We start from the raw sequence: 144179 nt of genomic DNA on the forward strand, positions 1-144179 counted from the left end.
AGACTCCAGGGGGTCGAACTCTCTGGAGCCCTCCAGTACGGCGTCTCTGATAATCGTATAGTAGTTTTGGGACGTTACACCCCACATATGAATCAATTAGCTAATTCAAACCCCCAGCATACTCGGAACATCAGCAAATGCAAATGTCTCTGCCCCACTGCCACCACTGAATTCTCATAAATTCTATCAACGTAGAACTCCCCTAGAGAGTTTGGCAGAGATGAAGTTAACCTATGTCACCCGGCAATTTTACATACTGCCTTGCGACGTGCGCCTAACTCCATCTTCATCAAACTCCCTAAAGTGGTTTTACGTTGATGAATTTTAACAGAGTTCTGTAGTGGCCCGGTGACAGAGAATAAATTGTGTCCATTATAGGCAATGAGCGTCGAAGATGTCTATGATTGCACTGATTATAATAAATTATGCCTATCAGATAGCGCACACCACCGTGTTATGATAGGTCTGTTTTTGCTTGTTTTGTTCGTTGCAGCCACACGGTGTAGATATGTTGGTAAATCACGCTGCACCTGGTGGCGCAACACGTGCGCCTATATACATCGTTTTTGTGAGCACCGTCTTCATTCATGTTGTTATCACAGCATGGCACTTTTATCAGGTAATAAAAAGACAAGATATGTTTTCAGGCACATGCGAATAGGAGACTAGGTCCCCTACTGAAGATATTTTTACCATAATGATTCCACCATCCACTATTATGGAAGATTTTGGTGCCACAATATGATTACACGTGGTGTATTTTGTCGTATGCGCAATACTGGAGAAAAACGACGCGCAAAACCTCTATTCAGCGTCAGAATCATCCTGCCCAGCTTCCACACAGAACATGTTTGCATATAAGGCATGAAAAAAAAACATCATTGATCAAAATAATTGCACAGAAAGAAGAAACGCTTATTCAGAAGAAATTGAACGTGCAACCTGCAGATTCTGAGCCAAGTAGTCTAACCACCTCGTCAAGAGGAGACATGCATATATTCTTTTCCAATGAGTAGTCAATATAGTATTTCCCAGCTCTGCTATTGTTTTGCATGATATATACTCGAAACAGGTGCAATCGTAACCTCCTATAAAATTAACGTTTTTGTTAAACGCAATCAACTGTTACTAGTAATGAATGGTATTATGATTGTGGAAATGCGGTAACTTTCCGTTACAAATATTGAAAGAAAAAGAAAAAGTAAGCGAACAGAGGAGGAGATACAGTTTGCCGGCTTTTGCTGCTAACTATAACATTCGTTCCTCGCTCTGTCTAAAGGGCGATATGTGCAGAGGCTTCATGTCACCTCTAAGGCCGTTCGTAGATTAATCGTGAATAATGAATTTACTATTCTATTGTTTTGCACAACGTACAGTGCACGCAGTCTTGACAGCGCATTGGTCTGTAGCTCCACACTGTAAAAAACGTTACTCCGAGGTCCGAGTAAAACACTTGTCCTCTAGCGTCTCCCCTATTCGGAGCTATTTTCGCTCCAGACATTGAGATCAAACTTTTTGCTTCGGTATGCTGGAGGAATTGCGTGGCGCACCCGGAGTACTTGTTACTGGCATTTACCTCCGGCTGGCCGGACTGATTACGGTGGATCTCCGGAACATCTTTCGAGGGTTTTTCACTCCGGTATCCGCAGCTTTTGTGTGATGCCCATGGTGTACTTTACAAATGAACTTACTTCGTCTAGAAAGAATTTCAGTTAGGTAGACCAGTCTTTTCAAAGCGTTTGCTCCACTATTTTTTAATGTACGGTGATTGTTTCACGCATTGGTTAGAAGAAGGAAATCCCTATTCTCATGCAAGCACTGCACAGGTGCTGTGTATTCTTTTCCACAGAGCCTTAGCTAATAAAATTGAAGAAAACACTTGAATTTTTATTCTTTGATTTAATCAAAATAAGCTGCCAATTCTGGACGATTACCCAGCATTTAGCAAAAACAGACAAGAATAAAAAGAGAAGCAGAAATCCACCAAAAACAAAACGCAATAGGACATATCAGATGAAATCAACAGCCCTCAAGTTTGAAGCGCAGTGCTTCAAAATGAACCCCATAGTGCGGCAAAACGATGCACGGCAAACGAAGAAAGCGTGGCCACCAAGACAAACTCTTCACCATTCTCAAAGGACCATCTATTAGATTCATTCATGACGCAAGGCTTGAGCCGATCGCATCGTGCATAATTTAGCAAAAAAGTAATTATACATGAGAACTCCAAATCATGTGGCAAGCAGGGAAACTGAAAACAGTTAACCCACAGACACTATACAGGCTGTAAGCGTATGCGAAGAAACAGCTTCTAAAACTAATCACACAGGTGTGCATGCCCACACGCATACACACAGACACACATGCGCACAAAAATTGGATGAGCGTTCAATATTAAGAAGGACATCCGATGTAATCCGGTGTGAGACAGCCGCAACATGATAAAAACACACTTCTCTGACGTAAACAAAGTCCGAAACTGGCTAAAGTTTTCTATACAATTCAGAATCGAATGCTGTACTTTTGCTGAAACATCCAGAAGCGACTTTTGACTAAAATAATTCCTTTCGGTACTGTTGTAGAAGGCATCAGGAATGCCCCGACCGTTAATTTTGTAAATTTATTAAGTAAGAATTCCTATTACTACAGTCAAATTTTAGTGCACGCTCATCGTGATACTTCTAGCAAAGTGGGCATATACAGTTAGCATAGTTGAGGACTGTTTTTTAAGAAAAGGGTAGCTTCATTTCTTTAGCAAAATAAGCTTCAAGATAAACCGACATTGTTCTTTTTTTTATTTTGCACTGCCTTCTCTGTTTTGATACTTGTCGTCGTGAACAATTTTCAAAATAGTTATTGTATGAGCATGTATTTCTTCAAGAAGAACAGCTTCAAGCACAAAATAGGGAAAAGTTCAGTACAACGTAACATGGCATATGAACCATAAAATGCACAAACATAACGCTACCTAATCTAACTGCACTTTAAAAGAAATAATGGAAGGCCGACCAGCTTACTTAACTGAAAGCTCCTTGCGCACTTTCGGAGGTCACACGCAAGCGCCACGACAAGCGTACCAGGCTTGAAGAATTTTTCTTTTCCCCTCTTCTGTTCATAAGCCAGTGTCGTTGCATTTTCCAAGTCAAAACTACGTCTCAGCAGTGTTCGCACTTCCGTCTTCCGCCAAAAAAAAAAAGAAAACTGCAGCCACAGTCGCGGCAGCTAGAGTGAAAAGAGAAAAAAAAGCTGGAACCGTATCTCCATGTCCCACCGCAAATATCGTCGAAATACTATAGTATTGCGTCTGGAGAGAGTGAATAAAACGTTTATTTGGTGTTCTGCGCAAGAAAATTGATGAATCGTATTCTGGAGGCGCTGCGTTAGAGTGCCTCGAGCGTGCAGCGTAGGCTAACGAGCGCACCAAGCCATGTCACACGTGAGACATGAGCGCTATCTGGCAGTTATCCTGAAAAATGGGGCGCGCGCCATGCGCACCTGTCTCGGAGGTGATAAGGTGTAAACGCAAGGTGATGAGTAGGTGCCACTACCTTGTCGTCTTAGCAAAGCGTTAGAAAAACTTGCCGTTTTGTGAAGCGTTGCATAGCCAGCGCAGCGTTTTAAAGGCTACGATCTTTATAATTGCTTAAGAATGTCATTTGTAGTAAAATATACACATACACATACACATACACATGCATGGTGCCTCAGATATGCGCAATAATTGCTTTTTAACTGAAGATCGCACAATTATGAACGCTGAACCTTGAGCAACACTGGTGGGCGCTGCGGATGGGGTCGGCCGTTTGGAGTAACGTTTGGCCACTTTAGTACCGTTTGGGGTACCGCTAAGGGTGGAAAAACAGACAATTGTACAGACAGACAAACAGACTGACAGACAGACCAAAGTTTTTGCGCCGATGGTCCCCAAGAAAGGCTATCGTCTTTAAAAAATGCCGCAGCAAGGATAATAAACTTTTTCGTAAGGCTGCCTCCTCCTTTCACTCTTTCTTTCACTACAATGTCTTATCCGTCTTGGATGTTCAGTCTGGCTGTCATAAGGGTCAACTTCACTACCCCCGCACCCTTTTCACAGAAACGTCGAGTGCTGCACCAGGGGTACCGTCTACATGAAGCCGGGGCCAAAGGGTGTGTTGTCGCAGCCGGGGTGTCCTAAAGGTCCAGTCACTTGGCGTCGGTTCAATTCCCGGAATTTCTTTTCTCCGGACACGGCTCGGCCACGCAAGGCTAGATATGGCAGAGGTCGAAACCCCTTGTTAGCTCAGGTACATGGTTTCGCTGCGCACCAAACGCCTGCTTGCACAGACACCCCAGCAGGGCAAAGCAAAACGTGGAGCTCCTGTCTGCAGCATAGCCGTGAGCTTACCGATTCCATCGACGAGGACCTGCACCATAGGCAGCGGCCGCGTTCGGTTTTCATTGGTTCAAACTCGTGCGTACGGTGGTACTACATCGTCGGTCTGGTCACGGAAAGTTGGTGCGAGGTTCTTTTTCTGCACTGGCAGTAAGAAGAAGTCGAGTACGTTGCTAGTGCGACGGCAGGATTTCCATTTGCCTGTGGGTGAGTTGCCGTCTGTAGCTATGGGCTCGAGGAGGTGTCTCTGAGCCTCGTGCTTTATGTTCGAGTGCTTGAGCACACGTACTTTGCACCTGGCCGAAACTAGCTATGAGCCTGGTGCTCCATTCTAGTCACGACTGGTGCTTCATGCCCTCATAGATGTGCAATGCCTCAGCACAACTCAACAGATGATTGATGGCCACCTGCCTTTTGTGACTATCCGTACAGGCATTACGGGTACCGGATGCATCGGTAGTCGCCACCCATGAATAGGCATCATCTTAGAATTTGCAAAACTCCGGCACTTCCAAAAGAGCAGTCTATGGTAAGGCGGCTAGCCAGATCCCGGAGCTCACCAACGCCAAATGTTGGAAATCTTGACAAAGTTGCGTGACGGTACACCAAAACTCAGCGCGACAGTCCGTTGAGGCGCCCAAAGCACCATTAAAGGGGTTCGCGTAGTACTTCGTGGTCCCGGCGTTGACGGCGAAATTGATGTACAAGGGCGCGTAGATGGCGTCCCTTGTCGGGAACTGATGCTGGTAAAGTGTACTGAAGCCGCCAAGCAAGCCTTGACGCTGTCTCTGAATGGCAGTGGCTGTGGCAACAGATAAACAGCTACCGAGGAGACCTGGACACTGTCCTCAAGCTGTGCTTACCACAGCCGCAGGTTGGCGGGTGTCCTGATTAACGAAGCCGGGACGAAAGACTTCTTGCTCGACTTCGCCATTGAAATGAAAGCGAGAAATAACAGAGACAACGCGTGTTTGTCAGACCAGCTGTTCTTAGTTCATCTTCAACCTCCTCTTTCTCTAGCCGTGGCCGCGTCTGCGCCTCTGCCGAAGCCTCAGCCATTGACCCTGCATTCTATGTATATTGTTACTGCAAACGTCATTTAGGTATGAGCATCTGAGTAGCAAGGAAGAGGGAGATTAGAGAAGAGGACGATCATCTAGCAAGAAAGGCCTCCGGTGCGTGACACCATCGAGTTTACCGGTACGTCACAGCGAAATAAACCCTTTCCTAAACGTAACAGAGTGGTGGAGGTGCTGGTACAACACGTCAATGAAGCATAGAGCCACAGCTGTATGAACTTCCCCGGATTTGTTATTTTACCGGTCTGCCACTGACAATAGGTGTCATGGCCGAGAGCGAAGGACAATGCTTTAAAAACAATGAACGGTCCGCAGCAGATGCACCTCGGCATCCCTCTGTGGGATTCCGCCTGTTCGCGGGTAGGGCAGGAGAAAGTGTAGATGTGTGACTGACACGTTACAAAAGGGTGAGTTGGTAATATTACTGAAATCCAATTGGGAAATTTCTCATTGTTTCTAACGAAAACTGCCCTGATGTGGCACAAAAACTACGAAGATTTTCAATACCTTGGAAAAAAATCAATGAAAACCTCAAGAAGGACTTCGGCGACTCTGACTCGAAAAATAAAAGCGTGGATCGCATGTCGGCTCAAAAGTTCAGACTCCTGGAGAGACGTGTACTACCTATTTACAGGTGGTTCTGATGCTTTGCAAGACCGTAGGCCCGTATACGTCTGAAGATGACTTGGTCAGACACATTTCTAAGGGTATAGCAGAAGGCGTGTAACAATTTTTCATAGGTAGGGAAGACCTCAGTGTTGTACATGCTGCCATTTAGGACAAGCCAGGCGAAGCCGGTGACCGCGTGCGCTCGAGGTGCGTGTGGCGAGGACTCCTAGGCTAGAACGTGGCTCTGGAATAAACCTGTGTTGACGAAACCCAGCCTCCTGCCTTTTCGCTCATTCCTGACGACTTCAACGTGGTTTCAAAATAACAGGTGGTATCAGTGGACATCGGCTTCTAGTCAATATCCTCGCGAAGGACGCCGCAAGCAAAATACCACTGGTCATGACATCATTCATCATTCAACCACTGGACGCCTTCAACCTTTCGTCGCCAAACGAGGGACTGAAGTGAAAACAGCCTTTTGAACGTTTCCGAACCTCATCAGGCTTGTGCGTGAAGCCCGAGCAACATCGAGTAGACGCCCTACTCTACATAATGGGTAAACAAGCAGTCGAAATCAACGCCACCTTCGCTTTATCCGAGGAAAACTCCAAGAAATTTGATGCCATCGTGGAGCAGTTCGAAAAGTATTGCATTCAGCAACCCAGCATAATCTTCGAACAAGGCATATTCAACATCAGGCTGCAACAATGTGGAGATTAGGCCGATGATTTCGTCACTGCGCTTCACACGCTTTCGAAAAATTGCGAGTACGATGCTCTTCGAGAAGAGTTAGTGCGTGACCGCTTCATGGTTGGGATAAAAGACAAGCAGCTATCGGCCAGGTTACAGCTCGGCGAAGAGCTCATATTACAAAAAGCTCTAGAATCTGTTTGCCTGATCGAAAGGTCCGTCAGCAGCAAGCGGAACTCTACCAGGAAGTGCCATCTTTGAAGAAAAAAAAGTTGCATCCAGTGCGCAGAGCAGTCGACGTGCTTCAATGCAAGACAAAAGCGGCGGTTATCTACACGAGACCTGCAAGCCATCTTCACCTTCTGGTAAAAACAGAGAGTAAAAAACATGCCGTTGGGGTGTTCAAGAGCGTCACTCTCTCACTTTCTGCCCAACACGCTCGGAAGTCTGCTGGAATTGCCGGAAGAAAGGTCACTATGACTCCCTATGCATGTTGAGACGCATCGATTGAGTCAAAACCAAGCATGTAACTTTAGAAGCAGGATTTCTTGAAGCAGTCAAGACGACAGATACTGGAAACTGGGTAGCAAAAGTCTTGGTTGAAGGCCAGCCAATAGACCTCAAAATCGACCCTGGTACCGAAAAAACCATCCTCCCAATGCACGTATTCCAGTCGCTCAAGGACAGGGTGCCTCTATCAGCTCCTCCTCGTCAGTTGCATGGCCCAGATGGAAAGCTTCTTTTAGCAGCAGGAGTCGCTCAACTCTCGTTTATCTACCGCAACCACGCGACTCTTCAGGATATATACGTCCTAGATCAGATCTGCACTCTATTGATAGGCTAGCGAGCCATCAAAAAACTACAAATGCTTACCATCGTAAACACCCTTGCCGACAAAGTGAACTCGAAAGAAGAAACGCCCGCGGTGTGTCAAGGACTCAGCAAGCTGCTCAAAGAACAGAGCATTCAGATTCAACCAGGAGCGAAACCTTTCGCACTCAGCTCCCCGTGGCGCATTCCAACTTCATTGTACGAGAAAACAAAGTTGGAACTTCAAAGGATGCAAAATCTCATTGTCATATCACCTGTTGATGAGCCGACTTAGTGGTGTGCGCCAATGGTAGTCGTCTAAAAGCCCTCCGGATACGTGAGAATACGCGTCAACATTACAGAGCTGAACCGCCACGTTGTCAGAGAAAGGCATTCTATTTCTTCAGTGGAGCTCACCCTCTGAATTCTTCATGGAGCTAAGGTGTTATCCAAACTCAATGCCAGCACAGGATTCCGCTTTGTGAAGAATCGAAAAAACAGAACCTTCATCTCACCGCTTGGGCGCTTCTACTTCAACCGACTACCATTTGGCATTGCTTCAGCTCCTGAACACTTTCAGACGCACATGACCTACATATAAAAAGGCATCAGTCAAGTTGTCTGTCACATGGACGACCTCCTCATCTGGGGTTCGAACAAGAAAGAGTACAATGAGACACTGCTAAACGTGCTGCAGGTACTTGTAAAAGCTGGAATGACACTGAACGACAGCAAGTGCGTGATTAATGTTCAGCACCTTACATTCCTAGGACACTGCGTCAACGAAGGCGGAATAAGACCCGACGAAAAAAAGGTTGAAGCCATAATGAAAACGAAGCGCCCCCAAAGCATGATCGACCTGCAGAGAATTCTCGGAATGGCAACGTACCTCGTGATATTCGTTCCCAGTCTCTCTGATATTTTCCAGCCACTCACACTCCAGTTGTTAAAAAAGCCAGAATTTGTTTGGGGTTCTCCACAAGAGCAGGTATTCAACAGGTGGAAGTCGGTGCTTTTCTTTCGTCCTGTCCTTTGAGTCTACGACCCAAGAAACAATCGTCACCGCTGATGGATCATTCAGACTGGGAGCATTAATTTGGCAGAAGCAATCCAATGGCAAGTTTTCTGTCATCGCTCATGCTTCGAGGTTACTCGCAGAAAACAAGAAGTGATACGCTCAGATTGAAAAAGAGGCTCTTGCTTTAGTCTTTGCATGCGATGAATTCAGCGACTATCTTGTTGGCAAGCTGTTGAAGCTACAGGCGGATGACGAACCGTTGGTTCCCATCCTCCCTTCGAAGAGTCTTGATTACTTGAAGCCGAGATTACAGCGGCTAAAGATGAGAATGATGCGCTATCGATACGAGGGTGTATACAAAGCAGGCAAGGAACTATTAGCTGCAGATGCTCTTTTGAGAGCGCCTCTCCGAGAAACGGGAGATGGCAAGCTCGAAGAAAGCGTTAAAATTTTCCTTTGCTCTATGACAAACTCTATTCCGACAAAGCAACATTGTTTTCAATGATTAAAGACATCCCAACCAGCAGACCCTATTTGAACACAATTTCGTCTGCTGTGCGAGAAAGAATGGCCCTCGTGGAGAGACATAGGACGTAACCTAAAACCATACTACGACCACCGACACTATCTCACTGTGGAGAACGATTTACTCCTCTACGAATCGCAAGCTGTCGTCCAGACTCATGCCGAAAAGAACTCTTATGACTCTTGCACGAAGAACACTTTGGCATAAGAAAGACATTGACTCGAACCACAGACTGTGTCTCGTGGAGCCGCATGGAATTTGACGTCTCGTCCCTGGTGAAGCGATGTCAGCAATGCATCCTAGCAAGAGTAAACAGGAAAATACCACTAATAAACTCCGAACTGCCAAGAGGCCCCGGCAACGCATTGCGATAATTTTTTTGCACTTCAAGATGCAGTTCCGGTTCATAGCTACAGACTAATATTCAATATACCCTGAACTAGTTCAACCTGGGAAGCTCACTTCAGCAGCCGTAATCAACCACTGCAAGTCAATTTTTGCATGCCACGGAATTCCCGAGGAAGTAGATTGAGACAACGGCCCGCAGTATTTGTCGACTGAGTTTTCACTCTTCGCCCAAGACCATGGCTTAGGCACATTACATGTAGCCCTCGCTATCCTCAGAGTAATGGACTTGCAGAGGCTGCAGTGAAAATCATCAAGACATTCATGACAAAGACCAAGGACCCTTACATGACACTTCTAGCTTACAGGTTGACTCCTTTGAAGAATGAATATAGCCCTGCTAACAGCTGATGGGTCGTCGGCTCAAATCCAGCATTCCTCTTTGTTTCTCCAAGCTGACACCCCAATTGGCAGATCAAGACAGCCTTCAAAATTTTGAGAATACATACAGACAACGTCAAAGCAAGAACTTCGACATACGTCACGGAGTCCACGACCTGCCGGAACTTCTTTATGGAGGTGCCGTGTGGGTGACAGACTTCAAGTGCAAAGGGACAGTACAAGCCCCAGCCGATGAGCCTCGATCTTTTTGTGTAAACACCGACACTGGTGCTGTGTGTAGAACCAGACGGAGCTAGTCCCTTATTCCCGAAGTGACAACAACGCAGATAGTGCCAGTACCAGGGATTGTGCTATAGACACTCGCTCGTGTTGCCAGGACACTTCCCACGGACATACCAGAAGTGACAGGTGCCTGAAGCCGCCTGCTGCAGTGAACGTCGCTCGACTGCATTAGGATATCTTCTAGATGCTGCCATCTAGCTCAAGCTAGGTGAAGCAGTTGGCCACGTGTGCCCGAGGTGCGCGTGGCGCGTGGCGAGGGCTCGTAGGCAAGAACGCGGTTCTGGAACAAACCTGTGTGTACTCAACCCGGCCTCCGGCCTTCTCACTAGTCTCTGATGACTTCAACACCCAGCTCCGTCTCCGCCGTTCATCGTCACTGCCGTACTTTCCAGAAGCTGAAGACTCGTTTTGTTGCCCCTAAATTTGGTAAGCTGCCAAATGTAACAACAATCGCCATTATCGACGTGAGTCCACCCGCCGACTTTGCCGCAGCTATCTGGGCAATAGTGCGCAAAAAGCTACTGCAAAGACATTCTGGTCGACCACACAGGCGACAACATCCATCATCCGCATGCCTGTTCATCCTACTACCCGGCGCCGTTCACTCCTCTGCCACCACTGGCATGTGTGATGGACGTCAGAGAATCTAGAACTTTGTAGCCACGCTGAGACTCATTCGCGTCTGTTCAGTGGTATGACCAACGCCTTCGTCATGGCCCAACCACACTGAAACGGACAGTTACCGTTCAGCAAACTGCTTCATTCTGTTCAGATACTCGACCCTTCAAAGCGGAGCGCCCTCAGCAGTGGTTTGGTGAGTGACCCCTACCCATCTGCTACAACTGTGGCTACAAAGGCCACAATTCCAGGTACTGCAACTACCGGCAGCCGCCGTAGTACGACCACCCACCGAGATCCCACCTGTCTGGCTTTGCACTGGCACCAATGTTCCTTGAAAGCGCATCACACGAGACACGAAGGCCGCTGCAAAACCGTCCTCCAGTCTCTGACTGCGGCATTACATCACACACACACATATATATATATATATATACATATATGTTCAGGAGCAAAATATCATAATAGTTAGAAAACTCATGTTGCCCCATTGATGTAAACTACTGCAGCGAGACGGCAGTTTGGAAAATAGAGCTTTGGCAGCCGTAGAGTACAATGTCTTGTCGCTAGCCTATCGCGTTTGCAGTCCCCAAAGGAGAGGGAATGCTGGCCGTGCTCTAATGAAAGCAGTCGGCAGTCACAGGAGCGGCCATCTGCACATTATACGAGCTAGTTGAGCTATGAAATGCACATAAAAATAGGTAAACTTCTGTAGGTATGCACGAAACCACCACGAAAAAGTTAGCGATGCTTCGTTGACCTGGTAATGCCCTGAACCTAAGATTACGCCTACACAAGCTCTGATGGCATATTACCTGGATACGCCCCCAAATCCGTCGGCCCACGTTACCAGACTGCCGGTATGTGCCCGCTGTTTCTGAAACCAAACGAAAGAAAAAAGGACACTAAATTACATAACAAAGACCAAAGCTTTAGTAAAGTAATTTACAATTTTATTGTAACAAATAAAACAAAACTATTGAATTAATTATTAATTTTGTTTTCGCTATTTGTACCCCCTAACCTCGTCGCGCGTCAACCGTCACTTGGTTGTTCATATCTCTCGCAATGGGTTTGATACCACTTTACGTTCCGACTTTCGCGACCAATTTAGATTGATCTTGGCAAAGAATTGAGCTGGGTGACTGAGCCTATACAGCCCCATTGGTGGTGTAAGCCTACGGAGAAACTGCGTAGGCGCTGTTCCTTATCAGAAGCGTGTTGCAGCAAATGAATGCGTCACGCCCGGCTAACCAGCGATGAGAGGGACGCTGCACAGGTTTGTGCGAAGTGGTTGCAACATCCTTCCTCCCCCTCCCCCTGCCAACTGCAGAGCTTTCAGGCTATGTAGAATTTCGGGAGGAGTACCAGGCGTCCAGAGAGTGTTGTGAAAGGAGTGGGCTGTGACGACGACGCCTTTCGAATGACGCTTGTAGAAGAGGCGGCGCTGCGCATTTCCTTTTTAGCGATGTATGTGGGCTTGAGTCGGTCAATGAGACTTGGACATCGTTCCCATTCAGTCGCTAAATGAAGTTCTAATCATTGCGATGAACGAATAGGTAACGCCTGCTGTAGGGCAGCTGGAAAGTCCAGTGGCTTCTTGAACACAAAAGATGTGTGCTTGCTGTGGTGAGCAGCCATTGACGGGCGTAAGGCCGCGATGGTACATCAAAGTCGGGCGATGAAGTCGGTGTGGTCTGACATCACAGTGCTGTGTAGTAGAGCTGCGAGAATTTCTTGTCGATGACGGAGTGGTTCCCCCGTAGACCAGCACTGCTCGCATAGCATGAATGTCCGCCTTGAAGGTGGCGTGAAGACCGAGGATGACGGCTTGGATGGCCTGGAGCTAGGTTGAGTCTGGGTCGCACATAATGGCTGCCTTGAACTGTCGGAGGAAACGCTGCACTGAAGCTAATTTATGTAGCAGTGCCCAGGACCAGCAACCTCACAAGAATCAGCACTTCATATCTGCTTAAGGTGTTGCTAACACGCATGTTTCAGGTGGCATGATTGCGCAAGTTCAAACTGCTGGTTATATCCACAGTTGCAACTTTTCAACATATGTCGGTAAGTGTGACATTTAAAGAAATATTTAGCGTCATTTCATGATGTGTCATACAACAACGAAATTTCTACACGGTCACCGTTGCTACGCATGCTTCGCATAGCGTAAATTTTCAGGTACATAGGATCTGCTGAATTTTTTTACCACGTTAGTGTCAACAAGAAACTGACATAGACTGCATTGATTCGAGCAATGTGAAGAACAAGTGTCAGGTTGCCGACAGGAATCAAACTGTAGCATTCATCCTGGCAACCTTGTATTCAAGCCCAGAGCCACGTCAGCTCTCGCAATTGTTTTTCAATAATACTGTAATGTTCGCGAAGCAGCAATTGCCGAAGTTGTGATGAGTATCCAAACTTATAAACACTATATTTTCACTCATACGACACAGTCATCACGTCCAGGTAAAATCAACTGTTGTTAGGCGTACTACACTGAAGATGATGAACTTTGTATCAAACGAGGAATAGCGCGCACAGAGACTGGTAACCTTGGTTCGATGGGGGGTATAAAAATCTAGTCCATTTGCACAACGACAATGACTACGAGTGAGCGAAGCAGTAGGTCCTGAAGTCCATAGTGTGTAAGTTCAAGCCGCCGATTATTATTAGCCACAGGCAGACGCAAAGACGCTTGAACGCACTGGCGGACGGACTGACTCATGGAAGGATGAACCCACAGGTGGATGGACGCCTGGGCGGATGAATGGACAGACGAGAGCGTGGACGGATGGACAGCCGGAGAGCGCGGGTGATTACGTATTGGGCTCTCGTGTAGTGAATTACACCTAAAGCTGGTTATAAACATGTGTTCACTTTCTGTTTGGGTTTTGGACGGCGTGATGAACGCCAACTAATTTGTTCCTTTGTAATGCTTTTGTAACAAGCTTTGTAATAGATTGGAGCAATGGAAGACCCACTCATTACGCTATTCGCATTGCGTGACGCCTGATTGTTGTTTACCTGTTCTAAGCTGGTTTATTGCTCATATTAACGCAATTTTTTCCCGACATCAAGTGTGCCTAAAAAAAGTTTGCGAACGTGTCTCAAGCACCGGCGTGGAATACTAGGCTGTGGGGGAATACTAGGCTGGTACGCAGTGTATCTGTGTGGGGATACCACTATGTTTTTGGTGTTTTTATTTGAGTTTTTTTTTCTATTTAGAACGATAGTGGTTACACAACCCAGCGGTGGCAGCGAACAAGGATTGCGGCGCGCGTGACCCGTGTTGTGATCTCATAAAAGCTTTAGCTGCCATAAAGTCACGCATGCGCGAAGCAACTCTAGTAGTCAGCTAACTCCAGTTTATGTCAATCATAGATGTGGAGGCATTAGAGTATACTAAAGAATACGAGGCACCACTTGAGATTGTGTGAGGTAGTAGTTGAGAGCCAGCCCATACTAGCAAATAGACGCCAACAACTGGTATTTTAACGCAACACAGCTAACCAGGCCGCAGAAAATGATATGTAACGCAATTGAACCTTTCCTACCGTCAACAAGCTCATACCATTAGACACTTCACCGACGTTGTCCAGTACACGTCAAAATCATGTGGGGCGTGTATCGCTATCTCTGTGTATTCCTTGTAGCCAAACTTACCACGGCTACCCGACTTCATATGAATTTCACATTATGTTTTCTCGATTGGTATAAGTGACATGACAACGTGCATTGGGGAGATAACGTGAATTTGAGGTCGATGATTGAGTGATTTGTGGGTTTAACGTCCCTAAACCACCACATGATTATGAGAGATGCCGTCGTGGAGCGCTCCGGAACTTTAGATCACCTGGTGCACCCAACATTTGGAACTTTCGACCATCTCTGACGTGCCCCCGAATCTGAAAACACGGGCCTACACCATTTCCGCCTTCATCAGTAATACAGCCGCCACAGCCGGGACTTGATCCCGCGACCTGCGCGTCAGCAGCCAAGTACCTTAGCCACTAAACCTCCGTGGTGGGGCATGAATTTGAGGTGACACAATTAATATGAACACACATGCCTCGAATATTTATCTATGCTTGAAACTCTGGCGGGCAATTCTGCTTACTTACATATATAACAGGTGCGTCCGTTCATCACAAGGAGCCATTTTTTACATTATTTCTTCAAATATCAAGTGCAAGGGCTCCATGTTTTTAAGCAAGCCAAAGCCACCCTTTATTTTTTTTGACAAAAAAATCAATAATCAAGAGTGGGAGCTATCAGTATTTATTTGCCAGCTGAGCCTTAAAAGCTGAATGAGCTCCGAATGTAAAACGGCCTACAAACTTTGTAATCTATTGTTAGTAATCCTTTGCGCAATTCGACTACCGGTACTCTTCTGCAAGCCTCCTGCTTTGACATTTTAACATACAATCAAGAAATGGCAATACAGCAATACACCTAGTCATGTCATTCATGCACTGTGTAAATCTGTAGAGAAGGGCTGAGTGTTTTAATCGTTTTTCTCGCTTCGTTTTTCAAGCATCTTCAAACGAGTTGAAAGCGTGTTCTTCATGGCGTTTGACCAATCTTGCACTGATATTAAGGTGAAATCACTAAAAAATTGTACATATTTTCAATTCGACCTTTTGTTATAAAAGCATATTTCACCTTTCACTGCAGATGGTTGTTAAGCAGGAATACATGCATCACCCACAGCCATCAGTGTCCCGCCAGAAACTTTGCATTGGTGTTTCACTCATATACATTACTCATATCTGTGACTTCAATCATTTTTTCTCATTTTCACATAGCTCTTGTTACCATAACGACTTAACCCTGTAGGGTTGTCGGTTTTTAAACCTTGAATGTTTTGGAAAATGTCACTAAAGACTTCGATATTATAATTTAGTGAAAGGTTCCATTTGGGAAAGAACTAAAAATTCTACCTTTTTGATAAGTGAGGCCTTAGTGCGGCATATAAATCGAAGCTAAGCAAGCTCCCTAAAAGCATATTTTGCTCTTATCAGTGCTCACTAGGAGCCCTAGAATTTTTTTCTCCACTGCAATCACTCGAACGCAGACTGAATATGGTTTTTCTTCACTGGACTCACTCGTACCCAAACTAATTTACACCTCAGACTCTGACTAGGTTAATTCATGGTTCAGTTGAATGCTAGTGTTCAGTAAATGTTCATGCTTCAGTAAATGCTTGCGTCACTCATCTATGTGAGTGACGCAAGCAGTTACGCAGAACAAGGGGGAAGAGTTTTAAGGAAACTAGCTCACACGAAGCTCTGAAATAAGTGCTTGACAAACATCCCGTGGTGTAATGTTTCAGGCAAAATGAAAAAAAGCGATCTTTTTTTCAAGATGGCCGCTTTTGCTTTGTTTGTGGTAAATGAGCAATTTAGTGCGCACCAATTTTAGACCGAAGTTTCCTGTCTATGGCTTTTTTTAAATATGCAAGCAAAAATTTGAAACCACCAATAACCAATAAAACCGAAGGTGCAAGGGCTAGCCTGTTGTTATTATTAACGTTAACCTAATGTGTAGTATTTTGTTGGTTATTTAGCGATTATATCAAATACGAACAACTGCTAACCACCTAAAGGCGTGTTCAACACTCCATTTTTCTTCACAAAAGGCTCCAACTTCTCACCTGGTATTCATGTAACGGGGCACATTTGTTGTTAAAACTCAATGATAGGCAGGTGAGCCTGTTAACCATAAAGGTTGCTTTATTTGACCCTGTGCATCATTTGAGCAATGATAACAGAAGCATAGTTATTATTGATAGACATATTCTAGTACATCAAGGATTCTACAGAGCAAATGCTTAAATCACAAACGATCAGCACTGCAACACTGAACGCCTGTTATGACACTCATGCTCCAAAACGAGTCACTCATGCTGCGAACAAAAGTTGTGGCTCAAGTAAAGGCACACAAACGTAAGCTGCACAATGGCTATGGCCCCATATGTATAGAGTTTTAGCGCTCGTCATCACTTTGCGTAAGCAGTGCACCAGTTTTCATACTTCTCGGACAACATTCTCGAAACATTTATTTCTGACATTTTTTTCTAACGCAAATGGTCGCAACTCTTTTACTAATAAAAAATTTTCATTAAAACTTGGCGAAATTTCTTAACACGTCAGTAAGAGTGCAATGGACCTCAATAAGCGAAAATGTGCCTAAATATTTTTTAAAGTTGCTAGTTATACGAAGGAGCCCTTAATGCTAGTGCACACCTTTTAGATATTTGATGACTGTGTTTTTTAATATTTATTTGATCTGATTTCTCTTTATTATTGCGCAAGCCAAAGAATTTTCGATGTCCCTACTAGAAATAATATACAAATGAGTGCAATATGAGTTAGGAAGTTCGGCAACACGTGCACTTTATAGACCTACCTTAATATGAAAAATCTACGAATCACAGTACTTGCTTCGAAATGATCACTAGTGCCTAAAAAGATGTATTTTATCTTCAAGGCTGGCATTCTTAGGTGATCATTGCTTACAAAAACTCGGCCCTTGGTCTCATAACCTAAGAATCTGAGCTTTTATTTATACCTATACTGAAACCGAAGTTTGCAACCTATTCGCGTCAGAACTCAAATGTTTCGTTCGAGCCCCAGAAATTCGCGAGCACGTAGTCGCCATAGCACTGAAGGAGATGTGTAGAATAGCAGCAGCCAATGACAGCGTTTGAATGTAACGCATTTCTTTGCGTCCGGCAAGAACTTTTACTGTTTATCTATCTATCTATCTATCTATCTATCTATCTATCTATCTATCTATCTATCTATCTATCTATCTATCTATCTATCTATCTATCTATCTATCTATCCATCTATCTATCTATCTTACCACCGACGTCTGGATGCTCTCGTGATCAGCCTTGCGGTAACCAAAATTAGTATGAAGAGGCAAAATGGTATGACGAAAGAAAATTCGGCAGATCCCATGTACCTGGTAATCGACGTTATGAGGAGCATGCAAAAGGAAAGTGCTCATGTTGCCATTGTTTTTGTTGAGCGACACGTCATGAAATGACGCTGAATATATGTACGCGTATGTTGCATGCACAGAGTTGAAGAGTTGCAGATGCTTATACAACCTAGTGGTCTACTGGCTAAGCTACTCGGTTCCTGACCCGCCGGTCGCGGGATCTCATCCCGGCTGTGGCGGCTGCATTTTCGATGGTGGAGAAAATGTTGCAGGTTCGTGGGCTCAGATTTGGGTGCACATTAAAAGCCTTAAGTGATCGAAATTTTCGGAGCCCTCCACCACAACGTCTCTCATAATTGTATGGTGGTTTTGGAACGTTAAACGCCACATATCAATCAATCAATCAATCAATCAATCAACCAGTTGTTCGCACTTGCGCGACAATGAAAACTAGAAAAGGTGTATTTGCAACACTTGAAGCTGATATGAAGCGCTGATGCTCACGAGGGTGCTGGCCTTGGACACTGCTACGTACACAACTTCAGCGCATGGCAACTAACTATAATTGACGTTAACCCGACGTGACGACTGTATCAGATGAGTACATACGTAATGTTTATAAAATTGGGTGTGCAGCACTGCAATCACTACTGACGCTTCTTGAAGATTAACGTCTATTTGAAGAGTAGTTCCGAGAGCTCACGTAGCTCTGTGGTAAAATGCACCATTGCCGCGCGGAACGCCTGGGTTTCGTATCGGCTGCGACCCTGACATTTATTCTTTGCGTCTGATGCGTCTGGTCGATGTTACTGATATCGAGTATTTCTTTACGCTCGCACTTTAAAACTGCCCATGTGTATTCTCATCGTTCTTGGGTAGATACTAAGCGTCAATCACCTTCAGCACATACCCGCAAACCAGCGGCACATACCCGCCCATGCGTATGTGCCACTCTTTGGAGGCAAGTGTTCGACGGCGTGCGCGATAGGATTGTGACAATACTCATGTCTTGACCAGTGCATTATATTCGGCAAAGCATCTTACCCTCCCATGCTAATTTTGGTTCACGCCAAGTTAAAGGGGTGAACACGAGAGCACCGAAACGTAAGCGGCTACATTGATAGGTAAATAGATATGCTCAATTTCGCCAAAGTGCACCAAGAAATGCTTCATATAAAATATGACCCAGTCGTCAATATATAAATACTCCTACAATCCCGTAACGTACGTCTTCACTTTCCGCTCGAAGGTGGCACATACTCGCGAGTGGGTATGTGCCCCTGGTATGCAGGTGTGCGCAGTGGTGACGGACACTTCATGTCTACGCACGAACGGCGAAAACACGCAGGAGTAGATTCACCACGGGAGCGCTAACAAAAGCCGACATCGGCTGAGTTGACTCGAGCAATGTCAAGAAAAACTGTCAGTGTCCCAGCAAAAATAATCTCAGCATTCTGCCTGGCAACAAAATATTATACCGCAGAGCCAAGACAAATCTCACAAATGCTGTTCAAGTAGATCGAAGTGTTCGTGATATCAATTGTCAGCATTGTGATGGCTGTCCAATGTTATCAAGATTTGATATTTACAATTACGATACAGCGATCACGTCTCATTAGGATCAACTGTAGTGAGGCGCAATTAACTGAAGGTGATAGACAGTTTTTATTGACCAAAGAATGACGTGAACAGACTATGGTAGTTTTATTTCGAGAAGGTTTATAAAAATCACGTTATATTCACGAAATATATGACGACGAGTGGGTGAAGCGGTGCGCACTAAAATTCATAAGAGGACTAAATAAAAAGAAAAGACAGGGAGGTGAACTTAGGAGAAGTGGTTTGCTACCATAATACCTACGTTGGATTCGGCGACTAATAAAAAAGATGGACAGATGCATGGACGGATGGATGCGCGGACGCACAAACAGCGTGGCTGTAATCTTGGATGGACAAACAGGTGGACGTATGCATGAGAGGATGAATTGACAGATGAATGTACGCGTGCGCGGGCAGACGGATGGACAGACGTGCGGCACGGGCAAGCATGTATTGAACTGTCGTGTAGTTGATCAACAAAGCAGTTTTACACGTGTCAAGGTTTTTTTTGTGTCTGCACGTGTTCACTTTCTCTTTGGGTTTGGCAGAGCGTGATGTACGCCAACTAAGTTGGTCCAAAATAGCTTCTTCTCTAATAGCTGGCCTCGGCATCGTTGACCCACACAATAATCACTATCATCATCAGCGTGACTACGCCCATTTTAGGGCAAATGCCTCTCCCATGATCCGCTAATTAACCCCGATTTGTGCTTTCTATTGTCGCCTTATACCCGCAAACGTTTTCATCTCATCGGCCCACATAACTTTTTGTCTCCCATGCCCTCCCATGACCCACCTAACGCACCGTGTAAATAAGGTCCCAGCAGGAATCTAACCTTTGCATTTTGCCTGGTAAAGAAATATTCTACCACACAGCCATGCCATGTCTCAAAAGGGCTTTTCAAGTAGATTATGATGTTCGTTACATGTAAATTGTGATTGCAGTGCTGACTATACAATTTGACAAGCACTACGTACGTGTATTTATTATTTCTTTTTCTTTTATTCACAGACTACTGTCAATCACCCATGAGGATTATTACAGGGGTGAGCATCACTGTCACATTTGACGTTTGAAACAAGAAAAATCAGAATAATAAAAACCAGATAATCACTGAACACAGCAGTACGGCATAGAACAATCATGGATAGTTATTCTAACCATAACCAAGTACAAAGTTCCCCATTGGTACACCGTCAAAGAAACAAGAGTCGAGAAGAAATGATGCATAGAAAGAAGAAAACACAGATCGGGTAATATTATCAAGGAACCGTATTAAACAAAAATATATGCATACAAGCGCTTTGGTATGACATTTGGAAGCAGGAAGAACTGAGTGAAGAACAACAGGTGATCACTGTACATGCTAACTAGGTTAGAATAGATCAATACCTTCAATTAGTTTCATAAAATTCTCTCATATTAGCTGCTGTTTAATGACTGGATTCAGTGTGTTCCATTCTCAAAATACGTGCGGGAATAACGAATAAGAAAAAAGTATTAATACTAAATGATTATTCTTTGAATTCCCATGTATGCCTTCGCCTCGTCGTTCTGGTGTCTCGAAAGTTCAAGTAAAGATCTGGGTTTATTCAGGGGGATCTATGTAAAAGTAGATAAAGAAATTTAAGCCGGAAAACTTTTGCACGACTGTAAAGGGTGGGTAGACCAAAACAGTGTAACAGAGCAGTAGCTCAGTCGTTGCGCCCGTGTCTGTTGAAGATAAAGCGCACTGCTTTCCACTAAACTCTTTCCGGTATAGCGATATTATTCGCCTTATGAGGGAACCACAAAATATTAGCATATTCTAAGACTGGGCGGGCAAATATGACGTAAGCAAAAAGCTTCGTTTCATGTGTGGCGAATGACAGGGCCCATTTAATATAGCATAATTCGCTCATCACTTTTTTGGACATTTGACGCACGCGCTCTGTCCAACCAAGATCAGACGAAATTGTGATACCAAGGTGTTTGTACTGGTTAACTCTTTTTAGTGGCACGTTATTATATGGTATTGAAATTGAAACTTAGACACCTTGTTGGTAATGGACATAAATACAGTTTTGTCAATGTTTATAGTCATTTGCCAATCAGCGCACCATAAAGGTATTTTGTTTAGTGAAATAATTAACTTCACCTGATTATCGTGTTGATGTATTTAATTGTAGAGCATACAGCCGTCTGCAAAGAGTCTGAGTTTAACGTCTGCGTAGTTAGTTATGTCTTTTATATATATTAGGAACAAAACTGGAGCTAGTACAGACCCCTGCGGAACGCCTGACAACACCGGAGCTAATCAGAAGTGTGGTTACCATGCTGTACGTATTTGTGACGGCCAGTTAATTAATTGTTATCCATTGGAAGATGGGGCCATTGCCTAACAAGTGATCAAGTTTAAGTAGTAGTTTAGGATGCGAGACGCGGTCGAATGCCTCCGAGAAGTGGAGAAAAATTGCATCAGCTTGAATACGTTCGTTTATGCCGAGAGACAGGTCATGAAGTGTTTCTACGAGCTGTGTAACTGCAGATAGTCCTCATCTAAAGCCATGCTAGTTGAAATGCAGAATGTTGTTTGATTCAATAAAGCTAATGAGAAATTTTAACACAATATGTTCAAAAATTTTGCTACTAGTGCAAGGGGTCAAAATAGGCCTATATTTAGAAAGAGTAGCCGCATTACCTGCATTAATTATTGAAAAAATTTTGGTAATTTTATATTCAGCTGGAATGCAGCCATCTGCCCTTGATTTGGAGTATATCAAATAAAGAGATTTACTGACCGGTTCTGCATATCGTTTAAGGAAGCCATTTGGGATTCCGTCTGGACCGCTATTTTTTTTTCATTGATGCCTAGAAACAGCGGCTTAATGCCAGCTTCTGATAAAGAAGGCGTGCCTCACAATTGCATATCCTGATTATAAAAAGAAGCATACATGTTCACAGTGCCATCATCGACTGTAAAAACCGAACGAAAATAACAGTTGAAATCGTCAGCTCTTGCTTGGTCTTGACCGTCTGGTGATGGTCGATTGGTCGTTTTTGTGTTCATATGTTTCCTGAATTTGTGGGGAGAGTTTTATTAAACTCATCCAATGTGGACCCGCAGAACTTTTGTTTCGCGTTACGAACCTGGTCCCTAAGTGATCTAGTAAGTGAGTTTAGTATAGAAAGGTAGCCTAGAACCTTCCGGTTTTTGTTAGTTTTTCGCATCCTCTTGATTTTGCGTTTAGTATGAATTATTTCACGTGTGATCTACGGATTGTCTTTTTGAGTTGATTTGAAAACTATTGGGGCAAAGTTGCGCATATAATGCATGAGATGGGATTTGACTTTCAGCCAGACCGCAAAAATGCTAGAGCAAGCATCAGAACAGAGGTAAAAAAAATCAGTGCACTCGTGTACAAGGTACGTAATTATAGCCGCATCATTGGCCTTGTTAAATGCGGGTATTTCTTTTAATTGGCCACGTAATTTCAGTTAGATAATAAAGAGCAATGTGCATACTACCATTTTGTGATCGGATAACCCATCAAGTACGTCTACTCGTGATTCGTTTGTAGGAATGCTTATACTTACAAAAACAAGGTCCAAGATCGAGGATGACGTTCTCCGTACACGAAGTGGGACGGAAACAATCTGCTCGACATTGAAGCAAAACTTGAGATCCAATAGAATGCTCTGAGGTTTAGATACAGGTACAAAAGAACACCAGTCAATGTCAGGAAACTTAAGATCCCCGGCTTGTACAACCAAGCCCCCGTGCACATTCGAATGCATGTAATCGAAAAAAGATTCAAGATATCTATACAATCGGCATTGGGGGGCTGGTAGAACACACCCACTTTAGCGAAAGTGTGTTGAAGGTGCACATTGCACCACAAAGTTTCAGCATTTTTAACGTCTGGCAATGTTGAACGTCTGGCAATACCTTTATTGAAAATAAGCGCAACACCCCCACCATGGGATTCCCTGTCTTTGCGCACTATCACATATCCGGGAGGCACAATTTCTTTATCGGAAATGCCAGAAAGTTGTCATGCACGTTTCCGTGATAGCGACAACATCAGGGGAATGTGCGTGAAGTATTGCTTCAAGCTGATCAACTTTATTAACAATACTGCAAGCATTCAGTTATTAGGAGTTGCCGTCTGTGGCTTCGCGTTGCACGCGCTTCACTTGGTGCTTGTTTTTTCGTTACAGTCTCATTGTCGTTTTTGGGATACCTACCATTTTATAGCTAACTTCGCAGCGCGCATCGCTTGGTACTTTTTTGCGTTACCGTCTACTTGTTTTTTGGGATGGCTACCACTTTATTGCAACTTTCATCCCATTAAAACAGTTTGCCCTCTACTTCAACCTTATCATATACAAGGTAAATCTTCTGTTTCCGGTCTCGATTTTCCTTCGTGTGTGCCCACAGCTTTCTTCGAATTTCACGGATAGGCTGGGAGAAGTCTTCACTGACTGATATTGAGGAGCCTTTCGATTTGGAGCAGTTTTTCAAAATGTCGGCTTTGTCTCGGTAGTCAACAAGCTTCAGTATGATAGGCCTAGGTTTTGGCTCGTCACCCTGTTTTGCCTTACCAAGACGATAAATACGTTCAACGCCTGATATTTTAACATCAAGCACATCATTGAAAAGTTCCTTGATTACAGCCGTTTCAAGTTTTTCAGGCAACTCGTGTTCTTGTTCGTTGACAGCATACACAAGTAAGTCAGAGCGCAGACTCCTATTTCCCAGGTCATCGAGTTTCTTGGCCATAATTGCCATACTGCATTCAAGGTGAGCTATTCTGTTAACGCAGTCAGTTACTTTGATCTCAAGGATAGCAATTCTCTCAAGCTTTTTATCAATTTCACTTAGCTTTTCGTTAGTCTCTGCTTTACCTGCCTTAATGTCTTTGATATCACCCGCGATTTGTTTCAGTTGCTCTACCAACTCGTCGAATTCGGGACCAGGATTGGACTCTGAATCTCCAGCCATAAACAGCAAGAACCTCAAAGTTGCACAGACATTGCAAACCTGGTTGCACAATGGCCGTGGGCACGGCAGTAGAATAAGGAATACATTATCACTGCGGAAGCATTTTTCGAAATGTTTCCCACCTGAACGAAGAATTGAAACAGATTGTTAGGTGGCATACTGACGCTGCCGCCGCACCCACTGCCGAGTGATCCGTGGTGCGCCAGCTTTATAGCGAGCAGACTTGCTGACGCTGGTGGCGTAGTCATATCTTCCAGGGGAGAGGCTCAGGCGATCCGGGCGCTGCCAACGACGTTTTAAAAGGCCGAGAACTTCACAAGCTGCGCCGTCGATGTCCGGAAGCGATATCTGATGCGCATCTGTGATCAGTAGTACCGTTTGTTCTGTTCTTCGAAGCAGCCGAATCAGGAGCGTCGGGATAAAGAATTGAAACGGATTGTTAGGTGGCATTCTGACGCTGCCGCCGCACCCACTGCCGAGCGATCCGTGGTGCGCCAGCTTTATAGCGAGCGGACGTACTGACGCTGGTGGCGTAGTCATATCTTCCAAGGGAGAGGCCCAGGCGATCCGGGCGCTGCCAACGACAATTTAAAAGGCCGAGAACTTCACAAGCTTCGCCGTCGATGTCTGGAAGCGATATCTGATGCGCATCTGTGATCAGTAGTACCGTTTGTTGTGTTCTTCGAAGCAGCCGAATCAGGAGCGTCGGGATAAAGAATTGAAACGGATTGTTAGGTGGCATTCTGACACTGCCGCCGTGCCCACAACTGTCGCGTTGGGTTAACGACAATTGCAGTACAGTGCCATCAACTGACCCTCATTTATCTAGCAGTGTCTATAGCAACCATCCTCACTGGCAGAAGAGCTACATATTAGTTTACCACGTCTCTTTTTCTAATACCCATGTTGCTGTTCACACCATTACGCAACAATAAACATGCGACTTCTTAACACTTATCTACACATACCAAATCAGTACATATCTATAGCGTAAATTGTAACGTCTCACTCACTAAAAATTACAAGACATTCACCTTCCCTCCGCAAGCTTCAGATAACACGGACTTCCAAGTTACGTGGGTTCTGCCGAATTTTACCATAGCCCGGCTGAGTTAGAGGATTTATAGAGGCGGAGCTTCCTGATTTAAGATATCAAGAACGGGCTGTAAAGCGTGGGCTCTCATCAATATTTGCTGTTCATTTCATTTCTTTGGTAATTGTGAGGGAAGCAGTTCAGCAAGTACTGGTGTTCACCCTATATTTGTTGTGTATTTGTGATTTGCTTGTTTTGTGGCAGAGCTGTTATGGTTGTACCCTCCAGGAATAGCGAGAAAGAATTGTAAAGATAGGTATATACAAAACGTACGCAGAAAGCAAACACAGCCATGTAGCGTACAGTATAAATTTTTATGAAAGGGAACACGCGAGTGCTTGGCCTGCGTGGTGTTGCGTAACGAGTGGGTTGTTGAACGGAACAAACCCTTACCATAGCACCAGGTATAATTTATCGTCGTCGTGATCCATAACAGCTTTCTCTGTAAAATGAAGTAACAACTAGGCGTCACAGAATCTCAATAGTCGAACCATTTAGTCGCTGAGTGTTTGCGACCTTATGGGCACTCAGTCAAGTTTTTCCATCTGACTGCAGTGCCAGAATGAATAGCCTATAGCAGATAAAAAAGTTGGCTCCAAATATGCATGTTACAGTGCAAATGCCGTCGAAAGACGATAGTCTTGCGTCTGGAGAGAGTGACAAAAAACGTTTACTTTATGTTCTGCGCAAGAAAGTTGGTGAATGGTATTCTGGAGGCGCTGCATTGGAGTGCTTCGAGCGTGTAGCGGAGGCGAATGAGCGCATTGAGGCACGTTAGACACGAGCGCCATCTGGCAGTTATCTTCGAAAATGAAAGCGTGCGCGCCCACTGAGAAATATGCGCGCCTGTCTCTGAGGTGATAAGGTATTGAAACGCAAAGCGACGGGCAGGTGTCACCACCATGTCGTCGTAGCAAAGCGTATGAAACACTTACATTTTTTGAGCATCGCATTACGTTGTCAGCGCAGCGCGATAAACGCTACAGTCGTTGGAGTTACTTGTGTGTGCCTCTTCTAGTATAAAGGCAGACATAGAAAACATCGACGTGTTCTTGTAGCGTCTCAGATTTTCGCAACATTTGCTTTTTAATTGATAATTACTAAACTATGAACGCTAATTCTTTGGCAATATTGGTGGGCATTGCGAATACTGTTGGCCATTTGGTGCCGTTTGAGGTATCGTTAAGGACAGACAAACAGACAAGTTTACAGAGAGACAGACAGACAGACAGACAGAGAGACAGACACACAGACAAACAGACCAAAATTTTTCCGTCAAAGGTCCCCAAGAAAGATTATTGTCTTTAAAAAAGAACCTTGAGACGGTCTTGGTGAAAATAGAACGTAACGCGCGCGTCTCGCGCCCGGCACCTGTCGGCGGATTTTGGCGGGGATATATGGGGGACGTAGGCATTCGTCTATTTTAAAGCGACAGCGTTAAAGAGCTCACGTCGCAGAAATCCCGCCACCGGAATCGGCCGTGACGGTTGCGAGTGAAAAATCATCTGCGCACCTATGACCGAAAAATTGAGTTACCGAGATCGCAGCGGGAGCCCGCTGCTTGTTAACGCGTGCACGCGCGATCAGACAGAATTTTGTCGGTGGTCGGCATGGTCTACAAAATTTTACTTGCATGGGGCAAAGTTAATATGAGATATAGACCAAACGCTGCGTTAAAGACAGGTTAAGAGATCATGAGGTTAACAGAGCACGCATAGGTAAGAGATCACAGGTTAAGAGATCATGCATAGGTAAGTACACACTCATCTCATTAAAAATGAGATGAGTGTGTACTTACCTATGCACAGTGAATACTGCACGTGTGCGCCCGCTGTTGCGCATACTTGCATACTTGGCACTAGAGTGCGTAAAATTACGGAGGTGTTTTTTATCACTGACAAACTGGTTGCGTGCACTAGCGACACATCTCTCAACCTGGGTAAAAAAGAGCTCGTTTTGTAAAAAAATTGCCATTGTGATATCATAAGCATAAAATTGATCGCCACTGTCATGCGTAATTTTAACTGTGCACATGTGTTGTGGCTTATAAAGATCCGTTTCTTTTTGTCAACTAAACTACTTTACATCATCACGCTCCACCCTCTCTTTTTTGGTCCACTTGTGTGGTTCCCTAAACCTTGCTTCTTCTTTTAGGCTAACTTCCCCAATGAAAAGCATGAAGCGCACAAAGTTTTTCACGGCATCATAAAAAAATAGAAGCTACTAGAAAAGGCCCTTCATTAGATCACAGCCTGGGATAACTATGGTTCTTAGTTCCAGCTGCGCTGGGTAATCCTCTGTACGAATTGTTTGAGTGGTTCTCCCATGACCACCTGTTTTAGGGTGATGAGAACCTTTGAGGAAATGCATGCCGCCGACGCAACACTTCCTGCTACATCACAACGTCTCTGTCACAGCTCTGCGATCGTCCTGTCCAGTTCGTTCTCATTTCTCGTTTTTAGCGCAGTTATAATTTTCCTAAATGTCTCACCAACTAGACCCCACCCTCATATCTTCTCGACAACGTTACCAGAGAGCAATGCTACGCCATCGAGCCGTATTGGTTTCCGCACAATTTCTACAATCAGTTCTGTTCGATCCCCAACAATACGCCGCAGAACGTTGCTGTAGCGTTTTAAACGCTGCCGTTCAAGTATCAGAATGCATCAAAGCTGCTTGCTGCTGTGCGGTAACCACAACAGGAAGTGCACGCGAGCGTTTCACTTCCCAGTGAGCCCACAGCGACGACAACTCTAAAAACAGCATGCCTATTTTCTAATATATGCTATTGCCGGACTTAGATGCAGATATTCACCGTCGAACTTGGTGACCGGAGTCAAAACTCATCGTGCAAGATTTGCGCGCAGCTCGACCGTTCAACTACTTCATAACAAAACTGCAGCTAACGTTGGAGAGACAAACATTGAATTTCGTGGCACCACAACCATATGCTTTTTAGAAACGCGGCAAGGAACTTCCGTTTTGCCTTGTGTATAACCTTAGTTTTGCGCTTGCTGTGTCGTGCTTATCTTTTTTTATCGAACGGTGAGGAGGAAAAACGGAACAAGAGCCTTTATTTTGCAAGAAAAGCATTAAACGCTGTGGCAGCCACGGTGGCACTTCATGCTGATAGCCGAAAGAGTGTTTTGCGCCTCTTTGTAATTTGACGAAGAAAGAGGTATGCAAAACCCAACGCATGCGAAAGTCCTGTGCTTACGCATTCCAGAATGATCGCTGATTTTTTTTACCAGATTGGGCTTTGGCATGCGACTTTGGAAATTTCATCACTTTCGTGCCACATGTCAAGCTTCTGTTCATGCCCGCTGGGTGCAACCAGTTTTAATTACGACATCAAGTTCATTGATGATGGGCTCGAAATACGCATATATTTTGTGGTTCCTAGAAAATGCGCATGCCATAAGTGGGTGGGCAGTGCATTTGCATTATAAACACTTTTCTTCAAGTCATTATTTACAGAGTTATTTAACGTTTATTTATGAATTAGTCACATTGATACAATGCTAAGTATGTCTGACGTCTTCCACCTCGACTTGGAGTTTACGTGCGAAAAAAAAGTAGTATCCTAGTCCTTATGTTATACAGCTTCTATTGAAAATTTTATAGTGGCTAAAAAGCAAGCTGTATATTCGAGGAATTTCCGAATTTAATACTGAATAGTAACCTGAATTCTACAATTTTTTTCTTATTGAGAACCACTTCCACTAAGATTTCTGCGTCGGAAATTCTTCTGTACATACAATGCCTCTTCAAGTCTGTCTAAACAATTTTAGATGCATCATAAGACGGCAACCATCTTTCTTCGTGTACAATCCCCGATGTCAGCGGCTATTCTGAAAGAAAAATCAGAAAATGAATTTTTAAAACAAAATATTTTATATTCTTTGTAACTCTAAACTTTAGCACGTCAATACATACGCCATCAATAAATAATTATTAAACTAGCGGAGTTCGACGGCATTCTCCACTAGGAACGCAAATTATGTCCTTTGTGGCAAGAATATGACACCTACTGGAATCACTACATGTACTCTTTATGCTTTATCTCTTACATTATGCTTTATCTTTACATTGTGCTTTGGCTCTTACGTATAATATGATGCAGAAGTTCTGAATTTGACCTTTTCTGTGATGTTGATAATAAAATAGGCAGTACAGACTGCTTTTGCCATCATTTTATCTGCGGGCCTGTTTTATTTTTTTTGTCTAGTGCAGTGGCATCAAACAGATTGCGCCGCTGCATCTCGGGGCACTCAAAGTTCGCCTGTGTACATGGATTCTATGAGCATCATCTGTAGCCATGTTGCTCATCAAGACACTGCACTGCCAATAGGTTGCAATGGTAATAATAATATCAAGTTGTCTTTTACTTCACAAAACCAACACATGATTGCAAGAGACGCTGTGGCGGAGGGCCGCGAAAATTCTGACCATCTGCTGTTGTTTGGCTTGCAGTGACAACGCGCAGCACGTGGGCTTCTACCATCTCGCCTCCATCGAAATGCGACCGCCATGACCGGAATCGAACACTTGACCTTCAGGTCAGAAGCTGAGCACCCTAGCTACTGAAAAATCCGAGACGGAAAGAAGTGATTCACAATGTTGGGCTAAATGGTGTTTTCTAGTTAGAAGTGAAGGTCACGGGACTGAATGCTACCTGCGGGGCTTTATTTTCGAAGGGGGAGAGTATGCTTGTGCAAATTTGAACAACGTCAGATTGTTTAACGTGTATATCAAGCTAAGTACACGGCCAAGGTACTTAGCTTTATCCGCGCTTTAATTACCTCCAGGTGGTCCAAGTTACCGTAACCCTCTGCTACGGCAATTCTCGTAATCAAATAGTAGTTGTGTGATGCTAAACCCCAATAATTATATTATAAATGTAACTACAAGTGAATGACAGCTCGTAAAGCGAGGACAAATAAAGAAGGAATGGCAACTTCAGTGCTCTTGCTTTCATTGGTTTTTTGTTTGCCTTTGCTTTATGCAATTTCGTTCACTTTAAAGGTGCGCAACTTCTCAGGTTATAGAGGTGCAACGCACGCCATAATGGACATTCTAACAAGATAGCGTGAAGAACATTTCACTACCAGAGGCCTATCACTAAAGCCCGTCACCACCTAACTACAAAAATAACTATCAGAAGAAGCAGTAATGCCTGCTCCTATCTAAATATAATAAAAGTGAATATAATGCCCTGGGTTTCCACCTTGCGGTGAACAATTTTCTCACTCATCTCACGCTTTCTTCTTTCACATTGAACAACCGTAAGTCCAACGTGACAAAGATTTTTCTCTTCATGGCTTGGTAAGCCAATCAAAATCTATAGCCATCCCCAAAACTACATTCTATTTCAAGTCACCCAACACCATTTCCCCATTACAAAGATGGCTCCAACTAAAGTGGCTCTTACGTGAGGTACACATTCTCTGTCTCCGTAGTGTCTATTGCATTGAAGAACCGAGCACATTGCGGTATTGTCGCGATTGAGAGTTGTTCTTTAAGGGGTCTTATGTGGCAATGCATTCGGTGATTAGTCCACATTTTTGAGAACTGCAGATCCACCTTTCAGTTTAGTGAACGTTTCCCGTGCTCTATTTCGCCCGACAGTGCCACGCGGACAAATGACTTCAACTAATGGACGTCAAAGTGTCGTTGCGACACTAGTGAAGCTTAAAGGATGGATTTATATTCCTGTAAAAACTAGTCTCACAGCCCAATAAATTGGCAAATTTGGTTGGCCCAGTAATAATCAGTTTTGGTCATAGGCCAGCAAAATCTGTTACGCGCATCCATAATCTCTTATGAAATTCACTTCGCGCTTAGACCTCACTCGAGCTCAGTGTCCTCAGCCTGACTCACTCGGTTGGACATTCTAGAAAAGTGTCTTCTGCTGGGCTGACTCGAACTCAAACCCACTAAATCATTACTGCCCCGAACTCACCCTGGTTAACGGCTGGATCAAGGCTTGAGCGAGTTCGAGTTTAATTTCTCTTCAGTCCATTAACATACTACACTTTTCTGACCATGGCGTCAATGAACCCAACAGCAATATTCTATGTAATCGGTGCTCTTGTGGAGGCCTTTGGTATAGTACCTTCGGATATCAGTTATACGAGCTCCCAAATCAGTAAGGTCAGATTTCCTTAAAGAACTAACAACAGAGCACTTGTTACTCAACACTGTCTTGAAGATTTTATAGGTGGAAATAAATGCCCCTTCCCAGTCATTTGCTCATCTGATGAATATTGAAATAGTATAAAATGATGCTCGTTTGCAATATGCGTGAGTAGATGTTAGTATAACCGTGAATTCACACAAAGCTGATGATAATGCTCAAGAGGAGCAAACAAGAGCAGACGTAATGAAAAGCAAAAGAGATTGATTCGAAAATTATATCTTGCACTTGGACTCACTCCTACACAGGCTCTCCCTAATTACTATGATGTGAACTCTCCCAGACTTACCTTCACAATTTTTTTTCAAGCGGACACTCTCCGACTGAAACTGAAAAGTATCATTAACTCGGCCTCATTGAAACTCTGATTCACGGATCGACCTGAGCCCGCATCTGTCCACTGAGCCGGCTGATGAGTGAATTTGTCAACTTATGCTTCAAGACACTTGGCCAGATAAAATGGTGACAAAAATTTCAAAATTTTAGGTGGGACATAGAGAGTGCGTATGCATGCTTCAAATAGAATTTATCACAAGCGTGTGATACACTTTTAGAAAAAAAAAGCCGATTGTACAATATGGTTTGGATGGTGTCAAGCATTCACTGGCAAAAAGTTTGGAGCTCACTCCAACTGACTCACGAAACACACCTCACTGCAGGGCTGGGCAGATTTACTTGAATCAGTTTTCCTGAACACAAATAACAAAATACGCCATTTGAAATCTGAAATATAGATACTGAGATACATTTGTCGATGGCATAGTGGGACTTTCGGAAATACGTTCGCAAAAATATGGCAAAGCTATCCCGAGATGCGGATACAGTTATAGAGATACTGAAATACCTTTTCTCTTTTGTGGGTGTTCATGCTCTGTGAAAGTGTTCATTTAATACAGCAAGATAAATTAAATGCTGCAGCCTATCGAAAGTACAAGCTCATTTATATATTACCGAACAGCAGTACCGGAAATATGAGCCGCGGCTGGTATTCTGATGCTCTATTTGCATGTGCTTTCTTGCCATAAAAAAACTATTCGAGCTCAATGGAAGGTATGGCAACCATAGCCGTTTATGTCACTAATTATGATGCATTGCCGGGAGATGCACCAAATTCTCATGACATGATTCCAAAGAAATTGCTGAAATTGTTGTTACATAATAAAAAAACACGAAATGTTTTGTTTTGTGTTAGTTTCAATAACTAAAGCTATATGTGTGTAACTATCAAATTATTCTGCGATGAGTCAGCCTCTGTACTTGTCCGTAAAGAATAAACTACTAAGCCTCAAAAGCATGCAAAGTATATTTTAGCATATGTTCTGAGCGAAAAAAGAAAGTCTTGACATTGGTTCCGCGCATGGCACGTCGAGCAATCGTCCAACATGGTAGTGTATCCAGCGAAGTGATTTTCTGCAGCAATACGCCACATAACTAAATCAGATGGGCGCTAGTTGTCTACTCAGGAGGCCTGGACAAATGTGCACACTAAGTTGCAGGTAATTTGATGAAACGCGCAATGCATAAAGTGTCACTAAATTTGTCATGTACATTTGTACACGACATGACTGGAAGGAGCTATGGAGACAGAAGCATACCAATGAAGCTCAATATACACGTTTCTTACAATGAAATATACGTAGAACTTAATGTCCATGTCCCCGAACCAGAAATCGCGTTTCCATAACCTTTGCCGGGTACCACAAGCATCGAAGCATTGTATCCCTTTTCTGCGGGGTCGAAGAACGTGCCATACAGTGTGAACCCTTCAGCCCGGCCTCTATATTTGGCCGTTGCTCGCTTTTGTACTGTGTTCATTGGTGGTGCCTTGAAACGTTATCGCCGTTCCTCCGACTACAGCTAGTCCAAAAAATGTGTCGTTTGGGAGGGTTAAGGAATCCCACAGTACTACGAGGTGCCACTCAATTACAGTAGAGGTGGGTCAGCTAAGTGTTGCCCAACGAGTGCGGTCTCGCTCTCACCGCCAGCAATTCGTTGCAGCTGGAATTGTGATGACGGGTCATCGAATGGCCTTAAACGTAAATGGCACTGCACCTGATGGTCACACACACAAATATTCACACATGACAGGTAAGAACAGAAGCACAGACCATGAGAAAGACTACTGTCCTGCCATGAGACATGACGAGAACAAAATACGCGTTTCAGCACTCCGGGGTAGAAAAAATTGCTTCGACCTGGATGAAGACGCCACCTTGACCGTCACTTCTGGTGTTTTGTCTGCGTCGGGCCAGATAACTGCGGATTCCTCTGTTATATCTACGTGCGCTGGAGCGCGGTATGTCAAAACTACATTAATGAAGACGATAGTCTTTCTTGGGGACCTTCAACGCAAAAATTTTGGTCTATGTGTGGGCCTGTACTTTTGTCTATTTTTCCACCCTTAACGGTACCTTAAACGGCACCGAAATGACTAAAAGATACTCCGAATAGCCGATTTCATCCGCAGCACCCTCCAACATTGCTCATGGTTCAGCGTTCATACTAGTGCAGTTGTCACTTTAAAAGCGAATATTGCCCATATCTGAGGCTATTTACCAACACTTCAATATTATTAATGTGTATTTTTACTAGGAAAGGAATACATAGGAAATTTTAAAGACATTATCTCTTATGACGCTACGCTGAACGTGCAATGCTTCCACGAAAAAGCAAGTGTTTCGAACGCTTTGCTAAGACGGCACGGTGGTGGCACCCACCCGTCGCCTTGCGTTCTGCCCCTTATCACCTCAGAGATAGGCGCGCACATCGCGGGCTTTGTTATCTAAGATAATTGCCATATAGCACTCCTGTCTCACGCGTGACTTGACTTGATGCGCTCATTAGCCTCCGCTGCACGCTCGAGGCACTCTAATGCAGCGCCTCCAGAATACCATTCACTGATATTCTTGCACAGAAAACCAAATCAACGTTTTGTTCACTCTCCAGACGCAAGACTGTCGTCTTTCGAAGACATTTGCAGTGTAACATGCAGATACGGGGTCAATTTTGTTTAGACATTGGTTGCCTATTAACAAGTTATTTTGCGGTGCGATGGTTTCAGCACTCCTAAGTCACTAGTTCCAGATTTATTAAAACATAAACTGAGACAGGGGCAGTTGCTCATTCATTGGTATCTATTGGCATTTGCGTCTGACCATCAACTTTATGTATCAGTTCTTACTACTCTAATTTATTTGGCCTTTGTTTTCCCCACTGTCTGTTGTATGTTTACTTTGCTTGTTATATACAAACACTGCATTTCTGTCATGACTAGTCTCAGATACCGTCACCCCTTATTTATTTTTTTGAATAGGCATTTATGTGTTAATAATCGATGATGATCAGGTGTTTTGCCACGTAGACCATTCTTTGTCATTGGGGAACCATCGCTATCCTCCCTATGTTGTCAAGCAGCTCACGCCTTTGCCTTCCAGTATGGCTGTAGCTGGTACTCATACACCAGATGATTGTGTTCTTAATGAGCCTTCAACAGCGGCTGGGGCCTTCGAACTTGATTTTGCTTAGAAAAGTTATGCTGCAGCTATCACAGCTACTTCAAGTGATGAGGCCACGACTACAAGTTCCGAGTCCAGCCCACTGCCTTCTCTGACTTCTTCAGAGGTTTCTTCCCCAGTGAAAGTAGAATCGGCTAGTCAGTCTCAGAAGCGCCGCTTTACAAAAAAGCGAAATAAGCCAAGCCGCTTCGCGGATTGTGTTCTTAAGTGATATTGCATCTCTACATTATCGAAGTAGTGTGATTCTAGTTCCCTGTTAAGATTATAAGGTGTGCAGCAGCGATCTTGCTACAAACTCTTGTGTACCGCCACACACCCTGAATTAAAACACTCTGACATAAAACCTAATTCTTATTTGGAAACGACCCTTAGCTCATTTTGAAAAACACAATCAAAAATATAGGTGTGCCCACAGAGCACCGTGATGCAGCTACTATATCAGAAAAGTATTGAAATACTGAGACATAGATATATTTTTAAGAGTATCTCAATACAGAAATACTGATAATTAAAGTATCTACAAATTATTATAGTGATACTCTTGTATACCTATATTATCTAGCCCTGAGAAGAACCTATTGATAGAAAAATTGATAGGAACACCAATGAGCTATGGCACATAGTGAAACCTCTGCGAACTGTTACACCATTTTGTTCTGTTCAGATGAAACCACCAAGCGGTTGGTGGTAACTACAATAATGACGTAGAACAATAAGTGTGGTGAAATGTCTAGAAAAAACAAGGCACAGTTAATGACTTCATAATAGAATAACTGGAAGCGCAAACCAATGGGACACAAGAGAAGAGACAAACAAGCGCAGACTTCAACTGGTTTATCAGAAAATTTCTTAAATTTTTTCCTAATGGCTGCAGACGCCTTTGAAACGTATTGTTCTTGAGAGAGAACAGCATGACATCCTTCCTTATCAGCAGTAACAAGCCTCAGGCTATTAGACACACAGAACGCAATAATCGGGCCCAGTCTGCATTGTACACCCGCACTAGCATTCTTTTTGGACAACGTTGAAACACATTCTTTACCACAATGCAAACTGTCCACTTCCTGAACTCTCTGTGCTACTGACCGTGTCAAGGCAAGCTTCTCGAGTCCGTCAGGGATAGATGCCAGACAAAACTTGGGTTCCATTTGAAGAATACGAAGGTGCTCTTCGGGTAGCTGGCAGTCACCCTGTACCAGGATATCCCGCTTTTCACTAGGCAACTTCCTCCTTGTTACCAGCGTAGGCCTAGTCGCATTCCACAGCACCTCAGTGTAGGTTTCGACCAGGTTGTTCCACGAAGAGAGTCTTAACGGGCACAACATTGCACTCGCAGGCAAACTTCAAACTCATTGGCCTGGCGATACCACTCGGAGCGAATAATCCTGGAGAGACGACGAGCGTGAGAGGCAGAAGGAAACAGCCATCCACACAAGGCCTGAAGTTCTGTCGGGCGCATTCGCTGCCTGGAATGCCAGGAAGGACATCTCGCTCGGCATACGCACACCGCTATCAAAGCCGTCAACACTGAGGAATTAGAGAGATTAAAATTAGAACACATAAAAGAGCCCTTGTTCGAAGTGATGAATGGCAGTAGGGTTGACAGGCGGGCTAGTTGGTACAAATTCATAAAGGAATAATTGGAAGCGCAAAACAACGGAACACAAGAGAAGAGACAAACAAGCGCAGGCTTCGACTGGTTTATCAGAAACTTCTTTAAAGTTTTTCTTAATGGCTGCAGACGCCTTTGAAACGTATTGTTCTTAAAAGAGAACAACAAAACATTCTTCCTTATCAGCAGTAACAAGCCTCAGGCTATTAGACACAAAGAACGCAATAATCGGGCCCAGTCTGCAGTGTACACGCGCCTTCGCATTATTCTTGAACAACGTTGAAACACATTCCTTAACACAATGCACACTGTCTGCTTCCTGAACTCTCTTTGCTACTGACCGTGTCAAGGCAAGCTTCTCAAATCTTCTCTTCTTTCGTCTACATTGGTAGCGTCGACCTGAGGAATGCAATGAATAAATGTCACGGTGCTAGCTGGAATCGAATGCAAGCATTCTACGTGGCAAGGATGCATTTTACCACAGATCTACCTACACCAGGCCTTGGTGCTCCTTTTTTATATAGACGCAGATCTTCATGAAACGTCAATATTGGTTGCAGTGCTGTCTACACTATTTTATAAACAATGCATATGTACTCTTTTGATACAGCCGTCACGTCAGGTTAACGTCAATGGTGATTAGTTGCCATGCGGTGAAGCTGATTTATGTAGCAGTGTGCAGGACAAGCATGCTCGCGAGCATCAGTGTTTCATGTACGCTTTTCGTGTTGCTAATACGCATGTTCCAGTCAACATCATTGCGCAAGAGCAAACAAATGATTGTATGAACATCTGCAACTCTTCAACATACGTTGGTGCATGCAATATTTTTTGTGTGAATATTAGGCGCCATTGCAAAACGTGTTGCTCAATAAAAAATTGCAAATCGGTCACCTTCTCTCCGCCTGCTTCGCATAACGTCGGTTTCTAGGTACGTGATATATGCCAAACTTTTCGGCCGTCAGCTTACAAGACCCCCAATAGGCACCACAATGTCCGCCGCCACCTATAGGCGCTCCTCAATCTTTGCATCACTGCTCTTCTTAGTACTTAGAGTGATGTCATTCACACACATACTGAATTTTCGCACCCTCTATGTTTCTAAAAGGATCAGGAAGGCCCTGCATCGCCACGTGGAATAAAAGAGAGAGAGAATTGAGCCTTGTGCGTACCCTTAAAGCATAAATACATTGGGGGTTGATTCAATGTTCTGAAACTTCAAGCAGACACTTTTGTCTGACAAAAAGTCTTTAATCTAACGCTATGTCAGCGTTCCTATCCTGATTTCCAGAAGACCGTGCAGGATAGCTTGGTGAGTAACAATATCGTAGGCTCTTGTCAAGTCCTGGCTAAGAAATACTTTAGCATCTATGGAGCGGGAATATAATATATTATGCTTGAGTTGGAGCAACACGTCCCGCGGACCCAAGCCCAGTCGGAAGACGACCATCTACAGCGGCTACAAGTCATTGTTTTATGTGGAACACATAATTCGGGTATAAGCTATGTATTCCTCAGTTATCATTAGCACGAGTTTAGAGAATTGTGTCTTAGATTTTCTATTGTGGCTGGTTTGCCTGCTTTAGTATTAGAACTACAGTTGCCGACTTCCACTGGCTGGGTAGCAAGCCTTTAGTAGTCCAAATTTTTTGCATGTAGGTCATATGTATTTCCCTATTTCGCGGGAATAGCTATGTTGGTCACATGGAGTGCTGCGTCAATGATCGAGTGAGGGAACATAATCTCAGAGTAAAAATAAGGACGGTGCGCATCTGAGCTCTCATGTTACAACTTGTGAGTGCACACCAAACTTCACACATATTAGGATTCTGTGAAGAAGTAAAAACGAGTTAGCACGGGAAGTTTTGGAGGCATAGCACATAAAGAAACGCGGTAATTAGTGTGTCAGCGAAACGGCACTGAACCTGTATTAGTGAGAAACACGTTGTCTGGAGAGCATATGTCCGTTAGCGTGACTAAGTATGTGAAGGGCTGATCATGTTGCGCATGTGTCGACGAAGAGTAAGTTTATATTAGCCTGTTTTCTCGAAGTACAAACAGCTGTAGGTGACTGCCTGTGTTGTATGTATTTGTTTCTGTGCGTGGTTGTTCTTTCGGCGCGATGTTGAATATTTATTCAAGACATGCACCAACTAGCCCGTCAGTGAGTACTATAGTATTCGTATCCCATCATGGTTCTTCTCGGGCAGATGGTACATATTTTTTGTAGCTAGAGCTACGCTCGTTTTTTATCACCGTTTTGGTGTGACTGTTGGCTGAACCTCCTGCTAGACTGTTGCCTAGCAACGCCCGCTGCTAGCAACGCCACTGACCACAACATCAAGGATGACCTCAAAGGAAGAGCTGGTCAAACCACGCTGCGACAACATAAGAAAAACTTGGTGGGATTCGTCGACAGCTACAAACGTCAATCTAAGAGGGTTAATTTAGGTTTATTTGTCAAATCAAAATAAGGAGCAAGAAGTGAGCCAAGGTTATGGGACGAGAACAAGCCGCATGCATCGAGTAAAATAGTGACACAAAAAACCAACCTCAACAATATGATTAACCGTCTCTATCACTAATCCCACTCAGGCTCAACTGAGGAAGCCAAAGAAATATTTGATTTACTTCAGCCTGCTATGTCTTTTATGAAATTCAGTATGTTTTTAGGGGGCAGTGCACGAGAGACTGAGTGTCAGTGGGCTAACACAGACCTACCACACATTTTAACTTCAGTCACGCCTTTATATTATTTTACAAAATTTGCACTCGTGCTTAAGAGCAGATCTCAATTGACCTGTGCATGACTCTAATGCACAAACGCTGCATCTCAAGACCACTCTGTTGGTGCAATCGTATGCGGTAAGCCAGAGCTATAATAAAGTGGAGCTGTCAGAATGTAGTATGTGTATTGCGAGAATTCAGTGGAAGCAAATACCCTCGCTGGACGACAACACTCGATGTATGCAATTCTAGTCCGCCGACGAGCAGCCTTCACCACCGATTTTCACAAGTGCTATAAAAAACGGGCTCATTGCCAACGGTATCCATCAGTAATAAAGTGAGTAGCCACGTGTATTCTCAGTAAATTTTCATTGTCTGCGTCGTCATGCCATACAAAATGAAGGATGGTGCAAATTTTCTAGAAGTGAACGACAGCCATAATTGTGTGATAGAGAGAAATATGTGAAGTATTTAGACCACGTACACCATTATTTTTAATTTTAAAGTGAAGTAAAAGCACTAGTTCATACTGTTAGGATGAAGTAACTGTTCTTAGTTATTTCTTCATTCATTTTTCATAAATCATTAGATAATGTTAAGCGGTACTTTTGACGGTAAGGTGTTTGTGTAAAACTTATCCAAAGTCTTCTTATTGGTACATGGATAAAACACGGACAGAACGAAGCGTTAAGCACACGTAATATTAGGTCCAGTTTTGTACGTCTATGAGCTGAATGGTGTCATGAATTTGATTATTCATGTCTATCATTTTTACCTATCAAATCCTAAAAATTTCAACCTAACACTGACATTGAATAGTAAAAAAGGACAACTGAACAGCCTGCTTGTAATATCGGTTATGACATTTCACGCATCATAACTTCAGAAGGCATATAAACACTCCGAAAAGTGTACTGGCAAGTTTGACATCCAAACGAGCCGTATGAGGTCTAGTATAGATATATTCAAATGCCCCGCGAACATTAACTGACCTGCTTGATATCCAATCCTGCTGTATGAATCATAAGGTCAGAGGAAATGAGGAAAAGTATGGCTGCGAGTGCCCCTCTAAGCATGTCGCTTTCTTTCACGGTTCGTGATGCTTGCAAACTCCCAATGCGAAGCTTCATCCGATAGGCAGCTTACTCTGTTTTAAACGAGTTCATACTACTTTCCTGCCTTTTATAAAACATTTTGACGCAGATGTATAGGAATGTTTCACTCACAGAATGCCATATATGTCTAACTGATCATTTGTTTTACAATGACTAAGCTGCAGAATTCTTCGCATGTTGTCGAAGTTTTATGAACGCAGCACAGGAAACTGAACGCCGGAAATATTAACACAACCTGCTTTTAGCAAAAATATGCAAAATAAATAAATTTCTGCAAAACGAGAAAGCTTCTGATGCTATCAGGGGGCGTTATTGGTTCAGGCTTCCATTAGTGAACTAGAGCCAATTTTCTTCACTTAGAAAGCCTTTGCTTGTTTCAAATGGGCTTTTATTCTTATTGTATTTGATCTACCAACCTTTGGTTGAAAGGTACATAATTCATAACCCTACTTATACATTGAAGCTTTGCTCAGAACTCACTAATAATAGAGGGAACGTTTTGTAATGATTCACGGGCTGTAAAATAACTTCCTCTTCACGACAATCATCTCACTTTTCAATATCGATTACTCTTCTGCACACATGGCACGTGAACTTGTGAGAACTGATGTGTTGAAGCCTTGTTGCATCTGTGCGTACGTCTAATTGTACGCGTTAATAGAACAACACTAACCTATTACAAATACAATCGTGCCAATTGTATGTAATTTATTATAGTTGTGACTTATTAAAAAGAACCGTTTAAGTAGCGCAATGAAATCATTTACTTTTCTGTTACTTACTTCAATATTTTTGCCTAAACTTATTATCACAGTTTCATTCAAAATAGTAAAAGTTGTGTGATTTATATGGTTGACAGATAAATATAAAAATGCCATTAAGTGACATGGTTTATTGCCACGTTCCATTTCCCTAGTTTTGTTATCATCCCAAAACACTACAGGATTCTCAGCGCAAACCGCGCCTGCAGTTTTCGAGAAGCTTCCGGACTGTAGTAGATCATTTCGATAAGATCACGTTTACTCTGTGAACTCTACAGATTATTCTGGAATCTACGCCAACGCCAGTGATAACGCTAAAACTTTCGATACCAAGAGTATAAATGCCGACACACTTCACCGCTTGGCAGTAGTTCAAGGCCGACGCTCCGTTCGCCGCTATCACTCCAAGACTGCTACTGTAATCAGACTTTCCATTTATCGGGCAAAGGTTCACCCAAATAAACAGTGAAATTCCAACGCAAAGTCTCCTTTTTTCTGCCACATCACGACCCCGTGACGTTCAGCGCTGCACATCTGATTCATTTCAAAAAATAATTCTAGCACAAACACACACACACACACACACACACACACACGCACACACACAGTGCGTTTTTGACGATTGGGTGTGTGTGCGCGAATGTGACGGTGTGTTGGCGCGGGAAATAACTTTTTGATTAGTTATATCAACTAGCCCAACAACAAGTTTTTTTACACCTGATTCAACACGCAGCAGCGCATCTGGGCACGAGTATTTTTTTGAATACTTTAATTTACCCGAAGCCATAGAAGTATACGCGAAACAAAGACAAATTATGGTGAGCGCCAACATTGTAGCCAAACTCGCAGAAGGCAGCATAAGCCAGTTCACAACGGGCTATGTCAAGGCTGCAACTCAAAAGTCTACGTCCTGCGTGCAGTGCGCAGGCTTGGTGTTTTTGTTGAAATAATCATATTGTCTGAGATCGATAATACATTTTAGGGGATTGGTCGTCCACACATACTCGGCAGCACTCTGATGATGGTGGTGCTGAAGACAACATAAAATATCAAATAACACGATTAAATATTTAAGAGGCTGAACAAGAGAACTCTTAACTTAGGCGCTCGTTTTTTTAACCTATAAATACTGAAAACTAAGGGACAGCAATGCCAACAAAAGTATAGGATATGTTATCAGGAATAGTTGTAATACATAGGAGGAGAAAAAAAAGTTAGCGAATAGTTAACTCACCTCCGGCAGGTTTTTTCTCCGGCTGGTGGAAACGAGCCCCTATACTTACACAGCTTTCTTTCTAATATAGCAAAGTTCTCGTTCTGGCAGACACTGCCTTAAAGTAATATTTGAGGTATTATTGTTCAGCTGCAAGCTTGCAATAGGATAACTTGCGCTAAGATGTCAACATGGCAAAAATAGTATTCCATGCATGTCGCATTAGCTACTGGCAGCACTGACTGATGCTCCAACGTTTAAATGCACTTTGTTAAGTGGACGGAGGAATGAGCGCCACCGTAGCTCAGCGGTAGAGCAACGGACGCGTTATTTCGAGGTCGCAGGTTCGGTCCCTGCTGGAAGCTCATAATGTTTTCGTTTACAAGTATTTCATTCTGTTGGCATTACAATTACTTCTTGTACCCTAACAAATACTTTCTCAGCACCAATGTCTGTGAGTTTTCATTGATTGGTGACGTGACTCTTCCAAACGTTCTATCTTCATGTTTTCTTTATTTTATTCTCACGTAGATGCAGATATGCTAGCAAGTAATCTAAAAAGTAAAAACACCGCATTGTGCATCGTAACCTTTCAGTGGTAACTTGGAAAAGCGCATTGATTCATTGGTCAAGTGGCCCATACGATGGATAGGACGTGTATAGATAATTGTGCAACATAGCGATATAGATTTACACCTCTCGACTTGTGAGATCATAATCAAAGACGTTTTGTCAAACATTTGGGTTCTCTGTCACACGCTGGCGTCGCTAAATGCTGTAGTGATGGGAAATAATGACGCAAAGCTGGTTGAAGGCTGGATTTTGCATTTAAATGGCGTACAATGAATGCACACAATGGTTCTTGAGAGTAGAAAAGCCACCACGCAAGACGCAACTTTGCATTGCGGGATGCTGTGAAAAGTGATGGTGAGGTACGAAATAAATTTACCATTCCTGCAAGCGAGTGCACTTCCAAAACACGTAATTTAAAAAGTGCAACGAAATGCCCGTTAGCATGCGTGGAAGCACAAAAACATACCATGCAATTTTTGAAATGTTCGCTCAACAACTTTCCAAATAACTCCTATATTCATAAGTAGGCGAACTTACTCAGGAGTTAACTAAATTATATTCACACAGACTCATATTGGTCGTGAGTCTGAGTTTCAGGGAGTTTATTGTAGTGAGTTTGAGTTCGACTGAGCCCTGTTGAAGAAAATTTAGCGACTTTGAGTCCTACAGTCCGGCTGAGAAAAATTTCGGCGAGTCTGAGTCCGACTATGTTCAAAGCGGAAGATATCTTAAACGCGAAATATTTTTTTGCGCACCGCAATCACTTTGCGCATCTATCTATCTATCTATCTATCTATCTATCTATCTATCTATCTATCTATCTATCTATTTTAGCCTCCATCAGAAGTGCAGCCACCGCAGACAGGAATCGATCCCACGGCCTGTTGGTCAGCAGCCGAGTACTTTATCCACTAGACCACCGCGGTGGGGTGATAATTGGAGGAGCCTATATAAAAGTCACTAAATGAATTTTACTCTGGATACGAATCAGCGCTTCCCATGTTTCGGTAGGCTCGCCTTTATACGTGAATTTGATTCGTTAGACTGTCAAAACTAAGTGGAATAAATAAAATGTACAGCAAAATTTTTCTTCATTTTGATTATTAATCAAATATTTTTGCGAAAGGCTCTTAATAATATGGGCATACTCTAATTTTGGTCACACAAGGACTTTCTATGCCCTCAGTTTTACAGTGGAGGAAGTATAATGTAGTTCTCCCATAAAAAAAAAAACAGTTTCTTCAGTGAACTCCATACACCGGTTTTCAACCCGCATTTCCCAGTGGGACTCCCATATAGTTACCAAGATCAGCTCTCATGATGGTAGCACTTCCTATAAAATATGGAAAGGGAGGGACATCGTTTTGTTGGTAAACACGAACATTGTTTTTAAAGAAATTACTTTTTATCCCTATCTTTCTAATCATTCCTAATTTCAGTGGTCGGCATCATGAAGTTTAATTTTGTCTGCTCCATAATTTAAAACTGTCAATACCACAAAACTATGAATAATCTTACATAAGTGATTAGTAAGTGTCATACAAGGCGAATGCAACTAAATAATGGGAAAAGTGAGGATTCGCGTTTTTATTCAAATCAATTCATGAGTGTTCATTTAACTTCAAATCAAACAGTCTGTTCTCACGGAGTATGGAATCAGCTGCATAACAAATGCTCCGCTACGTATGTCAAGTTTTGCCATGTCCACTCAAAGTTAACACTACTATTTTATTAGTCACTAGGGCGCTCTAACTTGAAATATGCTGCAGCCGTGTAAGGCTTACAGAGCAAAAAAGCTAATTCTTTTAGAGCTTGCAACATATTTTAGTCTGATTGATTTATTCTAATTATAACCGCACACCCAGCACATATTCAATGAAAGCTAACGTAACTCTCTGCAACTGCGTACAGTATAAAAATAGGTCACTTGGCTTAGTTGCTGAAGTTCAAACATCTTCATAATGAATTCACTTCGCAACGGCATCACTGATCCCACCTTTAGAATCATCGCTTCTGATTCAGAATTCAGAGAGGATATACTACCTCCTTCAGTCATTTTTTTTAGAGAAAATTCCAGCATTGAAAGCTCTCTGGCAAAGACATAGCCAACATGCATGATGCGCTTTTTTTTCTGAAAAGATGCAGATTAGATAGGTTGATTTGACAATGTTATCTTATTTTTAAAAATTTTGCTGCATAGTAATATAAGGCAGCTGAGTTAAGACTTGGCAGTATTATTACCATGGTACCTTGCTTTCTCATATTAGTAATTGATCTCTTTGGCAAATTATTACCTGTTGTTTTACGTGCAGCTAATACAGGCGCGTTGTTTTGTTACACTTCTGTGTTACTTTCTTGTATAATATTACTGTTCAACTGATGCTCAATTTGCTGTTTACCACTGTCTTCAGCAATTCGCTCAAACCTTACGTGTACAATATCTCTATATGAATTGTAACACATATATGCATTTCAATAACGTGATGAAAGCCAACTTTTTCTCACCTAAAAATCACATTTTAAACACCCTTCAGCCAATTTAAGAAAGAATCCCAAACGATAAGCAATCGCCAGTTGAACATACACCAAGAATCTGCAATTGCAGCTGGTTGCAACGGCGGTGCAGCGTACTGAACACGGCCCTATTGCATTGACTCGTGAAAAATTTGTGACTGTTGCACAGCTGGTTGCAACGGCTGTGCAGCGTACTGAACACGGCCCTATTGCATTGACTCGTGAAAAATTTGTGACTGTTGCACACGTTTATGAGTGCGCTTGCTTTAATTTTCGCCAGTTACATGCCACACACAAAGAAGACATGACTTCACCAAGTACATTATTGAAGTGCGAACGACAAAGGTTGCTTAGATTGATGAAATTAAGAGACGTACGAGCGCAAGAGAGAGAGAGAGAGTAAGAAAGGAAAGGCCGGGAGGTTAACCAGATATTAGCATCTGGTTCGCTACCCAGCACAGGGGGCGGGGAAGTAGGGGCAAGAAAGAGGAGGTAGATGGAGAGAGAAAAAAAGAAACGCACGCGCACTCATAAAAAAAAACGAAAACACACACAGGAAGGGCGTCCAGCTACAACCGTCCAGTAAGGCCGGTCGATCGCAAAAAGTGCAGTAGTGCCCTCAGGGCCCTCTTCTGTGAAGTCGCATCCTGACGATACTGCAGAATTCCCTGCTTCGACAGAGGTTGATCATCTAACTTGTTGAGTTCCTTGCGAAGGCACGAGCGCAAATTTAACAACCACACCAGCCACCTCACAATCGTGGCATACACCTGAAGCGCCGCAGCGCGTAAGAGAGATGGCGCCATCCCTTGTTCCTTAAAGCAGTGCCAGTTGAAGCAGTGCCAGGAGGACGCCACTCGTGTGATGCACCGAGAGCTTACACACTTTCTTTGCGTCATCACTGGAGAGACTTAAGCATGTTTTTTGGCGCAAAGCATTTCTCAGTGAGCCGCAGATGTTTGAGTGGTTCTATCTATCTATCTATCTATCTATCTATCTATCTATCTATCTATCTATCTATCTATCTATCTATCTATCTATCTATCTATCTATCTATCTATCTATCTATCTATCTATCTATCTATCTATCTATCTATCTATCTATTAATCTATCTAGCTATCTATCTATCCATCTATCTATGTATTTATCTTTCAATCAATCAATCAATCAATCTATCTATCTATCTATCTAGCTATCTCTATCCAACTATCTATCTCTCCATCTATCTATCTCTATCCGCCTCTGTTTTGATGTTCTCGTGACCACTTCTTCTTGCTTGGTGCAGACCAACGTTCTTATTCGAGTGTATCAAGGTCTGACAATTATTGCAGTGTGGTATGGTAAACCCCCAAATAACCAAGAAATCAACAGATCTCGTAGACCTTCGGAATCAATTTTTCACAATGCGTGCTGAGGAAAGGTGTCTATGCTGCGTGTTTCTATTGGGAAAAAATTAACAAAACGTTTACGAATCCCGCTAAATTGTGTAGCAATGTACATGGAGGCGAAAGTTGAACGATCGCAAAAGTTATATATATAAAGTTGTTTACAGTTGCGTAACGGCACCAAAAATAACGTGGTTATGAGCAGCACAGCAGGTCGTTAGGTTATACGCAGCTCGTGCTCACGAGGCTAGTAGGCCTGCACACTGCTTCCTAAAGGAACTTCCGTAAATGGCGCCTAGCTACATTTGACAACAACCCGACGTAATGGGTGTGTCATTTGAGCACATATGTAATATTTGTAAAACTAGCTAGCCAGAACTGTGACCAGAAATGACGTTTCACGAACATTCGGTTCGGTTTCCAAAGTATTTGTGAAACCTGGCGGGGATCTGTGGTAACATACTTGATTCAACCCCGAAATTGCGGTGTGGGATTCCTGCTTCGACCCTAAAATTTATTCTTTGCATTTGTTGTTTCAATGTGGCCAATGTCACTTTTGAGGTGCGACGCTCCTTAAAGCGGCACCCGTTCGTTTCTCATCGTAGTACGTAACATGTCTTACACTTTGACCTGCAAGGTGGCACCGGTGGAGGTTTCTCCCGTGCGTTGTTGAACAACGAAAAATTCGCAGCGTGCGTGTTAACTAAAAGCCGAGTTCTCCTGTCTCTATTCCCCATTAGCAGCCATTGGCATGTACATTGAGCACTGTCTGATAAGAGAGGGTTGCTACGTTACACTCGCTAAGCGTAAGCTTCTTGGTTCTAAAAAGGTTTAGCGAGCGTTGAGCTGCAGTGCTATGAATATAGTGAACTTGTATATACCACGAACTCGAGGTGGTTAAAGGTGGGAGGTAGACATGAAGCGCAAGCCGTAAGTTAGTGTACGTGTGCCAACTCTCGTTTAGTCCTTAAATTGTCCGGTGGAGGGCGGCGCTTTTATATGAGAAATATATGATGAAAAATTTTGTTGCACTTTTTAAATTACGCGTTTTGGAAGTTCACTCACTTACAAGAATGGTAAATTTATTTCGTTCCTCACCGTCACTTTCCACAGCGTCCCGCAATGCAAAGTGGTTGCTTGCATGGTGGCTTTTCTACTCTCAACAACCGTCGTGTGCATTCATTGTACGCCATTTATATGCAAACTCCAGCCTTCAGCCAGCTTTGCGTCATTTACTGCCATCACTACAGCGTTTAGCGACGCCAGCGTGTGCCAAAGGACCCTAATGTTTGGAAAAACGTCTTTTTTATGATCGCACATGCCGAGAGGTCTAAATCTATATCGCTATGTTACACAATTATCTATACACATCCTGTCCATTGTATGGGCCAATTGAACAAGGAATCATTGCGCTTTTCCAAGTTACAATCTAAAGGTTACGATGCACATTGCGGTGTTTTTACTTTTTAAATTACTTGCTGCCCTTACTGCCTCTACGAGAGAATATAATAAAGAAAGCATCGCGATAGAACGTTTGGAAGAGTCATGCAGATAATCGATGAAAACTCACAGTCAGTGGTGCTGAGAAAGTATTTGGTATGGTATAAGAAGTAATTTTAATGCCAACGGAATGAAATAGTTGTAAACGAAAAGATTATGAGCCTCCGGCAGGAACCGAACCTGCGACCTCGAAATAACGCGTCCATTGCTCTACCGCTGAGCTACGGTGGCGCTCATTCCTCCGTCCACCTAACTAAGTGCATTTAAACATTGGAGCATCAGTCAGTGCTGCCAATAGCTAATGCAACATGCATGGAATACTATTTTCGGCATGTTGACATCTTAGCGCACGTTATTGTATTACAAGCTTGCAGCTGAACAATAATAACTCAAATAATACTTTAAGGCATTGTCTGCCAGAATAGAACTTTGCTATAATAGAAAGAAAGCAGTGTAAGTTTAGGAGCTCGTTTCCACCAGCAGGTGAAATAACCGGCCGGAGGTGAGTGAACTATTCGCTAACTTTTTTTCTCCTCTGATGTATTACAACTATTCCTGATAACATATCGTATACTGTTGTTGGCATTGCTGTCCATAAGTTTTCAGTATTTATAGGTTAAAAAAAACGAGCGCCTAAGTTATAATCTCTCTCGTTCAGTCACCTAAATATTTAATCGTGTTATTTCATAATTTATGTTGTATTCAACACTACCATCATCAGTGTGCTGCCGAGTATGTTTGGATGAACAATCCCCTAAAATGTATTATCGATCTCAAACAGTATGATTATTTCAACAAAAACGCCAAGCCTGCGCACTGCACGCAGGACGTAGGCTTTTGAGTAGCAGCCGTGACATAGCTCGTTGCAAACTGGCTCATGCTGCCTACTACGAATTTGGTTGCGATGTTGGTGCTCACCATAATTCATCATTGTGTCGCGTATACTTTTAAGGCTTCGGGTAAATAAAAGTACTAAAAAAATGCTCGCGCCAAGATGTGCGGCTGCGTACTGAATCAGATGTAAAAAAAAACTTGTTGGGCTAGTTGATATAACAATTCAAAAAATTATTTGTGCGCAAACACACGTCACATTCACGCACACACACACTCATTTGTCAAAAACTCACTGTGCGTGTTTTATTCGTGTTTGTGTGTGTGTGTGTGTGTGTGTGTGTGTGCGTGTGCGTGAATGTGTCGTTTGTTTGCGCTAGAATTATTTTTTAAATCAATCAGCTTTGCAGCGTTGAACGTAATATATCGTGTGATTAATTAACCTTTCTATATTTATCTGTAAACCGTGTAAATCAGACTACTTTTTGTAATTTTTATAAAACTGCGATATTAGGTTTCGGCAAAATATTGAAGGTAAGTAACAGAAAGCTAAATTATTTCATTGCTGTAATTAAATGGTTCTTTTTGTAAGTCACATTTTTAATAAATACATTCAAATGGCGCAATTATATTTGTATTAGGTTACTGTTTTTCTATTACGCGTACTATTGCACGTACGCACAGATGCAACATGGCTTCAACACATCAGTTTTCACAGGTCCACGTGCCACCATCTGCAAAAGAGTAATCAATATAGAAAAGTGTGATGATTGTCGTCAAGAGGAAGCTATTTTACAACGCGTTGATCGTTGCAAAACCTTCCCTCTATTATTAGTGAGTTCTGAGCAACGCTTGAATGTGTCAGTAGGGTTATGAGCGATGTACCTTCTAACCAAAGGTTGGTAGATCAAATACAAAAAGAATGATAGCCCATTTGAAACAAGCAACATCTTTCTAAGTGAAGAAAATTTGCTCTTGTTCACTAATAGATGCCTGAACCAATAACTCTCTCTATCAGTATCAGAATCTCTCGCGTTTTCCAGAAATCTGTATATTTCGGATATTTTTGCTAAAAGCAGGTTGTGTTAATATTTCCGGCGTTCAGTTTCCTGTGCTGCGTTCATAAAACTTCGAGAACATGCGAAGAATTCTGCAGCTTAGTCATTGTAAAACAAATGATCAGTTAGACATATATGGCATTCTGTGAGTGAAACATTCCTATACATCTGCGTCAAAATGTTTTATAAAAGGCAGGAAAGTAGTATGAACTCGTTTAAAACAGAGTAAGCTGCCTATCGGATGAAGCTTCGCATTGGGAGTTTGCAAGCATCACGAACCGTGAAAGAAAGCGACATGCTTAGAGGGGCACTCGCAGCCATACTTTTCCTCATTTCCTCTGACCTTATGATTCATACAGCAGGATTGGATATCAAGCAGGTCAGTTAATGTTCGCGGGGCATTTGAATATATCTATACTAGACCTCATACGGCTCGTTTGGATGTCAAACTTGCCAGTAAACTTATCGGAGTGTTTAAATGCCTTCTGAAGTTTTGATGCGCCAAATGTCATAACCGATATTACAAGCATGCTCTTCAGTTGTCCTTTTTTAATAATCAATGTCAGTGTTAGGTTGAAATTTTTAGGCTTTCATAGGTAGATATGAGAGACATGAATAATCGAATTCATGACACCATTCAGCTCATAGACGTACCACAGTGGAGCTAATATTACATGTGCTTGATGCTTCATTCTGTCCGTGTTTTATCCTTGTACCAATAAGAAGACTCTTGAAAAGTTTTACAAAAACACATTGTCATGAAACGTGCCGGATAACGTTACGAATGATTTATGAAAAATAAATGAAGAATTAACTAAAAACAGTTACTTCATTCTACAGAGTATAAACTAGTGCTTTTCAATAACTTCAAATATCAAAAATAAATGGGGTATGTAGTCTACATATCTCACAAGTTTCATTCTATCACACTATAATTGCTGTCACTTACTTCTAGAAAATTGGCACCTTCCTTTATCTTGGAGGGCATGACAACGCAGACAATGAAAATTTACTCTGAGTACATGTGGCTAGTCACTTTATTACTGAAAGATATCGTTGGCTATGAGCCTGGTTTTATAGCATTTGTGAAAACCTTGGTGAAGACTGCTCATCTGCAGAGTAGAATTGCATACATCGAAAGCTGTCGCCAAGCGAGGCCTGTTTGCTTCCACTGAATTCTTGCAATACACATACTACATATGACAGCTCCACTTTAATGTAGCTCTGGTTATGATTGCACCAACAGAGTGCTCTTGAGAGGCAGCGTTTCGTGCATTAGAGTCATGCACAGTTCAGTTGAGATCTGCGCTTAAGCAAGAGTGCAAATTTTGTAAAATAATATAAAGGCATGACTGCAGTTAACATAAGTGGTTGGTCTGTGTCAGCCCCATGGCACTCAGTCTTTCGTGCCTTACCCCTAAAACATAGTGAATATCTTAAAAAAATGGCAGACTGAAGTAAATCAAACATTACTTTGGCTTACTCAGTTGAGCCTCAGTGATAATAGCGAAAGAGACAGTTAAACCTATTGTTTAAGGTGGTTTTCTTTGTCATTACATTACTTGATGCGTGCGGTTGGTTCTTGCTCCATAACCTTGGCTCACTTCTTGCTCCTTTATTTATTTCGACAAATAAACCTAATTTAACCCTCTTGGACTGACATTTGTAGCTGCCAACAAATCCCACGAAGTTTCTCCTGTGTTGTTGCAGTGCGGTTTACCAGTTCTTGCTTTGAGGTCATGCCTGATGTTGTGGTCAGTAACGTCGCTAGCAGTGGGGGTCACTAGGCAACAGTCCAGCTGGAGGTTCAGCCAACAGTCACAGTGAAACGGTGATGAAAAACGAGCGTAGCTCTAGCTACAAAAATGAGGTACAATCTCCCCGAAAAGAACCATGATGGGATACGAGTACTATAATAGAACTCACTGATGGGCTAGTTGGTGCATGTCTTGAATAAATATTCAACATCGCACCAAGAGAACAACCACGCACAGAAAGAAACAAACAGAGACACCATGGGCACTATCTTACAGTTGTTTATTCCTCGAGAAAACAGGCTAATATAAACCCAATTTTCGTCGACACATGCGCAACGTGATCAGCCTTTTCCATGCTTAATCACATTATTCGACGCGTGCTCTCTAGATAACGTGTTTCTGACGTATACAGGTTCAGTGCCGTTTCACTAACACACTTATTACCCCGTTCCTTTATGTGATATGTCTCCAAAACTTCCCGTGCTAACTCGTTTTTACTTCTTCCCAGAATCCCGGTATGTGTGAAGTCTGGTGTGCTCTCACAAGCTGTAACAAGAGAGCTCAGACGCATCATCATCATCAGCCTGACTACGCCCACTGCAGGACAAAGGCCTCTCCCCTGTTCCGCCAGTTAACCCGGTCCTGTGCTTGCTGCTGCCAATTTATACCCGCAAACTTCTTAATCTCATCTGCCCACTTAACCTTCTGTCTCCCCCTAACCCGCTTCCCTTCTCTGGGAATCCAGTTAGTTACCCTTAATGACCAGCGGTTATCCTGTCTACGTGGTACATGCCCAGCCCATGTCCATTTTCTCTTCTTTATCTCAACTATGATATCCTTAACCCCCGTTTGTCCCCTAATCCACTCTGCTCTCTTCTTGTCTCTTAAGGTTACACCTACCATTTTTCTTTCCATTGCTCGCTGTGTCGTCCTCAATTTAAGCTGAACCCTCTTTGTAAGTCTCCAGGTTTCTGCTCCGTAGCTAAGTACCGGCAAGATACAGCTGTTATATACCTTCCTCTTGAGGGATAGTGGCAATCTACCTGTCATAATTTGAGAGTGCTTGCCGAATGTGCTCCACCCCATTCTTATTCTTCTAGTTACTTCAATCTCGAGGTTAGGCTCTGCGGTTATTACCTGCCCTAAGTAGACATAGTCTTTTACAACTTCAAGTGCACTAATACCTATCTCGAAGCGCTGCTCCTTTCTGAGGTTGTTGTACATTACTTTCGTTTTCTGCAGATTAATTTTAAGACCCACCTTTCTGCTCTGCTTGTCTAACTCCGTAATCATGAGTTGCAATTCGTCCCCTGAGTTACTCAGCAATGCAATGTCATCAGCGAAGCGCAAGTTACTAAGGTATTCTCCATTAACTCTTATCCCTAACTGTTCCCCTTCTAGGCTTCTGAAAACCTCCTGTAAGCACGCGGTAAATAGCATTGGGGAGATTGTGTCCCCCTGCCTTACACCCTTCTTGATTCGTATTCTGTAGCTTTCTTTATGAAGCACTATGGTAGCAGTTGATCCCCTGTGGATTTCTTCGAGAATGTTTATATATACTTCCTCTACGCCCTGATTCCGCAGTGTCTGCATGACGGCTGATATTTCTACTGAATCAAACGCCTTCTCATAATCTATGAAGAGTATGTATAGTGGTTGGTTATACTCTGAGCATTTCTCTATTACCTGATTGATAGTATGAATGTGGTCAATTGTGGAGTAGCCTGTTCTAAATCCTGCTTGTTTCTTTGGTTGATTGAATTCTAATGTTTTCTTTGCTCTGTTAGCAATTACCTTTGTAAATAGCTTGTATACTACAGAGAGCAAGCTGATCGGCCTGTAATTCTTCAAGTCCTTGTCATCTCCTTTCTTATGTATTAAGATGATGTTAGCGTTCTTCCAAGACTCTGGTACCCTTCCCGTCAGGAGACACCTCGTAAACAGGGTGGCTAGTTTTTCTAACACCATCTGTCCTCCATCTTTCAGTAGGTCTCATGTTACCTGATCCTTACCAGCAGCTTTGCCGCTTTGCATGGTCTCCAAAGCTTTTCTGACTTCTTCTATCATTACTGGTGGGGTGTCATCTGGGTTACTGCTAGTTCTTATAGTATTAAGGTCGTGGTTGTCTCGGCTACTGTACAGATCTCTGTAAAACTCCTCCGCTATTTTAACTATCCTATCCATATTGGTAGTTATTTTGCCTTCTTTGTCCCTTAGTGCATACATCCGAATTTTGCCTATCCGAAGTTTCCTCTTCACTGCTTTGAGGCTTCCTCCGTTTTTCAGAGCGTGTTCAATTCTCTCCATGCTATACCTTCTTACATCGCATACCTTACGCTTCAAAATCAACTTCGAAAGCTCTGCCAGTTCTATTTTTTCTGTTGTACTTCAGACCTTCATGATTTGACGCTTCTTAATTAGGTTCTTCGTTTCCTGGGAAAGCTTACCAGTGTCCTGTCTAACTACCCTGCCTCCAACTTCCACTGCACACTCCGTAATGATACTCGTCAGATCATCATTCATTGTATCTACGCTAAGGTTGGTTTCCTCACTAAGAGCCGAGTACCTGTTCTGCAGCGACACTCTGAATTCCTGTACTTTCCCTCTCAGTGCTAGCTCATTGATTGGCTTCTTGCGTATCAGTTTCTGTCGTTCTTTCTTCAAGTCTAGGTGAATTCGAGACCGTAACTTTCTATGGTCACTGCATCGTACCTTGCCAATGACTTCCACATCCTTCACGATTCCTGACTGTGCAGTCACTATAAAGTCTATTTCGTTCTTATTTTCGCCATTAGGGCTCCTCCATGTCCACTTGCGGTTAGCTCGTTTGCGGTAGAAGGTATTCAATATTCGCAAATTATTGCGTTCTGCGCGTTCTACTAGTAGCTCTCCTCTGGCGTTTCTAGTGCCGATGCCATAATCTCCTACTGCCTGGTCTGCTGCCTGCTTCTTCCCTACCTTTGCATTAAATTCACCCATCACTATAGAATACTGTGTTTTTACCTTACTCATTGCCGATTCCACGTCTTCATAGAAGCTTTCAACTGAAGCGTCATCACGGCTGGATGTAGGCGCGTAAGCCTGTACTACCTTCATCTTGTATCTTTTATTCAGTTTAATTACAATACCTACCACCCTTTCATTATAGCTATAGTATTCCTCTATGTTGCCAGCTATGTTTCTGTGAATTAGGAACCCCACTCCCAGTTCTTTTCTGTCTGCCAAGCCCCGATAGCTAAGGACGTGCCCATTCTGTAGCACTGCATAGGCCTCATCTGTCCTCCTAACCTCACTGAGCCCTATTCTATCCCATTTCACACTCTCTAGCTCCTCGAATAGTACAGCTAGACTTCCTTCACTAGATAAGGTTCTAGCGTTAAATGTTGCCAAGTTCAGGTTCCAATGGCGACCTGTCCGGATCCAGAGATTCTTAGCTCCCTCTGCTGCGTTGCAGATCTGACCGCCACCGTGGTCAGTTGCTTCGCAGCTGCTGGGGACTGAGGGCCGTGAGTTATATAGCTCAAATGCGCACCGTCCTTATTCTTTACTCTGAGAGCATTTTTCCTCACACGATCATTGACGCAGCACTCCATGGTGCCAACATTGCTATTCCCGTCCAATAGGGATATTTCATAAAGCACCTAAGTAGCGCACTTCGTGAACGGCCACGCGTGCTTCTTTTTGCAGCCTTGCGGTGGTTGAGCATGACTTTCATTGATGCGAGGGCTCAACTTCACCAGTTTGTTTGGGGCGGTGAACACCATGCCGACTCACCACCTTCTTTAGTTTGTGTGAAACCTTATGAATATAATGTACCACTTCCAGCAGTTTTTATTCTTTTTTATTTTTATATTTTATGGAATACGAAGCCGTTGCTGTGCGCACGCAATCGACCCGGCTGAAACGGGTGTCGACACGGGTGCTGGAAGAACGGTTTGAAGGAAAACTTGGTGTAGCCTTTACTCGAGTAAACATTTGTTACAAACGGAGATATGGGAGCTGGGTTGGGTTTCGCGTAAGCCCCACCGCGGTGGTCTAGTAACTTAGGTACTCGACTGCTGACCCGCAGGTCGTCGGAACAAACCCCGGCTGCGGCAGCTGCATTTTTGTTGGAGGCGGAAATGTTGTTCGCCCCTGTGCGCATATTTGGGCGCACGTTAAAGAACTTCAGGTGGTGGAAATTTCCGGAGCCCTCCACTACGGCGTCTCTTATAATCATATGGCAATTTTTGGACGTTAAATTCACATATCAATCATTATTGGGTTTCGCGTAAGTTTCAACGCAGAAAGACTGTTCGCTCGACTTGCGCCTGAACGGTGTGAGGGGTGGAGAGCGTGAAGGGAGTAAGAGGACGTGCGTCGAGCGGTGACAAGCTAGGGAGAAAGTGACAACGCGGGCGCACTGCGAGAGAATGCCTGACCTAGTTAGCACTATCCCAACCCCTGCAGCCAGTGAAGCGCGGTGCAAATGGAGGGACAGTGTTACACAGGCAAGACAAAGAGTCACCTCGCATCAAATAAATGTGCACTACACAGTGCCTCGCCGAGTGCTTCCAAAATGTTGGAGGGAGCTTGAACTGTAATTTCAGTATTAGAATGGGCTGGCATACTTGGGTCCCATTCTTTTAGATTTCTCCATTGGCAGTCAGACTTGCATCTTCCTTGGACACCTCTACATTGGAGTGATAAAGCCGACGCCAATGCGTGTGTTATCACCCGTGATTAACTACCCTTGAACGGTTGCTGATATGCATGACAAATATACGAAAACAACCTATTATAACCCTCAAGTAACATGACTTTGATTAGCACTCTTGGTGCTGTTGTCACGTTTTGATGCAGGTGAAAGGCGGAGGCCCATGTACCATGCAATGCTAGTGCATATTAAAGAAAGGCATAAGGTCGAATTTGCGGATTCCTGCATTAGGTTTTCTTTCCTAGTCATATAGTGGCTTCGGGACGAAAAAAACATATAATATTTAATTTGTTATTGTTACATACCAGTTGCATCGAGATGAACAGAAGAAATAAGCTAGACTGGTGAGAGCTCGCCTGTATGTCTGGCGCTGCTCGCTGAACCAGATGTTCATATATATTTATGCCTACTCTTCCCAGTTGGTCTCTCCTCGTATCATAATTGGTAGAGGGGCTATGGTTATTATAATAGCATCAGTAGTATATTAGTTTCAAACGCGCTCCATGTAATTCCGTTTTACTGACGAACTGTACAGCAACAGGTTTATCTGCGTCTTTCGCTTAAGTTTCTTCAACATGTTATCACCAATTATGTTAGCAATTTTCTTAGTGCTTGTGAACTACTCTCTATTTACACTTGAGAATAGGAGTAGTCATGCAATGGTTACTCAGATAACTACAGTTGTTCATAAACTTGCTTAGATATTTAGGCCAGTTAGGTTGAATATATTTTAGATTTCAGAAAAAACATTTGATCTTGTTGTTCGCGCGAATCTAATGTAATAATTTGAAGAATCCTCCGCACTTGGTTGATCACACGCTGTCGCTTATGAGCCGCGTCCGCGCTTATGAGTCCTTGGAGCAGCCACGCCGAGTCGGCCCGCCACCCGAACCAAGCGTGAGCAACTCACGTGGAAGGAACGAAATATTTAATTTTCTCTTTTGAAAAAAGAAAAATATACTTCTTATATTTACATTCCAGTTAGGTGTGATAAATTTCTCTATACTCTTTGGGGCATTGATGCTTGTTATATCTCAATAATATCGTGTTAAACGCGGAAAAACAAGTCCTTAAGTCATAAGACACTTTTTTGCCTGATTCATTTACAATCCAGGGTGTCGTACTGGCAGACTTCTTGCCTTTAGGTTGTATACGAGAAACTACTTAAGGGCTTGTTTTTCTATGTTTCTCAAAATATTTTTAAGATCTAAGAAATAACATTGCCAAGGAAGGTATAGGGTAAGTTATTAGACATAATTGTAATGTGAATTCAAAGAAAGAAAAGAACACTTTTCTTTCTTCACAAAAAAGTAAATTTTCCTCCTTATTCAGGTCTTTGCCCACGCTTGGCTCAGGCGGGCCGCCTCTTATAATATATATATATATATATATATATATATATATATATATATATATATATATATATATATATATATATATATATATATATATATATATATATATATATATATATATATATATAGTAAACCCTCGTTAGCTCGAACTCGCATATCTCGAAATCTCGGTTAAGTCGACACTTTTTTTCGCCGTGCATTAACCTCCCATAGGTGCTATGTATTTGCCCCCTCTTATTTCGAAACGTTTTCCGGAGGGAACAGTGGATATCTCGAAATCTTGACAGGGAGGGCAGAAGGCAAAGTCTACTCCCAACAGGAAACGAGGGCTCCATGCGAACGCTTAGCTCTTACTATACGTGCCGAACGCAGTCGTGAAGGGCGAATTTGAAATTCCCGCGGACGCATCCGTTTTCTATCAGCCTTGTCAGGCAACTGTGGGAGTGATCACGTGTGCGCACCTGCGCGCGACTTATGCGCGGTGGGCGGCGTGTGCAGCATGCGCCCGTCAGTACGCAACCTAGCCCTTGCATGTGCGAGCTGGTATTCTTTGTTTTCCTCGCGATCTGTGCACGACGCATCTTGAGCTCAGTTTTGCTGAGTAGTGAGTGGTCTGTGCAACGGACGCTTCCGTATCGACCAAGATGTCCCGCCCAAAGCAGTGCAAATCTCTGACGTTGGAGAGAAAAGTCGCGCTAATCAATGAAGTGGAAAAAGCAAGTCGAAGCAAGTCGTGCATCGCCAAAGAATACGGCATTCTTTGTCAACTCTCTCGACAGTGCTTAAGAACAAACAAAAGGTTTTGGAAGGCTTCGAGCAAAGCTTCTCAAGCAAGCGGAAGCGCATTCGAGCGTCCAAATTCCCGGACGTCGAAGCAGCACTTCTGTTGTGGCTCCAAAACGTTCGAGCAGCCAATCTTCCCGTGACAACCCAAATGATGATGGAGAAAGCAAACGCTTTGGCACTGCAGATGACACGCGGATTTCAGTTGCAGCAATGGCTGGTTCGAGCGGTTTGAGACGCGAAATAACGTGTCATCGAAGCCTATCCGTGGCGAAAGCGGCATTGTTGACGAACAGGCTGCAGACGCATGGCGCAAGCTACGCCTAGCCGAGCTGCAAAAGGAGTACGCGGACAAGGACATCTTTAACCTAGACGAAGCCGCTCTCTTTTACAAGATACTGCCTAACCGCACATACACACCAAAAGGCGAAGCGTGCTCAGGCGCTAAGTAACGAAAAGACAGGATAACAATTCTTTTTGGTGCCAACGCTACCGGCGATGAAAAGCTGCCCCTCCTCATCATTGGCAAGTCGCTGAATCCCAGGTGTTTCCGAAATGCACGGCTCCCGAGGGATGTGACCTACCACGCAAATAAAACAGCCTGGATGACGGCGGCGCTTTTCGAAGAGCATGTCCGTGCGCTTGATCAGAAGATGGCAAAGGACGGTCGGAAAGTGTTGTTTGTTGTGGATAACTGCCCCGGCCACGGAAAAATCGACAACTTGGCGGCTCTTACGCTGGAGTTCCTGCCAGCGAACATGACGTCCGTTCTCCAGCCAATGGATCAGGGAGTCATTGAGATGGCCCGCAAGTATTATAGGAAAAGCCTGCTGCACCGAATTCTGCTGTCATACGACAATGGGAAAAAGTATGAAATCGATCTGCTGGGTGCAGTCAATCTGATGGCCGAAGCCTGGCGCCAACTACGCCCGCTGGCGATTGCTAACTGCTTCGCACATGCAGGGTTTTCTCGCGCTCCGGAATCGATCGAAGAAGACATTGGCGCAGAATTCAGCGGCTGTGATGAGCTGTGCAATGAAGTGCGCAAGGCAACTGGCTGCGTGAGCGATACTGAAGACGGCGAGATCGCTTTTGAGGAGTATGTGCTCTACGAGGCCGACGTCCCCGTTACCGGAATGCTGTCGGACGCCGATATCGTTGAGATGGCCGTGAACAACGCAGATGACCATGCAGATGAGGAAGAGCCTCGAGAAGTGCCTACGACGACAGAAACACGTAACATGCTGTGCTTGCTCCGCAACAAGGTCGAATGCAGCGGTGGCGACCAACGGCTCATGCGATGTGTTGAGCAACTGGAGAACGCCTTTCTCGGACCGAACGCTAAAGCGAAACAGGCGAGCATCACGCAATTTTTTGGTCCTCGGTAATAAATTTTTTCCCCTCCGAATTCTTGTGCCTTTACTACGGTAGCTGTTTTGTGCAGTGGAGCTTTTCCGAGCAGCACTGGCTTTTCTTTTACAGTGACCTGGGCGAACATTTTCGGCGTTTTGCTTAACTCGAAATACCGCCTATCCCGAAATTTTCCCCGGATTTAATGGCTTCGAGTTAACGAGGGATTACTGTATATATATATATATATATATATATATATATATATATATATATATATATATATATATACTCTTGAGATTTAACAGACAATATTGCCAAGAAAAGTATAGGTGTAGTTATTAGAGATATTTTGTTTAAATGTGAAGAAAGAAAATTGAGTGAAAAGATCACTTGCCGTGGCCAGGATCCGAACCTGTGACTACTAAACAACGCATTCGATGCTCCTCCAACTGAGGTATCATGGCGGCCAATTTTCAGCAACGTTTTGCGGATATGTGTGAGCTGAACATGGGTGTGTCAGTCAGCGCCACCAGTAGCCATGACGGCGAGTGTGGCGCACTCTTTATGAGCGTGTTAGGCGTCACGTAGCACGTGAACGTATTACGAGCTAGCAGCTCACCAATCATATTTCGTGTACAATTTCAAGGCACCAAGTCTGCCAGCATTAAAACCTAGTTAATGAATGAGGAAACAAATGTATACTTTAGGGCTCGTTTTTAGTAATAAACACAATGTTATTGAGATCTAACACACAATAATGCCACGCAAATTATGGAGGAAGGTATATTCTTTGCTAATTCATTCATGAGGACTTTCTACTGGCAGCCTTGGTGTCTTTAGGTTGTGTACGAAGAATTTTCGGCCAGCTGCCAGGTAGTAATAAGTTAGCAGAAGTTGCGACGCCAAACAAGCTCGTAAAGAGTGTGCCTCACTCGCCGTCATGGCTACTAGTAGCGCTGGCTGACACTCCAACGTTTATTTCAGTTATATACCCAATAAAGTGGCCGTGGGGATGGCCGCCGTACTAGCTCATATAGTAGGGCATCATACGCGTTGTTTGAAGGTGGCAGGTTTGGTTCCTGCCCACGGCAAGTTACCTTATCACCCAATTTTCTTTGTTCACTTTTACATAACAATTAGGTCTGATAACTTCCCTTATACTTTCCTTGGCATTATGGTCAGATCTCATTTTATTGTGCCAAACACTAAAAACGAGCAATTTAGTACGCAGCGCTCTCTCTCTCTCTCTCTCTATATATATATATATATATATATATATATATATATATGCTCACCAATACAAGCTCTGCAAGTATTACTTACATAGATGCTGGCAGGCTTGTATGTACCACTGTTCAAAAAAGGACGAGGACGGACTTGCACAGAAAATGATAAAGTCGTGGTGCTCTTGATTGAATCAGTGTAACGTCTTTGTGTGCTATTATCTACAGGTTCCAGCTACGGTGTAACGTGACACTGCTGGAGGTGCGGGGTATTAGTCTATGCATAGTTACCACGAGAAAGATCTCGGCTCTTCATCGACGCCTTGGTAGAAACAGCCGACATTTGAGGCAGTCGGCGGCAACTAGGCCTGCCACCCCAATTCTGCCCTCTTCCAGAACACTCCAGAACCATGGCAAATGCGACAACTGCAAGCCAGACAGAACAGACCACGATTACACCAGCTTCATGACCACGAGCCTCTCGAACCGCCAAGCTGTTACACGGGGAGCCCTACGAAGACGATGAAGACTGGCTGGACCCATACGATCGAGTCACCGTCGCCAATGAGTGGGACGAGCACCGAAAACTGCGGTATGTCTATTCCTACCCGAAGGATTCAGCGCGTTATTGGGTTGAGAACCACGAGGCTGCCCTGACAACCTAGCCGGTGTTTTGCACTCAGCTGCGTAACACGTATGGTAGCGCCTACTGGAAAGAACAAGTAGAACGTATCCTCAATTCTCACGATGAACGACAAAATTTAACCATGGCCATGTTCGTTGAGAAGATGTTTCGTCGATTCCGTCGAGCTGATTCTGCAATGACGGAAGACAAAACGCACGCTTTCTGATTTGGGGTGTCAAGGAGCAGCTGTTTGCAGGACTTTTACGAAACTCAATAGCTACCATGGCGGAATTCCTTCTTGAAGCGACTACGACGGAGCGAATGCTAAGACAGTGGTCTTCGCAGTATGAGTGGTCCGACAAGGTTGCATGTCTGTCAGCACCCTTGGCAACACCCGACGTCACGAGCGTGAGAGACCTTGCTGAGCTAGTCCATAGCATTGTACGCGATGAGCTGCAAAAGCTTCGGGCAGTGCATTCCCAGCCTCAAGTGGCTGCTCTGACAGACGTCGTCCGTGAAGAGGTGCGGCAGCTGGTACGACCATTAGCGGTGCCTTCAACCGAAGCTCCTCTGGTTACGTATGCGGGAGCTGTACGCACTTCTGCACCATCTGCCAGCCATTTTCTCCGACCGACGAGCCTGCAGACGCCGCAACACTTCTCGGGTCTGCCGCACTACGAAAACGGACAACCGATTTTCATGCAGATGCCGCAGTACTTCTCGGGTCCGCCACACTATGAGAATCCACGACCTAATGTGCGGAAATCTAGCGTGTGGTGCGCTTCCAATCGGTCACTTTTCTACCACTGTGGTGAGCCGGGTCTATTGTACCGGGAGTGCTCATACAGACAGATAGGCCTACCTGTATTTCGGCCAGACGCTTATCGTCCCAGGGATGGGGAACGACCCCCCACTATCGCATAATACTTGGCAAGTCTACCGTCTCCAATCTTAAGCGACGCCAATCCCACTCTCCATCGCCTTGACGTCCTCTAATCAATACTTGACTTTCGCCGATGTTGTTGCCGGACGATCCACTAGGTCCCCAATTCCACGCCTGGAAACTAGAACGAGCGGCCTCCGGGAGTACGACCGGTGTTAAGTTATCGTCAAAACAGCCTTCTCCGACCTTCCTGTCGACCTTTGACGATTCCTTTCAGCCGACACCTCTCATTGCCGACGAACCTGTTTCTACTGACATTGCCGTTCTTGTCCACAACCATCCAGTAACTGCTCTGGTCGACACCAGCGCCGACTCTTTAGTTATGAGCGCTGAACTTGTGTCTGAACTCAGGAAAGTTACGACTCCTTGGGGGCATAGACCAATCCTTCGGACAGCAGGAGGTCATCTCTTTAGACCCATCGGGAGTTGTACCGCGAGGCTGCAAATCTCTCAGTTGACGTTCAATGCTTTTTTCCTTTTGCTTCCCGATTGCTCCCAGAAATTATCCTTGGCAAAGATTTCCTTCGCGAGCATGGCACTGTTATAAATCTTCGAAGCTTCATCGTAACATTTGCTGACGACCTAAGGTCCGAAGCCCAAAGATACCGATCCGCAGAAGAGTGCACTTACAATTGTCGACGACACCATCACACTTCCGCCACACATTAGTATGTTTTAACTGTACAGGGCGACTTAGATTACGACAGCAGTGCTTTCGCTGAAGCCAACCTTGTGGTGATCTTGTAACAGCAAAACTACGTTGCCCGCGGCATAATTCAATTTAAACGTAGGACGACTGAGTTGTTGGTCACCAATGTTAGTGGACCACATCAACATTTCACCAAGCAAACAACTATCGCTCATTTTGAGTCCATTGACGATAAAGCATGTACGACAAGCATGTAAGCATACCCCAAATTCTGCAGCCGTTTGAAAGTGACACGGCGGTCGCCGATACACTGGATGTCAATCTGAAGCTGTCATGTGCGCAGAAAGATCAAGTCCGCTGCATCTTCCGCATGTTTAGCGACTGTTTCGCCACTAAATTCAAGATAAAGGAAACGCCAACCGTGAAGCACCGCATAGTCACCGACCATGCTGAACGACCCTTACATCAGCCCGCCTACTGAGTATCACAAAAGAAAAGAGAGACAATACGTTCTCAAGTCAAGCAGATTTTTGAAGATGGCGTAATCCAACCCTCGAACCGTCCATAGTGGTCCACGTCGTACTAGTAAAGAAGAAGGATGGCACTCGTCGCTTTTGCGTCGATTAACGCAAACTCAACAAAGTGACAAAAAGAGACGTTTATCCTCTTCCGCGCGTCGACGACTCACTAGACAACCTCCGACGCGCCCGATAGTTCTTCTCTATGGATTTACCCAGCGGCTACTGGTAGATTGAAGTTAATGAACGTTACCGAACGAAAACAGCATTGATAACGCCTGATGGTCTACAAATTTAAGAAGCTGCCCTTCGGTTTGTGTTCTTCTCCTGCGACATTCCAGAGTATAATGGATACAGTGTTCTGTGGTCTCAAGTTCGAAGCATGCCTTGTTTACTTAGACGACGTCATTCTCTTCTTCCAAACGTTTGATCAGCACTTGCAGTGACTTGGATCTGTGTTTCCTGCAATTCGCACAGCAGGCCCATCACTGAAACCAGAAAATTGTCATTTTGGTTACAACGAAATAAAGTTCCAGGGCCAAATTGTTGGCCACGATGGTATTTGGCCGGACCCCGAGAAAACATTGGCTGTCATAGATTTTCCACTACCTGCCAGCAAACGTGATGTGCGTCGATTTTTACGCATGTGCGAATACTACACACGTTTTCTGCGAAATTTCGCTAACATTACCAAATCCTTCACTCGTCTGACAAAAGAAGAATTTCCCTTTGTGTGGGGCCCTGTGCAAAGACGCGCTTTCTCCGGGCTCCAGCAGCGTCCCCAGGCTGACTATTACTCGGACACTACTATGAAGATGCCGACACTGAGCTACACACAGATGCCAGTTACATCAGCCTTGGTGCAGTCATCGTCCAGTGGCAAGAGGGCGTCGAACGTATTACTGCCTATGCGAGCCGGATTTCATCATCTGCGGAGGCGAATTACACTACCACTTAAAAGAAATGCCCAGCGGTTGTCTGGACAATAGCTAAATTCAGACCGTACCTCCATGGTCACCTGTTCACAGTTGTTACCAATCATCATGCGCTCAGCTGGCTAACGAACCTTATAGACCTTCTTGGACGTCTGGCCAGGTGGAGCTTACGCCTTCAGGAATTCGATTTGACAGTCGTGTACCAGCCTGGCAGGAAGCATACTGACGCATATTGCCTTTCCCGAGCTCCTCTTACGACAGCATCAGGTGATCACGATCTTAACGGCCATTTTCTCTGCGCCGTTTGTGCATCAGACTTGGCTGAACAGCAGAAGAATATTCCGAGCTTCGACAATGTATTGAATATATCGAAGGTCGTACGCCACATCCACCACCAGATTGGACCCGCTCGCATTAATTGTTCTGCGTTCGCAGAACTATCCTCTATAGGTCTAGTGGCTAAGGTACTCGGCTGCTGACCCACAGGTCGCGGGTTCAAATTCTGGCTGTGGCGGCTGCATTTCCGATGGAGGCGGAAATGTTGTAGGCCCGTGTGCTCAGATTTGGGTGCACGTTAAAGAACCCCAGGTGGTCAAAATTTCCGGAGCCCTCCACTACGGCGTCTCTCATAATCAAATGTGGTTTTGGGACGTTAAACCGCACATATCAATGAACTATCTTCTATAAAAGAAACTTTGACCTCTACGTGACTGAGTACCTGCTCGTCGTGCCACCAGCGTTACGAGCCAATGTGTTGTCCGCCTGTCATGATGCGCCTTCCTCAGGCCACTTACGATTCACGTACCTTGTCCCGCATTCACCATCACTACTATTGGCCTAAGCTCAATCGGGACGTGAAGAATTACGTGAAAATGTGTCACGAGTGCCAGCGCCCTAAAGCCACACATCAGCGCCCAGCCAGCATATTGAAGCCCGTCGCTCCTCTGAAGCAACTGTTCCAACAAGTTGGCATAGATCTGCTTGGACCTTTATCAAGTCTCGTGACGGCAACCACTGGATTGTAGTCGCCACTGATTAGATGACGCGATACTGCGAAGCGAATGCATTGCAACGTGGCACCGCCATTGAGACTGCCCACTTTTTTATGAAGAACATTGTCCTCCGACATAGAGCACCAGCAGTTCTCATAACTGATCATGGCACAGCTTTTACCGCCCGGATGATACAAGACGTCAAGCAGCTAAGCGGAACACTACATCGAAAAACTACTGCATACCACCACAAAGCAACAGCCTTACAGAGAGACTAAACAAGACGATCGCCGATATGCTGTCCACGTATGTTGACTAAGACCACAAAAACTGGGAAGAAATCGTCCCTTACCTCACGTTTACTGACAATATGGCTGTGCAAGAAACAACTGCATTCACACCATTCCAGGTGCTTCATGGCATGGAGGTCACTACAATGCTTGATGCCAAGCTTCTACCAGACAGCCACCAGATTAGTGTCAAGACGAACAAATTGATCAGACTGGCGGACGCAACTCATAAGCTTGTAGTCGAATGAATCCATAAGCGACAACGCATCGACTCGCTGCGGTACAACGCTCGTCGTCGCAATGTATCTTACAAACCGGAGAACAAATATGGCTGTGGGCTCCCATTTGACAACAGGCCCGATCGGAAAAGTTCTTACACCGCTATTTTGGTCCCTATAGAGTTCTCCTTCTTCTCAGTGAAGTGAACTACGAGGTTCTTGACGAAAACATGGCTCGTCAATCCCGCCATTCACAACAGCCACACCTCTTCATGGATTAAAGAATGAAACCGTTTTACCAACGCTGACTATTCATCAAACTCTCTTGAGTAGACCTACAGTGATTGGGAACACACCCTTGAGTAGTGCTTATCGTATGTGTTTTCTTTCACCTGGTAATTATGGTGTGACATCGGAACCATGTTCTTTGGGAAAGGGGGTAATGCCACTACTACAAGTTCTGCAAGTATTATTTAACATAGATGCTGGCAGGCTTGTGCGTGTCACAGTTCAAAAGAGGAAGAAGATGCACTTGCAGAGAAAACGATAAGGTCGTATTGCCGTTGATTGAATCAGTCTGACGTCCTTGTGTGCTATTATCTACAGGTTGCAGTTATGGTGTAACGTGACACCACACCTCACACACGCACACACACATTATATATATATATATATATATATATATATATATATATATATATATATATATGAAAGTAGATGCGCTTTCGCATAACAACTGTTTATTGTGCCGACGTTTCGACAGGAACCCTGTCTTTTTCAAGGCATAATACTATTTATACATGTTCCGTGCCTTTTTATATCCTGTCGAGACAGGAGGGGAGGGGTCAATTGAGAGAGAGAGAAAAAAAAAGAAACAGTGAAACGGGAGGACAAACATTAAATAAAATATAGAAAATCTAGGAGAAAATCATCAAATATAGAAAATCATCAAGTTGTAAGCGAACATAAACACTTTGTAAGTTTATGTGGAAAAAAGAAAAAAAAGGAAAAAAAGTAAGAAAAACACAAAAATCAAAAAAGGACAGTGTACACGTACGAGTCAGTCAGAAAACAGGCATGGTCTCCAGCTATCAATCTTTGTCACCAATTTCCTCCTGGCTTACTTCTCGGAGGCAGAAGAGTTTTCCGGCTCCTCGTTGATGCCGGCTACTAATGTTCGAAATTTGAAAATAAAATATGCCTTACGCTGTTCGCGCTCGCGCCTGTTTGAGAAACCGGACTGCAAAAGAGTTACGCTGATATTTTCAAAACTGTGGTTCGGAAGGCGCAGATGTCTAGATAAAGGTAGCTTCGGCAGTGAAGTGGCATATATATATAAATATATATATATATATATATATATATATATATATATATATATATATATATATATATATATATATATATATTTAAAGCAAGTTTGAATGTGCCTTGACCAGATCTACTCTGGATTCATAATATTGAAGCTGGCTATCTGAACGCGATCTGTGCTGTGCTTCAAAAAATATTTGTTTCTTTTAATTGCAAGAAATCGAAATCCCCTGAAACGTGCCTGTTTTCATTATGGTATTTACTAGAATGCTGAAACATCTCCTTAGAATGGTATTTCAAAGAACTGTACAGTTTCTACCCCGGTAATGCAGTATTTACTGGGCCCGGTGACTGCCCAGGAAGTCCCGACTGCAGCGTTTGCAGGCCCGTGTACAGTTCGAGGTCAGTGCGCGTAGACGAACACCAGATGAACCTAGTTTCGGGAGCTTTTCACTGTGGTGTGCCTCGTGATCTTATAGTGGTTTTCGTACGTAGCAGAGCAGAGTTTTTAAAGATCCGGAAAGTGTGTGATTTTCGGAAGCTCAATATGTTTGTTTTTGTAGCATTGCATTTGGCTAAGAGGAAGAACTCTTGCATACCGCTGTTACAAGTGACAGAACTACTTTTTTCTACTTTGAAAAAATTTGTAAGACAATATGTAACCAAAATTTATATATATAAATCTAAAGGAAAGAAAAAACACTAAATAAATCACGCGAGGGGTATAAGAGAAACAGTTTTCGGTGACTAAAAACAGGTAGTATTTGTTCAGCAGAAATTGCTGTACACTGAAAGGGAATATAGCATTAAAATATACAAACGACGAAAAATAAAAAAGCAAATTTTTTTTCTGCAAGATAAAAATGAAAAGTGCCTTTATGCAGAAAATTCGTGTGAAAGTTGTAAAATAAACCTAAAAAATATGTTAAAACACAGAAAAGTTCAAAACAGAAAGCATGCTTTGACAGAAATTACATGGCTTTAAAAAATTTGTTCTTTTTAAAAATTATTTTCACAGTGCCATGGTCACAAAAGTAACATATGATGACAAAGTTCGTACGTACAATGTCACGACCACAGCAGTTCGAATTTATTGTGAAGCTTAAAAACGAATTTCAAAGAGAATTTCACGACTGCGCTCTTGTTTGGCAAGGTCGGCGGGCTCTGCAGATGTATTTCACTGATACTCAGGCTGCACTGTCTCAACTATTTTGTATAGATCAGCGAAGGTTGAATGTTGGTCATCAAATACCTTCCCTAAGATAAAAAAAAATTGCCGGGATAGAAATAAGATCACATCTGCAACGACAGTTTTGTCTCCCTTCTTTTATACAACTGGTCGTTTCGCAAACGGCGTTTTACTTGTAAATACTTCGGTTGTATCGCACATGGAAAAAATAATACCTACGCCACTCAGTCAAACACCTAAACATATTTGCATGGTCCTATTTGTGGTTCTAACCCATCTAAGAATTTACTGCTGTTTAGTTTATTGAATACACCATTACTTCCTCTTCGGTATCAAGATATATGAAAATATCCTAGCTGGGAAAATAAAAGGGTGCGTAACCAATTAGAATTACAGTCGCTTCAAAACTGCTCTGTGATTGACGCATTAAGCTGCCATTTTATTCCGATCGCGTCAAATAAATATTTTCTTAGCCCACTTCATCAGAGCTGTATAAGTTTTTTAGCTTTAACAGTCTCTTTTCAATGCTATTATCATTTTTTTGAGTTCCTCTTAAGCTGAACAGTTCTCTATTGACACGCAGTCCTTCTATTTCTGAATTTCCTTGATTATGCGAGCACGAGTAGGATACAGGAAGGAAAGTTGCGCAAATTCGAAGTCGATAGAAGTGACTGCAGCATGACCAGGTATGTAAAGCGTGCAGGACCTTTGATATCGCCACCTTCTATTTCTCAAGTTTGGTTATCGCCCCAAAACACTACACAATTCTCTGCGCAAACCGCGCCTGCAGTTTTCGAGAAGCTTCCGGACTTTAGTAGATTATTTCAATAAGATCACGCCCACTCTGCTAACTGTACAGATTATTCTGGAGCCTACACCACCGCCAGCAATAACGCTAAAACATTCAATGGCAAGAGTATAAATGCCGACGCACTTCGCCGCATGTGAGTAGTTGATCGACGGCCGACGTTCCGTTTGCCGCTTACCTGGTGCCGGGATTCCCGCGACCAGGCACGCTGCCAGTCACCGACGCCATCTCACCGAGCATCAAGCGAACCCCTGGACATCCCCCCGGCTCTGTTCAGGCCTTCATCGTGACTCAACGCCCGGGCACACAGCGCAAGCCGTGGAAGCCAGGGCCAGGACGAAAGTGTGATGGCTTTTGCAGCGCCACCACCGAAAGCTCATTGCTTTAATTTCAGTGCTCCAGAGGGGAGCACCGTCGACGACATCATAAATGCCCTCGAAACCGTAACCGGCCCAGCCGGTATCAAGTCCCTCCAGCACATGGGAGGAGCAAAGTTCGGCGCCGCAGCCGCAAATTTCCACGCAGCCACCAAGCTGAAGAGCCGGGGCGCCATTCTCTTGAACGGCGTATCAGTTCCACTAGTCAGCGTCGGTCCTGAAATAGTCCACGTCACAGTCTTCCGGGTACCGCTGTGGGTAGGCGACGCGGCCCTAGTGACCGCTCTCTCCGCCTACGGCAACGTGCAACATATCCACGAGCCAGTGTTCAAGGGCCGCCCTGGGGTAGGCACAGGTGTCTGTGTAGCGCGAGTGGAAATGAAAAACCAAATACCGAACTTTCTGACAGTTCAAGGCTACAATGTCATGTGCGACTACCGGGGTGTCAAGAAAGTGTGGTCTAAATGCCGAAATGCTGGCCACATTGCCAAAGACTGTGCCACGCCCCGTTGCACGCGCTGCAACGTGTTTGGACATGCCACAGAGGGATGCGCACAACCATGCCGCCAGTGCTCGGGCAGCCATGCAACAGCCGGCTGTGTACGTCCGAAGTCCTTCGCAGCGGCTGCAGCAGCGGCGCCCGAAGAACAAACGTGTACCGACCTCACGCCCGAATCGCAAGACGATTATCCGGCGCTCGAGCCTCGAGCGATACTGACGCCCATGCTGAACCACAAGACGCAGGAGACCTGTCTTCCCTGTCTGAGAAAGCCTCGTCAACCCCTCACGACTTTTCCGAGACCAGCTACTTTTCGCTGGCCGCCTATGAAGACCACAGCTCATCCAAAGTCGAAGCTAGTGTGCCCGTATTCAGCAGAAACCACGAGGGCTACATTTCCGACACAGTTGGCGCCACCAGCAGCACCGAGGCGCCGAGAGCTTTGATGGGACGTGGCACCGGAACAACGAAACGTGCAGAAGCTCCGGTCATCGGCCCAGCCAAGACCACGACGGTGATTATGCCACTGACAACGCCGAGCGCCCGCGCCGGCAAATCCTCTGCCCAGACCCGTAAACTAAGCCTGTCTAACTCCATTTACCAGAGAACAGGTGCGGCTGCTGGTGCGAGTGTCGGTACCAGCGCCTTGGAACTTGACCGTCCAGCCACGAAACGTGCCCACTCACCCACCACGGACTCTGAGGGCTCTACGGACAGTAATAAGCCCCCAAAACTCGCTAATGCTCTGACGACGTCAGAGCATTTCTGTCTTCAGTCATGTTCACTCGTTAAGCACTCGCCCCACCCTCTGCAAGGGGTTTTGCTGAAGTTTGCGCGCACACTTCCTCTTCAAAATGGCTACGGTGCATTTTCTCTCCTTAAACGTCAGGGGTTTCAGACGCCAAGATAAGCAGAGAGAAGTCATGCACTTCGCAAGGTCACGTCATGTCGATATCCTCTTCTTACAGGAATGTAACTTTAGAACCCCTTATGATGTGCAATCCCTTTGTTCGCATTTTGAAGTCGAAGCCTTTTTTTCGCTGACCGATTCAAACATCTGCGGAGTTGGAGTTGTTTTTTTTGACACCAGCGTTACATCGAGGAGCACTCTGTGTTTATGGTTTTGACGGTCGCACAATAGCAGTACACTGTGACCATCACGGCAGACGAGTAAGGGCGCTCGTAATATATGCCCCAGCTCAACGTGGGGGCACGCCCGGTTTTTCAATTCACTCGACTCTTTCATGCTTGACAGCTACCCCACTTTCTTAGTAGGGGATTTTAACTGTGTTGAGGACACCGGCAGAGATGCGCGCGGACGCAGAGAAAGCATACAATATAGCGGAGTTATCGCATTGCGAGAACTCATCCGCAACTTCAAGCTCAGGGAGGCTTGGGTCAACACTCACGGAAATGACTTCGTTGCAACATGACAACGGGGTTTCAACATGACCACGCTAGATCGCTACTATTTTTCTGAAGTGCTAGCCACACATGTGCGAAACTGCGAAGTCGTACATTTCCCACTGGACGCTCCATGCATTACAGACCACTTTCGAGCGTCTGTAAAACTTTTCTTTGAACAGTCCACTACCTTAGGAAACCGTTGGAAAATGGACACCATACACGTGCACGACCCGGAAAGCGTAGCATTACTGCGCAATGCAATAGAGCAAGCGTGCGATAGGCCGCCTGAACCCCGCAGCTGGGACGCATTGAAACACAGTTAGCGCGCCGAGCTTATCAAAGCGGGGTGCGGAAGGAAAGCGCGCCTGACGACAGAGATAAACGACACGCTACGAAAAGCGCGCATTGTACGCAGAGGCAAGACGCTGACGTTCGCAATGCAAGACTATCTCGATCAGTTAAAGGCGCGGTACGAACTTTTGCTACGTCTTAGTTAGCGCACGGCTGCGCAGTCTTTTATCAATGGACGACCAGTTTCAGATCCAGCGGTTCTTCGAAGTGTTCGCAACGGCTCCTTGGGTGAACAAATGCATGTTCCTTTCGTTCAGTTGCCGAACGGCGAACAGTCTACACGAGCAGAAGACATAATGAGGGTCTTTGAAACACATTTTTCGAAACTTTTCAGGGCAGAGAACGCGAGCGACGTGAACTACACCACCATAGTTAACGAGTTTTGCACGGGAATTTCCCGCGTACCAGAGGAGCTCCGCGATAGTTTGTGCAGCCCAGTGACGCTGGATGAATTACGCTTTGTGCTTCAGCACATAAACGCAACCGCCGCCGCCGGCCCTGACGAGATACCTTTGAGTTTCTACAAAACTTTCCTTGAAACAATACAAGTCCACCTTTTGACAATGCTAAATGGGCTTCTTGCTGACGGAATCAGACCGAATACGTTTCGAGAGAGCAGAGTTATACTCTTACTTAAAAGCGAGGGAGAGCCGTCCGATCCAAAAGCGTGGAGGCCCATTTCCCTACCTAACTCGGATTATAAGATATTGCCAGTCATTCTTGCAAACCGCATAACTACCATTTTACCGGAAATAGTAAGCGGCATACAAACATGCTGTGTCCCAGGTCGTACGATCTATTCCTCGCTTGCGCTGACTCGCGATCTTTTCACGTACGCTACAAAAACACAAATATCTGGCATTTTTGTTTCCTTGGATCAAGAAAAAGCTTTCGATCGCGTAGAATGAGACTATCTCTTCGCTGTGCTTGAGTGTTATGGCTTCCCAGCACATTTAACCGACATCCTCCGCTTACTCTACACAGACTTGGAAACGTCATTAGTAGTGAATGGCTATACATCTGAACCTGTTGCAGTAAGTAGAGGCATTTGACAAAGCTGTAACCCTCTCCGCAATTCTCTTTGTTTTATGCATAGATCCTTTGTTGAAACAAGTCCAGAACTGCACTTCGATACGCGGTTTTCCTGTCCAAGGCTTGGGCGAAGTGAAAGTAGCGGCATACGCCGATGACATCTCGCTGTTTATTCGGAACATAGATAGCTACAGAGCCTTTCTGCAAATATTACACACGTATAGTTACCTGTCGGAAGCACGTCTTAATCCCAGAAAAAGCAAGGCATTGTGCTTTGTAATGCACATCGAAGAGTTCCCTGATGGCGTCCAAATCGTCCAAGGCGTTGAAGTCTTAGGTGTAACTTTCCTCTCAACTGGCGAGGTAGCCCGCACCACATAGAAAGAAATCCAACACAATGTGGACAGACACATTGAAGTTGCCAGACCGTTCCAACTACCTTTTACTGAAAGAGCTTATCTAGTTAAATCCAGCATAAACAGCGCCACTGTTTTATGTAGCCAGAATTGCTCGACCACCTCGTCGGGTTCTGCTGAGAGTGGCTACTGCGTGCGGCTTCTTTTTTTTTTTTGAATGGCCACGCCGAATCTGTTGCCAGAGCCTTCGTCCGCCTACCAGTAAAATGGGGAGGGCTCAGTGCACCCAACATTAATGTAATGTGCCGCATGTTGGCTCTCAAAAACACCTGGGCACTCTTAGAGATTTCATCGTATCGAGGCAGGCAACTCCTAGTGTATCTGCTAGGAACCTCTAGAAGATTTTCGGTTTAGTAAACGACACGGGACCATCTGCCGAACAGCCACCGGTGTATTACGCACATGTTATAAAATCTTTGCAACCACGGCGAAACGACTTTCCAGTTCAAGAACTTATGGAATTGTCCCCCACCGACATGAGTGAATTAAAAGCATTTAAAAGCCTATCTGAAGAACAACGCCGGAAAAGCCGGGCAAAAAGACGTTGGACTTTCACAAACACGTCTCCCCCCTCCGAGGTCCGTGACCTAAACTGGCTTAGGGAATGGGAGGCTTTACCGACGGCCGACCGCCTTGCGGCTTGGGGCATGGCGCCCTCCGCCACATGCCCGCACTGCGGTCACGTCGAAACACTGAACCATGTCTTCCATGAATGTATAGTAGCACGCACCTTTCGGCGCATGGTTACCAAAATGTTCCAAACAAGTATGCAGTGGAAGTCTAGCCACAGGGATAACATTGTCGTACTCTTAATAGCTATCGGAGCCTTCGTCTAATGGAAACTAAGGGGACTGGCCCGTCTGAGGGGACGCCCCCAGAGAGCCATGTTTCCCCTACTACATCGGCTAAGAAACAATGCTTATGCATCTTAACACAGAACTAGTCGTGCTGGGAGAGGAGGCTTTCCTCCGACATTGGTCTACGCGATTTATTATCGTAAAAAACAACAGAGTGTCCAGGCCTTTCCTCCCCTACTGAGGAGGCGGGCTAGAGCTTGTACCACTGCGACATTACAGTGTGTATTTTTCTTTTCTTCTTTAAAACATGTCCTTTTGTGCAGTATTGTTCTTGAGCACGAGAGCAAATTGTCCTCACAGGTGAATGCAAAACATCACCCTTCACTGTGAATGAGCTCCCCTTGTTTGTTCATATAGTCTTACTGTTTATTTGTGTTTATTCATCTCGATTGCAAGAATTTCCTGTCTTTGTTGAACAATTTTTGCATTGTACGTCACTGCATACACTATAAGTTCTTTCGCTGTGTATAACAGCTTGCATTGTACATACGCATTGTTCACTATAGTCCATTTTTATGTGTGCACATAGGCTGTGTATGATATATCTGGAAATAAAATTCTCTTAAACCCAAGACTGCTACTGTAATCGGATTTTCCGTTTACCTGGCACAGGTTTGCCCAAATAAACAGTTAAATTCCAACACAAATTCTTCTATCTTCGGCCACGTCACGACCTCGTGACATCTGGTGGAGGTGCTGGGTACACGATCCCAGTACCTCTCGCAGCCGTGACACGACGACACTCCCTAACTGTAATGCTAGACGGCGAATTAGCGACCTCGACGTTCTTATCAACGGCCACAGTGTGACCGCTCTCGTCGATACTGGAGCCGACTATTCCATCATCAGTGAGTCGTTCGCCACGAAGTTAAAGAAAGTTAGGATAGCTTGGGAAGGCTCTTGTAACGAGCTGTATAGAGAGACAAAGCTCTAGACGAGACGCTCGTGTTTCTTTACGGAAACCTGCGATGACTCAATCGTCATCGGGCAGTAACGAGGCCGATACTGCCCGATGACGATGAAACAAAAAAATGTATTTACAAAATACATGAAAGGTCTAATAATAAATGAAGATAGGAAAAAAATATAACATGCCTGGAATGCTGGTGTGAGAGTCACAAGGGCATAAAAACAGAAAGAGTTCACCGGAAAGGAAGGCGGTGGTCAAGTCCCGGTGGCAAACTCAACGCTGGGAAGGGACGGCCGACGCTTGGGTAGCCTGGTAAGTCCAATGACAGCCGCGGCCAAGAACGCGGCTCACTGCGGAGGTCGTTGACCTGGAGCACGCATGGCGTTTGCCATGCCTATATCGAACGCTGGCTGGCGCTCGCTGCCATAGGTTCCGGACTCGCCTGGCGGAAACGTCCTGGCGACGTTTCGCCCACGCCAGGCCCGAACTGCAAGGACGGCTGGTATGGCCCCAGGTGGGAGCCCGCTGAGACCTCGAGTCCGCAACCCGACGGGTCACAGCTCCCACGCCCTGGTTCTTCAACCTTGCTTCTTCTTTCCAGCCACGTCTGCCTCACTTCTTCTTCTTCGCACCACCACCTGCCCTGATTTTCCTGCGTCGTCTTCTTCGACTGTCTCTGTGGCGCGCACTTCAAACACAATTCTATCTTCACGATCACGCACGGCCACTTCATTCATAACACATGCCCCTCCTTCGGAAAAAGTGTTGTTCTTTCTAAAAAAAACTTTCTAGCCACGTCTTAGTTGCAATCACCACGTGTCCGCACAAGACCACCGCACCGCACCAGTGAATAGAGGTGATATATGTCCACAATAAATGTTCACACACCCTCACATATAAAACAAGAAAAAAACATGTAGTCAGCCATGGCACGATGACTGTTTTCTTCTGGTGAATAAACCACGTGGTTCAGAATTATATATTGTAGACAAACTGTAAAGCAGTTGCAATACACTTCCGTGAAAGCTTAGGTTACAGCCTACTCATGAAATCGGCATCTGAATTATCTGAGCGTCTAATATGTTCAATAACAAAAGAATACTCTTGTAATGCCAGACTCCATCTCAGTACTCTGCTGTTCAGGTGTTTGGCCTTAGCTAGATATTGGAATGGTTGGTGATCAGTTTGCACAACAAGCTGCGTTCCGTACACAAAGACGTGAAACTTTTCTATTGCCCACACTAGTGCCAGACATTCTCGTTCTATGATGGAGTAATTCTGTTCTCGCGGAAATAGCTGTCGGCTGGCGTATGACACTGGCTGTAACCTCCCATCGTGGTGCTGCATGAGAACTGCCCCGATACAGGTGTCCGACGCATCCGAACGCAGTACGAATGTGCGTTTCGGATCAGGAGCTCGTACTATTGATGAGAGGTCCTGATAAAGGGTTTTGATGAGAGGGCTTGCTTCAGTGTCTCAAAAGCCGCTTCTCTTTTTTGGTTCCAGCAGATCTTGTTCTTCTCCCTTTTCTTGGTTAATTCCGTTAAAGGCTGGGCCTTTTCGGCATATCGGCAAATCGTGGTACTATCCTGCTAATCCCAGGAACGATCGCAGCTGCCTCTTGGTCTCGGGTCGAGTTGCGTTAGCAATCTTCGCCACTGTACATTCTACTGGTTGAATAGTTCCGCCTCCCAACCGATGACCCAAGAAGATGATGGATTCCACGGCGATTTCACATTTTTGAGGCTTGATGGTTAGTCCTGCTTCACGGACTCGCTGCAACAAGTGCTCTAAAGTCTCCAAGTGCTCCTCCCAGGTCGCTGTAGCTACGAGAACGTCATCAATGTAATGGACTACGTTTTCCACACCCTGAAGAATAGTCCTCATGAATCTCGTGAACACTGCGGAAGCCGTCTTGATGCCGAAAGGCATATATATGAATTGGTAATGTCCTGACTGCGTCGAGAAGGCATTGACTGGTCTTGAAGCCCGATGGAGTGGGGCTTGCCAATAGCCTTTCGTCAGGTTGAACTTGGAAAAATATCTCTTGGTGCCGACCTCAGTGAACATTATGACCGTTCGTGGTATGGGTTCGGCGTCGGAGATTAGAATCTCATTGATACGCCGAAAGTCCACACACGTACGATAAGTGTTATCCGGCTTCTTGACGAGAACCAGTGGTGAATTATAAGGAGAATTCGATCTCTCGAGGACGCCAAGCTTCCGCATGTCTTGAACTTCCTCCTCGACGACTTCCTTCATTGCTATCGGCAAAGGGTGCTGTGGAGTGTTAATAGGTTCAGATGTTGTCAACTGGAGGTGACACTCCGAAATGTTTGTCTTTCCGGGGATGTCGGAAAAGGCATCGTCATAAGCGGCTAGAATCTTTTCAAGCGCAACACGCTTCTCTTCTTCCACTCCCTCGACTATAGGAATTGCTTCCACGCCAACGCTTCGGGTAGTCTTGCAGACTGGTAATGGCGTGTCTGTCTCGTCCTCTTCCATGACCACGAAAGATGCTGTTTTAGGGGTTGTCCTCGGCTTCCGATTTTCATAGCGCTTCAGCATATTTATGTGGAAGAGTTTGTTGCCATGTCCCAGGTCCAATAAATAGTCGTGGTTGTCTTTCTTTCCAACGACTCAAAAAGGTCCTTTCCTTTGCATCAATAACAAGTTCTCCATGATAGGGAGTAAGATCAAAGCAAGATCTCCCACTTCTAACAGACGGTTCTTGCTTCCCCGATCATAGTACTGCTTTTGAGTTTTCCTCGCTTGTGACAAGTTCTCAAGGGCTAGTTGCAACGTCTTCTCAAGACGATCTTGAAGACCCAAGACGTAGCCATACGTTGTTTTTACTTCATCACTGATGTGTTCTCCCGTCCATATCTCCTTCAATATACTGTAGCGAAACGTCGAGGTTGTTCAAGTTAGGCGCATCGGACGACCAGGGAGACGAATAAGTTTGAGTGAAACTCCGCGGAGGCAATCGAAGAGACGTCAACACGATGATTTAGGGGAGCACTCATTGGGGGTTTATTTAGCTAACACAACTTCAATTCACAAAATGCACTGGGTCACAAAGACAAAACATAGAAAATGGTGACATACCCCTCGGCCTGCATGGCCTGGTCTCCCGTGGTGAGATCCGCTGTTTACCCCGACTCCGCTCACTTTTCAAGTTGAAACATCCTCTTTTTAACCCTTGGTCGAACAAAGAGTCTTTACAAAAACCAATCATATGTTGGGACTCGCAGCATCACAACCAATCACAGAAACACTTTCATAAAAGGCACTACATTTGTAAAAACCTCCTTACCAAATGAAACACGCAAAGGGATAGGTTCTCCGCACGGGACACTCTCTCCCATACCAGGCCGTGCTGCCCAACATTACTCGTGCTGCCTCCTTCGGCCGACTACCGTCGGCGGCCGTTCCCACGCTCGGGCCCCGTCAGTTCTTTCATTAACTGTTGCTTCCTAGAAGCGTCCTTAAGAGCGATGGGTACACCATTGCTTACCAGGTGTACATGCGACAGCGAGGCGCCCCGACATCCTAACAGCGCGGGAGAATATGGTCGTTTACCTGCCGCCACTATGTCTCGGTCAGGCTAAGTGGTCGCGTCCCCATGTCATTCTCAATGACACGCGTGCCTGTTAACAATGGCTTAGACTCAGACGGTGGCGCCGAACCTGCCTGTTGCTAGACGCTTTTCCGAGTAAGCTTTCCCCTTCTAATCCCGAACGGGGGCGACCTTGACTGCTCCGTTTGTAAGCCGTAAAAGAACAAGATTCTCCGCGAAACCTTGCTCTCGTGACAATACTGAGAGGGCCTCTAACGTATCTCCCATAGATAAGTTCAAATGGTGAGAATCCCATGCTGGTTCGGGGTACCTCTCGGTATGCAAAAAGGAGTGGCGCGAGCAGCCAATCCCATGATTTCGGATCCTTTTGACATAACTTTCGCAGCATCTGTTTCAGCATGCCATTAAACCGTTCAACCATCCCGTTGCACATAGGGTGGTAGGGTGTCGAACTTAGATGTTTGATGGATAACAATGCGTTGACTTCTCTCATCAACTCGGACGTGAAGCAAGATGCCTGATTGCACAGAATCTCACGGGGAAATCCAGTGCGTGAAAACATTTCCAACAGGCCCTCTGTCACAGTCGCCGAATCAAACGCGGGCAGGGCCACTACGTCCGGATAACGTGTCGCAAAGTCAACCATTGTCAGAATGTATCGGTTACCCTTGTTAGGCACCGGTTTCAAGGGTCCGATAATGTCAACTGCCACTCGCTCGAATGGTGTCTCAATCAACGGCATTTGGCCAAGTGGTGCTTTGCCTACTTTGTTTTTCGGGTACGTCTTTGGCACGTATCACAAGATCGAACATATCTTTTAGCTTCTTCCTGTACTCCAGGCCAATAGAACGATCCTAGTATCCGATCAATAGTTCTTTTCGTACCTTGATGTCCTGACATCAGACTTTCGTGCGCCATCTCAAGCACTTGGCTGCGCAATTTGCAGGGAACTACCACCTGTTTTATATTTTTGCCAGAGGATAACCGGTAATGGCGGTAGACTATCCCCCTCTCTATGGTAAACAAATAATGGGTTGATCTCCTTCCATAATATACTTGTCTGACTTTGTTTCTGCAGGTATCGAAGGTCTTGTCTTCTGCTTGCGCAGTTTTGAGATCCTTTCTGGTCATTTTCAAACTGTCGACCTTGAGTGTGGCTGAATCCGGCTTAGACCTTGTGCTCTTGATGCCGCTCAGCAAGTGGTTCAAGTGATGACTTTCCTCCTTGTATCGTTTACGTGCTACGCTGTCCGTCTCTAATTTCGGTACAGCAAGCTTCTCTTTCCATGTTGTATCAGGGTCGTGAGCCTGACGTGATCCGGGCACATTTCCCACGATAATGTCGTATAACGGGGAAATAATGCATTTTACGATGCATACGCCTGAAAAGTAAGGTGAAAAAATTTCCACCTTTGCCTCTGGAACCTTAATTCTACTTCCATCCGCCAAGAACAATGTTGCCGTGGTTCCCGTAAGTGCTCCGTCTGGTACGAGGGAACGCCGCACAACCATCGTATTACTTCCTGTGTCCCGTAATACTGAGGCAGTCTTGCGGAATATCACGCCCTGCAACACGGGCATCTGATGCTTCGTCACCCGTGGTTCGGTATTCACTGCACTAGCCATACTCTCTTCGCTTTTTTCGTCCTCCACCTGCTCGACTTTGTTAAGGTTCTCCCTTTGCGACCATGTACATGAGGCTTTCCGGGTAGTGCTGGGTATCTTGGTACACGCTTGGGTGTCGTGCCCAGGTTTACGACAATACCCACAGTATGTTGCCTTGTCCAAGCGCGGCATTCTGCAGCTCTGTGACCGGTCTTGTCACACACAAAACATCGAGTGGAAGCCTTTGAAGTTGAATTACCGCCTTTTCCTGCGGGAGTGTTCTCCCCTTTGTCACGGAAAACAAGCAAGTTTGACTGTCGCTGAGCTTCTAAGAAATTGTCGGCCGCTTCCGCCATCTCTTCAAGCTTACGGCAGTTTTTTTCTCGCAAAAATAGCGCCACCTTATCATGACAGTTGTTTATAAATTGCTCCGCTACTATGAGATTCCGAACTGATGAGTATTCCTTTTCCGTCTTCGACGTCTCAACCCATCTGTCGAAGAAGCTTGTTAGCCTCGTTGCGTACTGCACGCCCGTTTCACCATCTTGTGGCTTGCTGTGTCGGAATTTTTTAAGGTAGACCTCCGCCGTAAAACGAAATCGTTGCAGTAGCGCCAACTTGGTTTTGCCATAATCGAAAGCCTCTTCTGGCGACAGACGACAGAAGACCTTGAGAGCCTCCCCGCTCAAACACAAACTTAGGGCCGTAGCCCACTTGTCTTTTGGCCATTCTTGACCGGTAGCAACATTCTCAAACCTTTTTAGGTATGCGTACAAGTCGTCCCGGTTCTCGTTCAACCCTGGCATGAAATTGTGAGGATTAATGGTAAGAGATGCTCGAACTGGTCGGCCTTGGTCAGCCACCACTGACACTCTAACGCCTTCAGCCTGAGCGAGTTGAAGACGCAACTAAATAGTCTTCTTAGTCTTCTAGTATTCCTCCTGAAGTCGCCGTTCTAACTCCATCTGCTCCATCTTCTCCTTCCTTGCTTAACGTTCTGCAGCCCTCTCTTCTCGAGCTCGAGACTCCCGTTCTTCTACCAAAGCCCTTAACTCAGCTCCCTCTTGTCCTATGCGCAACGGCAGTGCCGTTAAATCCGAACTCATTTTTGATCTGTCTTTTTTTTTCTTGCAAAATGTAACCAGGGAACAGTAACTAATAATGCAATAAACGGCTTTGTCCTGTCGCCTTGGACGCCAATGTAGCGAGCTGTATAGAGAGACAAAGCTCTAGACGAGACGCTCGTGTTTCTGTACGGAAACCTGCGATGACTCAATCGTCATCGGGCAGTAACGAGGCCGTTTATGCAATCACACAAAAAAATGTATTTACAAAAGACATGAAAGGTCTAATAATAAATGAAGTAAGGAAAAAAATATAACATGCTTGGAATGCTGGTGTGAGAGTCACAAGGGCATAAAAACAAAAAGAGTTCACCGGAGAGGAAGGCGGTGGTCAAGTCCCGGCGGCAAACTCAACGCTGGGAAGGAAAGGCCGATGCTTGGGTAGCATGGTAAGTCCAATGACAGCCGCGGCCAAGAACGCGGCTCACTGCGGAGGTCGTTGACCTGGAGCACGCATGGCGTTTGCCATGCCTATCTCGAACGCTGGCTGGCGCTCACTGCCGTAGGTGCCGGACTCGCCTGGCGGAAACGTCCTGGCGACGTTTCGCCCACGCCAGGCCCGAACTGCAAGGACGGCTGGTATGGCCCCAGGTGGGAGCCTGCTGAGACCTCGAGTCCGCAACCCGATGGGTCACTGCTCCCACGCCCTGGTTCTTCAACCTTGCTTCTTCCTTCCAGCCACGTCTGCCTCACTCCTTCTTTTTTGCACCACCACCTGCCTTCATTTTCCTGCGTCGTCTTTTTTGAATGTCTCTGTGGCGCGCACTTCAAACACAATTCTATCTTCACGATCACGCACGGCCACTTCACTCATCACAGCCCTGAAATCCGCACAGCCGGAGGTCATCTCGTAACGCCTACAGGAATCTGCACAGCAAGAGTCACCAATAACGGCCGTATTTATCCTACAGACTTTGTAGTCCTACAGCGTTGCTCGAGAGATGGCATCCTTGGTATGGACTTCTTATGCCTCCATGGGGCTGTCATCGACCTAAGAACAAAGTCGTAAACTTTATCCACAGAATAAGCACTACCGCCGCGCACGCCGTCAGGAAACCATGCCTTGAATGTGCTGGAAAAACAAGTCACCATTCCACCTCGCTCCAGCGTCATTATTCCAGTCGGCGCTCCTAAATCACCTGACTTTGAAGGTGTGATTGAAGGCAGTCAGCCTATGTTGGTCACCCGAAATATTTGCGTCGCAAGAGGAATTGCAGAGTTGCGGGGAGGCAAAGCAACGGTTATGCTCACGAATTTTAACAATGGGTACAAACATGTGAACAAAGGAACAACGGTCGCATACATCGAAGAAGTTGTGGACGCCTTCAGTGCTTTCGCCCTCACCGATTCTGCGCAACTTGCTAAGGAGAACCAAGCCCCTGCCACAGCTTTCGACGTCAATCCCAGACTTCCGAACCATAAGCAAGAACAGCTCAAGGCCCTGCTCCTGCAATACGAAGATTGCTTTTCATTGTCATAAAAAATTCGGCAGACCCCAATCACGAAACATCGCATCATAACCGAAGAAAATGACAGGCCACTCCGTCAGAGTCCGTATAGGGTTTCGATGCGAGAACGTAAGGCCATGAAGAGACAAGATGATGAGATGCTGCGGGATGACATCATCCAGCCGTGCAAGAATCCACGGGCGTCCCCCGAGATGTTAGTGAAGAAAAAGGATGGGAGCCTACGTTTCTGCGTCGATTATCGCCGCCTGAACAAAATCACTAGAAAGGACATGTATCCTCTATCACGAATAGACGACGAACTTGATCGGCTCCATAACGCCAAGTACTTTTCATCAATGGACCTCAAGACTGGCTATTGGAAAATTGAAGTCGACGAAAGAGACCGAGAGAAGACGGCGTTTATAACACCGGACGGCCTTGTCGAGTTTAAGGTGATACCCTTCGGTCTTTGCTCAGCGCCTGCAACTCTTTAACGCGTTATGGATACAGTACTGGCAGGATTGAAGTGGCAGACTTGCCTTGTGTACTTGGACGACAACGTCGTGTTTTAATTGAGTTTCGACGAGCATCCTCGGCGCCTTGAAGCTGTACTTAAAGCCATCAAGACGTCCGGACTCACACTGAAGCCAGCAAAGTGCATATTTGCGTACGAGGAGCTCTTGTTTCTGGGGCACGTTATTAGCAAGTCTGGTGCTCGTCCCGATCCACCGAAATATGCCGCCATCGCCGACTTCCCGCCCCCCACTGACAAGAAGGTTGTGCGCCGACTTCTGGGCCTGTGCGCCTATTAAAGGTGGTTCGTGAAAAACTTCACCCGCATCGCCGATTCTCTCACTAACCTTACCAAGGCCGTCGTTGAGTTCAAGTGGGAAACGCCGCAGGAACACGCTTTCCAGGAGCTTAAACATCACCTCCAGACGCCTCCGTTACTTGCCCATTTCGACGAATACGCCGAGCCAGAAATACACACTGACGCAAGCAGCGTAGGTCTTGGCGCTGTTCTTGTGCCGAGGGCTGACGGACTTGAAAGGGTTATTAGTTACACCAGCCATTCGCTATCCAAAGCAGAAGCCAATTATTCCACAACAGAAAAGGAGTGCCTCGCCATCATCTGGGCTACGTCGAAATTTCGCCCCATACCTCTACTGCAGGCTCTTCAAAGTTGTGAGCGACCACCACGCCTTGTGTTGACTAGCCACCTTGAAGGACCCTTCAGGTCGCCTCGCACGATGGAGCCTGAGACTTCAAGAATATGACATTACCGTCGTTTATCCATCTGGCAAGAAACTCTCCGACGCCGACTGTCTCTCTCGTGCGCCTGTCGACCAACTACCAACCGACGACCCAGATGACGACTTCTTGGGAACAATAACTACCGACAACTGCGCTGAACGACAGCGTGCCGACCCGGAACTTAAGGCCCTAACAGAATACCTCAAAGGCAGGACCACCGAAGTCCCAGAGGTATTCAAGCGCGCACTTGCGTCGTTCTTCCTGCGAAACAGTCTTCTCCAGAAGAAAAACTTTTCACGGCTTCGAGCCAAGTACCTCCTTGTGGTGCCTTCAGCTCTGCTAGCAAAACTCCTGCAGGCGCTGCACGACGATCCGACAGCAGGGCACCTCAGTGTTTGTCGCACGCTGCGAGGATACAAGAAAGGTACTATTTGCCACGTCTTCCCACAGACGTAACTCGTTATGTGAGGATAGCCGGGACTGTCAGCGACGCAAGACACCACCGACAAGGCCAGCGGGACTTTTGCAGCCAATTGAACCACCTCCCCGACCTTTCCAGCAGATTTCTATGGACCTACTGGGGCCGTTCCTGACGTCAGCTTTCGGAAACAAATGGATCGTGGTAGCTACCGACTACACCAACCGCTACGCCGAGACAAAAGCCTTGCCAAAAGGTAGTGCATCCGAGGTAGCTAAGTTCTTCGTCGAAAACATTGTCCTATGCCACGGCGCCCCGGAGGTTCTTATCAGTGACAGAGGAACGGCATTTACTGCCGACTTAACTCAAGCGATCTTGGCATACATCCACGCAAACCACCGCCGGACGACAGTGTACCACCCACAGACCAACGGCCTCACCGAGCGGCTAAACAAGAAGATCGCCGACATGTTGGCATTGTACGTCGATGTCAAACACAAGACGTGGAACGCCATTCTTCCATATGTGACCTTCGCATACAACACGGCGGTGAAGGAGACGACGCAGATATCTTCATACAATTTGGTTTACAGAAGGAGCCCGGCAACGACGCTCGATGCCATGTAATCCAACGTAACCGACGAAGAAAACCTCGATGTGAGTGAGTACCTTCAACGCGCCGAAGAAGACCGACAACTCGCGCGTCTTCGTATCAAGAATCAACAGACGACCGACAGCCGCCGTTACAATCTCCGACGACGCTTCGTGGAATACCAGCCCGGTGAACGTGTTTAGGTGTGGACGCCGATACGCCGACGTGCACTAAGTGAAAAGCTTCTGCAACGGTACCTCGGACCGTACAGGGTCAGACGTTCCCCGCTACGCCATCGATTACTAAAGAGAAGGAAGCCCCTCAACCCCCTTTTTATCCGGTTCCCTCTTGGCTACGTGTCTCAATTACTTTCCACATACAGGAATTCGTGCTGGGGCCGCGAAGTAAGAGTCGCTACGACCTGTTTCTCCTTACTGATTCATTTAATTTGATAGCAAGTGCAAATGGCGTACACACATACTGTCCGTAAACGACATCTCTGTTACACGAAATTGTAACACATCAGCAAATACTCGCGACACGCAAAACAGGATACCGAAGTTAAGTAACTGTGACAATACAAGGGTGCCTCAATACAAAGTAAACACACGACGACACAAATGATAAAGTCATTAATTAACAAAACCGCGCAATGTCTCAATGTGCCGTATCCCTTCCCGCAAAGCTTTTTAAATAAAGGAGGGGAAGTTCGTCTCACGAATGGTCCATGTGGTCAGTCTTCACCGTCTTCGTCGTCTTCGTTGTCTCTCTCGGCGATTTCCATCTTAATCTTCTTCCATAACGTCCCGTGATCTCTCCTTTCCTCGTTTCCCATCTCTAACTTTTATTCCTCGTCATATCATCTCGGCCTCAGTCACCATCTTATAGACTCTCATTGCTATCTCTACACACAGTTACCTCCATTTTTCATTCCGTCTCTCTACCATCTCGAGCTCATCGCATCGTATCTCCGACTCTCTTCGCATCGTATCTCCGACTCTCTTCGCATCGTATCTCTGGTTCTTCTTCACGTAGTCCCTTTTTGTAGGACCCAACTCCGCCCTACCGGGGCACCAAACCAATCGCCACTATCCACACGGCATATTTCTCTGTCACTCGGTGTGTGTCATCTTCGACGGCCGCTCCCGCGGCCCACACCAGTAGGAAACTCTCTCCCAAACAAAGCCGAGCAAGTAAAAATGTATAAACTTAAGCCTCAGATAGAGTGATGGGCGAGCCGTCCGAAGACGCTTTAATTACGGGCGAACAATAGTCCCGATGCTTCCGGTACTTGGTGAGCCGATGTCCAGACCAAGTCTCAATGTTTCCATGTAGCTCGGTGTCTGCCACGAAATTCTCCGCAGCCGCCGCTTCTTCGTCTTTCACCACCACGGGCGGCCATCCGCGTAGAACGCAGTAATGAGCCCTGGAGCCACGGAGGCTGACGGAAAGGCATACTGGACCCGGCACAGGCGCTTGCAGCGTCGCATTCCCTGAACCAACAAAAGGTGCTCTGCTGCTCCCCCATGCCACAAATGTGAAGGGTGCGCGCGGATTATCTCCACCATACACTGTCACACGGTCTGTAGACGACAAGGCGCCGCCCGGTCTTCGTGTTTGCGGGGGGGAGCCCGGGAGAATAGTAGAACTAATTCTTCTGGTACTTCACTCCGGAATGCCCATTCGTTACACCGAAGGTTTTCTCTTCCCTTTTTTTATGCGTGGGTTTGAAAAACGAGCGTACATATCTTGAAAGGAGCGGGGTTCAGTCCGTGTTTGCGGGGACGTCACAAGGGTGGTTCGAGGTCTCGGCCCACTTGATTACGAGGTTGTTCCCGACGGCATCACGAACTCTCAACGACGCCAATCGCGACCTGAAATTGTCCAGGTCGCCCGCCTCAAGCCATTTCATGCGCGTTAACAAACTGAAACAGTGTTTTTTGTATTAGTATGGTATTGTAATTTATTCATTGTACTTTCTTGCATTATTGTTGTACCTTCAACTTAAAGCATCGGTGCGATGCCTTTTTCAGAGGGGGGCAACGCCACGTTCTATTTCTCAAGTTTTGTTATCACCGCAAACACTACACAATTCTAAGCACAAACTGCGCCTGCAGTTTTCGAGAAGCTTCCGGACTTTAGTAGATCATTTCGATAAGATCACGCCCACTCTGCGAACTGTACAGATTATTCTGGAACCTATGCCACCGCCAGTGGTAACGCTAGAGCAATCAGTGGCAAGAGTATAAATGCCGACGCACTTCGCCGCTTGTGAGTAGTTGATTGACGGCCGCCGCTCCGTTCGCCGATCTAGCTGTCTCTTCTCGAGTCCTCGCGCGAGACCCGGGGTCACGTCACGCGGACGTCGACCCCAGGGGTTCAAGTCGACTAACGAAGTCTACACGGCCCCGGCGTTTTGTACGCACGACCACCGCCCATGGGTCTCGGGCCTTGCTGCCTGGAGCCCGCCTACCCCATGCCAGGAGGAGGTGCAAGGTCCTCGGTTCACACCCGCCGTCCCGGAGTCCCCCTGTGGTCCCCCTAGTACCACCAAGACCTGCCCGGCGCCCGCCTCGGCTGAGCCGCTTCCTATCAGAGTGCAGCTCGACTGCACGTTACAAGTCACCCACGAGCCACGCCTAACCGGCGGCTTGCGGGGTCCGCCCACCAGAATGGCCACGCCATTTGAACTCCCGGTGAGGGAGAATTGTTTCATGTTTTCCGCGCCCGAGGGCGATATCTCTGTCGATGAGTTAATTGACGCAATTGAAGAGACAGCTGGTGACGACAGCGTATTAGTACTGCAACATATGGGGGCGCAAAATTTCTTGTATGCACCCGCAATGCTGGCCAGGTGACGAGGCTAATGGTGGCGGAAGGATTTGAGGTGAACGGGGCGAGGGTGCCAGTAGAGGCAGTCGGGCCGCCGGTTACATATGTGAACGTTTACCGTTACCCCGATTTTCTATCAGACGAGGCCCTTAGCAACGCCTTAGTCCAGTTTGGTAAAGTGAAGGGCATTACGTTCGCCACCCTAGCCACTCGCCAGACCAAGTTAAACGGGGTACGTGTGGTTTAAATTGAGATGTGCCGCCCAGTCCCCAACTTCATCACTATTGTGGGGTACAAAGTCATGTGCGAGTACAGAGGCATGCGCCGGGTGTGCGCGCGTTGTGGTGAAATCGGGCGTGTGGCGACTGCGTGCACCACGGCGTACTGTAAGCGGTGCGGCACCTTCGGCCACGATACTGAGGGCTGCTCGGCAGACTGTAAACGTTGCGGGGATTACCATAGAACACGCGAGTGCTTTCGTAAGCGCTCATACGCTTCGGCCGCCCGCAGCTTCCCCTCGCTATCTGAATCCGCTTCGTCGCACTCTCAGTCAAGCGGCCCCGCCTCTGCCCGAGCAACTAACTCGCCGCGTATGCAGGTCCTTACGTCCAGGTCTGCATCCCGCCCAACCGAGAGGGGATCCCCTTCCGGGGACCGCGACATAGACTCCGATCTGACTTCAGACAGCGGCGTGGGCGATCCGTCCGCCAGTGAGGGGGAGAGGCCCGGGAGTTTGGACGAGGCCCGGGAGTTTGGACGAGTCGAGCGATAACGAGACGGGTTCGGCGCAATCGTCCCCCCCTAAGCCGCCTCCACCCTCGGCGAGCTGGGATGACTGCGGGAATTCGCTTACCGCGGCTGAAGCGACACCCGAGTCCAACGAGCAGGGAGAGGCCCTCCTCGCTTTATCCCACACACCCGTCAATGTCAGGGCCCCAGTGACCAGCCTGGCCTTGGAGGCTAGCACCCAAGACCCAGCCGGTGACGGCGCTCCCATAAAAAGTAAAGGGTATTACTTTCTACCCGGCGACAGCGAATGCGACCATGCTGCACCGACTTCCTCCCCCGCCTCCCATTCGGCACGCCCAAGCCGGAAATCGGACGCGAAAACTGGACAGATGGCCACTGGGCTAGAGCAGAGAGCTCGCTCGCGCTCACGAAGATGCCCCGATGACGATAAGCGGTATCTGGGTGAGAGGGCAGCCAGCAAGGAGGCCCGGCTGCGTAGACCCGGGCCAGCAGGCCAAAGCAGTGATAGCGACGCTTCACCACACGCGAAGGCTCTGAAGCTCGAGAAAGACGGTGTAGGAAAAGTGGGAACCACCCCCCAAGCCCCGAGACGCACGTCACTGAAGCGGCGCGCCTGCCCTGTCGGCTTCACGGCCCTTTTCCCTTCCTCTCGTTCGCTCTGGCCGCACTATGTCCCACTTGCCTTCCCTTTTCCTTCTGGTGCAGCACCCTCCTCGCCCCTTTCTGTCGGCCCGCGGCTGTCGCCTATATTGCTCGGTGCATTTGCTCACCCTTCTTTCCTTCTTCCCTCCAGCGCTTGGCATCGCACCCAATCGGCGGATGACGGCCACGCCGCTTGCTAGCCTCGATACTTCCCGCGTTTTGTTTTCTTTTTAAGGTTTTTGATGGCCTTTTTGAAATTGGCTACGTGGAATATCCGAGGGTTTAGAGATAGGGCAAAACAAGCAGCCATTCTAGGTTTCGCTAGGAACCAGAACATAGACCTCCTCTTTATTCAAGAGGCGAATTTCCGAACGCCGCTGGATGTGGTTAATTTCCGCCGAGATCATCAGACCGATGCCTTTTTCTCTCTGGTGACCACGAAGGCATGCGGCGTCAGAGTAATATTCGTATGAGGCAGATTTCGATCAAAATCGCATTGTATTTTCGGGGCGAATGGTCGGTACATAAAGATTGACATTTTCATCGAAGGCAAAAAGATACGCATTGTGAACGTCTATGCCCCCGTGACAACAAAATATACGAATAAGTTCTTTCAAAAGATGCACGAACTCCTTTTAGAGCCCATTCCCCACGTACTTGTCGGTGATTTTAATTGCGTGGTATATTCTAACCGGGACGTGAGGGGGCCAAGCCAAGGAAGATCAACCTACAATGCAAAAGAGTTGGTGAAAACCCTTCGGCACCTAAACCTCTCGGACACATGGGTACACCTCTATAAAGACCGCTTCGTAGCGACCCGTACCTCTAGATCAGCAGGAAGTAGAATACACCGGATGTACTTTCCGGACCTCCTCCTCTCTTTGGTTGAAGGATGCGAAGTACTCGCACTCCCGGCCAACCTGAAAGAGAAGACGGATCATGCCCCGCTCGTCACGATGTTAAAGGGATCCCCCGGCCCGAACTCAGATAACAATAGCTGGAGAATAGACGCTGAGCTGCTCAGAAATGAGACTTGCGCAGAAAACTTGAAAGCTGCCATCAGCGCATCAGTAGAAAATGCCGGACATATTACCCCCCCCCCCCTCTGTGGGATAAACTTAAGGAAGATTGGAAGGCCCTGTCACAAAAAGAAGATAAAGCCAAAAAAAGACGTCATACACAAAAGATGAAAGAACTTCTTCGCCGAATGCAGATCATCAAGGCCGCCGACACGTTGACCTCATGTACAACAGAGTACCTGAACTCGCTCGAGGAGCAATACAACCAACTCCTCAGAGATACCATGAGGCGACCTAGAAGTGAGCATGGACGATTGGGCACGGCGACCGGAGTTGATGTGAGGGAAGTACGTGGAAATGGCTGTTTGCGAATTACGGAGGCAAAGCGCTTAGACGGTTCTGTAACCGACGACCCAGCAGAAATTCAGAACATCTTCAGAGAGTACTTCAGCATACAGTTCCAAGACACCGAACCAATAGACACAAATTGGGGACCCGACCATGTCAAAGAACTTTGCAAACATCTGCAGCGAATTAAGGAGGAGGAGGAGCCAGCAACCCTTAGCGCTGAAGTCTCCCCTGCAGAGCTTCGCGAAGCCATAAGAAGCATCACCCCCAATTCTGCCCCAGGCACTGATGGTCTGACTGCAGCCTTCTATGTGACTTTTCTTGAAGTTCTCGAAGAACTCTTGCTCGCGATGCTGAATGCGATGTTCAGGTCCTTTAAGAAACCTGACTCCTTCGGAGTGGGTAAAATTGTCCTACTACAGAAAGAGGGTGCACAACCAAACGAGCCCACGGCGTGGCGTCCAATCACGCTTTTGAACACCGATTACAAGCTGGTAGCCACTATACTGAACAACAGGCTCAAGCTCCTGTTACTGGACATCACTAGACCGTACCAAACGTGCGCGATTCCAGGAAGGTCGCTTTTTTCGAACCTCACAGTGATCCGTGACTCTTTCGAATACGCGACGACAAGAGGTTTCAATGGTGTTTTTATTTCCCTAGACCAAGCTAAAGCTTTTGACAGGGTACGACACCATTACCTCTTCGACGTGATGCAGGAGTTCGGATTACCGGCAAGTTTTATAAAACTGGCAAAACTTTGTACGAGGGCCTAACCTGCACCGTTGCGATAAACGGAGTCACATCGCCGGCATTCAAGTATAGCAGAGGCATAAGGCAAGGATGCCCATTAGGCCCGACCTTTTTTGTCATGTCGTGCGAGCCGCTGATCACAAGTGTTATTGCGCATGAAGGCATTCGGGGCTTCCCACTGGCGGGCCGGGAGCAGGTGAAAGTGCTGGCATACGCAGACGACATTTCCGTATTTGTTCGGGATGATAGCAGCCTCCAAGCCTTCAGTGCGACGTTTACAAGATACGTGCAGGCATCCGGAGCGGCGATAAATGCGTGCAAGAGCAAGGCGATGCTATTTGGAACTTTCCCCAGAGAAGCCCTAGGAAACATCGAAGTGGTGTCCATCGTTAAAGTACTGGGAATCTACTTCTCCAGAGAAGGGGTGGCACCAGCCACGTGGCAGAGAGCCATCAAGAGGGAGGGCAAAGCAGGCAGCCGACCGCAATCGCCTCCTAAACCTCACGTTACTTGAAAAAAGCGCTTGCAGCAAGGACCACCGTTTGCGCGTTTGCGTTCTACGCCAGTAGGGTAGCGGTGATCCCTAGGAAAACCGCGAGCCAACTAAACGCCGTGATCACCAATTTGCTATGGGAAGGGAAACCGGCACCAGTCAAGCGACACCTCCTTCAACTACCCGAGGACAAAGGTGGCCTCGGCATCCCACACGTAGAAATGATCAGCCAGATACTGGCCCTCAAGATTACCCGCATGCTTTATTACGCAGCGAGTTACGTTGGGAAGAATCTAATCAACTACTGGACAAGCACCATCACGCACTATCTGGAAAACCACAAACACACTGGCCCGCGCGCGGAAGCGCCCTCACACTTTTACAGGATGACGGCAACTACGACAAAGATCATAGAAAAAGAAGCCCCGAACTGCGACATTGACAAGGACCCACCCGCCCGAATCGTCAAGCGATAACAGAAAACCAGTTGTCCGAAGAAGAAAAGGAGCAGATCAAAAGCCTGGGACTGTGCAAACAAAAGAGCAATAAGTACCAACTGCGCGAAGTACATGACTTCGAGTGGAAGCGCAAGTGGCAAGTTTTGCCCACGAGACAACGCCTGCACCATTTCGGCATCACGCCGAATAGCCAGTGTCCTAATTGCCGCGCTGAGAAAACGATCTCCTACGCGTTGTTAGAATGCGGGGCGGCCAAGTCTGTATGGCGCCTGGTTGCGAGGTGCTTCAGCATCCGCCCTCCTCCGGCCCTCGATAGGAATAGGGGCTGCTTCGCTAGGCTGGTGATTGCCATCACACTCTTTGTGATTTGGAAACGCCGGTGCCTTGCTGAGGTAAGGAACACACCAGTGAGAGCGGCCTACCCAGCACTAGCCATTATCAGGCAGAAAATAGTCCAGTACTTGGCCAAGCAACTGGAAGCTGGCGGGGAGGACCAGTTCCTAAGCCACTGGCACACAGTTTTTTTTCGTCAGAGGTGCCAAAATCCGTACCCCCATAATCCCCTACTAACCGCTTCTCCCCAAAACATCGTGTTACAAGTGTATGTATAGCGCCAGTCGAAGTATTGTAAATAAGCCTACCAATGTTCACGATCTGTTGTAAATATATGTATATGTGATTGTAAATATATATTCGTGGTTTTTTACGAATGTATGCGTAGTTTAGCACAAACTTGTATATATATATAGATAGATAGATATCTGTGTATGTGCCGCTAGTTTCCTCTATGGATAATGGAGTTTGTATGCCCCATAGTGCACAAGAGGGGTGTCTAAACGAGCACTGTATGTATAAAATGAAGTAAAGAGTTTTTTTTTGAGTTTGAAGTTAATAAACATCTCTTTGTATCAGTCCAAGACTGGTACAGTAATCGGATTTTCCGTTTACCGGGCACAGGTTCGCCCAAATAAACAGTTAAATTCTAACACAAAGTCTCCTGTCTTCGGCCACGTCACGACCTCGTGACAATATGTTGTTATGGTGACCAAGAATAAGAAGACCAGGAATAACCTGGAAGTGATGATAAATACAAAGTCGCTAGAACGCTTAGCATCCCGACTTACACATCCTGACTACCGGGGTTGGGGGGGTGCACACGAGATGGCGCCACCACTGCACCACGCAAAAGACGAACTGTTCCTTCGCCCGACATTGTCCGCCACACTCGTCCCTACGTATCTGCAGGAAAAACAACCGCACTGAACTCGGACAATGTACGGAAAGCATACCATTTTCTGTTAAAACAAGGCAGAAAAAATGCGGAAAAAAGTAGCGCGATTGTCCATACCGCGTTCTCAAGTCTGACTAATCAGACTACAATCACGCCAAAAACCCTACATGCTGATTGATTGATTTGTGATGTTTAACGTCCCAAAACCACCTTATGACAACGAGAGACGCCGTAGTGGAGAGCTCCGGAAATCTCAACCACCTGGGATTCTTTAACGCGAATCCGAATCTGAGTACACGGGCCTTTAATATTTCCGCCTTCATTGCAAATGCAGTCGCCACAGCCGGGATTTGATCCCGCGACCGGCGGGTTAGCAGCCGAGTACCTTAGCCACTAGTCCACCGTGGCGCGGCAGAAAACCTTGCATGCTTCCCACAAACAGTGGAAAACCGGTCAACGGGAATCGCTAGGTGCTCCTGCGGTTGGTCCGCGATTTCGAAGCAGAGTTTCGTGCAGGATTTGGAGTAGGACCGATAAGTACACATGACCAACACTTTATTTGTAGATTAGCACACTTTAGGTGTATCCTACAGGATAAGCATTGTGCAGTGAGAACTTCCTTCATCGTAGTACTGTGCAGTGTGGCAGTCTGATTTCACCAGACAAAGACCGCACTTTTTTGACAGCCATGAAAACTGCACACAATGAAAGTTTGTTACCAAAAAAATATCGAAATGTTCATACTCTTATACAATTTTTTACCATGATTGATTGATTGCTGGTTCTGGTAGGTTGGTGGTGGCTGTTATTGGTTTATAGTGGCTGTAGTACTCTCAGGATCGATGGGTGGCGGTAAATCGATGTACCAAATTTGATGGATGCCAACACGTGCTCCAACTTTCATAAAAACGAAAAGAGGAGCAGTTTTTATAGCACTTTTTTTTTGCTTATGATTACAGAATCGTGCATTTGTACTTGAAATGATATTTTGCTAGCTTGAAGTGGCCTAGAGCAAAACAAAACAAATTCTTTATATACATTTTGAATACAATTTTTTTATTGTTTCAGTTCGTCCACCGGCGTGAGCGAATATGGACGTACAAGACGACACGTAGAGACGATGTTCAATGCGAAGTAGATAAGCTTCTTTATTCTACAACACTGTCGGTTACAGTAAAAAAATGTGTGTTCCTGAGAAATCGTAGGTAAGTTTTGTGTTCTTGCTACCTGTCCTCTGCTTGTCTCATATGTTTCTTGTTTGCAGAAGTGAACTTCAAATAACTGGAGTATTTGATACAGACCACACGGAGCGGATGACTACATTACACAGAGGTGGGTACAAATTTCGTGCTTCTATCAGGGTCTGAATAATACCATTGCAATGTTACTGGCAATATATCCATATGCCGCAAATGGTCTTACACCAAGTGAAATTAACGTTTTCGTACAAGTGACCAATAAAGTCAATATTTCTTCTGAATTGGGTGTTCTACTAAGCTTTCAGTAAGCTGTGCTCTTGCAGCTTGATGTGTTTGGTTTCTCAGCCAATTGCAGACGAAGAAAAAGCAGGCATTCATACCCCAGAAAAGACAGCTTCATGCTGTCGTGGACATGGGCGTCAATCAATGTGCGTGTTGCTTCACTGTGCGTGAAGACCTCACTAGAAAGATGAATCTTCCTACGCCTGTATTGTAGACTCTAATCACTTGGCGATTGTATTTGCACAGAAAACCTTAGGCAGATCTTTAAAAACGCCTCTTAGTTCGTTACACCAACTAGCTCATAACTTCTCGCCCTTGGCGCAGAGTACTATTCGTACTGCACAACGCAATACAAAGCACGAAGTAATAAGTAAGAAAAAAAAAGTAGACTGCGAAGCCTCGCCCCGTTGTTGTAAATTAATATAATTACAGGGGAAAAGCACAAATCTCCAATTACTTGTGAATTTCTGAAAGTAACTGGCATTTCAGTCTCTGAAACATTACTAAGCAAACCCTGGCTGAACGCAAGGTGCTCTGGAACTCTGCTGCAAGGAAAAAGGAGGAGGCGTGTGTTTTTCGATTATGACAAAATATGCTATAATAATAAACCTTTTCATTGAGACTTCCCAAAAGACCACAGAGTCGTGGTTGAACGCTAGCCATATCCGTCAGTGCGGAGAGGTAATGAGAGAAAGTGTGTGCCTGACAAAAAATACTGCACCAATTTAGTCAGTTTAACTGGTAGAAGCCGGGTAAATAAAACTAGCGACCTGGAATATATCTTAAGCAAATATCAATCACGCATTTTCATAATTACAGAGACGTGACTAAATTCTAATATTCGAGACAATGAGTCAGTACGACCTGGTAACAAGATAATGCTCAATGACCATGAACATCGAGAAAGTGGCGTTTTTATTGCTGTCAAATGCTGTGTGGAAGGCATTCATTTTCATGGAATCAAAGACCAAGAGGACGTATTGGGCAACGTCAAGATTAGTAATGCTTTTTTTCTTCTCAGTGCTATCTGCAAGCCCCTAAGAATACAGCTTCATATTTACAAGACATCAAGATACCAATACGTTGACTGGAATTCTTTTTTCTGCAAGTTCTAGAGACTTCATAATAGATTGGTTTATAACGAAGTTATTCGGGAGAGGAACTTGTTCATGTCTACTATGTATTAGGCGCGCTTTGCGTTCTTACGATACATGGTGACGGCACTGCTATGTTTAGGGTAAAGACTATACTCCGACCTAACGTGAGGAGTCAGGCTCAAAGACAGAGGTTCATTTTGCTCAGGCAAAGGGAGCGCTTGGGTATGGTGTCAATAGTATGGTCATCAGCGCCTTTTCCCTAAGTCCGGGGGAGTCGACAACAGCCATGAAATACAAGTGCGAAGGTCACAGAAACGAGCATGCAACCTCAACCACAAACATATCAGTGTACTCACAAGGAATACGCTATTAACATTTATAGTAGTTGACAGCAGCCGAGAGCCAAACAACCTTGTGCAAAAATGAAGCAACAAAAACAAGTAGCCAACTGTAGTGGACGTGTAGCGAACACGCAGAGATGGTAGCTTGTGCGAGCCAGTACTAAACACCAGCGCGAAAATTTCAGGCAGTTGTCGAGAGTTAGCTTGCATTAGCGAAGCGTTCGTTGCTACGGGCTGGTAAACAGCAACCATAATCAACAAACAATCAACCACCATGATCAGTCGACACTAAGTGGCAGGCAGCTCACTTTAGCCTATGCTACCGACCGCTAGGCAACACCATCTCGGATTTAGCTCTTGTTGTCCCGTACCAGCCCAGAATTGACAGGGTGCGCTTTCTTAACATGTAAGAATGAAAAAATTTCCTCTAAGTGAACCCTGATGGGATGCGAAGCAGCAGCGGTGCGCACGGCGTTGACCTGGTTGAAACGGGCGTCGACGCGGGTGCTGGAAGAACGGTTTGAAGTGAAACTCGGTGTAGCGTTTACTCGAGTAAACGTTTGTTTGAAATGCAAGGACACAAGAAAAGGACTGGATTTTGTGTAAGTTTCATCCCAAGTAAACGAGCCGAAAGAGTGATATTGTGTCGAGCGTTGCGAGTGGTGGAGAGGGTGAACCGGGAGAAAGGTGTGTTGCGGCAGACCGAGAGGCCGGCCGCTGCTGCAGTGAGGGAGAGAGTGACGTCAACGTGCTGCTGTGACTTGACCTACTTGGCACCACTCTAAGAATTGCGGCTCTAGAATTGGTTCGGGCGTACGGGACAGCGTTACACAGGATAGTGAAAGAGCTTCTTCGCAACTCAAGAAAAAAAATAGAAGGGATCATAGGAGGTTCTCAAGCCATTCGCCTCTGAAGCTGCTTACTCCTCGCATTTGTGGTAATTTTCCACTATGCTCCTATTTCATAGATTTTCTTGATGAGTCGTCACCTGTTAATGCAAGTTCAAGCCAATTTACTTTTTGCAACTCATGCATACGCATGCATACGGAGAGGCAGTGAGCAAGGTGATGGAACAAATACCATCTATCACATAATGGTTGAAGCTCTAAGGTTGTCTGCTGAGCTTTAACGGCTCAGCAGAGAAGCTTGAGGCAGCATCAGATAAAATTGAGCCTCTTGACGTGAAACGGCTTAAATTCGTTATCTAACATTGCCTTTCCTCAAAACACCATCTGTCCTTCTACTTGAAAGCAGCTGCAAGCCTTCTGGTTTGGCCCTATTAAAAACTCGAAAAATCATTTTAGACTAATAGGCACTTTTACGTGTTTCATGATATGCATAGCTCCGTAAAAAATGTGCAAACGTGAATAAAGTATTCTGTTTCATTTTTTTTCAGCCATATTCACAGCAACTGAAACATTGCTCTTCCTGTCCCGGGACCGCTCCTGCGCTGTTATTAGGGTCGACTCACTTACAAATTGTGAGCGTTTGCCATTCATTCTTACGCTGTAAAAACACGGTTATTTATTTGCTGAATTCTATTAACACTTATGAACAAATACAAGTCCCACCTACAGCCAACATAGTCCAATCCACGCAAAATTTTGATGGCAGTTTCATTTATGTAGATTTACTCATTTCTGCGTTGTCAATGCCTTTCGCGTGTTTTCATGTAGCTCGTGTTTTTCTCTGGGCGTTCATCTTTTGTATCACCGGTTTTCCTTAAAACTACAAAGTATTGTAAAATGCCATCACAGGTTATGACAGCACTTCTGAATAAAAAGGCGCGTTTTCGGAAAGAACCATGAATCACTGTTTCAATAGCCACCCCTGGTGAAAGAAATTCCCTTGCAAACATACCCTAATGAGGCCTCATGTTGGGTGAGAAACCACGTTCACATGTGTAATAAAGCAGCAACCAAACGTCATACAATGTGAAATGTTTTACGTGTGGGTTATTGAGTGCTGCCAGGTCGTTACAAAAGGCTGAAAGATCATTCCACAGCAGTTGCCACAGCATCAACTAACTGCCCATAATGCGTTGTAATTTTTTGCGCATAGCGCACTTCTCACAAGAATGTTGAATTATGGCAGCGTGTGTGCTTTTTAACACGATGAAAATTAGGATGATTTATGGAGTAGTGGGCGACATGCGAAGTTTACTTGGAGCAGTTGACCAAAGGAAGTTATAAAAAAATGGCAGATTCCACGTACTTAGGAATCGATGGTATGCAAAACACGAATGGGGAAGGTATATATCTCACTTTAAAATGAGTGCAACTTTGCAACATTGACGTAAATTATGCCGTATGTTAGTTCCATGCCTTGATCCTCATGTTTGGATGTGCCATTTATTTTCGTCGCCTGTTCACGTCACGTAATACCTAATTTTGTATATGTGGAGCTAGTGGAAAGGCCACGAGCACGCTATGAGCATAGCGTGCTGACATGTTTTACATGACACGCATGGGAAGATAATCATGTTTGGACGTGTAATTTACCTGCGTCGTCATAAACGTCCCGTAATACAAGTTTCGTATATGTGGAGCCAGAGCATTGCCCACGAGCGCGCTATGAGCGTAGCATGTAGTCATGTTTTACTTGACACGTATATCATGATTATCATGCTTAGACGTGTCATTTACCTTTGTCGTCTGTTCACGTCACCCGATACCAAATTTGGTATATATAGAGCTAGCTAAACTGCCGCAAGAGCGCTATGAGCGTAGCAGATAGTCATGTTTCACATGGCACTGATAACCTTATTGTCATGTTTGCATTAGTCATGCAGTTTTCATACGTTGACGTCACGTAACACTAAACTTGGTATATCTGATGCTAGCGAAATGGCCGTGAGCGTATCTGGAGCGTTGTATGAAGTCATGTTCTTACAAGGCACACATATCATGATTATCATGTTTGCACCAGTCAAATACCTTCTTCATTCACGTCCCGTATAACCGAATTTGGTATATATGACGCTAGCAAAACGACCGCGACCGTACCTGGGACATGCCGTGCCGTCATGACCAGTCATAAGATGAAAATCATAACATGAATGTCACAATTTCCACGTTATAGTCTGTCAGTTATGTTCACCTTGCAGTCATCTTATACCATACCAGTTTAGCAAAATGTGATGTGGACAAAACCACCGCAAGAGCAGCAAGACCATAAAATGTATATCATTATGATCACGCTATATGCGTCGCAATTTTTATATTATGACTACTCATACCGTCATGTTATGCCATACCAAGTATCGATACCATTATCAAGATGGCCTAGGGAGCTAGAAGCCAAAGGTGGTTAGATAGATAGATTGATAGATACGCTCGAAGTAGCTGACATTCGCAAAGAAATGCTTCGCATTTGAAAGGCATTAGAGGGACCACTGTTCCTGTTTTCGCTGGGGCTGTGCTGCGCGTTGCGCAAACAACTAGCTGTTTTTACAGTGAAAGCTGTTATTATATCACAACTTGGGTCACACGCAGTTGTCCGCCGCAGCCGCCGATGTCCGTAACCACATCGCGCGGAATGACACATTCGGGCTCAAACCCGAGTCTGCTTGGGGCCAGCCCAGTACTCTACCACTGAGCTACACCAGTGCTTGTGAATTGTTGTCAAATTTACCTAAGACAGGCTTGATGTCGGGAAAGCAATCGCGTTAATACGACTTATAAAGCGTTTTACAACAGCGAAAGAACAACCAGTCATCAAACAATGCGAATAGCGCCATGAATGGGCGGTTCAATGCTCCAAACCATCACAAAAGCTTGTTCTTGTTCCCCTATTACCTATGGCGCATATTCACTTTAGCCATATTTGCTCATCGTCGTCAGTTTATTTATTTATTCATTTATTTATTATACCCTCAGGGCCAGAGGCATTACAGAGGGGAGTGGTGCAGAACAAAGGCATAAAATGAGGTAGCATGGTTACAAAAACGTTGTGTACATAAAAAGGAAAAGGAAAGACAAAACAAATTAGTATTATCGCAACAATGTGGTCACACAAACACAGATTAAACATCAGATATTTCTGCATATACAATATTGGCTAAGGCAGCACGGAACAGTTGGTTATCGGTGATACCCGCAATTTCAGCGGGAAGGTGGTTCCATTCCCGGGACGAACGGGGCAAGAATGACTGAGTGGCAGATTTTGTATGATAATAGTTAATGCCAACCTTGTGACGGTGGTCAATGCGATGGGAAATGTATAGTGGTTGGGGTAAGAGTTCGTTGCGCAGGAAGGAATGATAATATATTTTATGCAGCATGGTTAACCGAAAAAGTTTCCTGCGTGATGATAAAGAGGGAAGGGAAAGGCTGCTTTTCATTGAAGATATGCTGGCAGTATGGTTATAGTTTGACAGGATAAAGCGAGCGGAATTATTTTGAACAAGCTCGAGAGAAGCGATTAGAATTTCTTGGCTTGGATCCCATACTGATGCTGCGTACTCTAACTTGAGCGTATTAAGGATTTGTAAAGCGATAATTTCAGTGACGATGGGGCTCTAGAAAAATTGCGGCGTAACTACCCTAACATGCTATTAGCGTTGTTGATGATATGTTTAATATGTGTTGACCAGCTGAGATTAGTTGTAATGTGCATTCCAAGGTACTTATATGATGTAACTAGTTCTAAAGCTATGTTGTTTAGGTAATAAGTTGACTGATGCTTGGGGTTGCGGGATACATGCATAACCTTACATTTGTTAATGTTTAATTCCATCAGCCAAGTTTGGCACCAGTTAGAAACAGCGGTTAGACCAGACTGAAGGATTCTAATGTCGTCACTATTATCAATCTTACGAAATATCACACAGTCGTCTGCAAACAATTGAATATTAGAGCACAATTTTGAAGGGAGGTCATTAATATAGATAAGAAGTAGAAGGGGCCCTAGGACGGATCCTTGTGGGACCCCAGAGCGCACTTCGCTGAAAGAGGAGTTAAAGCCATTAGCATGAACAAATTGGGTGCGGCGGGTAAGGAATGATTCAATACATTGTAGCACGTTTCTATCATGGTTGAGGTTACTTAGTTTGTGAAATAGAAGTTGATGACAGACCTTATCGAATGCTTTAGAAAAATCTAAATAAATGCAGTCTGCTTGAGACGAACTGTCTAGGATAGTGTGCAGTTTTTCAGTGAAGGTTATGAGCTGTGTTTCACAGGAGTATGTTTTACAAAACCCGTGTTGCGCAGGAGTGAAAAAGGAGTTCTATTGGAGGAAATTTACAAGATTTGTGAATAATACATGTTCTAGAAGCTTGCAGCAGGTGCTAGTAAGGGAAATGGGGCGATAGTTAGTAGGATAACACTTATTTCTGGATTTATAGATGGGAACCACCTTTCCGATTTTCCATTGAAGAGGTAGCGTAGATTGATCGAGTGATTGCTGAAACATTTTTGCCAAGATGATTGAGCTAGTTGCAGATGTATTTTTCAAAAATTTAGCGTCAACGCTGTCATAACCAGGTGAAGAATGAAACTTCAAATTGCTTATAAGGGCGGCAATACCAGGAGCGTCCATGTTCACTGGTGGCATTTGGACGTAATTGCAGTAAGGTAGGTGTGGCAAAGAGCTGTTGGATTTATGCGAAAAATTGTTTACAAATGTTTCATTAAGGACACCAGCACATTCACTTTCAGAAATATAATCACCATACATATCTAGGAGAGAGATGGAATCATTAGACGTCGGGTTAATAGTGCGCCAAAATTGTTTCACATTTGATTTTAGCATGGAAGGTAATACATTCGACATGAAATTTTCTTTAGCGTTTTTTAGAGCTGTCACATAGCTATCAGAAGCTTCTTTGTAGGCAGCCCATTTTGCATTAGTCTGAGAAAGTTTAGCAGCATGATATAGACGTTTCTTTTTGTTTGATAGGCGTTTGATGCTTGGGTTGTACCATGGGCATTGTGCACGAGTCGTAATGAATTTCGTGGGGATGTACTTATCGATTAGTCGGCGAACTTCGGAAGAAAACATATCCCAGTTAGTTTGAACAGTTCGCTCGTCATAATCCTTCAAAAAAACATCAAGGAATACCGCAAGTTCATCATTTATGGCCTCAAAATTTGCTTTCCTGTAGTTCCTTATTATTTTTCTTTTCTTGCTACATGTGTGGGATGGCGCATTGATACAGAATGGGAGTAATGAATGGTCACTTATATCCGGTAAGCAGGTAATGTCGGATGCAAGGTCAGGTGTATTTGTTAAAATTAAATCAAGGGTGTTGGCGGCGTGAGATGTTACCCGCGTGGGTAGTGTAACTAATTGTGTAAGCGAAAAAGTCGATAATAGTTGCAGGAATTCGCTAGCTTTGCTTGAAGATGGTGACAAAAAGGGTGGGGCGGCATGCCACTTTATGTTTGGGAGATTAAAATCGCCAAAAAGAAACAAAGGACACGAAGGGAAACGGGTATGAATGATGTTAAGAACATCGTGTAATTCATTAATAAAAGTCGGTGATAAGGAAGGAGGGCGATAACATACACCAACAATGTACTTTTGGTGCCTACTGTAAGTGAGGTAAATATTATTTCTAGATTGCTGCGCACGTGCACCGGCGAAGAAGGAATGTCCTTTGATATTGGCAACAAAACACCCCCTCCACGTCTTTCAGTGCGGTCGCAGCGATAAATTGAGAAGCGGGAGGAATTTAGAAAAAGTTCGGAATCACGCACATGCGCATTAAGCCAGGTTTCAGTTATAGCGATTATGTGGGCTGAACAAGTATCTACGGCGGAAGATAGAGCGTTATGTTTGTTAAGGATGCTTCTTATATTTGTAAAGAGAACAGATACATAAGATAAGATCGGTTGTCCACTGCCCCTCTCGTTTTCCTACAGCGAGGAACTCGAGGCAGGATTAGAAGAATGTAGTACACGTGTCGCTTGCGGCCGTATTTCTTGAATGGCATCGGTAAGAGGGTCGTACATGTATTGTTTGTTACCGATTGACAACTTTTTATAGTGAAGTTTGAAAAGTGGTGAGCCGGGTTGCCTTTTTCCAAATTCTATTAGCTTTTTCCGCGCTGTACGAGTGTTTGTTGAGAAGTCTTCGGTTACCGAGATATTGTCTTCTTTGAGGCGATTGCGCATGGAAAGTAGTTTTTCTTTGGTCTTATAATTTGCAAATTTCGCTATAACTGGGCGACACTTGTTAGGCGAGTAAGTACCCAGGCGGTGCGCTCTTTCATTGTCGCCGGACGGGAGAGTATTATCCGAAGTGTTTAGTATGCCGATTAATTTGGATTCAGTTTGTTGCCATGTTTCTTTGGAATCAGAGATGCCATGAAAAATTAGATTGTTCCGACGGGACCGATCTTCGATTTCGTCAAGGCGGGACTGTAGAAGGTTATTCCGGGAAGTCAATTCTTCAATGGACTTTTGGGCTTCCGATAAACCCTCACTGAGCCTATCAACTTCTTTTAGTTGACTTTCAAATTCGTCAAGCCTATGTTCGATAGAATTCAGTTTTGTTTCTATACTTGTTTGGCTTGCTCTGATTGAATTTATACCTTCCACTAGTTCCTCTTGAAACTTTGAACTATGCAAGGATTGTGCACGGACATCTCTCAGAAGTTGGAAGATAACGCTCATCTGTTCAGCCGGGTTTTCTGGTAACGATTCAACTTCCAAGGGGGTTTCCGAGCGAGCACTGCGAGTGGTGGGTCCAGGATTAGTTTCCACATCACCCGAGAGTAAGAGTGTTAACGCCATAGCATAACATTCGGACAATAACTCGCAAATTTCCTTGTTTCTTGGACAATAATCGCAAACTCCCTTGTTTTTCACGAATTTTTAATGTACATGAATTTTGTTCTGCAGTGAATGTGTACTGCAGCGGAAGTGTATGTATGTAGAAGAATTTTGATCTGTATTGCCCTCTCCTGCATGGACCATACTTGGTCCGCAGTATGTGATAAATAAATAAAATAAATAAAATTACCTGTGGGCACGGGAAGAGCACCAAAAAACGATCATCTGACTTTCTGGCATATAATGAAATTGGGCTACACACCTGCATTTCGGAAAAAACACGGGTGAGCGAGGCGCCGAGGGTGCGGCTCCCGTGCCCACTGAAGTGGGCGGTGGGGCGGCGTTCGTTTAAATACGGGCAGCTTGGTGATGTCGTTGTTGATGGGATGGGGTATCGGTCGTTGAGTTGCGGGCAGGCAGAGGGTTCCGTGAAGAATGTCTTGTCATGATTTGGTGACGCCGGCTTGAATTCCAACCATGCGCAGTAGCTGCTCGGGCACACTGCTATCGGCGATGGCTCGAGGCAGCATGCCGAACAGCAGGACGAAAGAGGTAGCCATATCACGAAAATAGCAAGCAGGGCCTGCATTTCGGAAAAAACACGGGTGAGCGAGGCGCCGAGGGCGCTGCTGCCGTGTCCACTCCAAAATTGTGCCCACTCCAAATTTTTCATGCAGTTACTGCATGAAAAATTGGCATAGTTCGTAAATTAGAGTAAAAAAATTCTTTACGTGTTATTTGAATGAATTTATCTATACCCATGATTCTGTCCTTTGGAGCCTCAATTTTTCAGTTTGCCAGTTCGAAAGTCCGTGAGGCGTTGCGAAATTATCTGAATAAAACAAAAAGACTAACAAACTAATATTATTCTTCTGTGTCGACATACGCAAAACTTCTCCGTTCCCCGTATTCTTCTTTCTTTAGGTTAGGTTTCAGTCTAGGTTATTATCTAATACTAATACAAAATATTCAGTGTAAGTACAGATAAGTGATTATAAAAATTTCATTCTAAACTTTGTAAGTTTTTTTTGTAAGTTCCTTTACGTTGAAATCAAATAATACATTATAAGACCACTCAATAACTGGCCGATACCCCATATGGGGAGTATGAGCCACAAGTGAAGGGCAACAAGCACAAAAAGAACTTACTTCCAAGTGTTTAGCGGATACCACACTTCTCAAAAGAATGACAGAAAATAGCATAGCGAGTGCCAGCCTACTACTCAAGAATTTGTATTTAATACCATTGTGCTTATGAGATGTGCTCGCAGTGTGCTTACCAAGTGTGCTTACCAATGTGCTTACCAAGTGTGCTTGCAGTAGTTACCCAATGAGTATTCTGAAAAGGCTCTAAAAGGCCACGGTTTTAGCTTTCACTAAGACTGTGCTGCCTGCGCCTTCCGCGCAGGCAAGTTTTTTTAAACGCTGCCGAAGGTGTTTGACCGAAAAAGCTGTAACCGAGGAGAATGATAGACCCCTGCCAAAACATGCAAATATGCCCAGCATCAGGGTGCTAGATCATGCCGGATACCTCAAGTGAGCGGGCGCATTTCGCACCGTTGTGACTACAAAAACGAATGAAGCTTTATATTTAGACATTGCATATAAAATTGAGGACAAGTTTAGCTGTGATGGGACCAGTGGGGTGTACAATATTCACTTCGAAGTCTGAAAAGAGTAATGCACTGGACACAAAAAACAAATTCATTTTAGGATTGAACAACCAGACGACCCATGTGAAAAGCCTGCTTTGCTTGCCATTCTCCAAACTGTCCAATCTGGTTAGTCTCTCTTTTGAGAATATGACCTATATACCTATACAATGCGACTTTCAGAGGGCGAGGGAGCGCTTACAGCGGTAGCCACACTTTATAAACAAATTGAAATCACTCTCCTACGGAATCAACCAGAGCTATAGGAGACGGACTTGCCTCCGTAATCGAAGGTTGCACTATGGAATAAATTATTAATAATTTTTAGAGAGGAGTTCGGAACATGCGTTTATAGGTGAATAATTGAGCTCATGAAACTACGGCCATTCGGTGCTGTAAGTATCAACCAGTGCGCGCTCTTCCACTTTTTAAATGCTGTCTTAGCCTTTTGTTGTAACACGCCTTGCGTATTTTTTATACTCTCTGTTATTGATTTATTTTTTCAATTTTAGTGGTAAATTAAGTCTTACTCAAAAATGGGCAGATCCCACGTACAGGAGCAATTGATGATATGTGAAGCACGAATGATGAAGGGTGATTGGTCACTTTAAATTCAGCACAAAGTTAAGAAGCAGATAAAAATATGCCGTACAAGGCTTCGATAACATGATTACCAGGTTTGGACGTTTCATTTATCTTTGTCATCTATTAACGTCACCTGATACCAACTTTGGTCCATATGGAGCTAGCGAAACAGCCGCAAGCGTGCCATGAGCGTAAGATGAAGTAATATTTTACATGAAATCCATATCGTAATTATCATATTTGGACATGTCATTTACATTCACTGTCCATTCACTCAATGTAATACCAAATTTCGTATATGTAGAACTAGTTAAATGGCCGCGAGAACGCTGTGAACGGAGCGTTTGGTCATATTTAACATGAAACGCATAATATGATTATCAAGTTTTGACCTGTCATTCACTTCGTCGTCTATTAACTTCCCGTGATACGAAATTTGGTACATGTGGATCTAGCGCAATGGTGGCGAGCACGTTATGAAAGGCCCAATATACTCCATTGCAATTATGACGCAGGCGCAGGCTGGTCGCAGCGACGCCACGCTAGCAAAACACGAGCACACTGTAGGATGACGTATGAGCCCTCTTTCGTTTCCAGAAGCCTTCTGTCTTCCGCATGTTGGTGCACAAGATTGGACACTCGCGGCAGTGACCACCTTCCAACCTATGTTTAGTTCAGGTGGTTTCGCCGCACGCACAGACGCTACATCTGCCAAACCGACTGGACACTGTTCAAGGCATCTGTCAAGTGTGGCTGTGAGCACACGACTGATCCCTCCGAGGTAGAGAACATCATTGCTTTTTTACTGCCTGACACAACCAAACAGGTTAACCTACCGATGCAGAGATCAGCAGTTGACTCCCAATACGAGGCCCTTCGTGCAATCCGTCGCCATGCCGAACACCGATACAGACGAACGAAGTCGCCTTCAGACCTTTCCGCCTGTCGTCGAGCTCAACGACATGTTCTTCTGCATCTTGACAAGATTTACAGGCAACGTTGGAGAAAATTCTGTGGATCTGTGGACCGCAGGCAACCTCTTTCTAAGATCTGGTGGGTAGTACGAAGTTTGCAGACAACTCCCCAACAACGTCAACCATTTCAAGCTGTTGCACAACATCTGGGGCGGACAGAAGTTGAGATAGCCAGTGACTACTGTAGCCTCATCGTGGAAACCACTGATGGTCTTGCCAGTAATGAGCCTCTTACTACTATTGCGCCTCCATCGTCTGACGAGTGCCTTGATGTACGTTTTACAATGATTGACCTTCATGCTGCGATTTCTGCCTCTCGCTGATCATCGGTACTAGGACCTGACGGAATCACGTATGCTGCATTCAACCATCTTGATACAGAAGCACGACGTATCCTGTTATCTAATTATAACACCTCGTGGGAGTCAGGAGAATTCCCAGCTGATTGGAAATGCAGTCGCATTATTGCACTGCTTAAGTCGAGGAATTGTCCTTACGCCCTTTTCTCCTACAGACCAATCACCTTAGGCAGCTGCGTTGGGAAAGTAATGGAAAGAATGGTACTGTCAAGATTAGAATGGCTTCTAGGGAGCAACAACTCCTTTCCTGCATTTATGAACGGCTTCAGAACAGGCCAATCTGGCAGTGATTGTGTGGTCGACTTGATCACCAGCGTTCACAAGGAAAGAAGCCGACGCAAACTAGTGGCGGCGGTCTTCCTAGACATTAAGGGTGCCTACGATAATGTGCTGCATTATGCGATCCTTGACGCACTGGAAGATTTCGACATCGGTGAACGACTGTATGCTTGGATTTTTAGCTACCTTAGTGACCGCACCATTTACATACCGACAAATAACGGAGACACCAATCGATATGAGGCCCATCGTGGTGTTCCACAAGGAGGAGTTCTCAGCCCAATCCTATTCAATGTCACAATGATCGGCCTAGCAGCAGAACTTCCCAGCACGGTGAAGATCAGTGCATACGCTGATGACATATGCATATGGCCATCCGGAACTACTCTTCCACAATTGCGACCTCGACTACAGCGTGCAGTGACGATCACGAACAAATATCAATGACGTCAGAAGCTCACTCTTTCAATCGACATATGCGCAGTGCTTGCGTTCACGGGAAAGCATATGTCGCAATACACGATATTTATCAATGGGAAAGCCATACCTGCTGTAACGCACCACAAGTTCTTTGGGTTGTCATGCACAGACATCTATTGTGGACGAGGCTTGTCGCAGTACCTAAATCTAAATTGAAGAGCTTTGCTCTCGTTTTTCGCCACGTAGCAGGAGCAAGATGGGGCCCATCAGAAACATCGCTACTTCAATTGTACACAGCTTTATTTGTGGGATACATTCGATACAGCAAGCCGGTGCTCTCCCATATGAGACCTAGTTGTTTGAAGACGCTAGAGAGTGTTCAAGCTCAATGCTTGGGTCTACCGCGCTGTACTTCAACAAAGGGACAATCGCAGAGGCTCGGGTTTGTCCTATCAGTGTATACATGCTCTGCGAGTCACTTAGAGTTCACCTCCGATTGCTGAGCAGACACAGACAGCACCCACTGTCAGTACTACCCGCCACTCAACCAGATTGCAGTTTTCAACTGTAATATTGCGGCATGAAAATATTATACCATCAAGGTTTTGCGCGCCAAATGCCCCTGCAGTGCCTCCATGGGTCCTGCCTAAACCACCTGTTTGTTTTACGTTACCTGGGATTACGAATAAGTCGCTCATTTCTTCTGTTGGGCTCAGACAACTGACCCTATATCGCATTTATACAACGTACAGTGATTCTCTGCACATGTACACCGACGGATCCACCACGCTAAACACCTCCGCCGCAGCCTTTGTCATCCCAGACATATATATCGCTCGACGATTCAAAATGGACCATAAAACCTTATCAACTGCCGCAGAGCTTGTCGCTATCCGGGAGGCAATAAGATTTATTTCCAGAGAGCGACCTCGAGCCTGGACGATTTTCTGTGAAGCCAAACCTGCTTTGCAAACCATTAATTGCCTTATGAAGCAAGGTCCGTAATAAAACTTGGCAATAGAAATCACAGAGCTTATTCAGGTTGCTTAAACAAATGGTCATCTTTTCACTTTCCAGTGGATTCCCGCTCAGTGCGGCGTGATGGGAAACGACGAGGCAGGCGCTGAAGCTAAAAATGCCTTTAGAAGTGCCCCAGAAGTATGCATGATGTTTTCATGAGCTGACACGAAGGCCCTGCTTCGCTGCGTGATGCGCAGCTACACACCTCAAAACTGGTAAAAACCGGAACTGTGACACCAGCGACTTCACAAATGGGACCCGGAAATGACGTTCCGCATGCCCCCTAAATTGAAACGGCAACTCACAAGTATGATCCACCGCATTCGTTTTGGTGTGGCATACACCAGATGTTACGCACATATCATCAGTCGCAGTGACACCGGTCCTAATTGTGAACACTGTGATGTGCCAGAAACACTTGAGCACATATTTTGTGTCTGCCCAGCACACACACGTGAACGACAAACACTGATTTCTTCTACTGAACTATATTGCAGTATGTCATCAACTGATGAGCCCGTGTTGGGCCCTTGGCCAGACACCAACAGTGCAACTGCGGTCACATGAGCAGTTATGACTTTTTTGGAAACAATTGGACTATATTCGCGGCTATAAAATGTGTCTCTGTTAGAAAGAACACTACATATACTCACCCCTCCATCTCACCATCGTCATCTATTAATCTTTCTTTTCCCCTTTTCCTTCCCCCAGTGTAGAGTAGCAGGCTAGAGCAAGCTATCGCTCAGGCCGACCTCTCTGCCTTTCTGTAATTAAACTTATCTCTCTCTGTTAGGGGAGAATAGTATTGTCGTAATGAGAACAGACTGATTAGAGAGAAGCGTTTGCGTCTTTTAGTGATCGTAACGCTGACAGAGTGCCTGGGTGTTCATTTATTCCATAATTTATCGTGTTAAATTTTTAGATAAAATAATATTACTGTTGTTCCCGTTCTCTGCTGTTCGAAAATTATTTTCCAGTAGTTTAACCCTGATGTCACCAAAGCTGTGATCTTTTAATGTGCTGTGTTTTGAAACTGGAAGGCCTGGCAGGGATTGTGCATGTGTTTGATGGTTGTTGAATATAATTCTAAACGAAGTGTCGGTCTGACCCACGTATTGCTTGTTACATAACCCACATTCCAGGAGGTATATGACGTAGTCTGACTCACAGCCTAGTGGACCTCTTATCCTGTGCTTAAAATCTGAGTGGGTGCTTTTCGTCACTGTCGTAGTCTGCATGTGTTTGCATATCTTCCATCTGCTTTTAGATGCGGAGCGTTTAATACTCGAGGCTTGTAATGCGGCACCGTCCGCAAGCTTCCTCCTCCTTCTTCCACCATCTGTGCATCCCTTCCTCCTCTACACACCGCGCGCGCTCCACTCCTCCACCATCTGTGCACCCTTCCTCCTCTACACACCGCGTGCGCTTCTCCTCTTCACGAACATTCGCTAGCTGTATAATGTAGCGCGCATGCGCCGTCACGCTTCGAGAACATCGGCAGCTGACGCGCGCGCATGCGCCTTCGCGCTTCGAGAACATCGGCAGCTGATGCGCGCGCATGCGCCGTTGCGCTTCTCCCCCTTCTCGAACATTCGACAACTGACAGTGCATGCACCGTCGTGCTGTATATATACTCAAGGTCGGTGCTGGCTCACTCAGTTGCCGCTCGTCGGTTGGTTTGTACGGCGCGTCGACGTCATCAAGGACGATTGGATAGTCGAATACATGGCGTCGCGACACTCGCTGAAACGCGCAACGCACGACGACTGCAAACACCACCAGCCGACCACCATTCGCGGAACCTGCATCGACCACGTCTTTGCAAATTTCGACCTACGACCGCTGCAACCCGATCCACTCACGCTTCACTTTACCGACCAAAAAGCCATCGTGCTCAAAGTTCGTCGCAATAAATAAACACCGCCCTTTCGCATACGTGTCGTACGTGTTCACTCATTTAACACCCCTCCTACAACCACGTTAACCAATTTAGCCAGCGACCCAAGTAAGTCGCAATTTAACACCCCGTTTCACAACCACGTTAACCAATTTAGCCATCGACCCAAGTAAGTCGCACTTTAACACCCCGTTAACCAATTATATGCTCCGCATCCTCCTCAGTGTTCCCCCGAGGGAAGCTGCGGGCAATTTTTTTCTGCAAGGGTGACACCCTATTCGAAGTTTCATGCCTATGTTAGAATTTATTAAATGATCCTTTATATTTTTCGGCCGTCTGTATACCACACAAAGGAGGAATAGTGAAAAGTTTGGATAGTCACACGCTCTGTTCCAATATGTTAGAGCGTTTTTTAGAACCTTGTTTATGTTTGGTGGGTTGCTCGTGAAAGCCTATATATATATATATATATATATATATATATATATATATATATATATATATATATATATATATATATATATATATATATATATATATAGGAGAGCTTCGCATGGCTGCACTGCAGTTTTCTTAATGTGTTTTTTTTTTCTTTCTAGGGGACCAGTCCTACTACGATATGCGGCTGACCGGTACTTTTGCGCTTTTAACACCCCTTCCAGACTGTCGTGTGTTTTTTGATCGCATCATAAGTCCTCAAGTCGCGCACCGCGTTTTCTTTCCCCGATGTATTCGGCTAATGAGACAACGCAATGAAGAGTAGAATTTTTTCACAAGAGTGTTTCATTTTTCCTGACTTTAACCTAATGGCTTTGATGTTCTCTTACCGATAAGTTCCAATAAATTTTGTGAAGATTGTTCTTTATTTGATGGCGGTTTCTTTTTACGAACACAAAATATCACACTTGTAGCGATAGTAACGCACCGACAGGTAATTCAAGTCCTCCGGGTTGGTCTAGTGGCTAAGGTATTCGGCTGCTGACCCGCAGGTTGCGTGTTCGAATCTCGGCTGCGGCAGCTGAATTTTCGATGGAGGCGCAATTGTCGTAGGCCCGTGTGCTCAGATTTCAGTGCACGGTAAAAGATCCCAGGGGTTCGAAATCTCTGGAGCCCTCCAGTACGGTGTCTCTGATAATCGTATAGTGGTTTTGGGACGTTACACCCCACATATCAATCAATCAGGTAATTCAAACAGCCAGCTTACTCGCAACATCAGCAAATACAAATGTCTCTGCCCTACAGCCACCACCGAATTCTCTTGATTTCCATCAACGTAGAACTCCCCTAGAGAGTTTGACTGAGATGAAGTTAGCCCATGTCACCCGGCAATTTTACCTGCTGCCTTGTGACGTGCGCCTAACTCCATCTCCATCAAACTCCCTAAAGTGGTTTTACGTTGATGAACTTTAATAGAGTTAAGTCGTGGCCCGGTGACAGAGAATAAATTGTGTCCATTATAGGCAATGAGCTGCGAAGAAGTCTATGATTGCACTGATGATAATAAATTATGCCCACCAGATAGAGCTCGCCACCGTGTTATGATGGGTCCGTTTTTGCTTGTTTGGTTCGTTGCAGCCACACGGTGTAGATATGTTGGTAAATCACGCTGCACCTGGTGGCGCAAAACGTGTGCCTATATACACCGTTTGTGTGAGCACCGTCTTGATTCATGTTGGTCGTCACCACATTGCACTTTTATCAGGTAATAAAAAGACGAGGTATGTTGTCAGACACATTTGAATAGGAGAGTAGGTCCCCTACTTAAATATTTTTTCCATAAGGATTCCACCATCCACTATTATGGTAGATTTTTGTGCCCAATATGGTTACACGTGGTGTATTCTGCCGTATGCACAATACTGGAGAAAAACGACGCGCAAAACCTCTCTTCAGCGTAAGTATTATCCTGCCAAGCTGCCACAGTGAACATGTTTGCATTAAGGCATGAAAAAAACATTATTAATCAAAAAATTGCCCAGAAAGAAGAAACGCTTCATTCGGAAGAAATTGAACGCGCAACTTCTTGATTCTGAGCCGAGTAGTCTAACCACCTCGTCAAGAAAAGGCATGCATAAAGTCTTTTCCAATGATTAGTCAATATAGTATTTCCCAGCTCGGCTATAGTTTTGCATGATATATACTCGAAACAGTTGCGATCGTAACCTCCTACTAAAATTAACGTTTTTGTCAAAGGCAATTAACTGTTACTAGTAATAAATGCTATTATGATTGTGGAAATGGCGCTAACTTTCCGTGACAAATAATAAAAGAAAAATAAAAAAATCAAGCGAATAGAGGAGCAGATAGAGTTTGCCGGCTTTTGCTGCTAACTATAACATTCGTTTCTCGCTCCGTCTAAAGGGCGAGATGTGCAGAGGCTTCATGTCAACTCTAAAATCGTTCGTAGAATAATCGTGAATAATGAATTTACTATTGTATTGTTTTGCGCAACGTACAGTGTACGCAGTCTTGTCAGCGCATTGGTCTGTAGCTCTACACTGTAAAAAAAATTACTCCGAGGTCAGAGTAAAAGAGTTGTCCTCTAGCGTCTCCCCTATTCGGAGCTATTTTCGCTCCAGACATCGGGATCAAACTTTTTGCTTCGGTTTGCTGGAGGAATTGCGTGGCGCACACGGAGTACTTTTTACTGGCATTTACCTCCGGCTGGCTGGACTGATTACGGTGAATCTCCGACATATCCTTCGAGGGTTTTTCACTCCAGCTATCCGCAGCTTTTGTGTGGTGCCTATGGTGTATTTTACGAATGAACCTACTTCGTGTAGAAAGAATTTCAGTTAGGTGGACCAGTCTTTTCAAAGCGTTTGCTCCGCTATTTTTTAATGTACGCTGATCGTTTCATGCATTGGTTAGAAGAAGGAAATCCCTATTCCCGTGCAAGCACTGCACAGGTGCTGTGTATTCTTTTCAACAGAGCTCTAGCCGATGAAATTGAAGAAAACACTTGAATTTTTATTGTTTGTGTAACGAGGGCAGTGGGCATGGAGCTCGAATATAGAAAAGGAAGAAGACTTCATTTGATCGCAGGCTTGCGTTCAGTTAGCCCTTGCGATAAATAAAGCTTTCGTTCGCCGAGTCAATTCGTGCTGGTTCAAACCCCGTTTCAAGTGGTGGAGGTGCTGGTTACATCTGGTCCTCACCCTGGAACTTCGCAGCCGCACACTCCAACCACCTTCTGCAATGACTGATCGGGGACCGTCTCAGGCCGCCACTCCAGGTCTCGCACCCATACCTGTCTTCTGCGCTGGCGCTCTCCGGCAGCGCGACCCCCCCACCGTATTTGGTGGCACAGAGGACCAAGATGTGGACAACTGGATTGCCGAGTGTGAATTGGTGAGCGCATACAATAAGTGGAACGCAGCCGATAAGCTCACAAATGTGAGTTTTTACCTGACCGACGTGGCGAAACTATGGTACAGGAATCATTAAAGTGATTTCAGTACCTGGTCGGAATTAGCGAAAACCCTCTCGGACGTCTTTGGACGTCCTGCTGCCCGCCGCCTTCGTGCTCAACAGCGCTTGCGTGGCAGAGTACAGAGAACAGATGAGACTTTCACGAGCTACGTCGAAGACGTGCTATTCCTCTGCCAGCTGGTCAACCCGACTCTGGATGAGGCAGGTAAGATAAAAAACATCATGAAAGTAATCGACGACAGTGCATTCCAAATGCGTGCTGCGAAGTGTCCCCAGACGGTAGCCGAGGTGATTCAGCTCTGCCAAAGTTATGATCAGCTGCGTAGGCAACGTGCTTCCACTCGTTGCGCTGCTCAAGACACTGCGGACCTCTCATCCCTCGACTGTCGCCATGACACTGCCGACCACTCTGCTTTAATGCCACTCATAAAGCAATTCATACGCGAGGAGGTCGCCCGGCAGCTATCTATAATCACCAGAACTACCGAGCCGATGGCACCCTTATCGTCTTCACTTCGCCAGGTCATTGAATCGCAAGTTGCCGAAGCATTGCCGCCAGATCAGGCTCCACCATCTGTTACCGCACCACTAACATGTGCAGCCGCTGTTGCTCGGCCACGCGCTCCATCGTCTCCGGCTATCTACGAAGCAACTCGCCACGTTTATTCGTTGACGCCACCTGCCCGCCCATTGACTGTTCCGTCTCCGGCTGTATAAGAAACAACTCGGAATGTTTATATGAAGCCGCCGCCTGCACGACCGTTTCCGGTACCTTATTCAGCGACACGTGCGCCTACCGTCAGCCAATGGCGCACTCCGGATAATAAGTTTTTCATGTGGCATCCCAGGCCACATAGCTCGTCACTGCCGCCGTCGCAGCTTCCCATCTCATGACATTGCAGGGGCCTCACACTACATTCCCACTCCACCGCGATATCCCGTTCCTGCCGATCCACCTCTAGACGTACGTACCAGTCGCCGCCCATCCGGCTCAAGCCGTTCGCCTTCTCCTCGTCGCAGATCTATTTCTCCAGTGTTACGTCGCAACAGCCCACCGCGAGGGGAAAACTGACAGGCGCAGTTCCGGAGGCAAGAACTGTGTTGGCAGCAAAAATTTCAAGACCTAACTGCTGTCCACCGAACGAAATCGAACTCTATATTGATGGCATTAAGGTACATGGACTTGTTGACACTGGAGCTGCCGTATCTGTAATTAGTGAGAAACTGTGCCGAAACTTGAAGAAAGTGACCACGCAACTTACCGACCTATCTTTGCAGACAGCTACGTCCCATCATATTCAGCCTTCAGCTTCGTGCACTGCACGAGTCGTCATTCAAGGTGCGATGTACGTCGTCAAATTTGTAGTTTTATTCCATTCTTCGCATGACGTTATCCTTGGATGGGACTTTCTTTCGTCAAATTCTGCTTTGGTCGACTGTGCTCGTTCCGAACTCGCATTATCTGTGCCGTGCTATGATCCCGACGATGGCGCTTCGTGTCGAGTGTTTGCTGCTTCTGACGTTGACATTGCGCCTTTCTCAGCTGTTGTTGTCTCGGTGTCATGTGCATCCTCTCCTAAATCGCCTGTGTTGCTTATGCCATCGGTCCCATCCGCGTGCCGTTGAAATATCATGCTTCCGTTTGCCGTCGTCGTTTTTCGCAACGGTCACGCTGCCATTTATGTGTGCAATCCCTTGAACAGCCCGTCATCCCTACTACGTGGAGAATGCCTGGGAAGCTACGAACCTTACGAGTGCATTCTTCCGGCTACTATACCCGATTCTAAGGTTTCGCTCCCAATTTGTGCTGTCACTCCTACCAACACGCCTAATGATGTTCTCGACGTATTCTCGGATGCCATCGACTCTGAGCTCGCACCAACTCAGCACGAAGAGATTATAAATCTTCTACTCCGCTTTCGCTCTTCATTCGATCGTGACCAGTCAGGCTTAGGCCGAACCTCTGCGGTCGTTCACCGTATCGACACCGGTCAACAAGCCCCGCTAAGACAGCATCCGTACCGTGTGTCATCTGCTGAACGCCGTGTCATCAACGAACAAGTGGACGACATGTTCAAACGTGGCATCATCGAGCCCTCCAACAGTCCCTGGGCTTCACCGGTTGTTCTCGTCAAGAAAAAAGACGGATCCATCCGGTTCTGCGTTGACTACCGCTGACTCAACAAGATAACGCGCAAAGATGTATACCCCCCTATCGGAAAAAATGCCATGGTGGATACTGGAAAACATGGTGAGCGTAGTGGAAATAATAGTGGGCATGGTGGAAATTATGATGGATATGGTGGGACGTAGTGGAAAATATGGTGGATATGCCGGGACATACTGGGTGGTATGGTATACAGATGATGGGTAAAGTGAAAATGATGGTGGAAAGCAGAGGCTAGATAGTGGGCAATAATGGGACACTCTGCCCACCATTGCGATAATACTGGGAAGCCCTAAGCATATGGTGGGTGGTGCTTATTATGATGAGCCACATGGTGTACCAAGCTGAGAACCTCTTTCCGCCATTGCGATAATACTGGGAAGCACTAAGCAGATGATGGGTGCTGCTTGTTATGGTGGGCCACATGGTGTATCAAGCTGAGAAGCTCTGCCCACCATTGCGATAATGCTGGGAAGCAGTAAGCAGATGGTGAGTGGGCTTATAATGGCGGGCAATTTATATAGTGTACCAAGCTGGGATCTGTACACTACATGTTCTACCACCATGATATCCACCACAGGTTAGGCCTACCGACCGAGCCCGTAAAATTGTCTTATCCGTGCTTCCGGGTTTCAGAATACACGATTTCGACGAATAAGAATGATAATACAGCGCAGCCATGGCAGCAATCAACCTAAATGAAACATTTTTCATTGTGTATGACGTCCGCTCAAGAAGCAGCAAACATCGATGCGACGCGATTCAAGCACTCCCAGAATTAACGTACGTCTCTTCTCACCGACAGCCGCTGGTCGCACTCGCCGGCACTTCTCTAGCTTTTGTGCGAGAACTCAGACGTGGCAATTCGTATGCTTGGGGAACCAATTTGATAGCGTAAGGTTTCCGGCACACTGCATTCGTTTTGGCCAAGCCGTTATGTAGTTGTTGCTTTAGCGAGAGAGCTACTGCTTCGCGCGGGCCCGACCGCCCTCTACATTGCGCGAAAAGCATCCCAATACTCAATTAAATAAATAAGGCGGGCGTATCTATGGAATGAGCTCTGAAGTGTCATAAGGCGTGAGCAGATGTCGCCCTTTAGAACGAGTGCGAAACGGATAATAAACTTGGCAGACCCCGCCAGTAAACTGTTGCTGCTCCCCAGTCCACTTGGGTTTTTTTCCCTTGCAGTAGTGAATTGTAAAAAAATAGCACTGGTGCCATTAACACAGTGGCAATCGTTACAGACTGCAGTTGCTTGTGTTTAATAAATGTGCAATTTTCAGTAGTAGGTGTAGATCTTGTCTACGTTGTGTACACCACAAACATAACTGAAGTTGAACCGTAAGTTTGTATGCCAACTATTTAACACACAACTAACCTCATGTTGGTCAATAAAGAAAAAAAAACTAACCTTATGTTGGTATGGCGCAGTGGTTAGTGTCTCCGCATGGGAACCCGCAGGTTGCACGTGCGATCCTCCGTGGCACGTTGTTTTTTTTTACGGGACGGGTGTTTTTTTCTACCGTTTTTATAGAATTCTTCTTTATTTTTTGTGGAAGCTCGTCACGGTGGTTCTGACGCCATTTCGCGCTCAAGCGTTGCCGGCACTGCAGCACCCACCATAACCCCCCATGCGCCATTGTGGGCGTTTCCCGCCATTCACCCACTACATTAATCCACTATAATGGTGGGTGGTGGTTTACGCCGTGCCCACCATTCGTTTTTTTCCGATAGGGCCTCTGCCGCGCATCGATGATGCCCTGGACTGCCTACAAGGTGCACAGTTCTTTTCTTCGTTAGATTGACGCTCCGGTTACTGGCAGGTGCCCATGGCAGAGGGTGACCACCCGAAGACAGCCTTTGTAACACCGGATGGACTATAGAATTCACCGTTATGCCCTTTGGCCTCTGCAATGCGCCTGCCACTTTCGAAAGGATGATGCATACCATCTTGCGAGATCTGAAATGGAAAACGTGCCTCTGTTATTTGGACGATATAGTGGTATTTTCAAGCGACTTTGCGACCCACCTCAGCCGCCTCGAGCAAGTTCTCACGTGCCTTTCCACTTCGGAACTTCAACTTAACTTGAAGAAATGCCACTTCGGCGCTCGCAAGCTTGTAATTCTTGGCCATGTAGTTTCTAAGGACGGCATTCTCCCGGACCCTATGAACCTAATGCAGTCGCGGCGTTCCCAAAGCCAACCACCATCAAAGAACTTCGAAGCTTCATCGGCCTATGTTCTTACTTCCTGCGCTACGTCCGCGATTTTGCCGCCATTATCGCCCCCTTGACCAATCTTCTTGCCGGAAGTTCTGATTTGTCAGTGTGGTCGCAGGCGTGTGATGATGCATTTCAGGAACTCCGACGGCTCTTTACCACGCCTCCCATACTCCGACATTTCGATCCGTCTGCTCCAACGGAGCTTCATACAGACGCTAGTGGTGTCAGGCTAGGGGCCATACAGGCCCAACGCAAGGATGGCTTTGACGAGTACGTCGTTACCTATGCCAGCCGCACCCTCAGTAAAGCCGAGAAGAATTACAGGGTAACTGAAAAAGAGTGCCTTGCCATTATTTGGGCAATTGAAAAATTTTGACCTGATTTATATGGACGTCCGTTTGATATTGTGACAGACCACCATGCGCTTTGCTGTTTATCTTCACCAAAAGATCCTAATGGCTGGCTCGCTCGTTGGGAATTGCGGTTACAGCAGTTCGATATCCGTGTTATCTACCGTTCTGGCCGGAAGCATTCCGACGCCCATGCGCTATCACGTTCACCATTGGCTTCATAGCCTGTCGGCTCGCCTATCTCCACCAGTGCTGCCTTGGCCATCAGCATTTCGGACCTTCCGAGCAACGCAAAGATGCTTGGATTTCTTCTCTTTTGGACTTGCTCTCAAAGCGGACGCCCGCTCCAGTTTCCAGGACGCTTCACCGTCAAGCTAGACACTTCACTATTCGGGATAACTTGCTTTACCGCCGAAACTACAGCTCGATGGGTCGTAACTGGTTGCTCGTCATTCCCCGACCTCTGTGCTCTGACATCTGTGCCACGTTCCACGATGATCCGCAATGTGGCCACGCTGGTCTGTTAAAAACATACACTCGCTTGCAGCTGCGGTACTACTGGCGCGGTATGTACTGTTTCGTTCGCCTTTACGTACGTTCTGGCCTTACGTGCCAGCGACGCAAAATGCCCACTCAGCATGCCACAGGTCCCTTGCAGCCGTTGCCATGTCCAGCACGAGCTTTCGATCGTGTCGGAATCGACCTTTACGGTCCGCTTCCCTATACTTCGAGTAGCAACCGCTGGGTCATTGTCGCTATCGACCACCTAACGCGGTACGCTGAAACAGCTGCGTTACCTTCTGCTACCGCAAAAGACGTTGCATGTTTTATACTGCAAAACCTGGTTTTAAGGCATGGAGCACCTCGAGAGTTACTAAGCGACCGCGGCCGCGTTTTTCTCTCCGATGCCATCAAAGCGTTGTTGAGCGAGTGTCGAGTCATACACCGCACTACCACAGCCTATCATCCGCAAACTAATGGGATGACAGAGCGTTTTAATCGTATACTTGGGGATATGCTAGCCAAGTACGCTTCATCCGACCAGTCAAATTGGGATATCATACTGCCTTTTGTGACATATGCTTACAACACTGCAACGCAAAGCACCATTAGATTTTCGCCTTTCTTTCTTCTTTATGGACATGAGCCATCATGAACAATGGATACTATTCTTCCTAATCGACCGGACCTTTCAGAGATGACTACCGTTTCTCGAGCAGCAGCACACTCTGAAGAATGTCGGAAGCTTGCTCGTGCGTTCACGTTACATGACCAGACGCGCCAAAAACATCGCCACGACGCGTCGCCCACGCATATGAGCTTTGCTCCGAACGCACTAGTGTGGTTATGGATTCTTTGTACTACTACAGGACTCTCCCACAAGCTTTCGTCCAGGTACCATGGCCCTTATCGAGTTGTACGCCAAACATCCCCTGTCAACTACCTTGTCGAGCCGCTGGATGCATCTCCGGACAAGCGCCGTCGGGGAAAAGAAATTGTACACATCTCTCGGCTCAAGCCATCCCATGACCCTTCTGTGTACACCTGTCCTTAGGTCGCCAGAATGGCTTCGTCATCGGCCGGGGGTGATTGTAACGAGAGCAGTGGGCATGGAGCTCGAGTATAGAAAAGGAAGAAGACTTGCTGTGATCGCAGGCTTGCGTTCAGCTAGCCCTTGCGCTAAATAAAGCTTTCGTTCGCCGGGTCATTTCCTGCTGGTTCAACACCCCCTTTCATTTGATTTAATCAAAATAAGCTGCCAATTCTGGACAATTACCCAGCATTTAGCAAAAGGAGACAAGAATAAAAAAACAAGCAGAAATCAACCAATAACAAAACGCAATAGGACATATCAGATGAAATCAACAGCCCTCAAGTTTGAAGCGCAGCGCTTCAAAATGAACCCCATAGTGCGGCAAAATGATGCACGGCAAACGAAGAAAGCGTGGCCACCGAGACAAACTCTTCACCATCCCCGAAGGACCATCTATCAGATTCATTCATGACGCAAGGCTTGAGCAGATCACATCCTGCATAATTTAGCAAAAAAAGTAAATATACTTGAGAACTGCAAATCATGTGGCAATCAGGGAAACTGAAAACAGTTAACCCACAGACACTATACAGGCTGGGAGCCTATGAGAAAAAACAGCTTCTAAAACTAACCACACAGGTGTGCACGCGCACATGCACACACACACACACACACACACACACACACACACACACACACACACACACACACATGCACACAAAAATAGGATGAGCGTTCAATATTAAGGACATCCGATGTAATCCGGTGTGAGACAGCCGCAACATGATAAAAACACACCTCTCTGACGTAAACAAAGCTGGAAACTGGCCAAAGTTTTCTATACAATTCAAAATCGAATGCTCTACTTTTGCTGAAACATTCAAAAGCGACTTTTGACTAAAATAATCCCTTTCGGTACTCTTGTAGAAGGCATCAGGAATGCGCCGACCGTTAATTTCGTAATTTTATTAAGTAATTATTCTGATTACTACAGTCGAGTTTTAGTGCGCGCTCATCGTGATACTTCAAGCAAAGTGGGCCCATACAGTTAGCATAGTTGCGGACTGTTTTTAAAAAAGCGTAGCTTCATCCCTTTAGCAAAATAAGTTTTAAGATAAACCGACATTGTTCTTTTTTATTTTGCACTGCCTTCTCCGTTTTGATACTTGTCGTTGTGAACATTTTTCAAAATAGGTATTGTATGAGCATTTATTTCTTCAAGATGAACAGCTTCAAGCACAAAATAGGGAAAACTTCAGTACAACGTAACGTAGCAAATAAGCCATAAAATGCACAAACATAACGCTGCCTAATCCAACTGCCTTTTGAAAGAAATATAGGAAGGCTGACCAGCTTACTCAACTGAAAGGTCCGTGCACACTTTCGGAGGCCGTGCGCAAGCGTCACGACGAGCGTACTAGGCTTGAAGAACTTTTTTCCCCTCTTCTGTTCACAAGCCAGTGCCATTGCAGTTTCCAAGTCAAAACTGCATCTCAGCAGTGTTCGCACTCGCGTCCTCCACCAAAAAAAAACAAAAAAAGCTGCAGCCACAGTCACGGCAGCATGAGTGAAAACAGAAAAAAATTGGCACCGTATCTTCATGTAACACCGCAAATGTCGTCGAAAGATTGTAGTATTGCGTCTGGAGAGAGTGAATAAAACGTTTATTTGGTGTTCTGCGCAAGAAAATTGGTGAATCGTATTCTGGAGGCGCTGCGTTATAGTGCCTCGAGCGTGCAGTGTAGGCTAACGAGCGCACCAAGCCACGTCACACGTGAGACATGAGCGCTATCTGGCAGTTATCCTGAAAAATGGGGCGCGCGCCGTGCGCACCTGTCTCGGAGGTGATAAGGTGTAAACGCAAGGTGACGGGTAGGTGCCACAATCTTGTCGTCTTAGCAAAGCGTTGGAAACACTTGCCGTTTTGTGAAGCGTTGCATAGCCAGCGGAGTGTTTTAAAGGCTACAATCCTTATAATTGCTTATGCATGCCATTTGTAGGAAAATATACACATATACCTACACATGCATGGTGCCTCAGATATGCGCAAGAATTGCTTTTTAATTGAAGATCGCACAATTATGAACGCTAAACATTGAGTAACACTGGTGGGCGCTGCAGTAAGGATTGGCCGTTTGGAGTAACGTTTGGCCACTTTGGTGCCGTTTGGGGTACCGTTAAGGGTGGACAAATAGACAAGTGTACAGACAGACAAACAGACAGACAGACAGCCAGACAGACAGACAGACAGACAGACAGACCAACAGACCAAAATTTTTGCGCCAAAGGTCCCCAAGAAAGACTATCGTCTTTAAAAAATGCCGCAGCAAGGATAACCTCTCCCATCGTCAACACAGAAAATACGGCTAGTTTTTCGAAAGGCTGCCTCCTCCTTTCAGTCTTTCTTTCACTACAATGTCTTATCCGTCTTAGGATGTTGAGTCTGGCTATCATAAGGGTCAACTTAACTACCCCCATCCCCTTTTCACAAAAACGTCGAGTGCTGCACTAGGGGTGCCGTCTACATGAAGCCGGGACCAAAGGGTGTGTTGCCGCAGCCGGGGTGTTTTAAAAGTCCAGTCCCTTGGCGTCGGCTCAACCCCCAGGATTTCTTTTCTCCGGACACGGCTACGCCACGCAAGGCTAGATATGGCAGAGGTCGAAACCCCTTGTCAGCTCAGGTACACGGTGTCGCTGCACACCAAACGCCTGCTTGCACAGATGCCCCAGCCGGGCAAAGCAACACGTGGGGCTTCTGTCTGCAGCATAGCCGTGAGCTAACTGATTCCATCGACGAGGACCTGCACCATAGGCAGCGGCCACGTTCGGTTTACATTGGTTCAAAGTCGTGCGTACGGCGGTACTACATTGTCGGTCTGGTCACGGAAAGTTGGTGGGAGGTTCTTTTTCTGCACTGGAAGTAAGAAGAAGTCCAGTACGTTGCTAGTGCGACGGCAGGATTTCCAAGTGCCTGTGGGTGAGTTGCCGTATGTAGCTATGGGCTCGAGGAGGTGTCTTCGCGCCTCGTGCTCCATGTTCGAGTGGTTGTGCACACGTACTTTGCACCTGGCCGAAAACAGCTATGAGCCTGGAGCTCCATTCTAGTCAGGACTGGTGCTTCATGCCCTCATAGATGTGCAATGCCTCAGCACAGCTCCGCAGATGATTGATGGCCACCTGCCTTTTGTGACTATCCGTACAGGCATGACGGGTACCGGATGCATCGGTAGTCGCCACCCATGAATAGGCATCATCCTAGAATTTGCAAAACTCCGGCACTTCCAAAAGAGCAGGCTATGGTCGGGCGGCTGGCCAGATTCCGGAGCTCACCAACGCCAAATGTTGGAAATCTTGACAAAGTTGCGTGACGGTACACCAAAACTCAGCGCGGCAGTCCGTTGGGGTGCCCAAAGCATCATTAATGGGGTTCGCGTAGTACTTCGTTGTCCCGGCGTTCACGGCGAAATTGATGGACAAGGACGCGTAGATGGCGTGCCTTGTCGGGAACTGATGCTGGTAAAGTGGACTGAAGCCACCAAGCAGGCCTTGACGCTGTCTCTGAATGACAGTGGTTCTGGCAACAGATAAACAGCTACCGAGGAAACCTGGACACTGTCCTCAAGCTGTGCTTACCACAGCCGCACGTTGGCGGGTGTCCTGATTAACGAAGCCGGGACGAAAGACTTCTTACTCGACTGCACCATTGAAATGAAAGCGAGAAATAAGAGAGACAACGCGTGTTTGTCAGACCGGCTGTTCTTAGTTCATCTTCAACCTCCTCTTTTTCTAGCCGCGGCCGCGTCTACGCCTATGCCCAAGCCTCGGCCACTGACCCTGTATTTTATGTATATTGTTACTGCAAACGTCATTTAGGTATGAACATCTGAACAGCAGGGAAGAGAGAGACTAGAGAAGAGGACGATCAGCTAGCAAGAAAAGCCTCCGGTGCGTGACACCATCGAGTTTACCGGTACGTCACAGCGGAGTAAACCCTCTCCTTAACGTAACAGAGTGGTGGAGGTGCTGGTACAACACGTCGATGAAGCATAGAGCCACAGCTGTCATTTGTCATTTTGCCGGTCTGCCACTGACAACAGCTGTCACGGCCGAGAGCGAAGGACTATGCTTTTAAAACAAATGAAAGGTCCGCAGCAGATGCACATCGGCATCCCTCTATGGAATTCCACCCGTTCGCGGGTAGGGCAGGAGAATGTGTAGATGTGTGGCTGACACATTACAAAAGGGTGAGTTGGTATATTTACTAAAATGCCACTGACCAATTGGGAAATTTCGCATCGCTTCTAAAAAAACTGCCCTGATGTGGTACAGTAACCATGAAGATATCTTAATACCTTGGGATAAATTCAATGAAAACCTCAAGAAGGACTTCGGCGACTCTGATTCGAAAACGAAAAGCGTAGATCGCATGTCGGCTCAAAAGTTCAGACTCCTGGAGAGACGTGTGCCACCTATTAAGAGGTGGTTCTGATGCTTTGCAACACCGTTGGGTCGTATAAGTCTGAAGATGACTTGGTCGGACACAATTCTAAGGGTATAGCAGAAGGCGTCTAAGAATTTTTATAGGTAGGGAAGACCTCAGTGTTGTAGATGCTGCCATTTAGGCAAGCCAGGCGAAGCCGGTGACCGCATGCGCTCGAGGTTCGTGTGGCGAGGACTCCTAGGCTACAACGTGGCTCTGGATTAAACCTGTGTCCACGAAACCCAGCCTCCTGCCTTTTCGCTCATTTCTGACAACTTCAACGCGGTTACGAAATAATAGGCGCAACCAGTGGACATCGGCTTCTAGTCAATATCCTCGCGAAGGACGCCGCAAGCAAAATACACTGGTCATGACATCATTCATCATTCAACCACTGGACGCCTTTAACCTTTCGTCACCAAACGGGGAACTGAAGAGGAAACAGCCTTTTGAACGTTTCTGAACCTCATCATGCTTGTGCGTGAAGCCCGAGCAACATCAAGCAGACGCCCTACTCTACATAATGGGTGAGCAAGCCGTCGAAATCAACGCCACCTTCGCTTTATCCGAGGAGAACTGCAATGCAACATAATTCTGCAATGCAACCTAATCTTCGAACAAGCCAGATTCAACATCAGGGTGCAACAATGTAATGATTCGGCCGATGATTTCGTCACTGCGCTTCACACGCTTTCAAAAAATGGCGAGTACGATGCTCTTCGAGAGGAGTTAGTGCGTGACCGCTTCATGGTTGGGATAAAAGACAAGCAGCTATCGGCCAGGTTACAGCTCGGCGCAGAGCTCATATTACAAAAAGCTCTAGATTCTGTTTGCCTGATCGAAAGGTCCGTCAGCAACAAGCGGAACTCTATCAGGAAGTGCCATCTCTGAACAGAAAAAAGTTGCATCTGGTGCGCAGAGCAGTAGACGTGCTTCAATGCAAGACAAAAGCGACAGTTATCTACACGAGACCTGCAAGCCATCTTCACCTTCTGGTAAAAACAGAGAGTAAAAAACATGCCGTTGGGGTGTTCAAGAGCGTCACTCTCGCACTCTCTGCCCAGCACGCTCAGAAGTCTGCAGGAATTGCCGGAAGAAAGGTTACTATGACTCCGTATGCATGTTGAGACGCTTCAATTGAGTCAAAACCAAGCACGGAACTTTAGAAGCAGGATTTCTTGAAGCAGTCAAGACGACGGATACTGGAAACTGGGAAGCAACAGTCTTGGTTGAAGTCCAGCCAGTAGACCTCAAAATTTGCACTGGTACCGACAAAACCGTCTCCCGAAAGCAAGTATTCCTATAGGTCAAGGACAAGGCGCCTATATCAGCTCCTCTTCGTCAGTTACATGGCCCAGATGGAAAGATTCTTTTAGCAGCAGGAGTGGCTCAACTCTAGCTCATCTACAACAACCACGCGACTATTCAGAGTATATACGTCCCAGATCAGATCTGCACTCCATTGCTAGGCAAGCCAGTCATCAAAAAACTACAGATGCTTACCATCGCAAACACCTTTGCCGACAAAGTGAACTCGAAAGAAGAAACTCCAGTGGTGTGTCAAGGACTCAGCAAGCTGCTCCAAGAACAGAGCATTCAGCTTCAACCAGGAGCAAAACCTTTCGCACTCAGCTCCCCGAGGCGCATTCTAACTTCATTGTACGAGAAAAAAAAGTTGGAACTTCAAAGGATGCAGAAGCTCATTGTCATATCACCTGCTGATGAGCCGACCAAGTCGTGTGCACGATGGTAGTCGTATCAAAGCCCTCCAGAGACGTGAGAATACTCGTCAACATTACGGAGCCGAACCGCCACGTTGTCAGAGAAAGGCATTTTATTTCTTCAGTGGAGCACACCCTCTGAATTCTTCATGGAGCTAAGGTGTTATTCAAACCCGATGCCAACACAGGATTTTTCTTTGTGAAGAATCAAAAAAACAGTACCTTCATCTCACCTTTTGGTCGCTTCTACTTTAACCGACTACTATTTGGCATTGCGTCAGCTCTTGAACACTTCCAGAAGCACATGACCTACATATAACAAGGCATCAGTCAAGTTTTCTGTCACATGGACGACCTTCTCATCTGGGGTTCCAACTAGCAAGAGTACAATGAGACACTGCTAAACATGCTGCAGGTACTTGAAAAAGCTGGAATGACACTGAACGACAGCAAGTGCGTGATTAATGTTCGGCACCTTACATTCCTAGGACACTGGCTCGATGAAGGCGAAATAAGACCCGACGAAAAAAAGGTTGAAGCCATAATGAAAACGAAGAGCCCCCAAAACTTGATCGACCTGCAGAGAATTCTCGGAATGGCAACTTACCTCGCGATAATCGTTCCCAGTCTCTCTAATATTTTCCAGCCACTCACACTCCTGTTGTTAAAAATCCAAGAATTTTTTTGGGGTTCTCCACAAGAGCAAGTATTCAACAGGTGGAAGTCGGTGCTCTTCTTTCGTCCTGTCCTTTGAGTCTACGACCCATCAAAAGAAAAAATCGTCACCGCTGACGCATCATTCAGACTGGGAGCCTTAATTCGGCAGAAGCAAACCAATGGCAAGTTTTCTGTCATCGCTTATTCTTCGAGGTTACTCACAGAAACCGAGAAGCGATACGCTCAGATTGAAAAAGGGGCTCTTACTTCAGTCTTGGCATGCGATAAATTCAGCGATTATCTTGTTGGCAAGCTGTTCAAGCTGGAGACGGATGACGAACCGTTGGTTCCAATCTTCCCTTCGAAGAGTCTTGATTACTTGACGCCTGGATTACAGCGGCTAAAGATGAAAATGATGCGCTATCGATACGAGGGTGTATACAAAGCAGGCAAAGAACTTTTAGCAGCAGATGCAGTTTTGAGAGCGCCTTTGCGAGAGACGGGAGATGGCGAGCTCGAAGCAAGCGTTAAAGTTTTCCTTTGCTTTATGACAAACTCTATTCCGACAAAGCAACAATGTTTGCAATGATTAAAGGCATGCAAACAAGCCGACCCTATTTGCACACAATTTCGTCTCCTGTGCAAGAAAGAATGGCCCTCTCTGAGAGACTTTGGAAGTAACCTTAAACATATTACGACCACCGACACAATCTCACTGTGGAGAACGATTTACTCCTCTACGCATCGCGAGCTGTCGTCCCAGACTCATGCCGAAAAGAACTCTTATGACTCTTGCAGGAAGAACACTTTGGCATGAGAAAGACATTGACTCAAACCAGAGGCTGTGTCTGGTGGCGCAGCATAGAATCTGACGTCTCGTCCCTGGTGAAGCGATGTCAGCAATGCATCGAAACAAGAGTAAACAGGAAAATACCACTATTCAACTCCGAATTTTTTAAGAGGCATCGGCAACGCATTGCGATGATGTTTTTGCACTTCAAGATGCAGTGGTGGTTGTTAGCTACAAACTAATATTCAATATACCCCGTACTAGTTCAACTTGAGATGCTCAATTCCGCAGCCGTAATCAACCACTGCAAGTCAATTTTCGCACGCCACGGAATTCCCGAGGAAGTAGATTGGGACAACGGCCCGCAGTATTTGTTGACTGAGTTTTCACTCTTCGCCCAAGACCATGGTTTAGGCACAGTACATGTAGCCCTCGCTATCCTCAGAGTAATGGACTTGCAGAGGCTGTAGTGAAAATCATTAAGACATTCAAGACAAAGACCAAGGACCATTACCTGACACTTCTAGCTTACAGGTTAACTTTTTGAAGAATGAATATAGCCCTGCCGAACAGCTGATGGGTCGTTGGCTGAAATCCAGCATTTCTCTTTGTTCCTCCAAGCTGACACCCCAATTGGCAGGTCAAGACAGCCTTCGAAGTTTTGAGGAAAGATACAGACAACGTCAAAGCAACGACTTCGACAGACGTCACGGAGTCCACGACCTGCCGGAACGTCTTAATGGAGATGCCGTGTGGGTGACAGACCTCAAGAGCAAAAGAACAGTACAAGCCTCAGCCAATTAGCCTCGATCTTTTTGTGACAACACCGACACCGGTGCTGTGTGAAAAAACGGACGGAGCTAGTCCTATATTCGCTAAGTGACAAGAACGCAGATAGTGCCAGTACCAGTGATTGTGCTATAGACACTCGCACGTGTTGCCAGGACACTTCCCACGGTCATACCAGAAGTGACACGTGTCTCAAGCCGCCAGCTGCAGTCAACGTCGCTCGATTGCATTGGGAGTTTTTCTAGATGCTGCCATCTAGGTAACACTAGGTGAAGCCGTTGACCGCGTGTGCCCGAGGTGCGCGTGACGCGTGGCGAGGGCTCGTAGGCGAGAACGCGGTTTTGGAACAAACCTGTGTGTACGCAACCGAGCCTCCGGCCTTCTCGCTAGTCCCTGATGACTTCAACACTCAGCTCCGTCTCCGCCGTTCAACGTCACTGCCGTACTTTCCGGAAGTTGAAGACTCGTTTTGTTGCCCCTATATTTGGTAAGCTGCCAAATGTAACAACAATCGCCAGTATCGACGTGAGTCCACCCGCCGACTTTGCCACAGCTATCTGGGCAATGGTGCTCAAAAAGCTACAGCAAAGACATTCTGGTCGGCAACACATTCGACACCATCTATCATCCGCATGCCTGTTCATCCTACTACCCGGCGCCGTTAGCTCCTCTGCCACCATTGGTATGTGGGACGAACGTCAGAGAAGCTAGAACTTTGTAGCCACGCTGAGACTCATTCGCGTCTGTTCAGTGGTATGACCAACGCCTTCGTCGTGGCCCAACCCCACTGAAACGGACAGTTACCATTCAGCAAACTGACTCATTCTGTTCGGATACTCGACCCTTCAAAGCGGAGCGCTCACAGCAGTGGTTCGCTGAGTGACCCCTACCCATCTGCTACAACTGTGGCTACAAAGGCCACAATGCCAGGTACTGCAACTACCGGCAGCCGCCGAGGTACGACCACCCACCGAGATCCCACCTGTCTGGCTTTGCATGGGCACCAACGTTCCTTGGAAGCGCATCACACGAGATACGAAGGCCGCTGCGAAATCATCCCCAAGCCTCTGACTGTGGTCTTACACTCCCGCCAGCCCTAGCTGCAATCGGTCGTCGTCTCCTCGGCACCACCACTCTTCGCCTCCTCCGGAAAATTAGTTGGGGCGACCGTTGGAGTTGAGGTCGCTGGACAGCCTTTGATTTCCACAGAAATACCTTTTTTTGCATGCTTATAAATACGATTCGTGTGCTAAGTGACGGTGTCTGAACAATGGCCTTAGTGGACAAAGATGCGGCCGTATCAGTCATGAGTCTAGCATTCAAATGTCTCCTTGAATGAAAAGTTATGTTGCGTTGGTACCGTGACGATTTGTATTGTGTAGTGAGCGCAGATGTCTTAAAAACTGTCGGCATCTGCACAGCGGTTATTAGCTTAGGGTGCCAGCAATTCATTTTTGATATTGCTGTTCTTTTCATTCTACGCATGATGCAATTCTAGGACTCTATTTTCTGAAGCGTTGTGATGCCACTGTCGATTGCCGCACAAGAGAGGTTACAGCAGATGCAGATGCTTGAGTAGCGTTTATTGAAAACCCGCCCTGTCAGGAAAGCGCCCTTTGCGTGTCCATCTTTGTCTGCCAAGGGTGTTCCTGTCGTCAGTTCTCTTGCAACCGAGATGACATTTTATGCCGTCGTAGAGCCCATTCACCTCAGTTCATAAAGGAAATGTTCTAATACTCGACATTGTCGGTTCTGCAAGGGCATACTGGTTTGTGGTTGATCAACTGCTCTAATGCAGAGAGCAGAGATTCTCAGGAGAAGTACGATTCTGATCACCTGAACGCCAGGGAAACTTTCATACTTGAAATGATCGACCTGTTTCTTAGCACCAACAAGCTTATCGACATGACGAGTATTCTGCGCAAATATGCCCTGGTATTTTCGATTTCTAACAGCTATATATATATATATATATATATATATATATATATATATATATATATATATATATATATATATATATATATATATATATTGAAGAAAAACGGACGAAGAATAAAGGTAAAGGGCCGACCGACCCATTAAAGGGAAAACCTTTCTTTACGCACGCCGCACGCCGACTGACCCATTAGGGGAAACCCTTTTTTTACGCCGTCACGGACCCTGCCGCCACGGCGGCGACAATCTTGGGTGGTCCGACACACGTCGAGAACTGAACAGTATGTGATAAGAACCGTACGTGGACGTACACGGACAGTTGCTTTCATTCTCAGTGTTGACAGTGGTTCTTACTCTTTTTTACTTTCTTTCTTTCTTTTTCTTTTTCGTCTTTTTTCTTCCCCCTTTTTTTTTCTTTCCTTTTTTATTTCCCTCTCACTCTCGCAAACATCTTTCAAGGCGAGAGGGATGCGGCAGCAACGAAGTTTGGAAGTTCATGTATGTTAGTGTAACTCATCCCCTGATGAAGGGAGGACCCCTCCCGAAACTGTTAGGAAATAAATATATTTATCCTTGTTGACAACGCTCCCGTTGTGCCATATCCCATACCTTCACGAAGACTAACTGGCTCATTGAAATATTACTCCCTCTATATATATATATATATATATATATATATATATATATATATATATATATATATATATGTTTATGTTTATATTCCGAGGTTGCAGGTTCGGTCCCTGCCCATGGCAAGTTATTTTCCACCCACTTTTCTCTCATCACATTAGCATTACCATTTGGTCTAATAACATCCCTTGTACTTTCCTTCGCACTATTGTTTTGTATCTAAATATTAATGTGTCAAAACAACAAAAAAGAGCCCTTAAATATACACATTTTTCCTTTATTGATTAACGACGGTCTCATACTGGCAGACTTGGTGCCTTAAGTTAAATACGAGGTACTATTGGTCAATTTCCAGCTTGTAATAGGTTCAGGTACTACGTGACGCCACGCAGCCTCATAATGATTGTGCCGCACTTGCCGCGATGACTACAGAAGGCGCTGACTGACACTCCCGCATTTAAATTTATTTATGTACCAAATAAAGCGGCTGGGAGGATAGCCGCCTTACTAGCTCAGTGATAGAGCATCGAACGCGTTATTCAAAAGTCCTGGGTTTGGTTCCTGCCCACGCCAATTTATCTTTTCACCCACTTTGATTTTTTCAAATTTACATTTCGGTTCAGTCTAATAATTTTCCTATACTTTCCTTTGTGGCATTGTTGGTTATATCTCATTAATAATGTGTCTATACACGGAAAAACGAGGCCTTAAGTATACACTTCTTCCCCCATATATATATATATATATATATATATTGTAAGGACGAGAAATAAGACACAACGCCTTTGCTGCAGGCCGGCTGTTCTTATTCTGCTTCGTCTTCCTCCTCTTCCTCCCTAGCATGCGAGTCTGTGCCAGAGAGAGTTCCAGTTTCGGTTTTCGTCATTACACTCGGCCATGACTGCTAGCATTGTCGTTGGGCCAAACGACAATGTTCTGGTAGGTAAGGCTAGCTGCAGCAGTTGACAGTGCTTCAGGTGGGCGAGGTTGGCTACATCGTCGTGGTCGGTCTCGACCACGCTGGAAGTTTGTCGAAATTGGCTCCGGCGGCCGACACTGGCTATGTCGTCTGGGTCGTTCACCGTGTCGTGATGGAGACTGGGTCCTGTGCGCGCGCGGAGCTGGCGGTAAAGTTTTTGGTGGGTGGGCTTGACTTTGTCGCCGTGGTCGAACTCGTCCATGATGCAACGTTTCCTGACAACTCGTAGAATGCAGTTCAGGTGGACGGCCCTGACTGTTCCGGCAAGGTCGCAGAGTAACCTGGAAACGCTGGTGTTTGTCCCACCGTCGCTGGTGGACTGAACTGCAGCGGGATGCCCTGCGAGGCAGCCATGATGACGTTTGGGCCATTTCTTGAAATGAGATGGGACGCAGCTCATGGTTGGGCATAAATACCACAGCAGAACTCCCAGACGTAGTCGAGCCGGTGGCTTCTGGCGAACTGTCATGTGCAAACATCGTATGCTGGGAGGAAACAGCAGGAGGGCTGGTCCTCGGCAAGTTCTCGATGGCAGTGGCCTCAGCGTAGCTAGGTATCTGGGCTTTCTCGAAGGAAACGTTCCTTGGTAGCCGAGTGTCTGCGTGGCTGAGCATGATCGTGGTCTGGTAGGGTTCAGTTGTGTCTAATACAATAGGATTGAGTGCCTCGATGTCCTCAGACGACGAGCGCGAGGGCCGTATCTCCGGACGAAGGTCTGGTGGGGGTATTTTCAGGTCGAATACCGATGCAGAGTCCGGGACCTGTAGTGTAGGATTCCAGCCACTTCGGTCAGGGTCAGCAGCAGGGAACTCCTGGCAGCATTCCGTTGACGAGCTGCAACGAACGATTGCAGCCTCGAGGCGGGGCGCTGCCTGGGCTCCATCCTCGGCCTCGGGGAAGATCGAGCTGGACTTGCTGGAGTCACAGGAAATCCGTCCGAAAGCGGCAATCAGGGCTGCACTCCATTCTGCCCAGGACTGCTGCCTGACGCCTTCGTACCTGTGCCATGCTGCGGCAGCATCCCGCAGGCGATCTATGGCCATGTCCCACTTCTGCTCTTCAGTCGTTCCGAGAGCGTTGACGGTTGCCACCCATTCCTCGGCGTCGTCCTGGAAGCCGCGAAATTCCGGTAGCGCGAAGGAAATCGGCGATGGCGGGACGGCGGGCAGAACTCCGAAATGTGCCCCCGCCAAGCAGTTCACTTGCTCCGATACCTCCGCGAGAGAACGCCGGAGATTGCGACGGTTCTCGGGCGAGCTTACCTCGAAGTTTTGTGCGGCGGCCGCAGCCAACATGGCATTGAGTGCGCACAATGTTGGCAAGATGGCAGGACATAGCTTGGAACTCGACGCTATGAGGGCGTTGGTCGTGACACGGAGTTGCGCGATGGTATGCTGCAGCTCCGCTGCGCTGTCGTGTGATCCGCACGAAGAGCCAAGGCCCGCCTCTGCGGAGGATACAGTGACTGCGGTATTCGAGGTGGTACAATTCTTGACCAAGGACGCGTGGACGGCGTCCCTTGGAAATCCAGCTGTGGTCGGATTCGTGGACATGGGTTCCAGGGCGCTGGAAGCGTCAACGACGTTCCCAGGCAAGCGGAACCCGTGTGATGAGTTGTGACCTGGTACTGTGGCGTAGATGAAGCGGTCTTGCGCCGCCGGGTAGGCCTCGACGCCGTACACGGTGGGTGCTTGAAGCGCCGACAGGTTGCCAGGTATGGAGGAGGCATGTACGCCATCCCTAGGTGAGAGAGGCCCGTGCGCATGGTTGCCGCGACGTGTCGCGTCCCAGGACAAGTTTCCCGGAACCACAACGGAGGCCTGGACGCCATCCGTCGGTGCTGGGATCGATGCTGGCCGCGACGGACGCCTTGCGGGTCCCATCAGCGAAGAAGCGTGACGGCGAGGAGGCCTTGACGCCGTCCCCGAACGGTGGTGTCAGTAAACAGCTGCCGAGGAGGGCTTGACGCCGTCCTCAAGCGACGCTTACCGCGGCTGCACGTCGGCGGGCGTTCTGGATGACGAAACCGAGACGTAAGCCGTTTTCTTCGTCGACTGCGCCATTGTAAGGACGAGAAATAAGACACAACGCCTTCATTGTAAGGACGAGAAATAAGACACAACGCCTTTGCTGCAGGCCGGCTGTTCTTATTCTGCTTCGTCTTCCTCCTCTTCCTCCCTAGCATGCGAGTCTGTGCCAGAGAGAGTTCCAGTTTCGGTTTTCGTCATTACAATATATATATATATATATTGTGAGGAGGTTTATTAGCCGTTAAAGACAGCGACGAGACAGCGTGAAGAACCGTCCAGCGATCGGCACAGCAACGAACCGAAGCACGAGCCGAGAGAGCCGGGCGTGGGCGATGCTGCTTGCTGCAGGCACATCTTCTTCTTCACAATCGCCCCCGCTGAAAAAGGAGCCATCCTGGCGCCCTAAGAAGTTTCAGGGAGAGGCTAATGATACGGTTTTAGGCGGGAAACATGGACGATCTCGCGTGCACGCCGGCGCATGTCATCCGATCGGGAAACTGGCTCAACTAGGTAATTAACCGGAGAGGTTTTCTCTAAAACGGTATAAGGCCTCTCGTACCGGGGAACAAGTTTTGATGAGAGTCCCGGAGTTTGGTATGGCATTGCTAGCTTCACGAGAGACCCTGGGGCATAGCTGAGATCCGGAAGAGAGGTGCAACGGTTTTCTTTCTGGCGTTGCTGCTCCTCCGAGGTGAACGCACGGGCGAGCTGGCGGCAGTCTTCGGCTTGTCGAGCCGCATCGGAGATAGGTGGACATTCGGAAGCATCAGGACGGTAGGGAAGGAGAGTATCAATTATACGGCAAGGGTCACGTCCATAAAGAAGAAAGAAGGGTGAAAATCCCGTGGTTGTTTGTATTGCAGTATTGTATGCGAATGTGACGAATGGGAGAACACGGTCCCAGTTGCTATGAATAGATGCTACGTACATTGATAGCATATCACCAAGCGTGCGGTTAAACCGTTCCGTTAGCCCATTAGTCTGCAGGTGTTATGCTGTCGTTTTCCGATGAATGACGTGGCATTCCCAAAGCAGAGCTTCGACGACCTCGGAGCGAAAAGCGCGGCCTCTGTCACTAAGGAGTTCTCGAGGTGTGCCATGTCGAAGGATAAATTGACGTAAAATTGAAGAGACGACATCCTGTGCGGTAGCGCTTGGTAAATCGGCTGCTTCGGCGTAGCGTGTTAGGTGGTCGACTGCCACTATAATCCACCGATTGCCATCTGGTGTCAATGGAAGGGGGTCATAGAGGTCAACGCCAACGCGATCAAATGGCTTGGCAGAGCATGGAAGTAGCTGAAATTCGCCAGTCGCACGTAGCGGTGTTGATTTGCGTCACTGGCAGGCAGGACGGTACTGCACAAATTTGTGGACAAAATTGTACATGCCGCGCCAGTAATAGCGATGGCGAAGGCGTTAATATGTTTTCAACAACCCGGCGTGGCCACATTGTGGATCGTCGTGAAGAGAGGCGCATACCTGCGATGGTAAAGTGCGTGGAATGACCAGGAGCCACCGGCGGCCTTCAGGAGAGTAGTTGCGTCGATGGAGAAGTTGATCGCGCATGGCCAAATGGAAAGCTTGACGTCGGAAGGATCGAGATACTGGAAGGTTGGGCGTACCGGATAGATATTCGAGAAGAGATGCGATCCACGGGTCACGGCGTTGTTCGGTGGCAATTGAGTCAAGATTTAACGATGACAAGGTCTGGAGGCACGTGTTTCCGCACGTCGGATCTGATGGCAAAGGTGAGCGGGACAGGGCATCAGCGTCCGCGTGTTTGCGTCCGCAGCGGTATACGACGCGAATGTCGTACTCCTGGATGCGGAGTGCCCATCGCGCAAGGCGGCCAGAAGGGTCTTTCAGCGTGGAGAGCCAGCAAATAGCGTGGTGATCAGTTACTAGATCGAACGGGCGGCCGTATAAGTACGGCCGGAACTTTCCAAGCGCCCACACCAGAGCCAAACACTCTTTTTCTGTCACGCTGTAATTAGTTACGGCTTTCGCCAGAGTTCGGCTAGCGTAGGCTACAACGTATTCTGAGTAGCCGGGCTTTTGTTGAGCGAGGACAGCGCCTAGCCCGACGCCGCTGGCGTCGGTGTGCACTTCGGTAGGAGCCGTCGGGTCGAAGTGGCGAAGAATAGGTGGGGAGGTGTGCAGACGGCGCAGAGTAGTGAAGGCAACGTCACATGCAGGGGACCAGGAGGAGAGGTTCACGTCACCGCGAAGAAGCTGGGTTAACGGTGACATGATGGATGCGAAATTGCGAACAAAGCGCCGGAAATATGAGCATAGGCCTACAAAACTGCGAAGTTCCTTCATGGTCGTCGGCTTGGGAAATTCTGCGACTGCTCGAAGTTTTACTGGGTAAGGTAATACGCCATGCTTCGACACGATGTGGCCTAGGATGACGAGCTCGCGTGCAGCGAAGCGGCATTTTTTCAGGTTAAGCTGCAGGCCAGCATTGGTCAGACAAGTCAAAACGTGCCTGAGGCGAAGGAGGTGCGTAGGAAAGTCTTGCGAGAAAACCACGACATCGTCGAGGTAGCAGAGCCACATAGTCCACTTGAGGCCACGAAGCGTATTATCCATAAGTTGTTCAAACGTGGCGGGCGCGTTACAAAGCCCAAAGGGCATGACGTTAAACTCGTATAGTCCGTCAGTTGTAATAAAGGCAGTTTTTTGGCGATCGGATTCAGCCATTGGAACATGCCAGTAGTCAGAACGCAAATCTAGCGACGAGAATTCCGCTCCGTGAAGGGTGTCAATGGCGTCAACAATGCGCGGCAAAGGATAGACGTCCTTGCGGGTTATCTTATTCAGACGATGATAGTCTACGCAAAATCGGATAGAGCTGTCTTTCTTACGCACCAGGACGACAGGAGACGCCCAGGGACTGTGAGATGGTCGAATGACGTCTCTACGAAGCATATCTTCGACTTGATCGTTGATGACGCGGCGCTCTTCAGTGGAGACACGGTATGGTCTTTGACGCAGTGGCTAGTGTAGGCCGGTATCAACATGATGCTTGACTTGCGACGTGCGGCCTAGTTGAGGCTGCGACACAACGAAAGAATTCCCGAACTCATGCAGAAGATCAAGCAAGTCGGCATGTTCGGTGGGAGTGAGGGTGTCGGCGATGGCACTGGAAAACGTATCATTCGACGACTCCTCTAGGGCCGACAGTGATTTTGGGTGGTCGCAGTAGTCATCCGGGACATCAATCAAAGACGAGGAATCGAGATCCTGCACGCGACCGAAACATTCCCCCGCAAGCAAAGTGACAGGTGTGGAAAGCGGGTTTAGTATGAACATATTGCTTTTTCCGGCGGCAATGTCAATCCTTGCGAAAGGCAGTGGCAGAGCTCGACGACTCGTGAAGATATCGGAAGGCATAAAAAAGACAGTAGCGTCAGTGTAGGCGTTGCATGAAACTGGAACAAGTGTGACATTTTCAGGTGGAATATCGGTATCTTCATGCACGAACAACTTCGGCGGCTGATGAAGAGCGTCAAGTAATGAGACATTACAAAGGGGTGAAAACTCAATTTCAGCGCGTGCACAGTCGATGACGGCATTATGGCGGGATAAGAAGTCCCATCCGAGGATGACATCATGAGAACAGACAGCGAGGACAATAAACTCCACAATGTAAAGAATGCCTTCGATGGACACTCTAGCAGTGCAGGCTGCGAGAGGCGTTACTTGCTGTGCAGTGGCAGTGTGGATTGACAGTCCCGAAAGCGGTGTCGTGACTTTATGTAATACACGGCAGACATTAGCGGCAATAACAGAATGCAGACATTAGCGCCAGTGTCTACAAGGGCGAAAGTACAATAACCTTCAACAGTTACTACGAGCGCGTTAGCAGGAGAGGGGCGAGGGCTTAGACAGTTCGAAAATGGCACAGTTCCTGCCTCTTGAACTGCGGCGCTTAGTTTTCCCGGTCAGAAGGTCTGGGCCGGCGACGCATGGGGGAGGGTGATCGACAACGAGGAGAGGGTGCGCGCGGCGTCACGAAGTCGGGGTCGTTGGGAGGGGCATGGCGAGGTGACGAGACCGGCCCGTATTGCGTGAAGGGTTGGCTGCCGGGTTGCGACGATCAGATATAGTCACCGAACGTCTGAGGTCGACGGCAGCAGGAACGGGCAACGTGTCCAGGAGTGAAGCAGACGTAGCATATCGGTCGGTTATCGGGCGTCTTCCAAGGATTGGCGACTGGTGGTGCCGCCCAAGGTGCAGTATAAGCAGCCGGGTGTGCGGGTTGTGAGCGCGAGGTGTAGGGTGGTTGCGGAAGCCTACGCACAGCGTCGGCATATGTGAACGGCGCTGATACAGGCTGCATCACTTGCGAACAGGCGACATAGGGGCCACAGGCTGCGCTGCATACGTTAGGGGTGCGGCCACAGGCTGTACGGCTGGCGCATAGGCGACAGGAGGGCCTACCGGCTGCGCGACACGCTGGCAGTGAACGCGGCTGGATAGAGGCGGCTCGTGGTGCGCAAGAGGAACAGCTTGGGCAACCTCTTCCGAAATAGCAGTGCGAAGCGGGGCAGGTAGACGGGTGGTGGTCTCGTGAGTGAAGGGCACTAGTGAAAGTTGGCGGGCGACTTCCTCACGAACGAAGGCTCGAACTTGCTGAGGCAACGGTGAATTGTCAGGCAGGGTGTCGAAACTGGACAGTGACTCACCACCATGCTGAGGCTGCCGAGTCAGAGTGCGTTGCTTCTTCAACTCGTCGTAGCTCTGATACAAGCTGACGACTTTAGAAACCGTGCTCGGATTTCTTGCCAAGAGCATTTGAAATGCGCCGTTGTCGATGCCCTTCAAGATGTGTTTGATCTTTTCAGATTCGGGCATGGTGTCATTCGCACGTCGACAAAGGTCGACGACGTCCTCAATATAGCTCGTAAAGGTCTCGCCAGTCTGTTGAGAGCGGACGCGCAAGCGCTGTTCTGCCCGCTGCTTGCGGACAGCCGGCCGACCGAACACTTCAGCACATGACGCCTTGAAGACGCTTCATGTGGGGATGTTGTGTTTGTGGTTATTAAACCACAATTCGGCGATGCCAGTGAGATAAAATATCACGTGGCCCCACTTGTCGGCTTCATCCCACTTATTGTTGGCGCTCACCAGTTCATAGTGCTCGAGCCAGTCTTCGACGTCGGTCCATCTGCACCACTGAAGACCTTCGGGTTCTGTAGCCTACGATGGCCAGGGCAGTTTAACTGGGGCGAAGGCGTTGATGTAGTGGCGTTGTCAGTCATGACAGGCGGTAACGTGCGGCTTCGCAGCTCCAGGGTGTAGCAACGGGGATTAACAGCACCTTCCACCAAATGTGAGGAGGTTTATTAGCCGTTAAAGACAGTGACGAGACAGCGTGAAGAACCGTCCAGCGATCGGCACGGCAACGAACCGAAGCACGAGCCGAAAGAGCCGGGCGTTGGCAATGCTGCTTGCTGCAGGCACATTTTCTTCTTCACAATATATATATATATATATATATATATATATATATATATATATATATATATATATATATAAGGGGAAAAAGTGTGTACATAAGGGCTCGTTTTTTCCGTGTTTTGACGCAATAATAACGAGATCAAACAGACAAGAATGCGAAGGAATGTAAGGGGAAGTTATTAGAACAAATGGAATGTATATAGGAAAGAGCATGAAAAAATAACCAGCCGTGATCAGGAATCGAACCTACGACCTTCGAGTAATGCGTTATTCGAAGGCCGTAGGTTCGAAGGTATCTATCGAACGCGTTATTTGAAGGTCGTAGGTCTGATTCCTGCTCACGGCTGGTTATTTTTTCACCGTCTATTCTTCCTTCTTTTTACATTCCATCTGTTCTAATAACTTTCACTATACATTCCTTGGCATTATTTTCTGTTAGATCTCATTACATATATATATATATATATATATATATATATATATATATATAAGGGAAAGAAGTGTATACCTAAGGGCTCGTTTTTCCGTGTTTTACCACAATATTAATGAGATCTCACAGACAGTAATGCCGAGTAATGTACAGGGGAAGTTATTAGAACCAATGGAATGTAAATAAGAAGAAAGAAAAGTGGATGAAAAAATAACCAGCCGTTAGCAGGAACCAGCCGTAAGCAGAATTACGGCTGGTTATTTTTTCATCCAATTTTATTTCTTCTTATTTACATTCCATTGGTTCTAATAACTTCCCCTGTACATTACTCGGCATTACTGTCTGTTAGATCTCAATATATATATATATATATATATATATATATATATATATATATATATATATATATATATATATAGAGTGCAAGATGAACGGATGAACCGCACACAATTGTTCAGTATTGACAATCAATTTCGACATTTGTCTTTCGACTCAGGAGCCGCACGAAAAAGTGTATTGTGTCGAGTACACGTACATAGGTGACGTTCTCAAGGTAATTTTGATTATGTTCAGGTTAGAAGTTTTGCTGTTGAGTGCTTTAGGTTAATGAAATTGAAAGTCTCAATTACGAAGAATTGTTGACGAATAACCTGCAAAACATATTATCACGCTCAAGGCAACCTTGCGTTGACTGCTCACTGAGCTAGGCCAAGAAGCGGCTCAGTCCTCGAGTCAGCAACCAGTGGAAGTGGGTAAACGTCTTTTTTGGTGACGATTTTGAGCTTCTTGTAAATAATACAGAATCGCCGCGTTTCGTCTCTCTTCTTTACTTGAAGAACTGGCGAGGATCATGGGCTTCTGGACGTTGAAATTACCTCGACGTCAAGAATCTCCTTTACCTGCGTCTGTATAGCCTCACGTTCTTTAGCCGAAACACGGTGATGTTGCTGGTTGATTGGGCGAATGTCATCGTCGGTAATAATTGAGTGCTTCGTGGAGTGTGTCTTACCGACTCTAGATGAAGAAGTGAAGCAAGATTAAAATTCTTTCAAGAGTGTGAGAAGTGGCATCCTTTTTCTCGTCTGAAAGCTCCAAATTGACGTCTATGTGGTTCACAAACTTGTCTTCATCAACCGTTTCCTAGGATGCGAAACACTTAGTGACATACAATACAGCTTCTCCAAAGGCCATGGTGTTGCCGCAGAAAAGATGTTATCAAACTTGAAATTTGTGACGAGTATCTGCAACTGTCCATCACGAACACGTATGACGCTTCGCACTGCGCACACACCTTGGAGCATGAAAAGTGATACGTTGCTCACGGTGACTGCGTCACCGTCTTGGAGGTCTTAACACGTAGCTTCTACAAAAGCAGTCGCTCGGAGAGGCAGCGTCACGCTTTCATCAGCAACACCACAGCATATGCCTACGACGGCTATTGGAGCCTCGATCTGAAGCACTTTGTGTCGAGAAAGTCACCATTCACTCGCGGAGATTTATAATTGCGCCGTTCTCTCAAAGTAAGTTCATATCGAGAACGAACTGACCTGAACACTCGCGTAGTAAGAGGCAGGTGACCACAAATGTTGACTCTCATTTTTTCAACCTTGTGGTACAGCGACCCAATGGAGTAACAGCTTGGCCTTCATCTGTGTGAATCACTCATTCTAGGGTATCCTAACTTTCTTAAGAGTGGTTGCCTATTTTGCGCTAGTTGTAGAATAGTCTGCACTTGTGCCCACCAATGCGCTGATCTGTATACCATCTATCAGCACGTGATTGTTGAGTGAGACTCGGTCACTGGGTTAAGACGTGGAATGCGGCATTGCTCTGGCACTACACTCAGACGTCTGCAGGGTTTTGTGGAATATACGATGTGTAGGGAACTATGCGAACGACGACGAAGCAGCATGAAACGGCAAGCCACAGCGTTGGTGCACGCGCGACCCGAGCTTCCGTTTGTTTTGTATTTTCGGCCTGTTGGCGTTTTTCGCTCTTCTGGCGTTCCTCGGCCTTCCAGTAGGTCTGTACGTAAACAAACTGCGTGACATTTGGTGGAGGTGCTGGGTAAATACGTCAGACGGAGTGAACAAAACAGTTCCGGCAGGAGCGGCCGTACAGATCAGGGCTACAAGGGTGGATGTTCTCGGTGCTATTTCCGTGTCTGCAACAACGACAAGTTTGTAAGCTTCAGAAAGAGAATCCACCAAACAAGAGGTTGGCAGCGGTGTAAGGGCAACTTCTGCACGTGAGCAATCTA

At 45.9% G+C, this 144179-nt stretch overlaps 1 protein-coding gene and 1 long non-coding RNA gene across 4 annotated transcripts; one reads left to right on the top strand and one right to left on the bottom strand.

The window, feature by feature from the left end:
• Positions 1-28846: 28846 nt before the first annotated feature.
• Positions 28847-40567, bottom strand: LOC142771388 (uncharacterized). 2 transcript variants are annotated; one of them, XR_012885892.1, is made up of 4 exons: positions 40422-40567; positions 37044-37101; positions 36177-36617; positions 28847-29230 (listed from the first exon to the last, which is right to left on the bottom strand). It is a non-coding gene; the product is annotated as an uncharacterized LOC142771388 (long non-coding RNA). The 2 variants fall into 2 exon arrangements; XR_012885891.1 differs by lacking the exon at positions 37044-37101.
• A 10046-nt stretch (positions 40568-50613) lies between these two features.
• Positions 50614-113169, top strand: LOC119165556 (uncharacterized). 2 transcript variants are annotated; one of them, XM_075872867.1, is made up of 5 exons: positions 50614-50759; positions 95490-95626; positions 95686-95753; positions 98737-98820; positions 112904-113169. In XM_075872867.1, exons 1-5 carry the CDS (start codon positions 50622-50624, stop codon positions 113065-113067), a joined length of 591 nt encoding a protein of 196 aa, XP_075728982.1. In that variant the 5' UTR covers positions 50614-50621; the 3' UTR covers positions 113068-113169. The 2 variants fall into 2 exon arrangements, with proteins under 2 accessions (XP_075728982.1, XP_075728983.1); XM_075872868.1 differs by lacking the exon at positions 98737-98820.
• Positions 113170-144179: the final 31010 nt, after the last annotated feature.

The sequence above is a fragment of the Rhipicephalus microplus genome, chromosome 9 (genome assembly GCF_043290135.1).
Source record: "Rhipicephalus microplus isolate Deutch F79 chromosome 9, USDA_Rmic, whole genome shotgun sequence".
Classification (NCBI taxonomy): Eukaryota; Metazoa; Arthropoda; class Arachnida; order Ixodida; family Ixodidae; genus Rhipicephalus; species Rhipicephalus microplus.

Coding starts and splice junctions, on each gene's coding strand:
- LOC119165556 (XM_075872867.1), top strand. CDS start 50,622: ATGAAGCTTCGCATTGGGAGTTTGCAAGCATCACGAACCGTGAAAGAA. Junction 95,627..95,685: donor GTGTTCCTGAGAAATCGTAG/GTAAGTTTTGTG, acceptor TCTTGTTTGCAG/AAGTGAACTTCAAATAACTG. Junction 98,821..112,903: donor GGTCGACTCACTTACAAATT/GTGAGCGTTTGC, acceptor TTTTCTTTCTAG/GGGACCAGTCCTACTACGAT.